Raw genomic sequence first — 144,179 nt, forward strand, 5'->3', positions numbered from 1 at the left:
AACAGTGATGGGAAACTAGTCATAGTCTCCCAGTCAGATGCTAGACCTTTCAGTTTCCTTGCGTGTTAATGAGACTGGATGATTTTCATCTGGTTTAATAATGCTGTCATTTGTTTAGCAGCATTACATTGTCAAAATTGCTTTATTAAATGATAAGCCTCACTTGAAACCAGTATGTTGTATAAATTTTTTTGCATCACTGTGGCCGGCCAGTGTGACCGTGCGGTTCTAGGCGCTTCAGTCTGGAACCGCGTGACCGCTACAGTTGCAGGTTCGAATCCTGCCTCAGGCATGGATGTGTGTGATGTCCTTAGGTTAGTTAGGTTTAAGTACTTCTAAGTTCTAGGGTACTGATGACCACATTTTAAGTCCCATAGTGCTCAGAGCCATTTGAACCATTTTTTTGTATCACTGTGAAGATAGACTTTCAGATGTAGCTTAAATTAACACAAATTAATGCAAAATATGCAGCTGAGTAACAAAGTGGATGAATTTTTATAGGGCAAACCAAGTGCTGTTGAATTTTTGTTTTCATTGAGCTAGTAAATTTCCTTTGTGTGACACATAGGTGTATAACTGGTGGCAAATTTTGCTGCATTATTTTGAAAAGATGTGGTCAGGAAATGTCAAATCTCATTTGTGACATGCAGAAAATTTTATCTGCACAACTTCCGGTAATTCTGTTTGACATAATAAATATGAAAGCCCTCTAACTCATAATAACAAATTTCATTCCGTGCACCTAGTATTGCAGAAATAGTAGCAAGCAGATTGGGCTAATGATTTAGAGGAGGGAAAATATAGACTATGTTACTCTGCATGACAACTTAAATGAATGTCGAAGAGAACTGTGAGACTGCACCTGTAAAGATTGTAAAATGAAATCTCATTTGTTAATTTGTGGAGACTTTAACACTGACTTTCTTATTAAAGTAGGAATGAAGATGGACTTTGAAACCTTGCAACAACCTACAATTTAAAAGTACGAGTAAAATGTTTCTATCTAACAACGTGTAAAACAGCACTCGATCACTTCCTGGACGACAAGAGTTTATATGCCATACCACTGGAGACCATCTGGCTCAAATACTAAGCATAAAAGTAAAAAGAAATGTCAGAAATAACATTTATTTAATAAGAAAAAGTAAATACTGTAGTCAGGATAACATAGACCATTTCAACAGATTGCAAAAACAAAGGAAATAAAAAAAACATTAATAAAAAACTCCCAACGTCTTTGTTGGTATACTAGTTGTGCCCGGCATGCGTTGCAGTGCTCTTTTTCTTGTGATCTCTCAGCATCATTAATTAACAGTGTGTTTCAGGTGTTCTGTTGAGTGGTTGATCTCATTTTATGCACTTTTCTAAGTAGGTACATATATACAAAACAGACACATTTAGAGGTACAAAATAAAGGTAAGGCAATGATTTTTGTGTAATAAGTTAAATTTGATAAGTTTATTCAAGAGCGTTAGGTATACAGTACTTTCTGTCTTTCCGCCTTCTACAACACAAATTTTTCTGCGGCCCTACTCACGAGCATGTAACATCTATCTAACCATACAAAAAGTATGGATTTTTGAGATTCAGTCCACATACTTGAAGTGGTTGACCTTTAGTCTTGTTGATGGTCATTGGAATACACGGTGAATGGGATTGCAGTCATCTGAAAATAAATGGCCTTTGGTGGGGATTATGGGAATACATAGAATCAGCATCTATTTTCCTTTTGACATATTTTTCCAAATTGTCGCTTCAGTGAGATTTCGCTTCTTCTTCTTCTTCTTCTTTTTCCATTGTACAATCTTGTTGGATTAATGTTGTGCAACAGAATTGTTGATGAGCCAATTTTGAATGAATATGTGAAGTGGCACACAACAAAGAGCCAGTGAGTTTAAAAATACACATTAGGTAATTTAAAATCTCAATCGCATGGCAGCAGATAACCAACGTATGTGCCTTTGCTAACAGCACATCATCACCTGTAGCACCCCTCCTGTGCATGTGACTGAATCAGTTGGACCGTAGACAACTGGAAAACCATGTCCTGGTCAGATGAGTCCTTATTTCAGTTTGTAACACTTGATGGTAAGGTTTGAGGGTGGCGCAGACCACGTGAAGCAATGCACTCAGATTTCAACTAGGCACTATGCAAGCTGGTGGTGGCTCCATAATGGTGTTGGCTGAGTTTACATGAATGGACTGGTTCCTCTGTCCAAGTGAATTGGTCATTGACTGGAGTAGACCATTTGCAGCCATTTGTGGACTTCATGTTCCCAAACAATTGAAGGACTCGGAGAGATATAGTCATAAGCCACAACTTTAACGAAATTGAGTTTTTCATGTCGCGGCAGTCTTAACAATGTCTTCTTCATAATGAGTTGAAAAAGTTCCGTGTTACTGCAACAGACGGAAGGCTATGACGGAGTGCAGTTCTATGCTGTGCCATTTGGTGGTAGTTTCAGAAGATACATAGTCACAAGCCACGGCAAAATGGCAGGTGGGTCAGGAACGTCTGAAGCGTCTTCGGGTCTTCAACAGAGACAGCAGTGGAAGTGAAGAGCTTTACCCTTTCGATCCTGACAGTGATGAATCTTGGCATCCATTGACCAGCTGTCCAGGCTCAGATGATGTTTCGGTAAGGAAATAAGACGGTTTATTTCTGGTGATTAATTTCCTGTGGCTTGTGACTTTGTTTCTCTCAACATTGGCAACGCATTTGACAGCCATCCTGTGTGTTAATGATGAAACTTGATGGGCACATTTATATTACTGCTTAATGGTGCAATAATGTAGTTTCAAAGGCAAAAGATGTGTAAAAAATATTTTCTCATTAATGTGATTTTATCGAAATTTAATGTTTTGTGTGGCTTATGACTATATCTCACGCAAATTCTTAGACTATTTTGCTCTTCATATTATACCTTGAAATAAGTAGAATAAATCAAGAATCATCCAAAAAACCATAGCCTTCACCGAAAAGAAAGCGAAATATCGATCAGTGGAAGAAAAATAAAGCAAAACTTCGACGAAATGCTGGTCAGCAGTATAAGTCTTTAAAAACCCACAAGACTGTTGAGGCTGCTACTAGAGGAAGTCCCTGTACTTGTTCAAATAAATGCTTCACAAAACTGCTTGCAGAGGAAGAAAACATTTTTCATTCATTTTGGGACATAAGACACTTTAATGCCCCGAATACTTACCTGATGAGCTGTATGAAAATGGAACCGAAAAAGCGGAGGTTTGTTCACTATTTAAATACAAATGGTTTAATATTTTGTAGATTTATTTCATTTTGTTATATTTGTCATAATTTCTTTCAAAGCTATCCATAAAAGACTTCCAAGACAATATCATCCAGGGATGTTACATTTTCTTATAATGTGAGGGCATGCGGAATAGAAGTCATGATCTGCAAGGAAGCTTTCCTAAGGTTCGTGGCTTACAGATACATGCACGAAGAGTGAGGAATTTGCAACATCAAATGAAGCAGGGATTTGCAGTGCCAAAAGAAGATGGAAGAGGTTTGTCTGTTACTCTGTGCTATAAGTTATGGATGTACTCAAACTGAGTACTATACAAATATTTCTATTAGGAAGAGGATATAAGCTCATCTTTCTTTTCTTTCAGGAAAACATGGAAACTACCCATATAAATTTCAAGAAGAAGCTGTACAAAGTGTTGGAGAATTTCTCAACGCCATACCGAAATATAACAGTCATTACAGTAGGCAACAGAACCCCAATAAAGTGTATTTGGATTGTGATCTCACAATTGCTTCCTCATTTCAAGATAAATACTCAGAATACTGGAAGGAAAAGCAGGTTCCTGCAGTATCTGAAAGTAAATTCAGAGAAATTTTCGTATCTGAATTTAACGCAGGCATCTAACTAACAAAAAGTGACACCTGTTCAAAATGTGATGGATTTCTAATTGCAATAAATAACCCAGAATTATGCGCAGAAGAAGTCACAGAAAAGAAACAACAATATGAATTGCATCTCAAAAAGGCTGACAGAGGACAAAATATGATTGCGTCTTTAACTGCTCTGGCTAAAGAAAATTCGAAAGAGCATGTGATAGCATTGGACATGCAGCAAACATTCCACACACCTAAACTAATCGTAGGTCCAGCATTTTACAAGAGGAAAATGTGCGCATACAACTATGGTATCCACGACTGTGGATCAAATAAGGGTTATATGTTTCTGTGGAGCGAGAAAGATGGAGGACAGGGTGCAGATGAGGTTGGGAGCTGCTTATTGAAGTACTTGGAGATAACTAACCCTCAGACAAAACATCTCCACATAATCATAGACAACTGCAAGGGTCAGACAAAGAATTGGACTATTAATGCTTTGGAAAGGTCCCTTGTTGCTATCAAAAGATTTGATTCCGTCCAGCATTACTTCCCTGTGGTAGGTCACACCATGCTACCTTGCGATCGTGATTTTGGTTACGTTGAACGGTATGCAAGAAACAGACATCCAATAGTGTACACTCCAGATGAATGGGCAGAAGTAATAAAATCTGCAAGTCCAAAACATTTCATTGTAACTAAAATGGAAAGAGAAAACTTCAGAAGTTTGGAAAGCCTGAAGACATTGACCTCAAAACGTACAGAATCCACGTCTGGAGATCCCCACCATTTCAGTGAAGCTACTCAATTTAAGTTTGAGTCTGAAGATCCCTTCAAGCTAAGTGTAAAGCACTCTTATTCAGACATAGGAGCTTTCATGTCAATGGATATTCGTGTCAAAAAGAAAGGAAGGCTACTTGAACCAAATCCATATCAGCTGCCAATAAAGTGCAGAAATCCACTACCAATTAACCAGAAAAAATTTGATGATGTACTGTCTCTTATGCCATACATACCTGCAGAAAATCAAGATTTCTTTCGGTCACGTACTGGAAATAACGTGTACGATAATGAGGTAGAGGAACTTCCTTGATGTAACTGAATAAATGAAAAAGTAATTTATACATCTCAGATACCTGATATGTATATATTAATGTGTAAAATTATATACTCTGCTTCCTGTGTAAGAGTAGTTAAAATAAATCCTTACAAATTCATACTTTATGTTTTAAACAGTTTTTTGGGAGATATAGTCATAAGCCACCGTTGACTACATCTTAACCAGAATCATTCTAAAATTAATATTTTATAGCATGCAGAGAGTTGACTATTTAACAACATGCTTCGCAAGTATTAAGCAAGTATTTGCAGTAGAAATAAGGTTTCTATTTTGTACTAAACATTTTCAGACCTCTATGGAACTTGAAACTCGCTGTATCTCAAAACTAGCTCGATGTGGCTTATGACTATATCTCTCCGACCCCTTCAATTATGTAACTTTTGTGGATGAGAATGTTCTATGTCACCAGGCCACAAGAATATTCTGGACAATTCAGGCAAATGATTTAGCCACCCAAATTGCTTGACATGAATCCCATAAAGCATTTATGTGACATAATCGAGAGGTCAGTTCGTGGATAAAGTCCTACACTGGTGACACTACTGGAATTGTGGATGGCCACAGGGGCAGCATGGCTCAATATTTCTGCAGGGGCTTCAAATGACTTCTTGAGTCCATGCCACATGAGTTGCTGCACTTCGCCAGGCTAAAGGCACCCTGACATGATATTTAGAAAGTTATCCCATGAGTTTTGTAACCTCAGTGCATGTAATGTGTTTTCACCCGGAACCCTAAGCACTATGGCTGTTAGGGGTATGTTATTGCCACAATAAATTTTTCCAGATAGCAAATGCCAATTTTTGTAGAAATTCCTTGAATCATTACAGAGAGATGCTGATATGTCATTGTCTTTGCATCTCCCCTACTCACCCGGAACCCTAAGCACTAAGGCTGTTAGGGGTATGTTATTGCTACAATAAATTTTTCCAGATAGCAAATGCCAATTTTTGTAGAAATTCCTTGAGTCATTACAGAGAGATGTGGATATGTCTGTGCACCTTCCCTACCCCAACGGCTGGGGTGAATGGTCATTGTGACTGTAACCAATAAGTGTAACGACCCCGAAAACTATGGATTTGATACTAACATTGGCCAGTATTGAATATTTTTACATGTCGTTTCTTCTCATACCCACAACTACCCCTAGAGATTGTTTGCGTACATTACGTCCACAATATTGTTATACAAATAATAAGTCATGTATATATAAAACTTGATTGAAACTACTGCAGATATTCCTGAGTGAAGCTTCTGTGCCCTCCCCTCTTCAAATCCACACCTGTAGGTAGTGGTTCTTACCCCCACAGAAATCTTCGTGAGCATGAGAACAATTACTTACAAAAGTTTGATTCTAATTGTATGAATGGTATAGGAGCGTATAGAAAATGAACGAACAAATATCCATTTTTGTATGTCACATTAAACCATCAGTTTCAAAAAGGAACCCTGAATAGACCATTTCAAATCCAGCAACTTTAATCTTTAGAGTCGTCAGGGCCAAGTTACATTCATGTATATGAAAATCACAAATACTCTGAGGGCTTCAGTCTGTTTGAGTATAGCTTTCTCTTCACAGTTTTTTTATGTGTGTTGTACAGTTTAGCAGGAGGTCGGACATGTTTGCACGACCTCATTCCAATGATGACAGATTCCTTGCCCAACAACTCACTGTGCTTTTGCGCACTCTTGGGTCTCCGTAGGCATTCTGAAAGTGGCTATGAATATCTGCAATGCTCAGGTTTTCCACTAAAAGAAACTTTAATGACAGCTCTGTGCTTGGAACACACATCTGTTACAGACACTATTTTCAAGACTATGGATAGCACTGCCATCTATTGGTACTTAATAAAACTAAAAGGGCTGAAGTGGGAATATTCAGTGATGTCCCACAACAAATTCTGCATGTTTTCAACCAAAGTTGGCTGAGGAAAAAAAGTGTTGAAGTACTTATTGAACCCGACTCGTACGATATTGCATGATGTCTAGACTGTTGGCTGAATGGCAATGGCTTGACAACTTTAATATGTCAGTCTTTCATTGCTGGAGGTTTGTAAGAACATTATACAGAGATAAGGAGAAAAACCTTTTGGTGTCTCTCAGATCTAAACATACCTGAATGCTCAGCATTCAAGATGAGGTGGGGATTGTTCACTTACATGCAGTCCGTGAGAGTGGTTCCATTTCTGTCTTCTTCCACATGGGCCCACACGTGGCTGTGGCTGTTACAATGAGTGTAATCATATTCTGTGATTGTGTCTAAAATAAAACGAAAGGTATAAGAAATGAAGCTGTGCCCAAAAGCTCTATGTAAGTGTCTTTTAGTTGTGCCTGTCTGCAACTTGATGTGTCTTCTTTATGATAAGTAGCAATCTGTTTTTTTCTACATTGTGGATCATAATAAAATTATGATGTCAAAACTGGAGCAGTATTGTATTCATTGCCTGTTCAGCAGTTGGGTCAGTTCCTTGGCTCAGTAATCATAAACAAGCATGAAGCACACTAATGTAAACCTTAAAAGTAATACAGAATATTTATAAGGGTGCATCACTTGGGTTTTCTCAATATGATTGGTTAATAATATGCTTCCAGGTGTTTTAGTCAGTTGTTGTTTCCATTTTGTGCACAATATTTTGGTGACTGATCCAGCTGTCTTCTTCACGTGATGCGAACTTTTTTGTTCTGTGTACTCACTGCCTGGGCTGATAGTATGAATGGAATGGAAACAACTAATACTTGGCAGGACACTCAGAAGCATGCCATTAGGGTACATAATATTTGCTGATGACTTCCCAGTTTTTCCAAAAGAAGAAAATGCAGACATTTACCCTTCACAATGAATCCTGCTGTAATGAGAAAACAATAAAATGTACTTACCATGGTTACTTTTCTTCCCAAATTTTATGAAGTCATATTTTGGTGAAGTTTAAACACAGCAATGCAAAAAAGGGAGGACATTACAGACATGAGTGGATGCAAATGTAAAGTAAACCAGTTTTTAAAAATCTCAGATATTCCTCATTTACCATGTAACTACATAACTGAAACTCTTATGTTCTTTAAGGTAAATGTTACAAATAAGGACACCTGACTGAAAAAAGGTTATATCCATTGTTATCATATCAGGCTTAACAAAAACTTGTGTTTGACCCATATATACACACCCCAGCATCAGAAAATTTCAAACTTTATCACAAACCCCCAGAACATAAGAAAGTTACTGAGGTAAAAACTTTTAGAAATTGTTTAGCATCATATTTAAAGCATAATGTTTTTGCCTTATTGACGAATATTTATGTATGAAATTATTACATGGTGACATGCAGAAAAGTAAATGCCTCCGAATGTATTATGTGAAACTCTTAAAGCTTTTTAAGTAAACCACACTGCTTTATTCTTCATGTCTACACATTTGCAGCCCTCTGTAATTTGAGGGTTCCAAATTGTATTGAGTAACATTGTAGTGTGTAAAGGAACTGTGTTAGTGGGTGAGTTACAGTGTTCTATAATATACTTTCTAATCCGAAGAGTTTGTCTGCAAATGGAGCACCCTCCCATTCAGCATGACAATGCTGATGCCAGGGTTCACTGTCATTGATCATCCTGCATACCCCATCCGATTTTCAGTTGTTTTAAAAACTTAAAGAACAATTTTAATAGCAGTGAAGCGGTGCAAGCAAAGGTGAGGTTACAGCTTCATCAACAGAAACAAACATTCTACAGTGACGGTATCGACAAAATAGTCTCTGTTTGTCACAAGGGTGAGTTTGTTGAGAAATAAATACGTAGACACGAAGAATAAAGATGTAGTATGTTAATAACATTGTTTTATTTAAAAGCTTTAAGAGTTTTCACACAAAATATTGTGAAGCATTACTTCATACCCCTGTATAATGGAAACTCCAGCTGTACACATTGGCAGATCTCTATTTGTACACATTGACGTTTTACTTTGGCCATTCCCTCCCATGACCTTTCCTGTCTCTTATCAGTACGGTACTGTAACTGTGAGACTCCTTAATTTTAGTATGTAACTTCTTAATTAGCTAGTAATTATTGAATAAACATTAATGCTTAGAAATGTAGTTGTATGTGTAATATGTATTATCATCTCATCTTTGTCTTCATGAATGCACCTTTCTTGTTGTCCATTACCTGACACACAAACTACTTATGAAGATAAGGAGGACCAATAAAAATACAGTATGTGAAAATAATAAGTTTTTCTGTCTCTCTCTCTCTCTCTCTCTCTTTCTCTCTCTCTCTCTTTATAAGGAAGAACTCATCATTCTTTTGGCATATTCTTCCATACTCTATGACATCTATACAGGGTATATCTTTTAGGAGATGTTTGTATAGAGTAATTTGAATTAAACTTTTCATGTAACATGTATCAAGTTTTTTTATGCTTACAGAAAGAGATATCTGCTTACAGATATATGTTATCATTATACATAACTGAATCTACTGTACTGTTTAAGCATGTTCCACATTTTTTCAAATGCTAAAAAGATCACTGTATTATAAATAGGACAAGATGAAATTCTTACTTTGAAACAATCTATTGCCACAGGAATGTCATATATTTTTGTTACTGTCAATGGACACTAACATACCACTGGGCACAGTAAAAAGTAATAGTCTCTTCTCTTAGAGTACAGTTGACTTGAACTTTACTCTGTGATTCTGTCTAAGACTACTTTTGCATTGCTGGCTGTAGTCTTTCGCACTGCTGGCTGTAGTGAGATGGTGCTGTCATCTTCAGCAGTGATGGCAGACAGGAGCTGACTGGCACTCCGTTTTGGTGTAAGTAAGCATGATGCAGCAGTGGCCTGCATAACTCTTGAGGGTGTATCCATACCGACTTTCCTCATTTGTTGCTGCGTATGGCAGCGACTATGCTTACTTGTGGTTCCATTGCGAGTTAACAAATTTGCCTTGGGACCTCATTCCTCAGACAACAGCACAGTTTCCTAACCACGGAGAATGAGTTTCGAGAGTGTTTAATTATGTTTCCACTAAACTGGGGGGGGGGGGGGGAATGGTGACATGTTGAGCAGTCATACCTCATATGTGTGGGGCAATTAACAAAGTGTGGATGAAGTAGATGACATTATACTGTAGGCAAAACAGAGCCCTTCAGCAAGTACGCACAGAATTTCTACTGTACTGGTGTTTCACATACAAGAGTACAGTGGTCATTACATAGGCACGGTGTGAACCTTCGCAATTTATAGCAAATTCAACATCTTTGAAAAGGACATGAATGTAGACAATTGGAATTTTGTTTCTGGTTAATTGCAAATTGCTGTGTAATCCCATTAATACCATTTACTAATGAAGCCACTTTCATATATGATAATACTCCCTCACATCAGTGGTCTGATGGAAACCTGCACTCCTTTGTGGAGGTGCATTTTCAAGAACGCATCTCTGTAAATGTATGGTGTGGTATGGCAGTCAGCTGACAGGGTCCTTGTGGTGTAACCATTCAGGCCAAAGAAAGATGTTCATGCAAACCAGGAACATTGTTTAATGTACTTGATAAGTGTGGAACATCCCACTGTATGTGATCTGCTTTGTTAAATGTGCAGACGGGATGTAAAAAAGACGTTAGCTCCAAGCATAAACAAAGTGCAAAGGGGAATAAACATCTGCATCTGCCTGCATCTGCTTGGTGGAGCACTTGTTCTTTGGGTGTCACAGTTTGGTGGTGCCTTGCAGGTCATGGGTTAAAGGGTGGAGTCGACTACATAAACACCCAAATAGTTGAAGATGTAGAGATCCGAAACTTCCTGGCAGATTAAAACTGTGTGCCGGACCGAGGCTCGAACTCGGGACCTTTGCCTTTCGTGGGCAAGTGCTCTACCGACTGAGCTACCCAAGCATGACTCACGCCCCGTCCTCACAGCTTTACTTCTGCCAGTACCTTGTCTCCTACCTTCCAAACTTTACAGAAGCTCTCCTGCGAAAATTGCAGAACTAGCACTCCTGAAAGAAAGGATATTGCGGAGACATGGCTTAGCCACAGCCTGGGGGATGTTTCTAGAATGAAACTTTCACTCTACAGCAGAGTGATATGAAACTTCCTGGCAGATTAAAACTGCGTGCCAGACCGAGACTCGAACTCGGGACCTTTGCCTTTCGCAGGCAAGTGCTCTACCGACTGGAAGGTAGGAGACGAGGTACTGGCAGAAGTAAAGCTGTGAGGACGGGGCGTGAGTTGTGCTTGGGTAACTCAGTCGGTAGAGCACTTGCCCATGAAAGGCAAAGGTCCCGAGTTCGAGTCTCCGTCCGGCACACAGTTTTAATCTGCCAGGAAGTTTCATATCAGCACACACTCCACTGTAGAGAGACAATTTCATTCATGTAGAGATCTGTCTCGCACTTTGAAATGTCATGTTGATACACGTACATGACCTATTGATAGCTACACATTAAGAAATACCTTCACTACAAATTGTAATCAAGGTTGTAAACAATTAAGATTCTGTTATACATAAAGAAGAGTTCATGCAGATGTGAGTTTGTCATTTGGTAGCTTGAATAGATCGGGGCTCTCTTTTAGCCCCTGCACATCACAACAAGCTTATGAAATCCAGTATCACAGTTCAGTGGCACTGCATAACACGTCCACTACTTCGAATATTTTCAAGATCGGTGATCAAAGATATGTTATAAGGTAAAAGTTGACACAGATGTCCAAAGACAAATCGTACAGTACCTGCTGTTAACAACAGTAATTCCCTCCTTACCTTGTTGCTCACAAGTTTGCATTCAAGAATCAAGAAATTTTATTCACTATTGATCATTTTACAATGAAATAGTCTTTTTCATTGTTGTATAATACAGGAAGTAGAAATAGATATGGGTATATAGTAATAAAATAAACTAATGTCAGTTAATTGAAGAATACATATTAAGCATCACAATAATAATATATGCTGCAGGAAGATTGCTAAGAGCTAATATCCATAAGTTATACTGTTATGTAGTATGGTACAGACACTGTGCAGTAATAACTTGGTAGAGTATACAGGACGTAATTATACAAAACATAGAAGCATAATTATCCAAAGTATAAACTTACCACATAATGATCCAGTAGACTATCGGAAAATTTTTTACATACTAATATCTCAAAGAATTCTTTAAATGGATGATGTGATAGCCAGCTGTACAATTTAATTTAAAAAATTTTAGATCTATAGACCAAACAGATTTGTAATTTGTTGAAAAGTTTGAGTGGTTCATTGAGAGTTTCCATTTCTTGTTAACCTGTGTCTTGGTATATCTAAATTAGCCTTAGCTCTGGTGTTGTGTTGAGTTTCTCCCCTAGCATCAAATTCTGAAATGTTATTCTTCACATAGAGCACAGACACATGTAAGTATAAATTTGTAATTGTGAGTATTCTGAGCCGGGAAAAATGAGGATGACACTGCTCAATGTACTGCTCGGTTCTGTCTAGGGTTGAATAAATCATAATTACATTATTACTCTGCAAGGAGCTACTGTGGACTGTGGATCCCCTGAACCAAGGTATCCCTTAACAGCCTCTGAAAGTTTGTTGGTGGAATTCTTGTTTACCTGTAGATGTCAGGTGACATATCACATAAAAATGACGTTCCCTCACAGAAATGGGTCGTTTTCTGGTCACCAAGGTCCCCCCCAATGAACCATGGACCTTGTCGTTGGTGGGGAGGCTTGCATGCCTCAGCGATATAGATAGCCGTACCACAGGTGCAACCACAACGGAAGGGTATCTATTGAGAGGCCAGACAAACGCGTGGTTCCTGAAGAGGGGCAGCAGCCTTTTCAGTAGTTGCAGGGGCAACAGTCTGGGTGATTGACTGATCTGGCCTTTTGACACTAACCAAAACAGCCTTGCTGTGCTGGTACTGCGAACGGTTGAAAGCAAGGGGAAACTACAGCCGTAATTTTTCCCGAGGCCATGCAGCTTTACTGTATGGTTAATGATGATGGCGTCCTCTTGGGTAAAATATTCCGGAGGTAAAATAGTCCCCCATTCGGATCTCCGGGCGGGGACTACTCAAGAGGACATCGTCATCAGGAGAAAGAAAACTGGCGTTCTACGGACCGGAGAGTGGAATGTCAGATCCCTTAATCGGGCAGGTAGGTTAGAAAATTTAAAAAGGGAAATGGATAGGTTAAAGTTAGATGTAGTGGGAATCAGTGAAGTTCGGTGGCAGGAGGAACAAGACTTTTGGTCAGGCGAATACAGGGTTATAAATACAAAGTCAAATAGGGGTAATGCAGGAGTAGGTGTAATAATGAATAAAAAAATAGGAATGCGGGTAAGCTACTGCAAACAGCATAGTGAACGCATTATTGTGGCTAAGATAGACACAAAGCCCACGCCTACTACAGTAGTACAAGTTTATATGCCAACTAGCTCTGCAGATGATGAAGAAATTGAAGAAATGTTTGATAGTCAGATAGTGAAGGGAGACGAAAATTTAATAGTCATGGGTGACTGGAATTCGGTAGTAGGAAAATGGAGAGAAGGAAACGTAGTAGGTAAATATGGATTGGGGGTAAGAAATGAAAGAGGAAGTCGCCTGGTAGAATTTTGTGCAGAGCATAACCTAATCATGGCTAACACTTGGTTCAAGAATCATGAAAGAAGGTTGTATACATGGAAGAACCCTGGAGATACTAAACGGTTTCAGATAGATTATATAATGGTAAGACAGAGATTTAGGAACCAGGTTTTAAATTGTAAGACATTTCCAGGGGCAGATGTGGACTCTGACCACAATCTATTGGCTATGAACTGTAGATTAAAACTGAAGAAACTGCAAAAAGGTGGGAATTTAAGGAAATGGGACCTGGATAAACTGACTAAACCAGAGGTTGTACAGAGTTTCAGGGAGAGTGTAAGGGAACAAATGGCAGGAATGGGGGAAAGAAATACAGTAGAAGAAGAATGGGTAGCTTTGAGGGATGAAATAGTGAAGGCAGCAGAGGATCAAGTAGGTAAAAAGACGAGGGCTAGTAGAAATCCTTGAGTAACAGAAGAAATATTGAATTTAATTGATGAAAGGAGGAAATATAAAAATGCAGTACATGAAGCAGGCAAAAAGGAATACAAACATCTCAAAAATGAGATCGACAGGAAGTGCAAAATGGCTAAGCAGGGATGGCTAGAGGATAAATGTAAGGATGTTGAGGGGCGATGTACTTGAGGACAATATTATGGAAATGGAAGAGGAGGTAGATGAAGATGAAATGGCAGATATGATATTGCGTGAAGAGTTTGACAGAGCACTGAAAGACCTGAGTCGAAACAAGGCCCCGGGAGTAGACAACATTCCATTGGAACTACTGACGGCCCTGGGAGACCCAGTCCTGACAAAACTCTACCATCTGGTGAGCAAGATGTATGAGACAGGCAAAATACCCTCAGCAAAATACTAACGCGAATTCTTTACAGACGAATGGAAAAACTAGTAGAAGCCGACCTTGGGGAAGATCAGTTTGGATTCTGTAGAAATATTGGAACACGTGAGGCAATACTGACCCTACGACTTATCTTAGAAGCTAGATTAAGGAAAGGCAAACCTAGACTTAGAAAGCTTTTGACAATGTTGACTGGAATACTCTCTTTCAAATTCTGAAAGTGGCCGGGGTAAAATATAGGGAGGGAAGGGCTATTTACAATCTGTATAGAAACCAAATGCCAGTTATAAGAGTTGAGGGGCATGAAAGTGAAGCAGTGGTTGGGAAGGGAGTGAGATAGGGTTGTAGCCTCTCCCCAATGTTATTCAATCTGTATATTGAGCAAGCAGTGAAGGAAACAAAAGAAAAATTTGGAATAGGTATTAAAATCCATGGAGAAGAAATAAAAACTTTGAGGTTCGCTGATGACATTGTAATTCTGTCAGAGACAGCAAAGGACTTGGAAGAGCAGTTGAACGGAATGGATGGTGTCTTGAAGGGAGGATATAAGATGAACATCAACAAAAGCAAAACGAGGATAATGGAATGTAGTCGAATTAAGTCGGGTGATGTTGAGGGTATTAGATTAGGAAATGAGACACTTAAAGTAGTAAAGGAGTTTTGCTATTTGGGGAGCAAAATAACTGATGATGGTCGAAGTAGAGAGGATATAAAATGTAGACTGGCAATGGGAAGGAAAGCGTTTCTGAAGAAGAGAAATTTGTTAACATCGGTTATAGATTTAAGTGTCAGGAAGTCGTTTCTGAAAGCATTTGTATGGAGTGTAGCCATGTATGGAAGTGAAACATGGACGATAAATAGTTTAGACAAGAAGAGAATAGAAGCTTTTGAAATGTGGTGCTACAGAAGAATGCTGAAGATTAGATGGGTAGATCACATAACTAATGACGAGGTGTTGAATAGGATTGGGGAGAAGAGAAGTTTGTGGCACAACTTGACTAGAAGAAGGGACCGGTTGGTAGGACATGTCCTGAGGCATCAAGGGATCACCAATTTGGTATTGGAGGGCAGCGTGGAGGGTAAAAATCGTAGAGGGAGACCAAGAGATGAATACACCAAGCAGATTCAGAAGGATGTAGGTTGCAGTAGGTACTGGGAGATGAAGAAGCTTGCACAGGATAGAGTAGCATGGAGAGCTGCATCAAACCAGTCTCAAGCCTGAAGACCACAACAAGAACAACAAGGTCCCCTGACCAAACCACCTTTAGATTTTTGCCTGTGGAGGTAGTTGAAAAGTGAAGTCTACAAAGAAAAATTAAACGCAAGAGACTAATTGATTGTTAGGATTAGTAGTCGTACATGACTATAGAATGCCTGACTTGTTACATATCAGACCTGACAGTGCAGTGAGGTAAGAAGGGAGTGAAATGAAAAACGAGAAATTTGAGCGTTGAATTCACAGTATTCTGATCTCCAAGGCTTACTGATAACATTTCTGTTGATCAATTTGGGGTAAGAGTGAAGGTGGAGGGTATCATTGTGCAATGTGCTGAACAATACTAGTCAAACTTAGTTAAATACTGTATTTTATATTGAGCTCATTATGTTCTGTAAAAGTGGATATGATAATGTACTGGCATTATCGTGTAGCAACTTCATTTCACCTATGCAAAGTTGTAGGTCCACCCTAAATACTGGATGACCGCATTTAATAAGTTGAGCCCTGTGCGGTTGGCCGTAATCAATAAAGTGAGGTGCGTAACCTGCATTGGCACGTTGCCCATGTGAGTGATTCGTATTATGATGGGTTACAGGTTAAGGTAATGTAGCTAGGCACTGAATTGACAAGTTCTCTCGAGAAAATAATTTTCTGTGCGCCACTATAGAAGATAAACGTCGTTGTTATAGACTACAAGCTATATTGGGGAATTTCGTAAGGAAAAAAAATGTTGTAATTGACCTAAGAAATAACACTCCAAACGATATATTTCAAACGTCATTTGAATATGAAATGTTTCAAGAATAAGTTTAATGCGTTCCTTGTGGTGTAAAAGGGAAAATGAAAGTACATTAGCGCAGCAAAGTCGATCATTTTTAATTAAATTGATACTTTCCGTCGTTCTGCTATTGGTAAAAAAAAAAAAAAAAAAAAAAAAAAAAAAAAAAAAAAAAACCAGAATTAAAGTTGACTGTGCTATAAAGTTATATGTCTATGGCTGTGTATAATATCCTTGGCGCACGACGTTTGTTTGTTAGTTTCAGAAACGTCAAGAGAGGGACGAGTTATGTGTTTAGTTGTTTACATATCTGAGTAACGCACTGATGTTTAGGTTGAATAATGAAGTGTGGTGTTTTCTCAAAATAAGTACAGGAATTGTATCCGATTCTGGTGCTAGATCAATCAATGCCTCGTACTGCAGCAAAGCTTTGTACATACCGAACGCCGATGTAGGTTGATGTAGGCTTCTCGGTTTCGTAAAGGCCGAGAGAGGATGGAACCAGATCCATTAAGTGTCATTCTTGTGAAGAGCGATAGTAAAGGTGACCGCTTATTATTTCGGTATCCTTATGCAAATGACTTGCGCACCGAGTCTGGACACCAGAAACGCCGAAAAAAATCCCTATGCACTCGTTGTGACTGAAGATTTGCTTCAGAGTCCACCTCCTCAGACTTCCAACATTTCCAAAGGACGGCTGACAGGTTTTTCAGATGAAGTACTGTCAACGCTGTTCGCTGTAAAACCTGAGTTATGTGAGAGAAAATTTGAACTCAAAGTGAACGATGTGCGTTTTGTTGGACACCCTACTTTGATGCCTTCAGTTCACGGTGGAAAAAGAGATAATTCTTCGGTTATATTGATAAATATTGTTTTTGCACTGCGAGCAACTGCTAGCCACTCAATTGTGAAGTGTTATTACGACCTCAGCAAAAGGTTAGGTGTGGCGTTAAGACATGAAGAAAAGCGTTGTGGATATGTTAGCCAGGAAAACAGAATAATGGTCACAGCTCATGATGAAGTAGCCTCCAGGTATGTGTTGTCAGCTGTAAAATAATAATAATTTGTATGTTTAGCAAAGAAACACTGTGAAGCTGTATCAGGTCGGGCACTGCAATGATAGGACTGTCTCTTGCGTTGATTCTCTTATTTTGCAACTACCATGAAAAACAGTTGTTTTTGACTTCAGTGGATTTGTAATGTCATTCTCATTACATTTTAAGAGCACTTATTATAGTCTGACATAAATTGCTATTACAATATTTGATATTGTACGTGCAGAAAATTATCTCGTTTCTTGGATAGTGCTGTTGCGTAGCAATTGATTAATCGAGAGAGACTTTTACAATGGTATAAGGTTTGTAAACTTCCTACAGATAAAAAGAGAACTCATATATGCAGGTACATAAACATATATAGATGTGTTTAACAAGTATTAGATAGGTGTTCAGCAGTACCCTTTTTGAAGAAACCTTAATCCTCGTGAATCTGTGATCGGTGTCTTTTACTGCCACATTAATTTTACGCCCATTGTATATTGCTCTTATTGTTTATTGTAGGGATTGCATACCTGTCATTACTAAAGGGGCAGAAGTTACATATTAGACTCCCTCTGAAATCTTGATTGTAGTGGCAGACTAATAGATAGCACAGCTTGACATCTAGATTAGGTTGGTGGGTGACAATTTGGTTAGAGTTGGTAAAGCCAGTGAATGTGAAATCAGAAAATATGGTTGTGGTAACAATCTGACTGGTAGCAAATCCTAATGTTTACATCTGTACCATATTGAAAAATGCAAGGGGAGTCCAAAACATAACCACTGATGTCTGGTAATTTTTATAGTGGTCATTCTTTCAGAAAGATATATTGCAAAAAAAATCTGTATACATTTATAAATGCAAACAATAGTAGAGAAATAGATGCTGAATAAGGGGCTGAAAAGGACAATATTAGTTTTACTGTGGGATGCATAAAGTGTTCTTTCCTTCGTGTATATATTTAAAACAGAGGAAAACTGAAGTTTTAATTAACATCATTTGAACAGCTAAGCTTTTATTTGTTGTAAATGGTAGACAGATACTTAACATTAGCGTTTTCTCACTATTAATGTTTTCTGTAACTCATTCCCATGTTTGTGAAACTTTTTTTTCATGCCAGGATTCACAGTTTACAAGGAACAAACACACAAGTGAAGATGTTTATTGTATGTCACAGTAGAAAACGTGATGTTCAGAACAAAAATTCAGGACTGCAACTTGTATATTCAGTTTGTGAATTTTTTGGTAGGCCTACTGATGTTGCCAAGTGTTCATGCAGAGTGACTAGATCGTGTAGCTTAACCAGATAGTGTTGTAAAATTATGAGTAATGAAGCTCTTTTCTAATTTAAATGTGTAATGAAGATTTTCATAATTTAAGTGAGTAATGAGGTTTTCCAATGTTTTGATGTTGTACGGTATTTATATTATATTGTGTGCTAGTTGATTACCTGGTGTTGCCCAAGTATGTATTTTATCCAATCTTCCAATAGTCCATCTCCTCCTTCGCATCCTCTCTGGCCCCCCCAGCTCTCTGTACATCTTCTCTTCCCTCCTCTCTCTGTTTGCTCCTCCCCCCTCTGTATCTATCTCCTCCTCCTCCATCTTTCTGTGCATCTTCTCCTCCCCTTCTCCCTGTTCATCTCCTCCCCTGACCTTAATGTGTCCTTCTCCCTTCTCTGTCCATCTCCTCCTCCCCCTCTGTTCATCTCCTCTCCCCACTCTCTGCCTATCTCTTCCTCCCCATCTCTGTCCACCTTCTCCCCGTACATTTCCCCCTCCCCTACCTCTGTCCATCATCTCCTCATCCCACCTGTACCTGTCTCCTCCCCCCCCCCCCCCCTCACTGTGTGTCTGTTCTGTTTTCTCATCCTTTCTTTCTGCACATTACCACACTTACCCCAGTAGGAGGATGGTGGTTCTTACACCTACAGTATTACTTTCCTGATTGTAACTAATATGTGTACTAAATGTAATTGAAATCATTCTAGGTGTTTCGGGTGAGCTGTTTACCTATGGCCTTGCCCACCTACACACATAAAATATATAACATATTTCACACATATTTGTACATATATTTGATCTGTATGTCTAGCGAATTTCACCCTACAGTTTCATTTTCATGCAGCTTATTGTTTTTGATGATGTGTCTTGTGAACAGTGTACTGTGCAATGATATAATTTTGCTGGTACATCCACTATTATATGAGGCTACTGTCTGTGAAATGTGTTGTCAATAGGATTAGTAGTAAAGAAGTAATAAACTAAAACATCATATATGATGTAGCAGTTTTTCCACACATCTTAGTATTTGAAGTCATATCTCCTTAACTAAGTGTCATACAGTGACGTAATTTTTCTGGTGCCTTCAGTGATATATCTGAATATTGTACCCAAAATGTGTCATGAATCTAGTCAGTAATACAGATGTAATAAATTAAAATGGCGTGCATTGTGCGGCGTTTTACAGCCTAAAGTAATGAACGATAACCTTTTTCTCCTTTCTTCATTTTGTGGCAGTCATCAGCGAGAAAATGTTTCATAAAAGTTTGAAATTATGTGTAAAGTTTGTTCCATGACGCTAATCGCTTTCATTCTCAGATGAAAGTCTAATGGTGCAAGATCCGGATTGTAAGGTGAATCCTGGAGCATCTCCCACCCAAATTTGATGATTTTCGCATGAACAAAAACAGCAGCTTGGGAGGCGACTTTTGTCATGAAGACTTTTGACACCGTCAACATTAAAGTTGTGGTGTTTGTCATGAAGTTTTAATGTAGGCTGTAGCATTCACACTGCTTGTATGTTCAGCCAAGTCCATCAATAACACACCATGCATATCCCAGAACACTGTCACAAGAACTTTCTTGGGTGTTTGAGTCAGTTTGAATTTTTTCACACTGGGGAACCATCATGTTTCCACTCCAATGAGACCTAGTGGTATGCCGATGACTCGTCTCCTTTCAGAAAGTCGTGTTCTTCTGCATTGTAATGTTTTAAACGATCCAAGCCTGTCATCGTTCGCTGGCCCTTGTGGATGTCTGTCAGTTTCTTAGACACCTATGAGCACTAACTTCACGAAATTTCCGGAAATACGGAAGCGTCCGATCCCGCGGGTCTGCTTTGACCCATGACGTCACAAATATGGCAGAAACGACCATAAACCACGATTCCAATATGGCGCATATAAAGTCGTTACGTACACATTATGAGGACGAAAATAAATCGAAAAACAAACATACACACGTTCCACAAAAAGCCTAATGACACTAACGGGACAAGCGTGGGAAATAGGTGGTTTTTGGGTGGGGGCAAACTACATATAAACAAATTTAGACACCCACCCCCATACAATACCACGCAAAAGACGAAAAAAACCGACATCACAAAACTCCTCAAATACCATTAAACACAATATCATCTGGAATCGGACACTTCCCTTGACCTATATAGCCCAACAGCAGCTCCCGATCCCATAAATTAGGACCTAACACTTCCTTTGACTTATATAGCTCAAAAAAATCTCCCGATACAGCCACACATTGGGATCGAACACTTTCCTTGCCCTGTTATCTTTACAACATCTCCACATACAGCCGTCCCTGGTCCGAGACGCCGAAACTTTAAGTAAGCCTCATTTCTTCACAGCATACTGAACACTTCACGACTTCATCAAAAAATTTGAATAGTTGAAGAAATTTTATTAGAGACAATGCACTGTCCCCCATCATAGCCGACAACCGAAAACTGTTGACCCTGTCAGTCATATCCATACCTACCAAAGACGTAAAAGAAGCAACTTACCAAAATTCACACACGACGCCACACTCTCAAACTAAACCAAAAACATCACCTAACACACCACCAGAGAGCACCACCGATCGCATCAAAATGACACCTACAAACACGCCACTCTCACAAACTAAATTCCGCGCCGTCGTGACGTCACACACCACAACAGCCTTATGTCTCGGGTCAAAGCCGACGGGTGGGATTGGACAATATCATACGCCACACCATAGAGAACAATGAACTGCTGTGGTAAGATTCACAGTCTGCCTTAGTAGTTCCAACTTTCTGCAGGGCTGCAGCTGTTCCCGGCTGCCCGGAGTGTGGTGAATCCCTAAGATTCACACAGCGCTCAAGAATGAACACCGCATGGAGACATTGCTACAGTCTATACAGTCATCCCCATACAGGCTACACATGTCCCTGTGAATTGCATTCGGTTTATACCCTTTGATCCACAAATATCGAACTATACTTTGCTGTTATTCACACCATGTTTGTTTCGTAGTTCAGGCTTTTCTCACTGATCATGAAAACAAAATTCCCTCTGTAGTGCAAACTTTAAACTATATCATCAAATTTCAACATTCCAGCTGCAATAATAAGGGGAAAAAGTTATTGTGCATTGCTTTCTGATCCTCCCTCATAACTGGATATAGTATTATATTGTAAGATTTATATTAATAGTCCAATAAGGAATGGAGAATGTTTAATAGGTGGTAATAAGTGGTAGTAATATTATCTAGAAAGAAACATCTCCACAAATACTTTGCAAGAATAAAATATATACCGGTGTATAAAATTGTTTCTTTTAGTTAAATGTTTTTGGTGATGAGTTGTCATGATGTAGAAGATTTTTCTTCTTATGTCTAGTCCTCCCTCTGTTTTGAGCAACAAATTCTGGTGTCAATATAGACTTTTGCCAACAGCTTTTAATTTTAATAACCAGCAGTGTAAGTACAGAAACTATCGACACTATGCTTTGGTTTTAACACACAAGGCAGAATTTCTGACCAGTACCCACCTTCAGGATGCTAAATGTGTAGAATACCGATGCACACATATAAAAGTGGCACACCATCTATCATTTGCAAGTACTAATTTCTTCCTTGGGGAAGGTAGAAAGGAAGGGCAAGTCACTTAGCTCCAGGGTGAGAGATACCCGCCTATGAGGGTCACTCCATAAGTCTACATCTATTTGCTTATTCTGCAAATTACACTGAAGTGCCTGGCAGAGCGTTCATCGAACAGCCTTCACACTAATCCTCTATAACTCCACTCTCGAACAGCACACGGAAAAAAAACATACATCTGTATCTTTCCATGTGAGCTCTGATTTCCCTTATTTTATTATAATGCACACTTCCCCCATGTAGGTCATTATCAACAAAATATTTTCGCATTCGGAGGAGAAAGTTGGTGATATAAATTTTGTGAGAAGATCCTGCCATGAGAAATCCCTTTATTTTAATGATATTCATCCCAATTTCTGTATCATATCTGTGACACTCCTCCCCTGTTTCTCAATAATATAAAACATGCTGCCTTTCTTTGAATTTTCTCGATGTACTCTGTTAATCCTCTCTGGTAAGGATCCCACACCACGCAGCAGTACTCTAAAAGAGGATGGACAAGCATAGTGTAGGCAGTCTCTTTAGTAGATCTGTTTCATCTCCTAAGTGTTCTGCCAGTGAAGCGAAGTCTTTGGTGTACCTTCCCCACAACATTTTCTACATGTTCTTCCCAATTTATTTTGTTCATAATTGTAATTCCTAGGTATTTAATTGAAATTATGGCCTATGGATTTGATTGATATTTCTCGTAAATGAAGTTTAATGGATCCCATTTAGCACTCATGTGGTTGACCTCACACTTTTCATTATTTAGAGTCAATTGTCAGTTTTCACACCATACAGATATCTGAATTGTTTTATAATTATTTTTCTGATGACTTTACTAGGCGATAAGTGACAGCATCATCTGCAAACATCCTAAGATTGTCTTCTAAATCGATTATATAGATAAAGAACAGCAGAGGGCCTATAACAAAAACCTTGTGGACTGCCAGAAATCACTTCAGTTTTGTTCGATGACTTTCTGTGAGTTACTACGAACTGTGATATATGCCTGACAGGAAATCACGAATCCAGTCGCATAACTGAGACAATATTTCATAAGCAGGCAATTTGATTGCAAACCACTTGTGAGGTACGGTGTCAAAAGCCTTATGGAAATCTAGAAATACGGAATTGGCCTTTAAATCCCTTGTCAGTAACACTCATCACTTTGTGCGAGTAAAAAGCTAGTTGTGTTTCACAAGAACAGTGTTTTCTAAATCCGTGTTGACTTAGTGTCAAAAGACTCTTTCTCTTTGAGGTAATTTGTAATGTTCGAACACAGTATGTACTTTTTGATCAAAAGTATCCGGACACCTGGCTGAAAATGATTTACGAGTTCTTGACACCCTCCATCGATAATGCTGGAATACAGTATGGTGTTCACCAACCTTAGCCTTGATGACAGCTTCCGCTCTCACAGGCAGTCAGGTGCTGCAAGCTTCCTTGAGGCTGGCAGCCCATTCTTCATGGAGTGCTGCACCGAGGAGAGGTATTGATGTCGGATGGTGAGGCCTTGCACAAAGTTGATGTTCCAAAATATCCTAAAGGTGTTCTATAGGATTCAGGTCAGGACTCTGTGCAGGCCAGTCCATTACAGGGATGTTATTGTCGTGTAACCATTCCGCCACGGGCTGTGCATTATGAACAGGTGCTTGATTGTGCTGAAAGATGCAATCACTGTTCCCGAATTACTCTTCAATAGTAGGAAGCATGAAGGTGCTTAAAACATCAATGTAGGCCTGTGCTGTGATAGTGCCACGCAAAATGAGGGGTGTAAGCTCCCTCCGTGAACAACACGTCCACACCACCTCCTCCTCCTCCTCCTCCTCCTCCTCCTCCTCCTAATTTTACTGTTGGCACTATATACGCTGGCAGATGACATTCACTGGGCATTCACCATTCCCACACCCTGCCATCGGATCGCCACATTGTGTACCATGTTTCATCACTCCACACAATGTTTTTCCACTGTTCAATCGTCCAATGTTTATGGTCCTTACACCAAGCGAGGTGTTCAAATGGCTCTGAGCACTCTTCCGTGGCTCACGGTAGTTTGCAGCATTCGTTTTATTTCTTGCCAACTTGCCGCTACGTCGAACTTTCGTGGTGATCGTTGGGCAACATCTTCCACATTATCTGCAACATAAATAAACTTTCTTCCCACAGTATTTCTGAAAACCCAAAAAGACAAACGTAAGAACATAATAATACTAACTATTCTTACAATTTTTCGTATAAGTCTTGGTCGATTTAATGAGGGGTGGGACAGGCCTAAGCCTTGTGACACCACACCTGATAATTGAAGGGATCGGCAGTAGAAATTGCGGACCCTCAGTGTAGTATTTACTAGCCTAATCACATTATCGGTTGTGTTCCTGAATGCACCACATGCTGGGACCTAATAGTTTCATATGTAAGATTAGAGAGCACTGTCTCCTTTTTGGTGGGGAGGACACAGCATGTTATCTCAGATGGACAGTCATCAACAGATTTAGAAGGAACTTTAGGTGTGGAAGTGTGTTGGTATGTTCATGTTGTATATTAATGACCTTGCAGACAATATTAATAGCAACCTCAGGCTTCCGGCAAATGACATGGTTATTTATAATGAAGTATTGTCTGAAAGAAGTGACGTAAATTTTCAGTCCGATCTTGATAAGATTTCAAAGTGATGCAAATACAGTGAAACCTCTTTATAACATTCCTCCATATAATGTTTTCCTCTATATTACATCCGTTTTTTTCGGTCCCGACAAAAAGCCCGTATAAACAATGCTAAATTTTCCTCTTTACTGAGTTTCCTCTATATTACAATTTCCTCCATGTAACACTCATATTTTTGGAACCCTGGTCAATTATTTACCTCTTTATAACATTTAAGTGACTGGATGTAGACACATAGTTTTCCGTTCTGTGGACTCACAGTTTGCACCAGCTCAGAAAGCCCGCACTCAACGTGTTTCATAGGTCAGCGGCAGAACCCAGTCACATGACATGTGATGCACATTCTGCTTGCGATCTTTTTGGTGCCATTTCAGTCGATGCTTTGTATTCATAAGTGGACATGAGTGTGGAAAGTGGAAGAACATTTCTCTGGAAGAAAAGTTTTCTGTTATTAAAAATGTGGAGGCATCTCCTGGTGTGAGTCACGTGGAGCTACCGAACCAATTTGAACTGGCCCCCTCAACACTCAAACTACTATGAAAAACAGACTGTCGATGATGGAAGGGTTTGAGAATTGTGAAAATTTGAAACGTATGCATGTGAAACCATCGACTTACAATGAAATGGAGGCAGTTTTATTAACTTGGTTTCAGCAAGCACGTCCTGCAAACATTCCTATAAACTGAACTATTCTGAAGGAGAAGGTGCTTCATGCAGTTAGGAATGGAAAATTTTAAGGCGTCCAATGGATGGATTGATAAATTTTGACAGCATCATGGCGTTGTATACAAAGCGGAATGTGGAGAAAGTAAAAGTGTGGATGAACCAACTGTAACTCAGTGGATGCAGACTCTCCCTAATCTGATACATGGCTACAAACTGCGTGACGTTTATAACGGTAATGAAACCGGCATGTTTTTCAATTTAATGCTGGATAAGACATTTACTTTTCGTGGGGAAAATTGCCATTGCGATAAGAAGAGCAAGGAATGTCTTACTGTTTTGTTGTGTACAAATGCCGATGGCAGTGAAAAACTGAAACCTTTGGTTATCGGGAAGCCAAAAAATCCGAGGTGCTTCAAAAAAATTTCCATGTTTCCGTACAAATTTACAAACAATGCCAAGGCGTTGATGACGAGTGATATATTTTTATGTTTTCTCGGAGAATTTGACGCCAAAATGGTGAGTGCTGCAAGGAAAGTGCAGCTGTTTGTGGATAGATGTGTGGCACATCCACCAGACGTATCCTTTCTGAGAAATGTGAAAGTAATTTTCCTGCCACCCAACTGCACCAGCCACCTACAACCTTTGGACTTGGGAATGATACACACCCTTAAGGTTAAATATACAACTGGCGCTGAATATTTTACAGGCAATGAATTTAATTATGTACTTGTGGAGGGAAGTCAGTGCTGAAACTATTAAAAACTGTTTCACAAAAGCAGATTCTGTGAGAATAAGATTGCAGCTCCAGTGGAAGATGTTGCAAGTGATTTGCAAGAGTTTCAGGAATTAATAGGCAGTGATTCTGTCACTTTTGAGGACTTTGTGGCTGTGGATGACAACGTGGCAACCACAGGAGTACAAAGTATTGAGGAGTTGACTACAGAGAGAAGCTTGGAGAATAATAGTGGTAGTGAAAGTGACAGTGACTAGGAAGATGACCATGTGCCCTCATATACTAAGGCAGCTGAAGCCTTTGAAACATTCAGGAGATACATGATGGCCCATAGACTTGAGGACAGAATGAGCAAGAAATGAATGCCGTAGAGTCGAGGAGAAATAGAAAACAAACATGCTTGCTTGAATATTTTAAAAAAATCATAGGTAGTGATTTTCAGATTGCATAGGTTCCTAGAGTTTTGTGCAAATTTAGGTTTCATTTCATAATTTAATTATCAAAGTAATTTTTTTGTAACTAATTCTTTTTTAATCTGTACCACTTACTGTGTTTTTATGTAATATGTGCAGTATATCATAAACAAAATTTGGCTCATATTCTGTAATTGGGTCAACTGAAGAATGGGATACCACCTGTCAGCTTTGGACAATGATGTCATATCTTAAGAATCTGTTATAACTTTTTACTGTACAAACTGATCATTTACTCTCACCACCTACCGGGCCCCATGTTTTAATTACAAAATACTTATCATTTGATACATTGATCATTTGCAACGAATATCATATTACGGTATTGTGAAAATTTAAAATGTCATCTGTGGTACCACTTGTCAAAGCTGATTAGTGGTATCCTTATCTTCAGTAATGCCCTATAATTATTATTTGGAAGCCTTCCTCTTTATAGTGTTTTCCTCTATACAGAATTTGTGATCCCTTGAAAAATGTTATATAGAGGTCTCACTGTATTGGTACTTTAAAATTGTGCACTGCACAAATGGAAAACAACAACAACAACAACAACATGGTATCCTGTGATTATAAAATCAATGAAGTCGCTGTTAGAATCAGTCAACCCATAAAAATACTTGGATGTAACACTTTTTAGGAATATGAAAAGGAATGATCACATAGGCCCAGTCAAGGGTAAAGTAGGTAGTAGATGTTAGTTTACTGGTAGAATACTGGGGAAATACATTCACTCTACAAAGGAGATAGCTTACAAATGACTTGTGTTACCAGTTCTAGAATATTGCTCGAATGTGTGGGACCCATACCAAATAAGACTAACAGGAACGTTGAACATGCACAGAGGAGGTCACAGCTTTGTTCGATCCATGGCAGTGCATCACAGAGATACTGAGGGGACTGAACTGGAAGACTCTTGAAGATGGATGTAAACTATCCTGTGAAAGTCTACTAACAAAGTTTCAAGAACCGGCTTTAAATGATGACTCTAGGAATATACCCCCTACGTATTGCTCAGCTAGAGACAGTGAGGATAAGATTAGAATAATTACTGTATGCACAAAGGCACTCAGTCAGTTATTTTTCCTGTGCTTCATACATCAATGGAATGGGAAGAAACCGTAATAACTGGTAAAATGGGTCATAGCCTCTGCCATGCACTTCACAGAAGTATGCAGAATATAGATGTGGATGTAGATATAAATTCTTTTGGCTTTTTGTATTTATGTTCTTGTCTTTGAATTCCACAGAACATATAACATACAATATCACAAAATATACTGTTTTCGGTAAGCCCTTTCTTCTACCGATCCCTTTAATTCTTCCGTCTTCTTCCAGGAGAGTTCGTTCAAAAATAATTCAGTATCTTCACAATGATTCTACTTGTTTACATTTTTTATATTCTTATGTGTTGCGAATCCTGTTTACATTTTTTATATTCTTATGTGTTGCCAATCCTGTTATAACACTTACTACATTTTTTATTGTTGATCGATACTGTACTGTATATTTACAGGCCGGAGGAGGATCGAGATCGCGGGAGCCATTTGGACGATACTGAGTGTCCCTTCGAGCTGATAGTGCAACGCTCTGCTCTAGCTCGCAAGTTGCGCTCTGTGTACGAGGACTTGAGCACGACAGGGCTGGTACAGATCCGCATCAACAATTGGATAGAAGTGAGCTTCTGTTTGCCACAGAAGGTGCACCAGTGCCACTGCAGGGGCATTGTGCTGGAGCCAGAATCCATCAAGAGGTACCTTGAGTTTGAAGAAAGGTGCGATATACAATCTAACATATGCCTGTTGTGCACTGGACCCCGCTTACCGCACTTTTCTGTATTTTTCTTCAGCCTCGTCTTATGCTTGTTGTTCTTTGTTGGTGTGGAATTGTTGTATTAAGTAATGTATATAATTTGTTAAATTATGAAGGTAAGAAAATGTCCACATACTAATAACGTAAATTCAAATGAAGGAAGCAGCATTATACATTGATCAGCCAGAACATTATGACCAGCGACCTCCTGTCAGTATAAATCGAGGAATGACTGGTGCATGTAGTTATCAGTGAGTGTGCTGTCTGTGTGTGGAATGGGGAATGCGTGCGATGTATCTGGGTTTGACCGAGGGCACATTGTGACAGCCTGGAGGCTCGTCATGAGCATTTTGGAAACTGCAAGACTTGTTGGGTGTTCAAGGAGTGTCTTTAACATGTGGAAAAACCAAGGTGAAACCATGTCCAGATGTGTGGTTGGGTGGCCACCCCTCATTATAGATGTCAAACATCGTAAGCTGGACACACTGGTAAAACAAGACAGGTAGCAAACTGTAATGGAACTAACATCAGACTTTAATGCTGGATGGAGTGTAAGTAGTGTATGTGAACTCGTGGTGCACCGAACACTTCTAATGATGGGCCTCTGCAGCCAGTGACCCATGCATCCGCCAGTTTTAACACCACAACATCGGCAACAACATAAAAATGGGCATGTTACCCCATCGGCACTGGATATTGGCACGGTGGCAGAGCATGGTCTGATGAATCCCAATACCTCCTTAATTGTGCCCATGAGAGATCACAAATCCACCATCTTTCAGGGGAACAGCTCCTTGACACCTGTACTGTGGAATGGAGACAAGCTGGCAGTGGCTTCATTATGTTCGGGGGAACATTTACGTGGCTATCAATGTATACTGGTTTTCAGGAAGATATTGCCCCAAATCGTGAGGACAGGAGAGTGATGGAGTGGCTCGAGGAACACAGTGGTGAGTTTCAGTTGATGTGTTGGTCTCACAACCCGCCAGATCTGAACCCGATGGAACACATCTGGGATGTGATTGAATGTGACATTAGAGCCCATCGCCACCCTCCTTGGAATTTGCAGGAATTAAGTGACTTGTGTGTGTGCAGAGTGGTGCTCTAGCAACCTACCAAGGCCTCATTGTTTCCATGCCACAATGCATCACTGCTGTTATCCGTACCAAAGGTGGACATACCGGCTGTTAGGTTTGATGATCATAATGTTCTGGCTGATCATTGTAAATCAGTTGGCATTTTAACACTTAGTTTTTTTTTTTAGCCAAGGCTTCTCTGTTAGGAGCTCAATGGGCAAAGAACAAGCATGTTTTATAAAATCTTCTAGGATCACACGCAATGTGTGTTTATAGTCGGTGTGATGAATGACAGCTGGCTCTGAATGTAGAAAAATGTAAGTTAATGCAGATGACTAGGAAAAACAAACTCATGTTTGAATACAACATTAGTAGTGTGTTTCTTGACACGGTCATGTCGATTAAATATCTAGGCATAACACTGCAAAGTGAATGGAACGAGTGTGTGAGGATTGTAGTAGGAGAGGTGATTGGTTCACTTAAATGTATTTGGAGAATTTTAGTAAAGTGTGGTACATCTGTAAAGGAGAGTGCGTGTAGGGTACTAGTGCGACCTATTATCGAGTGTTTGGGATCCGCAGCAGGTCGAATTAAAGGAAGACGTCGAAGCAGTTCAAAGGGAGGCTGCCATATTTGTTACGTAGGTTCAAACAACACACCCTATTACGGAGTTGCTGTCGGAACTCGCATGGTAATTGCTGGAGGGAAGGCAGCATTCTTTCTGAGGTGCACTATTGAGAAAAGTTAGAGAACCAGAATTTGAGGCTGACTGCTGAATGGTTCAACTGTCACCAGTGTATGTGAAGATAAGATTAAGAGATTAGGGCTTGTACAGAGGTGTGTCGACAGTCTTTTTCCCCTCACTCTGTTTGTGAGTTGAACAGAAAAGGAAATGATTATTGGTGGTAAGAGTACCCTCCACCATGGACCCTATGGTGTATGCAGATGTAGACGTGTCCCAGTTCCATTAGGATGATGGGTATGAAAAATAATTGATTATGTTCACAAAATCACTGTATTCATTCAAAATAGCCTCCCCCTGAATCAATACACAGCTGAAAACATTTTAGAAGTGTTTTGAAACAATCACTGTAGTTATTTTTTTGAATTTCATTTAGTACTGCAGTGCAATTTTCTTGGGTGTCTGTAACTGAATTGTAACTATGTTCCTTCAATGCTAACTTCAATTTAGGGAACAACCAGATATCTGTTGACCGAGGAATGTGATCCATTTGCCGGCAAGAAACTCGTGCACAGTCTTTTCTTTGTGGGCTGGGGCATTGTGGAGGAGCGACTGGGAACCTACCTTACGGTAGTCAAGTTAAATTCGACAAATTTTCACCCACAAACATTTGGAGGATGTTGAGATAATACTCAGAATCAATGGTTTGCACATGTGGTACAAATGCCTTGTGAATCATTCCTTTGGAATGGAATAAAAGTGTCAGATTTGTCTTTGCATGGCTCTTCTTGCAAGTGCACTTTTTTGGGTTTTAGCTTTTGTGGGCTAAACCACACTAAACTCTGCCGCTTTTTAAGGGGTTCCTGTTGGAAACATCTTGTCTCATTACCAATTACAGTATCACTTTGAGCTGCTTGTAATAGGTCATTGCAGAGTTGGACTCTGCCATATTTTTCATCGCCTCAAATTGCATGCAGCACAAACCACACTCAAATTGCCCAAACCCCCAGGCAAAATTCTGTGCATAAAAGTTTTCGGTATTCCTGACAGCTCCTTGATTAGCAATGGAGAAAAACATGTATTTGATGCAATGACATTGGCTTCTTTTTACATTTTTTCATCTGTACATCTTATTTGTGCCTTTGATGCTCTTGGCGTCTCCTTAATGTCTTCCCTGCCGTCATGAAACAAAGCATACCATGAAAAAAATTTGGATGACTTAAACATTCACTGCAATAAACACTTTTTCGAACATTTTACTGTATGTGAATATATGATTGGTGTGACTAATTCAGCCAAATAGTATAAATCTTAATCTATAGGTAAGGCAGTTGCAAATATTAGTGATTGGCTGATGTGCCTAACTTCAACACAAAACTTAATGTTACCTAACTGTTCCAGTGCCATTTTCCAATGAGTGTAAGACACATACTGTTCCATTTGCAACCAGGACACCCGTTGCAGCAATGATAGCGCTTTGATCCTCTACACAGCCGTTGTTGAAACTTCAAGGATTGTAATGTATTAACTTGCCATGAGTTAGCCTTTCAGTTTGTAATTACACATAAGCATTCCTAATGTAACTGGGGCATGCTGTGCTGTTACGTCTTAGGGATCAAACAGTTGAGCTCTGTTAAATGGTGGGGCATGGGTCATCTGTCTCTTTATCAAACAATGTTTTTGCAACCTTTTCAGGAAATTATTGGTTGATATGTCTCTAAAAGATGGCATTTCTTCCTACTATAGTGATGTTTGTAGCAAAACATTAAAATATTTTATTGCATCACTAGGATTCCCTTGAGTGTCCTTGAGATCAGTCATGATTCAAGGGATATCCTCTAACAGATGTAAGCTCACTGGAAAAAGTATTAGTCACCCCATTAACACTTTGAAGTTGGCACTTATAAGAATATCGGACCAAGAAGACTGGCCATTTATGCTATTATTTAAAGTGTTACTGGCACATATGTCATTGATATAACTTATATAGCAATACAAGGACCAACCCTCAAGATTTATTTTTCATATTTACTTTGGTTCTTTGATAGCTTATAATTTTTAAAATAATGATTATGGTGTCACTCAGTTCTCGAGGCAAGTATCCAACAGAAAGTCTGCACAGAAAGTCTGCACTGCATATGAGGCCCAGCAATATCTCATGCTAGAGTCTACGTGAAGATCAATCTCATCATTACGTCTGCCTCTGGATAAGCTTGATGTACCACAAACAACCAAAGACCGTCTTCTCATGCGGCAACTCATTCAAACACTGAATTTTCCTATGACATTTTGCAAGTTTGTTTGGCATATACATTCTAAACCCACATCTTCCCAGAAAGGTACAAAGATTTCATTGACACACATTGTTGCACCGGCAGAGTAGCAAAGTTGACTATTTTCGATGAAACACAGGATGATTTGTGAAATTGCTGCTGACTTATCTACTTTCTGTGTCTCCTCCCAGTCATTTGGGCTGTAAAATGTTAGACAGATAACAAAAACAGAAATCTCTTTTTAATAACAGTCATCTGAAAACATCTCTGCCTGTCCCATTGGTTGCAAACAAGCTGTAAACCCATTTGTTTCCCAATTTGAAAATGCATGAATATGTTAACAGACATATTAATGCTTTTACTTCATTGACATCAACATCTCGTAGATAGGATAGGTCATAATCTGTTTCCTGTTCTGAATTTGTTTTGTGATCACTAAAGATCTTGAAATCTGGATCATTATCACTGTAATCAAAGGCTCATCTGAAGATTCACTGAGATGTCTTTTTAACATCCGCATCGGTCTTACATAAAACGTGTTCCATAGAAGGCCCAGCCCAGCTTTCCCGTTTCCCTGCAATGAAAAAGCAGCAGCATTCAACAGAACACTGGTACATCTGTGGGACCTCTCAGGGCCCATAAATAAGAAACAAAGAACAGGAACAATGCAAGATTTCTGGCATTTGTAGCTTGCCAACCAATAGGAAGGTACACAGAGGAGTCTATTTCACTTCGCAGAGGAGGGTCGAAATATCACAATGCAAAAAATCGTAGCAGTCTGAGAGATGGTCCATAGTAGTTAAGGAGTAATTAAATTCAGTTACAAAAAGACACACTAGCAGCTCAATTTACTACAGTGTAAGAGAGCAGAGTTACAACAAGCAATGGTTAAACCAAGGGAAATTCACACAACTTATTAGGAATGAAAATTGAAATTCATACAAGAAATAATTATGGTCCAAACTTTGCGTGCAGCACACAACTGGCCTGTTAATTATTATGTATATTAAAAGATAAATGTTCACCACAGGAGTCGTATCACAGCAAGACTTGGCAAAAAATACTTGCAAAAAATACTTACAACTTTCTGCAGAACAACGCCTTAAATAGCTTATTTAAAATAAGAATGTTCTTACCGTACAAAAAGTACCTCTATAAAAATGTGTTGTTGCCTTAGATCGCTGTTACTTTTATTTTACGGCTCCAAAGCCCTTCCAGTGGTATTACAAGACAGTGGGTCTTTAATGGATCACTAATCAATAGTTGAAATTTAATGAAGTTCAAGATTACCAGATTCAGTAAGAAAGTGGATGAAACTTCTATAATACCTTCACAGAAACTGATGTCCTCCATCGCTCACCACACAGGATGTCGAACACACTGAGGCCTGCCTCCAGAACTCGCGATGAAGAGTTTGAGGCCCACTCGGCTGTATACTTCCATTGATTGGCTGTGCACCACACGCAGGGAATGTTGCATCACCTCAGCCGTCACCCCATTTCCCGTTGAATATAAACAGTGGTTTCAATCTCTCAAACGCACAACCTGCTGCTTCAGAACCGAGGCCCAGTAAGCACTGCAAAACCTACAGAGACAAAAGTCACATCAGCAAGCTCAGCATCAAGTTTCCTTCTCTGCCTCTTTGTGTGCCATCTGCACCTGTTGGGAAGCCATGATATCTGTCAGCAAGTCAGTGAGTAGCAGTGTCTCGCAGCTCGTCGATACGAGCTGGTACACAGCTCAGAATCAGTGCCACACAGAATTGCTGATGTTTTGCGTGTTTTGCGTTTGAAAGGTGGATCAGCTCACTGTTAAGCAGGTGGTTATAATGTTTTGGTTGATCAGTGGTTTTCAACACACTGGGTGACAGGTGTTGGTCGTTCCTCTGCATCTTCGTGATGACTGTGTAACTCTTAACATAATACTTGGAATACATGTGGAATAAGCAGTGGCACAATGTAGTCTTAATTCAATCACTTCATTTGGTCAGCTGTTTACATTTATTATCGTAATGTGTGGAATTGATTTAACTTTCATGTTTTGTTTCTTTACCTTGACATTTTAAATTTCTTCTGTGGATTGCTGATTACAGTTTCTTCGAATACATTGCCTTAACCTTTTAGTTACATTGGAACGTGAAAAATTACATAGAATTACTGCATTTGGAGCTTCTGTGTCTACTTTTTTGATCGTCTTGTTCTTATAACAAATTGCACTGTATGTGGTGATATTAAAATAAGGAGGTGGTAGAACTGCTTCAACTAATTGCTAGGAATTGCTATGTCTGTCTGATACTATTTCATTGGCTACTTACAACCAATCTCCAACTCACCCCCCTCGCTTTTCCTCAGCACTCGCAACAAGCATGTACTGACACTGCTGTAGCAGACAAAATCGTTCTTGCTTTTTGTTCCACTGCAGACCCTTCAGTTTTAAAACTAGTGTGTAGCTTAGATAGCGTAATTGTAAATACGTACTTCCGAATTTGTAGTTCTCTTACGACAAGTAGTTCTCTTATGACAAGCTGCTATCTGAACTGGTGTGGATCTGATATATTTGTGCATTGGAGAACAGTTAGAATATGAGAGTTCACAATTTTTGATGTTTTATAAATTTGCATTAATCCACTCATTTTTACATTTCTCTTTGCCCTATGGAGTAGGATACAAGAAATAACTATTGATTTAGTATACATAGCAGAGTTATTTTATTTGATAACACGTTTACGAGGTGTGTGTGTGTTTTAAGTAGGTACTGTTTTGAAATAAAAATAAAACAAGTAGACTCTTCTCAGCAGCTTTATTTTTTACATGAAGGTCTGTACTTTAATCTATGTTTCAACGTAATTCCCACCAATATTACGGCACTTACCATATTGTACAACCAACTTTGAATACCATCCACATAGAACTCTGCAGCCAGAACAAAACCCTTCAGGCTTATATATAGAGCACCTTATGAAATTTTTAAAGAACATCTAAATTATCGAAAGTTATGCCGAGGCAGCAGATTCATTTCAAAACAGTACTCACTTTAAAAAAAGGTGCCTCATACTTTAGTACGTAAACATCTTGCAAGGGAATACCTGACTTTTTTTGGTGAACTAATTTCAAAACCTCTCAATGTACAGAAGTTCAGTACTACTTCTAAAAATAAAAACTGTGATAAAGGAAAATTGTAGATTTCAGTTGCATATGAGGTTTGATCACAAAGTAATGGGATTTTTGATTAAGAAGAATTTTATTTATTCATCATCATCAGCTTTGTCCCCGTCAAAGTAATACTCCTCAGATATAATACACTTGTGCCATCATTTTTTCCTATCTTGGAAGCACCTCTGGAACTCGCTTATTATTAAGTTGTTTAACTCCTTCAATGATTCTGTTTTTATCTCATCAGTGGCAGAAAATTGATAATCTTTCGTGGTTCTGTTCAGCCTCGGGAATACGAAAAAGTCCCAGGGGGCCACACCCAGTGAATATGGTGACTGAGGCAACATAATGGTTTTGTTTTCTATCAAAATAATCACGAACAAGTATTGAAGTGTGAGCGGGAGTTTTATCGTGATGTAATTTGCACAAGTGGTTTTGCCACAATTCTGATCATTGTCTTCAGATTTCTTCAAGCAAATAACGTGTAACTTCCAGTAGCATACCTGTTGACTGTACGACCATAATCATTATGATCATTGGTCAAAATTCAACAGTTTTGGAACAAATTTTGTTGCTGTACATTGCATACCCAAAACATTCAAAAAAATTGTTTGGTATGAGCCAAAGGATATGTCGATATCATCAGCAACCTCTCTGATGGTGATTCAGCAGTTTCCTTAACTTCTTCCATATTGTTGCCGATTATCAATCTTACTCATTGTAGATTTACCAAAACCCACAGTCAACATTTTGAATGTGCTGCAGCACTTTATTCCATTTTTTCAAGGAAAATGTAATGCAAATTCTGTGATCCATCTTTTTCAAAAATAAAAATATGCTTAGCACGTGAAAACACACACAATATTTTCAATTGTCAACAATGAACTAAATATTCAAAACGGCTGAAAATGCAAACATACATAAAGAACATGTGTTCCAGGAAGACAAAAAAATTTGAAAATCAGGTGTATAAAGCCTATGAAGTTAAAAAAAAAAAATCCTGTTAAACCACACCTTGTATGCATTTATGATATTGAAAATGCCATGCCTTTGTTTATTGATTTGTAATATTGATGTATTACCTGTACCTTATGTGATATGATAATTTATACAAAATTATAAGAATTGTTTGACTTTAAGAAACGGCAGATGATTAGATTGGAATACATTGCCATTGTATATCAAGAGACAAATATAACAAATGGTAACAAATGACTAATTATGAATTTTGAAAATTTACTTAGCTTTGGGTGCTTTAACTAAAATGTTTGTGTGGGTTGTTGCATAAATTAATAACCAGACAACTTTTTGCATTCACGTCCTTCTCTCAATTACTTGCATTTGCACCAACTTGTAACAAAACTTTATACAGTAAACATTATGTGCTGATGAACTTTAACATAGCTTCAAACAAGCGAGGTGGCACAGTGGTTAGCACATTGGACTCTCATTTGGGAGGATGACAGTTCAAACTTGCCTCCGACCATCCTGATTAGGTTTTCCGTGATTTCCTTAAATCGCTTCAGGCAAATGCCAGGATGGTTCCTCTGAAAGGACATGGCCGACTACCTTCCCCATCCGTCCTTAATCCGATGGGACCGATGGCCTCAATGTTTGGCCCCCTCCACCCCTCGTACCAACCAACCATGGCTTAAATTCACATGACGTACCAGAGACTGGTACTGCAGTGTGACAACAAGAAACTTTGACTAAATTGGTGGGACTGATGCCAGAGCACAAATAACATACAAAAATTACCGTATTATGATCCATTATATTGATATGCGTACATATTTAAATGTATAATTAAAAATTAATAAAATAGTTTTTTCAATCAGTTGTCTTGAAATGAATCTAAATTATATTTTAATTGCTTAATAATTTTCGGCACTAAATGTTCCCTGAATTTTGGACTAAAGCTGAATAAATCATTAGTCACATATTTGTTTAATACTTTTTTACACATTTTTAAGCTGGTTATATGTAAAGTTGGATTCGTAAATGGTTTGTATGAAATAATAATATTGTGGCATCCAGTAGTGATGTTCATTAAGTTTAGCTACATTTGCAAGCTAACAAAACATCAAAATTATGTATGAGAAAAGTTAACAGTAATTTCAAACATAATCATTTCTGCAAGCTGTTTATCAGGTTTTACATTTAACTTACATTCATAAATATATATCGATCATGTGTTGACCTCATGATGACCTTCCATAGATGGCATTCTAGCGCACTTTGGAACCAGTTCTCACGGACACCCAACTCCTGAAGGTCCTTCTGCAGTTCATTCTCCCAATGCTTCCATGTCTTCCAATTTGACGGGTACCATCAGACTTTCCCGTAAGCACAGCTTTGGCGCAGTGTGTTACCTCTGGGCAGTGTACCCTGCGGGACTTACTCTCCACACTTTCATTTTCTGCACGACATTTGATTGTTTCATCAGGTCGTACAGTTCCTGGTTCTTTCTATGTTTCCCAATGTTCTCTTTATGGATTACGAGGGTGGTTTGAAAAGTTCTTTGGAATGGAATAGAAAAAAGTACTTTCATCACTGAAACTTTTTTTATTTTTCAACGTAGGCTCCTCGTAGATTAATGCGCTTGGTCCAACGATGTTCCAGTGCCTTGATCCTATCTCGAAAATGAGTTTCCTCCAGGCCTGCAAAATAGTTGTCAATTCCGGCTGTCAGTTCTTAGTTTGAAATGAATGTTCATCCATCAAGAAAAATTTTTAGTGTTGGGAAGAGGTGGAAGTCTGATGGAGCCATATCAGGTGAATAAGGTGGGTGTGGCAACAATTCATACCTTAGTTTGTGTAATGCCCATTCTCATGCATTTTTGATCCAGCGTCATTATCTTGCAGATAATTTTTTCATTTCTAATTCTTCAGTTAAAATGTGATATACCCTGTCAGATGACATCTGGCAACTGTCAGCAATTTCACACACTTTTAATCAGCAATCCTCCATGACCATTTTGTGCACTTTTGCAATGATTTCTGGAGTAGTGACACATCTTGGCCAACCACTGCACGGATCATCACCTAAGCTTTCTCGACAAAATTTAAATTAATTTGTCCACTTGGCAACAGTTGAACATGAAGGAGCAGAGTCCCCCAGGGTATTCTGGAAATCAGCATTAATGTCCTTTGCTTTCATACCTTTCTTTACAAAGTACTTAATCACTGCTTGACTCTTGATTTTCTTTTCCATATTCACAAATCGCTATGAAGGAACAGCAGCAGAACCACGTTACCGCCACAGCCCTCTTCCAAGAGCACTGATGTGGCATGAGTTTACAGGCAACAGTCCAATGAATATCACGTGAACAACTTGTTGTGCTAACACTGACCTCAGTAAACTTAGTTTCGGTGCGGACAGTGGTGGGTTAGACCAAAGCTGTTTTAGCAATCAAATCAACGCTGACCTTTTGTGGTGATTCCGAGAACTTTCAAACCACCTTCGTAGATCAAAGATGTTTCTCAGAATTTTCCATTCAAACATCAACATGTTCTCTTCAGTTTTTTTAGTGCTTATGGTTTCTCTCCCATATAACAGAGATACTATCACTGCATTCTTTAAATTTGGTGTTAATTTGACAGACTTCTTGATGACATGTGCTTCAGACTGAAATAATGCGGGGAAATTTTTACATTCAAATTGAAGGGTCAAATAGTATACTAGTCACACACATTGCAATCTCTGACATTATTTATCAGGTTGAAGTTGTAGTGCACAGTTGTAGTTTGTTGGCGAGACATTTAGAAATAAATAGATTTTATTTGCTTCATTAACTGCAACAATTTCACCAAACATTTTGAAAATCTCCTGGTTGAAGCTGGGATAGTGCTTACCAATGCCTCTGACCTGTTGCTCTCTCTGACTCTCCCCAATGTGGACTTAGATCCTGGTTTTGAAGTTTTCATTTTGGCAATTCAGGAAACATTCCAGCTTGAAAATCCCTCATAGTCATTCTGACATTCCTGCCATGCAATGGTTTCTTCATCTGAGGCTTCATAGCTGCCATGCCAAGAGAATACTTTGAATAGTTTTATAGCCCAAGAGAAGGAGCATATGTGACAAGTTTCAGTCACAGAATGAGCTGTGGCATCATTGTGGAGCAGGTATGTCCAACCTTTTAGCTTACCTGGGTTACATTGGAAGAAGACAAGTACTTTTTGGGCCACACATAATATACTTAAACACTGCTAACAATAACTACAGGGGGGGGGGGGGGGAGAGAGAGAGAGAGAGAGAGAGAGAACAAAAAAAGCAACAACAGGGTACAGAATAAGGGATGGAGGAACAGAGAACATCATCATGATTTGCATGAGTTTCAAATTGAAAATATTCAATTCATCGTTTCTTTGTCTTCAGTCTGAAAACTGGTTTCATGCAACGCTCCATTCTACTCTATCGTTTGCAAGCCTCTTCATCTCTAAATAACTACTGCAACCAACATCCTTCTGAATTTGCTTACTGTATTCATCTTTTGGTCTCCCTCTACAATATTTACCCCACACAATTCCTTCCGGTACTAAATTGGTGACCCCTTGATGTCTCAGAATGTGTCCTGTCAACGGATCCCTTCTTCTTTTCAGGTTGTTCCGCAAATTAATTTTCTCCCCAATTCTATACAGTACCACCGCATTAGTTACATGATCTACCAACTCAATCTTCAGCATTCTTTTGCAGCACCACATTCCAAAAGCTTCTTTCTTCTTGTTTGCCATTCTACATTTTATATCCACTCTACTTCTGCCATCGTCAGTTATTTTGCTACCCTAATACTGAAACTCATCTACTACTTTGTGTCTCGTTTACTAATTCCCGTATCATCTCGTTATTCGATTATTGTTGCTTTGCTTTTGTTGTTATTCATCTTATATCCACCTTTCAAGACACTGTCAATTCCATTCAACTGCTCTCCCAAGTCCTTTGCTGTGCCTGACAGAACTTTAATTCCTGCTCCAAATTTTTACTTGGTTTTCTATACTGCTTATTCAGTATATAGATTGAATAACATTGGGGATAGGCTATGATCCTGTCTCACTCCTACATCTACATCTAAATTTATACTCTGCCAACCACCATGAGCTGCATGGCAGAGGGGTACATCCCATTGTACCAGTTCCTAGGGTTTCTTCCTGTTCCATTCACATATGGAGTGTGGGAAGAGGTATTGCCTCACTTGGTCCTACATTTCTCTGGAATCCAAACTGATGTTTCTCAAGGTCGATCTCTACCACCTTTTTTGTTGTTCTGTAAGGAATATGTGTTAGTATTGTGTGGATTTTTTTACCAGATTGTGAGATAGATGCTCACTATAGTTCAATTCTTTTATCTTGGCGGCTCGCGCATGCCCGCCCAGACACGGGAGATTGCTGCGTTGCCAGTTGCACACGCCAATAGAAGCAGCGCCATAGTATAGCATAGTTCGCAAGCTTACGTTTATGAGGGAGCGCGCAGTTCATGAAGTAAAGCCACCACGGCCGCATTAACCCTTTCGCTGCTACAAAGGCGTGCTCCCTGCATTCCGCGCTGTGCGCGATTTTGTCACTGTACTGCTCGCCTGCACTCTTCAAAATTTCGTGCAATGGTTTACTACATTTAATGCTGCATTATAACTGCGTTGAACATCGAAACAAAATTAAGTCATTTCTGGGGGGAAGGTATCAGTAAGAAGACGTGTAAAAATTTTTGAGCCAAATAGTTTTTGTCAAAGCAGTGGGAACACCATGTGTCTGTCCATGCGAGCAGTGCAGTGATGACAAAATCGTGCACAGCGCGGAATGTGGCGAGCACGTGTCTGCAGCAGCGAAAGGGTTAATGAAGAGACAAAGCACTAGAAATTTCAAAAAATTTTATTCAAACGAATATAATTCGTGAAGTAAGGCACTTTGATATTGTTTTTAAATAATGAAAATATTAAGCACCACATAAGGTTTGAACTCATAACCTTTCGCGTAGCAGCCCAACACCTTAACAGTTACACTAACGCACCTTGTCTACCTACATAACGCCATGAGGAGTATAACACATCACGCAAAATACTGACAAACCCTGTTGGTATGACTATGAATTACTCACGCTTCGTCGAAGTACAATAGGAAATAAACAATTACCGCTCTTCTTTATTGTGAAAAGCGGTTCGTGAGAGTGATACAAACACCTTTCCTTTCTATTGCCTGAATTAGGAGGCTTATTGCTTGTTTGGTTTAATTAATTAATAGAATATGAAGCAATTGGTATAAAGAATGCTTTTTCCAAACTTTCTATAAAATAATGTCTGCTATCAAGACATTGCTTTTGTTCAGTTACTTTATTTATGACTGAACGTTTCTAAAACTGAAGACACTCATCCATGCTCTGCACTGCAGTCGAGATGTGGCAACGTCGTTCTCTGTTCATTGGCTGGCTGTGTTTTGTGACGTCAGATGCGCAGAACGAACCTAAACTCGGCCGCCAAAATAAATGACGCGCTCTTTAGATGGGCTGCATTGATACTTGCTTTGGGCTGCCTGCTGTGGGTTGGACACCACTCCCAGGGAGCAAACACCCCCCCCCCCCTGCCCCCTCCCAGACAGCTTCCTGTGACACTTTGTCTTCTTGCAAGCCTCCAGTAATCTTCTCAGGAGACATTAATAATTTGCTCTGTAACAGTTAAAGCATAATGGTAGTCCCAAAAAGCACTCAGTGTCGCCTTGTTCGATGATGTCCAGAAGTAAATCAACATATCCATTGCTTGCTATGCTCCTTTGTCATGGGGCTGTAGTCATATGTCCGTCATTTGTCCAAGGTGATTAGAACACTAAAGAAGTCCCGACACAGCAACAAAATTTTCACTGCTGCCTCCATTCACCAGGCTTTTTGAAAGGAAGTGAACGATCATGAAACCCAGCAGGCAGTCACCTTTTTGTCATATTCAAAACAATATACAGGATCAATCATTTTATAAGGAAGCTCTCCCTAAGGTTGGTGTTTGCATAAAAACAACAAGATGGCGTTGTGGATCTGCTTTTATGCAAAACACTTTTGTTTCATTTATTTTCTTCTCCAAACTGGTTTTAGTGACAATATCACCATCATACTAGAACATGCAAAATTAACATTGATATAAACACTACTAAACATTAATTACTTGTGTGCTGTTTTGTAGCCTGTTAATAGTTTTATAATCACTTATTAACTTTAAGTATCAGTATGGTTTCTGTTTTTGTTGCCTTTCTTTCTGGCATATTTTCTGTGTTTTGTTGCCATTTCTTCAGCATACAGCATGCCATCTGCAGCTGTATGAGCAGGTGTTATTAACAAATATGAAAAAAGAGCATTTATATCTGCCAGCATTATTACTATCTCTCTCAAATTCCCACATATCACACAGAGTCATAAATAAGGAACAGAAGTCGTCGGAACCCGTGCTACAATTTTCAAAACCTTCCCACAGTATGCAATAGATTCTTGCCCCACACAAAAACAGCAAAATGGTGCAATATTTTTGAATTATGATCAAGGTGTAAAAGTAATGTTTGTCTGCATTTAAAAGAAACTACAAGCTGACCAGCAAACTAGAGTACGTGACAAATTATGTAATATCCTAGTGCCCACCAAAACTGTATCCACATCACTAACGTTGACATAAACAAGTTCAGTTTTTCATATTTGTTAGTAACAACCACTCATACAGTTGCCGATGACATGACATGCTGCATGCCAAAGAAATGACAACCAGGTACACAAAATACACTGAAATAGTGGCAACTAGCATTGAAACCCTGCTGTGATTTAAAGTAAAGACATTATAAAACTATTCACGGACTACAATATTTGGAACCAAAAAGTACATGTATAATAGTGTTTTGTGATGTGCATAATGAAGCTGATTTTGCATTACAGACTAATGAAAAACCCACTGGTGAGGGTGATATTGCCGCTGAAACTAGTTTGGGAAATCAGATAAATAAAACAAAAGTGTTTTGCATCAAAGTGGATTGGGAAATCAGATAAATAAAACAAAAGTCTTTTGCATCAAAGTGGATCCACAGCCCTCATATTGTTGTTATGTGTGGGATGGTGAAAATGATTAATCCTTGACTGATTTTCATTTCGCCCCCCATCACATTGATTGTGATAATCCTACTTAGCACTGGGTCTCCATATCTGTAATTGTTCCTGCTTCTTCTTAGAGATCTGGTGTGGCACTTTATTCTTTGGCATTCGTACTTGTTTGACCATACTGTAAACGTCTGCACCATCCACTTATTGTGTCACTTGATGGTGTACTGTTACCATACATTTCCAGCTTGGAATGGATTGTTGCAGTGTTGCTCCCCTTGAGACGCAGAAAATGAATTGCCACACAATACTTCACTTTATCAGAAGTCTCTGCCATTTTCTCTTGGCTCGTCTAGCGGTGTGCTACATTCCTGTGATTTCAAACCTGGGGATTTCAATGTATAACATGTCTGCCGACATTTACTTGCAAACAAACAAAAAATTATTAATTAACTTATTTTTAGGTGATAATTAAAACTTTGGTACCTCTCATAAAGAAGCTTTCTAGCATCTTCTCTCTCATTTTTCATCTCGTTTCCTTACAAGAATTGTGTATTACTGACTAGTTGTCATACTTTTTGCAAAGTAACGAACTTCAGAAAATACTGGTCTCTATATTTGTGGCAGATGGAGTCCACATCCCCTATTCTGATGCTGAGGCACCGGTTTCTTCTCACTGCTTTGAATGCTGTTTCATTTTGGCACAGAGTGATGGAATTGTGGCTTATTGATATTAACTAATTAGAATGCAAAATCAGCTCTAGTCTTTTTTAAAAGATCAAAGCGTTGCTGAGATTTAAATCTTCTCTGGTTTTCAGCTGGCTGATTGTATATGACTGGTACAGTACGAGGGGGTACCCAAAAGAAACCAAATTTTTTTAACTTATTTATTCAAATTTTAATCACAAACCTTCAAAGTAATCTTCACCTGCAGTATTACACTTGTCTAATCTTATATTCCATTTTTCAAAACAGTATTTAAATTTATCTTCTGTGATGCTTGACAGCATCTCCATTTTTTTTGTCTTCACCTCAGTAACATCAGCAAAACACTTTCATCTCGTGTCACTTTACATTGTAGGAAACAAAAACATGTCTTACGGGGCAAGGTCAGGTGAGTATCGAGTGTTGAGGAACAGGCGTCAGCCATACCTTTTTCGGTTGAGAGTCGTCATACAGACAGGGCTCTGTAAGCAAGGACATTATCATGATGGAAAAACCAGTCACCTGACTGATTTTGCCACACACAGTTTTGCAGGCTATTCAAAACTTCCAAGTGGAAAGCCTGGTTAACTGTCTGACCTTGCAAAAAGAACACTGAATTGACAACTCCTCTCACATTGAAAAAACAAGTCAGCATTGTTTAAATGTTTGATTTTATCTGGTGAGATTTCTTGGGGTGAGACTTACTTGGAATCTTCTACTGGCTTGATTGTTGCTTTGATTCAGATCATAAGCATAGCACCAAGTTTCATCACCTGCAATAATTTTTGAAAAAAAGTTTGAATCATTTCGGGAAACAGCTCAAAATACGTGGAATGCACATTCGTTTTAGAATTACTGGAGTTTTATTTGGGTTGCCAGCCTTATGATGTGTAAAATCAAATGAGTACAGCAATAGTTGGAAGAAAACTGAGTGAGACACTCAATCATTGTCAAAATACAGAGAAACTTATCCAAAATCAGACAATCTGCAATTGGTAAAGAAATTAAATTCATTGCAGACTAGTTATGGGAAGTGCAACGAAAATCATAGCTATAGCTGTTGGGCTACTGTAGCAAATGCTTTGGTAGTTTTGATTGTGTGAACTTTATGCAAAGACAAGAAACCCCTTCTAATTTAAATACAACCACAAATTCAGCTTTAAAGAAGTACATACATCTATCCTTACCTTAATGTAATGTTTCAAGCTTCTCATAATGACCATGCATATTTCCATCATGATTGATCTTATTGACTGTAGTGAGTGATATTGCACTCATTATTTTTAGGTCTTCAAATTAATTTCCTGTAGCCAAATAATGTAAGATATTAACAGGTGCTGAGTTGTAAGAGTAGCATCTTGCAAATGATGGTCGTTTTTCTTAATTATAGGTGTAATCATTTGCAACAGTACATCAAATGAGTGAGTGTCCATCCTCAGAAAGTTCTGATAATCATTTGGCTTGCTTCTCCTTGAGTCAGTAAATTTTTATGTATCAGTCTTCCCTCTTCTTGCACCACTCCTTAACCCATGTACACTTCCTCTTTTCCATCTATTAGTGCGAAATAAACCCAATGGCCAAGTAACAGCTGGCATCTATATTAGTCATATTGCCCCATCAAGATTATTTAATACTGAAATCACTTTGCTGTCTGGAGACAACCATCAGTGTATTGTCCAATATAATTTTGACAGTCTGCGGGTCATTACACATTAATGCTCTCTCTGGAAAGCTGCTGAAAATAAATTGTTCCTTGTAGGGACTTACTGACTTCTCTATACCACTGGTATGGGTTCTTCATACACTGTTCACCATTTTTTAAAGTGTAAATTCCCATCCTCCACCCCCCCCCTCTCCTCCACCCTCCCCTACACACTAACCCTTTCCACTGCCTCAATTAATGTAAAATTATCTCAAAATAATTAATGATAAAAGATTAAATGCTTATTGCAGTTGCTCTAATTTGGTGATAATGGCTCTTTACTAATGATAATGTTTGCATGGAATGTCCAAGTTGGAATATCAACAGTATTATGAAAAGGGTAGGTTGCTACTCGCGGTAAAGGTGATACGTTGAGCTGTAGACAGGCGTAACGAAAAGACTGTTACATATAAGCTTTCGGCTAAAGCCTTCTTCAGAAAAGACAAACACACACACATTCATACAAGCAAGCACACCTCACAAACACGACCTCTGCTTCCGACCACTCTAGAATGCCAAAATTCTTGCCATAGTGGCCAGAGATAGCGATCATGTGTGTGTGTGAGGTGTGCTTGCTTGCTTTTTTGTGTGGGTGTGTGCGTGCGTGGGTGCGCGCGTGTGGGGGCGCGCATGCACGTGTTTCCTTTATAAAGAAGACTTCGGCTGAATGCTTTCAGTCTTTCCATTGCGCCTGTCTGCATCTTGGTGTCATTGGTATTATATTTCATTGCAATTGATATGGCTTCTTGAGACAACTAGTGGAGGTCGTGGCTGCTAAACTAACAGAGAAAATGGGGACACAATTCAAAAGTTGAATACTGGGAAACTCTAACACCATATTGGGAAACTCTAACACCTGAGCAGGTACACATCTGGGCTATGCACCACTTCTCTAACTCTGCTGATATGATGCTCTCACTGTCTTATCTACAGGTTGTCTAAAGTAATATATACACACTTTGAAACAGAATCTCTCTTTGATTAAACCAGATAGAAATAATTTTTGGTATATAATGATTCAGAAGGCAATGGAAAGACATAGCCATGCTTCCTTATGTTGCAGGATTGGAAATAAATGTTTACCATTATCGTTTGGAGATTGGAAGTGGATGTTAGTGTTACTGGAAAACAGTGTGTGAATGTTCGATGATGCTGGAGAGTTGAATTAGGAGCACCACCTCCTTCACGATTAGCAATTATAGGAATCTGAGACAAGTTTGAAGTTGATGGAATGGTGCATGATGTGCAAAATGGACATAGCAGAAGAAAGAGATGTTCAGCAGATAGCAGAAGTAGTAATGCAGCGATTTAGATGTACACACAATACCTGAAAAAGTCTGTGAGGAAATTTTCTCATGAGACTGGGAGCAGCAAAACTGTATTCACAGAATTCTGCTGTCTCAGAGAGATAGAAGATTCACATTCCCAAAACTTATCCATGCTGTGAACGAGGATGATTCCAGTAGGTGAATTGAATTTTGTGAGCAATTCATCAAAATGGGTGAGGAAGATGAATGTATCTTTGGTTAGATGAAGTTACCTTTAAGCCTAAAAGAAAAATTGATCTCCATATTTGTGTGTACAGAACTAAACTCCCACTGAACATGCCATGAAGGCCTGACAATACCAATCAGCTGCTGTGCCATCCACTGTCTACAGGTGTCACTAGATGCAGGTATGGAGGGGTATGTGGTCAGCACACTGCTCTCCCACCCATATTTCAGTTTACAAGACCATAGCTGCTACTTCTCAATCGAGTAGCTCATCAGTTCACCTCACAAGGGCTGAGTGCACCCCCGCTTGACACCAGAGCTTGGCAGACTGGACGGACACCCATCGTAGTGCCAGCCTAGCCCGACAGTGCTTGACTTTTGTGATCTGTTGGCTACTTGTGTTACCACTGTGGCAAGGCTGTTGGCTATATTTGTGTGTACTAGGCTAATAAAAATCTATAAGTAACTGAAAAAAGGCCTATTAATCTGTCGTGAGTATCGGGCCGTTGTGGTCTGCCGCCTTGAAGGTTAATCGGACTGTACTTCTTTGAAGAGACTGACACCTAGAAATTATCCGTGGTAACTCTAGGCCTTAACAGTATTTTTGATGATGAATAATATTACTTTTAATGGGATGAGACACCACCTCACCTTCAGCTCGAAGTGGGGGGAATTTCTCGTTAGCACAGTGCCTTCAAAATGGATAGGACAAAGGGAAAGTGCTGTGAAGAATCCATCTCAATCACCGTTTGTAACCTTTTAGACTTTTGTTGTTGGGTTTCTGCCAAAAACACAGTACACTTCAAAACCACAAACAGTGGTTGATCTAATTGGCCAAGAAGTAATACTGTTCCATTAGAAACAGTACAGCTGGTATCCATTCTAAGTTGTCATCTATGATGCATTGTGGTCAGAGGTGGTCATTTTGGGCATATACCTACCCCCATGAACCATGGACCTTGCCGTTGGTGGGGAGGCTTGCGTGGCTCAGCGATACAGATGGCCGTACCGTAGGTGCAACCACAATGGAGGGGCATCTGTTGAGAGGCCAGACAAACGTGTGGTTCCTGGAGAGGGGCAGCAGATTTTCAGTAGTTGCAGGGGCAACAGTCTGGATGATTGACTGATCTGGCCTTGTAACACTAACCAAAACGGCCTTCCTGTGCTGGTACTGCGAACGGCTGAAAGCAAGGGGAAACTAGAGCCGTAATTTTTCCTGAGGGTATGCAGCTTTACTGTATGGTTAAATGATGATGGCATCCTCTTGGATAAAATATTCCGGAGGTAAAATAGTGCCCCCATTCGGATCTCCGGGCGGGGACTTCTCAGGAGAATGTCATTATCAGGAGAAAGAAAACTGGCGTTCTATGAATCAGAGTGTGGAATGTCAGATCCCTTAATCAGGCAGGCAAGTTAGAAAATTTAAAAAGGGAAATGGATAGGTTAAAGTTAGATATAGTGGGAATTAGGGAAGTTCGGTGGCAGGAGGAACAAGACTTTTGGTCAGGTGTATACAGGGTATAAATACAAAATCAAATAGGGGTAATGCAGGAGTAGGTTTAATAATGAATAAAAAAAATAGGAGTGCGGGTAAGCTACTACAAACAGCATAGTGAACGCATTATTGTGGCCAAGATAGATACGAAGCCCATGTCTACTACAGTAGTACAAGTTTATATGCCGACTAGCTCTGCAGATGATGAATAAATTGATGAAATGTATAATGAGATTAAAGAAATTATTCAGATAGTGAAGAGAGACGAAAATTTAATAGTCATGGGTGACTCGATTTTGAGAGTAGGAAAAGGGAGAGAATGAAACATAGTGGGTGAATATTGATTGGGGGGAGAGAAATGGAAGAGGAAGCCGTCTGGTAGAATTTTGCACAGAGCATAACTTAATCATAGCTAACACTTGATTCAAGAATCATGAAAGAAGGTTGTATACATGGAAGAACCCTGGAGATACTAAACGATATCAGATAGATTATATAATGGTAAGACAGAGATTTAGGAACCAGGTTTTAAATTGTAAGACATTTCCAGGGGCAGATGTGGACTCTGACCTCAATCTATTGGTTATGAACTGTAGATTAAAACTGAAGAAACTGCAAAAAGGTGGGAATTTAAGGAGATGGGACCTGGATAAACTGACTAAACCAGAGGTTATATGGAGTTTCAGGGAGAGCATAAGGGAACAATTGACTGGAATGGGGGAAAGAAATACAGTAGAAGAAAAATGGGTAGCTCTGAGGGATGAAGTAGTGAAGGCAGCAGAGGATCAAGTAGGTAAAAACACGAGGGCTAATAGAAATCGCTGGGTAACAGAAGAAATATTGAATTTAATTGATGAAAGGAGAAAATATAAAAATGCAGTAAATGAAGCAGGCAAAAAGGAATACAAACATCTCAAAAATGAGATCGACAGTAAGTGCAAAATGGCTAAGCAGGCATGGCTAGAGGACAAATGTAAGGATGTAGAGGCTTATCTCACTAGGGTTAAGATAGATACTGCCTACAGGAAAATTAAAGAGACCTTTGGAGAAAAGAGAGCCACTTGTATGAATATCAAGAGCTCAGATGGAAACCCAGTTCTAAGCAAAGAAGGGAAAGCAGAAAGGTGGAAGGAGTATATAGAGGGTCTATACAAGGGCGATGTACTTGAGGACAATATTATGGAAATGGAAGAGGATGTAGATGAAGATGAAATGGGAGATACGATACTGCGTGAAGAGTTTGACAGAGCACTGAAAGACCTGAGTCGAAACAAGGCCCCCGGAGTAGACAACATTCCATTGGAACTACTGACGGCCTTGGGAGAGCCAGTCCTGACAAAACTCTACCATCTGGTGAGCAAGATGTATGAGACAGGTGAAATACCCTCAGACTTCAAGAAGAATATAATAATTCCAATCCCAAAGAAAGCAGGTGTTAACAGATGTGAAAATTACCGAACTATCAGTTTAATAAGTCACAGCTGCAAAATACTAACGCGAATTCTTTACAGACGAATGGAAAAACTGATAGAAGACGACCTCGGAGAATATCAGTTTGGTTTCCGCAGAAATGTTGGAACACGTGAGGCAATACTAACCCTACGACTTATCTTAGAAAATAGATTAAGGAAAGGCAAACGTACATTTCTAGCATTTGTAGACTTAGAGAAAGGTTTTGACAATGTTGACTGGAATACTCTCTTTCAAATTCTAAAGGTGGCAGGGGTAAAATACAGGGAGCGAAAGGCTATTTACAATTTGTACAGAAACCAGATGGCAGTTATAAAGAGTCGAGGGACATGAAAGGGAAGCAGTGGTTGGGAATGGAGTAAGACAGGGTTGTAGCCTCTCCCCAATGTTATTCAATCTGTATATTGAGCATGCAGTAAAGGAAACAAAAGAAAAATTCGGAGTGGGTATTAAAGTCCATGGAGAAAAAATAAAAACTTTTGAGTTTCACCGATGACATTGTAATTCTGTCAGAGACAGCAAAGGACTTGGAAGAGCAGTTGAACGGAATGGACAGTGTCTTGAAAGGAGGATGTAAGATGATCATCAACAAAAGCAAAACAAGGATAATGGAATGTAGTCGAATTAAGTCGGGTGATGCTGAGGGAATTAGATTAGGAAATGAGACACTTAAAATAGTAAAGGAGTTTTGCTATTTGGGGAGCAAAATAACTGATGATGGTCGAAGTAGAGAGGATATAAAATGTAGACTGGCAATGGCAAGGAAAGTGTTTCTGAAGAAGAGAAATTTGTTAACGTTGAGTATATATTTAAGTGTCAGGAAGTCGTTTCTGAAAGTATATGTATGGGGTGTAGACATGTATGGAAGTGAAACATGGACGATAACTAGTTTGGACAAGAAGAGAATAGAAGCTTTCAAAATGTGGTGCTACAGAAGAATGCTGAAGATTAGATGGGTAGATCACATAACTAATGAGGAGGTGTTGAATAGGATTGGGGAGAAGAGGAGCTTTTGGCACAACTTGACAAGAAGAAGGGACCAGTTGTTAGGACATGTTCTGAGGCATCAAGGGATCACAAATTTAGCATTGGAGGGCAGCATGGAGGGTAAAAATTGTAGAGGGAGACCAAGAGATGAGTACACTAAGCAGAGTCAGAAGGATGTAGGTTGCAGTAAGTACTGGGAGATGAAGAAGCTTGCACAGGATAGAGTAGCATGGAGAGCTGCATCAAACCAGTCTCAGGACTGAAGACAACAACAACAACAACAATCACCTTATTAAGTTTCACCTTAATGTATACAACACCAAAAGCTTTTCATTTCTGTCTGCTTTAATTAAAGGGGTATTAAGGTCCAAAGAGTGTATACATTATTTTGACACACCACACATTTTTAGCGTATTAAGTTCCAAAGAGTGTATACATTATTTTGACACACTACATATTTTTAGTGGGTGTTTTACACTGCCCTCAATTTCGTGCAGGTGTTTGCAATCCCTGAAGCCGTACCATGGCCTGCTGCTGCTGGTGGAGCCCTCGGAGCTGCTGGAGACTCTTTCTCCAGACTCGTCGCCGGCACTTGTGCGCCTCGTGCAGATCTACTCCCCCATAAAGTCGCTGCAGACACTTGCTGCCGATGCAGACTTAACACTTCGGCAGGTTAGTGCCTTTGTATGAGTGCCTTCTATATTGATGACACTGCCTTAAAAGTTGAAGAATGCTGCAGATTCTGTTATACGTAAATTTCAAGGGATAGTTTTTAAAATAAACTGGGTGTATGGTGTAAGATGTAACACCCCATTTATTTATGGGCAGATTAAAATAAGTTATTGTTAGATCTCATTACAAGAAAGGTGACAAGAAAAACATAAGTAATTATTGTCCAATATCCTTACTGAGACATTTCTCCAAAAAAAAATTTGAAAAAGTAATGTACTCAAACATAATCTCACATTGAAGCAGGAGCAATTTACTTAGCATGTCGTGGTTTGGATTTGAGAAGGGTTACCTAACTGAGAATGCTATTTATAAATTCATTCCCCAAATATTACAAATTGTAAATTATATAATATTGCAATTTTTTTTTAATTTCTCAGGGTGTTTTCATTGTATAGATCATGTTACTCTCCTGGGAAAGCCTAAGTTTTATGGAATTGATGGCTTTACACACAACTGGTTTGAATAATACTCAACAAACAGAATGCCAAAAGTTGCATGAAATAATTCAGTGTCTTAAGGAGAGAAAATATTAGAGCTTTGAAGAGATCATGAAGGGAGTGCCATAAGCTTCAATTTTGGGTCCACTGCTAGTCCTTATATATCTGATTGATCTACTTCTTAACATTCATCAAGCAGAACTGGTACTTTTTTAGAGATGAAACTAGTTGTTGTTGTTGTGGTCTTCAGTCCTTAGATGGGTTTGATGCAGCTCTCCATGCTACTCTATCCTGTGCAAGCTTCTTCATCTCCCAGTACCTACTGCAACCTACATCCTTCTGAATCTGCTTAGTGTATTCATCTCTTGGTCTCCCCCTACGATTTTTACCCTCCACGCTGCCCTCCAATACTAAATTGGTGATCCCTTGATGCCTCAGAACATGTCCTACCAACCGATCCCTTCTTCTGGTCAAGTTGTGCCACAAACTTCGCTTCTCCCCAATCCTATTCAATACTTCCTCATTAGTTACGTGATCTACCCATCTAATCTTCAGCATTCTTCTGTAGCACCACATTTCAAAAGCTTCTATTCTCTTCTTGTCCAAACTATTTACCGTCCATGTTTCACTTCCATACATGGCTACACCCCATACAAATACTTTCAGAAATGACTTCCTGACACTTAAATCTATACTCGATGTTAACAAATTTCTCTTCTTCAGAAACGCTTTCCTTGCCATTGCCAGTCTACATTTTATATCCTCTCTACTTCAACCATCATCAGTTATTTTGCTCCCCAAATAGCAAAACTCCTTTACTACTTTAAGTGTCTCATTTCCTAATCTAATTCCCTCAGCATCACCCGACTTAATTCGACTACATTCCATTATCCTCGTTTTGCTCCTATATCCTCCTTTCAAGACACTGTCCATTCCGTTCAACTCCTCTTCCAGGTCCTTTGCTGTCTCTGACAGAATTACAATGTCATCGGCAAACCTCAAGGTTTTTATTTCTTCTCCATGGATTTTAATACCTACTCCGAATTTTTCTTTTGTTTCCTTTACTGCTTGCTCAATATACAGATTGAATAACATCGGGGAGAGGCTACAACCCTGTCTCACTCCCTTGCCAGCCACTGCTTCCCTTTCATGTCCCTCGACTCTTATAACTGCCATCTGGTTTCTGTACAAATTGTAAATACCCTTTCGCTCCCTGTGTTTTACCCCTGCCACCTTTAGAATTTGAAAGATAGTATTCCAGTCAACATTGTCAAAAGCTTTCTCTAAGTCTACAAATGCTGAAAACGTAGGTTTGCCTTTCCTTAATCTTTCTTCTAAGATAAGTCGTAAGGTCAGTATTGCCTCACGTGTTCCAACATTTCTACGGAATCCAAACTGATCTTCCCCGAGGTCGGCTTCTACTAGTTTTTCCATTCGTCTGTAAAGAATTTGTGTTAGTACTTTGCAGCTGTGGCTTATTAAGCTGATTGTTCGGTAATGTTCACGTATGTCAACACCTGCTTTCTTTGGGATTGGAATTATTATATTCTTCTTGAAGTCTGAGGGTATTTTGCCTGTTTCATACATCTTGCTCACCTGATGGTAGAGTTTTGTCAGGACTGTGTGTGAAACTAGTGTGATAATGAATCCCATTGGGTAGAAAACAATGGAAGTGATTGTTACTCATGTTTTTTCAAAGAATTACTTAACAGTTCTGTGAAACTGTACTCCCGCTAAATTTTGAGAAAACACACTATGTTCAGTTCTGTGTGACAGATAGTCATACCAACAATTGATGTAGGACATAAACAGGAGTCAGTAAGTAGGGTAGAATACTTGAAATTTTTGAGTGTACATACTGAAGAAATCTTGCACTGAAAGAAGAGTATTACCGAGAATGAGATTTTCACTCTGCAGCGGAGTGTGCGCTGATATGAAACTTCCTGGCAGATTAAAACTGTGTGCCCGACCGAGACTCGAACTCGGGACCTTTGCCTTTCGCGGGCAAGTGCTCTACCTCTGAGCTACCGAAGCACGACTCACGCCCGGTACTCACAGCTTTACTTCTGCCAGTACCGAGCTGCTGAAAAATTAAGGTCAGGTCCTTTTGCTCCTTCTATAATTGCTTGTCTTGGAAGCAAATGGATCATCCTCCTGATATACGAGGGTTATTCAGAAAATAATGTGTGACTTCTTATCACAGATTTTTTCAAAAATCTGTTTTTATTTAATATCTTACATGTTCCTCTGTTTTTCTACGTAGTTTCCATATTTGTTTACAGATTTGCCACAACATTCTACAAGCTTTTGTATCTGTAGGTCACAGACGCCTGCTGCCTGTGAGGATAACCTGTCTTTAACTGCTTCTTTAACCCCATCTTCTGTTGCAAAGTGCTTGCCTCGGAGAAACTCCTTTAGGTTGCAGGAGAAGTGAAAAATCACTCAGTGCCAAGTCTTAGATTGCTCCCATCAAGAGATCTGATCAGTTTTTGGGTGTGAATGGCAGAATGGGGTCTGGTATTGTCATGGAGCAGCAAAATGCCAGACATCATAAGGCCATTACATTTATTCTGTATTGTTTATTGTTATCGCTTGCTGCGTAAACTCGACTACAAAGATTGTCTGTTTATTCTTGACTTTGACTGGTGATACCATGTGATGCCATTCCGTTGACTGACATTTAGATTCTGAGGTCATGTGAGAAATCCACCCCTTATCCTCTGTCAGAATATTCTCTAAAAATGGATCATCTTCCTCATTATGATATTGGACAAAAAAATCAAGAATGCTAGCCATTACTTTCATTTTGTGTTTCTTGGTAAACAGCCTGGGAACTCAATGTGTGCATAATTTGTGAAATTACTACTTCTCAGAGTCAGTTTTGAACAGAGTTGTTTTACCCACATTTGAAAATTCTAGTGCTTAAGTTGAAATTGTGAATCACTACTCTTCACAAATCTTTTTGTCCACAGCTTTGACCAAACCTGCTGAGAACACCAATGGTTGGCTTGATCGCGCTTTGTCCTGGATATTTACTCACCTGTTCCTGAAAGCTAGATCTCACCCTTTTATGCAGTGTATTGTCACTTGTTGCTCTGGGGCCATAGACCTCACTTATCTGTTGATGAATTTTCACTGTTGCAGTATTCCTTGCTGTCAAAATTATTCAAAATTATTTCACACTTGGTGGACTGATCAATTGTTTTAAACATTTTGAACGAACAGTGTTGACAGCACACTGCAACAGTACCAATGCAAATGACATCGTTTGGTGAGCAAGGCATGTTGGGAGTAGGTGCGCATGTGCGGTTGCATGTTCGAGTGACATTCAACTAGCCAGTGCGATTCAGACCTTACTTTTTTAATAACCCTTGTATTTTGTGTATTTCCACTCAGTAATATCTTTCTGGGACAACTCGAGGAAGAAAGTATTGACTGAACAAAAGCGAGCAGTAGGAATATGTGGTGTTCACAGAAGAGCGTCGTATAAGGAGTTAGGAAGTTTAACTTTGCCATCACGATACATGGATTTGCTAATGAAATTTGTCATAAATAATCCATCACAATTTGAGAAGAATAGTAGATGTACACATCTACAATAATAAAGGAAAAATGACCTCTTTGTATCCATTATTAAAGCTGTTAGTGGCTGAGAAAGCAGAAACAAATAATATTTGACCATTTGCTCAGTAACATAAGATGTAGTACAGATAGTGAAGCGAGTTTTGAATCTGACGTAAAATCATTTGTCCTCAACAATCTTCCATTCCATGGCCAAATTTTTATTTAAAAACTGGTAGCCTGCTTACAAAAAATCCGTAGTTTTTAAATGCAAAAAACACATTTACAGATGTTAACACTAATCAATATGTATACATTTCCTATAAGCTGACCCATTTCACATGATTTCAGTAAAATAATTGTTCAAATGATCTGTGAAACAAGTAAATAACTAACTAATTAACTTTCACAAATGGCTTATGATATCGAAATGAGATTTTCAATAAATCATAGTACACACAGTGGTATATAATTTTGTTGTATGTTTAATCTTGTAACTGGATCTATATAGAAACTCCGTAGCCACCATATGATGCATGCTGGACAGTACACTGTACCAGTGTTAGTCATTCCCTTCCCTGTTCAACTCACAAATGAGCGAGATGAAGACTGTCTATATTCTTTCAAGAGATGTACATTGGTGGCATTAGGATCATTCTGCAGCCTGTCAGTTGTCTAAACATCGTCAATATTGTTTCAGGTAAAGAACATCTTCTTTCCTCTAGAGACTCCTGTTTGAATTCACGGAGCCTCTCTGTAATACTTGCATGTCGATCAAACCTTCCCGTAACAAATCTAGTTGCAAACCTCTGAATTACTTTGATGTCTGTCTTTAACCTGACCTGGTGGGGAACCTGAACATCGAGCAGTACTCAAAAATTGGTCGCGTAAGGTTTGTATTCAGTGTCCTCTCTAGAAAAGCTTCACTTTCCTGGAAGTCCTCCAATAAACCAAAGTTAACTTTATGTGCTTGTTCCATTTCATCTAACTTTTCAATGTTACCTGTAGGTATTTCACGTGACTGTCAGGTAGCACACAACCGGCTTGTTGATCCAAGTTAATTTCTTCGTGGCCTTTTTGAATGATATAGTATTTTTAGACAATTCTTGAAATCCTTTGAGGAGACGAGCGCAATGATCTAACACTTGTTAATGTTGACACTGAAACTTTTGACATATGTATAGGGCAGCAAAGATTGTTGTAATGGAACTATATGCTAAAAACTGAAGGAAAACTTTTTCAAATATTTGCATGTACAATAGGTCTGCAAATAGGGCATTTTGCTCACTCAAGCTCACTGTACTCAGTCACAGCTTCCCCGAATATGAACACTCCAAGCGGACAGGCTTTGGTCAAATGAGGCACCACATGGAGGGCAGAGGACACGCGGTCTGGTGTGCTCACAGCGCTGCTGTTGCGGCCTTTTTGGTAGCAGCTCTGTGTGTCTGCAGGCTCGTGTTGCTTCTGGCATACTTTCACCAGCTAATGGAAATACACTCAGATCAATTTGGTTACCTGTGTGGTAGTTTCTGATGATGACACCATTATGATCCTTAAGAGAAAATATCGTGCTTTATGCAGTAACAAAAATTTTGAAACAGTTTGGAGTTTCACATGAAAACTGTGTAACTACCAACTTCTGTTGGTCTCGTAATGAAAAATCACCTTATTGTTTTTTACAACACCATCTGCTTTATTGATTCGAGTGTACATCTGTGCACTTGACCACCCAACAGATAAGAAACCTAACAAGAACAAAATTGTCTCCAGATTTTTCCCTGTTGGCGTAATTACAATGAATTGACTTGTTTCAAATCAGGTGTGCTATTTCTGTCAGGCATAACATTCCAAACAGCACTGAAATTTTTTTCACTATTTACATTTGAGGCTGGAACACAAAATGTTGTTCACTAAATGTGATAGCTTGGGAAAGTTATGCATCCTCCTTGCAAGCAGCTCTTTGTTTTACTACTATCCATTCCGATTAAATACAATTTGACCTCGTCAGTAGATTGAGTGTGATGTAGCTCACAATCTAGTCAAACTGAAAACAGGACTTCATTTTTTTGGCTTCTGAGTGGATGCAGCTGACATAATCTCATCAGTCATAAATAAATATTTACACATATAACAAAAACAGAGTAAGATATTACTTCCACATTATAATTTTGTTCTAGCTTATCAGAAACTGATATTTCGTCACAAATTTGATGCACAATATTTAATGTGTCATCTCAATCAGAAACAGACATTTTTTTTCCCAGTAACCAGAAGGGCAGCCACATAATTGTTTCTATTCTGTGCAATTTTGGAATTTTTATTTTCTCATTTGCAAGACAGAGACAGCGATGCTTCAGCACTTGTAGTACCTACAGGTAATAGATGGTAATATGACCATTGTACTTGACTGCCAAAATACTGGTGACACGGAAATTGGCGTATCGCAAATAAGCATACTTTCGTTTGCAGGAAATGCAGTATGTCTTCAGTAATTTAAACGTATGTACCTCTGTGTCTTAGGGCCCCGTATTATAATGACTTTTTGGTTTGTGCATCCATAAGAAAACAAACTGAATTGTTGGAAACTGGTCACCTTCCAGCATTTTTATTGCATCTTTAAATGTCTCTAAAAATGTTATGAGTTCTTTTGCAGTGTTGTCATAACCAGTTAGTTTTTCAGAGACACTTCTCTCTGAAAGCAGTTCCATGATTTTGTCATATGGCCTTACTACATACTGTAGCATTCTAAACAAGATGTTCCACAAACCATCCATTTCTTGCTTCAAGCTTGTCTACGTCAAATTCACATCACCAGTTTTCTTTATGAAACGGACACTATCTTTTGCAGCATAAGTCATGGAATAAACCATTCCAAGCCCATTTATCAAGTAACTATCATCCAACGTATGTTTCTTGACTGTGTTCAAAACGTGCAAAGCATGCATAATGCTGAAAGGATTGCAGCTCCTTGGTCAGTGACAAATGAAATCCTATTAAATTCTGGGGATTTACTCCTAACAACTGCCTAATCTTGGTAAGCAAATTGCACAGCAAAAGACAGGTAACACATTTTCTGATACGCATCGGTTCGTATATGTGCTGTACATCCTCATGCATTCACACCTATGGCCTGGATAATGCTGGACATCATACTCGATCATATTTCATCGGCTTGTCTTTCATTGTTTTGTGCTGCCATCAAGTGTGACTCAAAATGTTGGAAATGTCTACATCTTCCAAGTCTTTCTCGTAGCATAAAACATGAAATCGTACATCTAATGTTAATGCAAATGAGCAAAGGTTTCTGACACACATTTCTACACATCTTTTCAATTGCTGCAGCTTTCAGTGAAACTGCTAATGTTTCCAAACATCTTGTCGTGTTGTGCAGAGATATGCCTTCAGATACGTGGTGGCGGATCTGTAAGACAGCAGGGCAGAACACTTGGCACGGTAGATATAGCCGACATCCTCGTCAGTCACTAATGAAAATCTCTCCGAAACATTGATACAACCAGTGTCCTTCACACTTGGGATATATTACTTCAAATCGGTTTTTCTTTCACACTCTCCTTCATGCCAAGTTCACGCACCACGATGCTACAGTGGGCAACTGAATGGTGCTCAGGTAACTATTAGCAGATGGCCAGGCAGTTTGAGCATGCGGCACTGGAATGAGTTTCATGGAAGTCAAGTGCGGTTGCCCCCTCAATCCAAAGCGGCTGTACATGCGCTGAGCAATTTTAGTGCACGTAAACATCAGGTGCAGACCTCTAGTATATGCTCGTGTTTTAAGTGAACAGCATTTGGTGAAGCAAGCAAACCATCGAAAGGCTTGATACGATGACAGGGCCAGGCACAAGAACCCCACTTGGTGGTACTACATTGCAATAGTCGATTCCTGCCACCTTGTCTTTCAATTTTAGCAGCTTTTGTGGATATCTTTACAAGAAGTTTAATGCCAATTTGTTGTTGTTGTTGTTGTTGTTGTTCTGGTCTAAGGAAGACTGGTTTTATGCTAACCTATCTGAGCAAGCCTCTTCATCTCCATATAACTACGGCAACATCCATTTTAACTTGCAAGATTTCGTACATTGGTCTTCCACTATAGTTTTTCCACCACACTTTCTTCCATTACCAAAGTCATGTTTTCTTCATGCATAAGGTTGTGTCCTATAAATTGATCCCTTGTTTTAGTTAAGTTGTGCCCCAAATTTATTTTCTCAGTGTTTCGGTCTGGTATCTCTTCACTAGTCAGTCAGTCTGCCCATTTAATCTTCAGCATTCTTCTGTAGCATGACATTTCAGGTGCTTTTATTCTCTTACTAATTTTTTCATAATGCGGTGCCACAGTCATATATTTCTTTAAAGTCAGTACCGCCATAAGACTGTTGTTTATTTACAATGTTACATTTACACTTACACAATTTTTTAATATGACAGTATGCCATCTCAGGCAATTTATAACACTTAAAACACTTGCTAATGGCACTTCGAAGCCGAAATCACGATTGTGTAAGTGTAAATGTAACACTGTAAATAAACAACAGTCTAATGATGGTACTGACTTTAAAGAGGGATTCTCTTATTATCTGATCACCTTATCATCCATGTTTCACTTCTGTACAAGGCTGCACACCAGATAAATAACTTAAAAAAGGAATACTTCCTTAAACTTAAATTTATATTAGAAGTTACCAGAGTCCTTTTCTTCAGAAACACTTTTCATGCTATAGCCAAGATGAAGGCCAATTGCAGAATGACGTAGACACTATATCCGTATGGTGCAAAAAGCTCCATTGTCTCTGAATAAGGAAAAGTGTGAGGTCATTTATATGAGCACAAAAAGAAATCTATTAAATTTTAGTTACATGATAAACCACACAAATTTAAAGGTTGTTTATTTTGATTCAACTAAATACCTTAGGATTACAATTAGAAACAACTTACATTCAAACAACCATGTAGAAAATGTTGTTGTGAAGACAAACCAGTGACTACATTTTATTGGCAAAACACTTAGAAGATGCAACAGGTCCACTAAAGAGACTGCCTTCAGTAGACTTGTTTGTCCTCTAGTAAGAATACTGTTGGGGATAGGATTGACGGAGAATGTTAAAAAAAATCCAAAGAAGGGCAGCTCATTCTGTTTTATCATGAAATAACGGCAAGAGTATCACAAATATGATACGCAAACTGGGGTGGCACTCTATTAAAACAAAAGCGTTTTCCATTATCATGGGAGCTTTTTTGTGAAATTTGACAACTTCCTCCTCTGGATGTGAAAATATTTTTTGTCACCGACATACATAAGGAGAAATGATCATCATGATAAAATAAGAGAAATCAGAGCTTGATATTCTTCTTATAAACTCTTCTTTCCATTTCACTACTCTGCAAAGCCCTTTGCTGTCATTGATGGAATTACAGTGTAACTGGTAAATTCGTAATGCTTTTCTTTCTTCTCTCTGAACATTAATCCCTTGTCTAAATTTCTCCTTGGTTTCCTTCACAGCTTGCCCCCGAGGTCGATTTATACCAGTTTTTCAATTCTTCTGTAAGAAAATGTGTTGATATTTTGCAATAGTGACTTGTTAAACTGATAGTTTGGTAATATTCACACCTGTCAACACCTGCTTTGTTTGGAATTGTAATTATTACATTGCCCCTGAAGTCTTGAGGATATTTCTCCTGCCTCATATATCTTGCACACTATGCCATCACGAACAGTTGTTACAACATTTTACTTGTCTTTTAAAGAGTTTCTGAATGCCATTAAAAAAGCACATCATTGGGACAGTAGTAAGATATCATTCCCGGGAATTCCAAGAGTTCAGAGTATGTTTTAAGTTTTAAGTTGGAACTTGGATAGCATATGACAAAAAAATATTTTTATCATGTGATATAATTATAAATTAACAATACCTGTACTGTTCAAACCTTGTTTCTTGCCAAATACCTTGATTCTAGGTCAAAGGGAAGTATCCTATAGGTTTTGATGATTGAGTTTGTGAGTATGAAAATATGTTACATAAATGACTGTATTTTTTGATTGCAGTGACTTTGAAGCTTCAATTTGTAGCACTTCCAAAGAACCATAGACTTCAATGGGTCACATAAATTCCAACTTGATATGTCTATCCATTCCTGAGGAAAAAGATTTTTAACAGTTGGATGGACAGACAGACTGACAGACAGATAACAGGGTGATCCTGTAAGGGTTCCATTTTTACCAATGAAGGTACAGAACCCCAAAAAGGTGAAAAAAAAACCTTGCTTCATTATCTCAGTTACTACACGAGTTCAGAGGATTAAACATACAGGATGAGCGTAAAATATTTCCCCAAGTACAAAAATTTATTTCTAAGGTACTGTGCAAGATACAGCTATGTGGTTTCTTGCAAACGCTACCTTAAACCACAAAGTTTGTTATGGATACATTTCTATGGCGCTCTGTTTGTTGTCCTTAGTACTTTTAGGCAATACTCAATTTCTCTCCATGCCTTTGCCATCATCTCTTCCGTCATTGCCTGTACAGCAACTTGTATTCATGCCGTAAGAGCTCGGACATCAGGAACTGGCGAACTGAACACTTTATCCTTAACATAAATCCACAAAAAAATCGAGAAGGGTCATTGTCTGGTGAATGTGGTGGCCATGTTGGGCCATCTCTACTGATCCACACCTCCAGAAAGGTTTCATCTAAGAACTGACAATCAAATAACTCGAAGTGTGGAAGGGTACCACTTTGTTGAAAGATTATGCATGGTTGGAAATTCCTGTAACTGAGATGCCTGGGCACATGTAGATGTCTTCCATAAAAATTCTAGGAGTTAAACTACCATTTGCAAAAAATAACTTAGCTGCATCTGGCGTAGTTCTTTAGAAATAAATTTTTGTAATTGTGGAAAGACTTAATGCTCACCCTAACAACAAAATTAGATGCCGCTCTGCATGCTATCATTTGTCAGAGATCCTCGTTTCAGTATCCTGAATTATTCGTTGGGTTTTATGTCTTATCCAACTGACACTGTATCATGTATGGATTTGATTGTATGTTTAAATTTGTATACTTGTCACACTTGGTTTAGTTGCTTTTTTCTAGCAGCTGTAAGTGGATGTCCCTTTATTGCTGTAAAAAGTTTTAGCAGTGTTTTTGCAAATTGTTTTGTCATAAATGACTCGTATTTTCTAGTTTTATGAAAGGGAAAATGAGACTTAAAAATTATTGGAAGACAAAATGGCTGATCAGTACTTACCTTCAAGATGTAGAGTTCTGTGCCCTTGCTAATAGAAGCACTTAAAAATACAAATACAGTAGAATCTTGCTAATCTGACCTCGGATGGTCTGGCTCTGTCCAACCATCCTATTTCTGGTGTTTGTTTCAACATATCAGTGACTCATCATCTGCAGAATGGATCGGTAAGCGGTTGACCAATGATAGGTGCCACAGTTCGATTAGTTTTATTGTGAAATAACTTGTGTTATTGTGCATACACATTTTATAGATAAGTGACAGTATTCTTACATATTAAAGTCTGTAAAACCAAATTATGGCATCAACTAAATGTATATATGTGACACTGTCTTTAGCGGAGATACTGAAAGTACACTCCTGGAAATTGGAATAAGAACACCGTGAATTCATTGTCCCAGGAAGGGGAAACTTTATTGACACATTCCTGGGGTCAGATACATCACTTGATCACACTGACAGAACCACAGGCACATAGACACAGGCAACAGAGCATGCACAATGTCGGCACTAGTACAGTGTATATCCACCTTTCGCAGCAATGCAGGCTGCTATTCTCCCATGGAGACGATCGTAGAGATGCTGGATGTAGTCCTGTGGAACGGCTTGCCATGCCATTTCCACCTGGCGCCTCAGTTGGACCAGCGTTCGTGCTGGACGTGCAGACCGCGTGAGACGACGCTTCATCCAGTCCCAAACATGCTCAATGGGGGACAGATCCGGAGATCTTGCTGGCCAGGGTAGTTGACTTACACCTTCTAGAGCACGTTGGGTGGCACGGGATACATGCGGACGTGCATTGTCCTGTTGGAACAGCAAGTTCCCTTGCCGGTCTAGGAATGGTAGAACGATATTGTCGTTATTCCATCCTGAATTTTCCATCATAACAAAATAAGAGAAATCAGATCTCATACGGAAAGATTTAGCTGTTAATTCTTCCCACATGCTATTCAAAAATGGAACAATGGAAAAATAAACTGAAAATGGTTCTACAAACTCTGCAAGTTATGTGTGAATTGCACAGTAACTTTGTAGGTATCGATGTGCAGTAGATGATATAAATTAGTAGTTTGTGTGTTACATGGATCAGACATAACTTAATCCATAATGATGTGATGATATGGAATGGCACCAAATTCAAAATAATTTGGTTTTTCATTTGGACATGACTTCAACGAATGTGCGCATGTGAGTGCAACTCCATCACCTCCTGTATGGAAGAGAATAAATTGTCCAACAGAATTTATTTCAGTTTGTTTATAATAGTAACTTATGTGCCAGCATATTTCATTTACTAAGAAGGCAGTGAAAGTTTTTTGAAACTTCATAATTACCAAACAAGGCGGTGCTGTAGTAAAACACTGGACTCACAGTCTGGAAGCCAACACTTCAAATCCCTGCCTGACTGTCCAAACTTAGGTTTCCCATATTTTTCTTAAACTGCTAAAGGTAAATGTTGGGGCAGGTGATTTAGAAAGGCCATTTTGGAAAGGACATGGCTGATTTCCTTTCCCAGTTTGAGCCTCGTCATATGTTACCATTACATTAATATGGGGCTCCCAAAACCGTATTTTGTAAACCAGTTTCCCAATACTACTTCTGGTTGGTCATATAAACACTCCAGTGTTGGTTCTGGTAATGCTATTTTAGCTGGCAGATTTCCTTCTCCACAGTTGATTTTTGTTCCTGTGTAAATGCACAACCATTTTTGAAACTTGCTTGTGTTGTCAGGTACATATTGCTTTTAAACATTTTCGGCTACTCCGTACAGAATGACTCTTAACTGAAGAGAAACAATCATCATGCTGACTAAATCTGAAACCAGGACAGCTGATTTCCAGAGGCCATTTATGTAAAAAAAATTAATGATCGGAAAACAAATATTTGACTGGTCTAGCAAAACCAACTGAAGTCGTAACCTGTAAATAGGAGAGTGATAAACATGTCGAAATTCTGGCTCCATCTTCTGGAAGTTGTCTCTCACATAAACATGGCCGATGACAATTAAATCATTATTTTATTTTATTTTATTTTTCCTGCCACCTTTGTAGATGGAAATTTAAGTCGTGTGTAGTGGAGATCATTTTTATTCCTAATGTTATACTAATGAATTGTATTTTTGTCAGTTTTTGAATAGTTAATAAATTTCTCTTTGAAGTAATTGTGTTGTGAGGCTGTTAAAACTATCGCTAGTTGCATAATTATTTTGCAACATAGAAGAGTGTCAAGGCCTACTTCTTGCTGTTACTCTATTTTCACATTTTTATGTAAATAATATCTTCTGTGTAATTTAAGACCTTAACTAAAATTTTATTCCACATTACACTAATGAATGAAATTAGATGAATCAGGCTAATGTTCTTGTAGTTCTTTTAACATCCTCAGCTGCCAGTGTAAAACTTTTACCTTTCCATAAGAGCAGTGGCATTTTAATTGTTCTCTGGAAATTGGCAACAGCCGTAAATCCTATAAAATTCAGAAAACAATTTAATGATACCTGAACGAGAACATGTGTTTCAATTACGTAACTGAAGAGGATGATTTATTTTTGTCAGTACAGCAATGGCACGTTTCCTATCATTTTTTCACATAAGTAGTCACACAGTCAGGATAGAAGTCACAGAATGAGTTTTTTACTCTGCAGTGGAGTGTGCACTGATATGAAACTTCCTGGCAGATTAAAACTGTGTGCCCGACCGAGACTCGAACTCGGGACCTTAGCCTTTCGCGGGCAAGTGCTCTACCAACTGAGCTACCGAAGCATGACACGCCCGGTACTCACAGCTTTACTTCTGCCAGTACCTCGTCTCCTACCTTCCAAACTTTACAGAAGCTCTCCTGCGAACCTTGCAGAACTAGCACTCCTGAAAGAAAGGATATTGTGGAGACATGGCTTAGCCACAGCCTGGGGGATGTTTCCAGAATGAGATTTTCACTTTGCAGTGGAGTGTGCGCTGATATGAAACTTCCTGGCAGATTAAAACTGTGTGCCCGACCGAGACTCGAACTCGGGACCTTTGCCTTTCGGGGGCAAGTGCTCTACCAACTGAGCTACCGAAGCACGACTCACGCCCGGTACTCACAGCTTTACTTCTGCCAGTACCTCGTCTCTTACCTTCCAAACTTTATAGAAGCTCTCCTGCGAACCTTGCAGAGCTTCTGTAAAGTTTGGAAAGTAGGAGACGAGGTACTGGCAGAAGTAAAGCTGTGAGTACCGGGCGTGAGTCGTGCTTTGGTAGCTCAGTTGGTAGAGCTCTTGCCCGCGAAAGGCAAAGGTCCCGAGTTCGAGTCTCGGTCGGGCACACAGTTTTAATCTGCCAGGAAGTTTCAGGATAGAAGTCAATCACTTCTTATTTCACCATTTTTTCTGATTAAAAAATATATTTTTTGTTTCTGAGAGGATTTGGCTATACAGAATAAAGTCAATAACTGCCAAACTGACTGAAACAGCAGAAAAGTACAGGGATGTTATTGATATGAAACTGGGCTAACTGTCTTTATGTACTCCCCATTCTCTGTGGTGGCTGTGTCACAATCTGTTGCCAAAATCAGCAGCTACATATGGATAAAAATAGCTGAACAGAGGCTTTGTAAAGAGTGTCAGCTACGTGCTATGTGTCCTTAGTGTTCCAGATTTGCTCCCACAAAATTTTTGGACATCTTGATAGTTTGCCAGTCTATTGTTTGCCAGTCTATTATTGCTTCCTTTCCCCTCCTCCCCCTCGCCCTCACCTTCTTCACTCAATGCTTTGTTCTTATTGACAAACATAATCCTACTTGTACAGAACAACATCTATTGTGTGTCAACAAGAACAATGATATTGGCTCAAAAAAGTAATGAAGTCCAGTCTCATAAAGAAAATGAAAGAAAGGTATCTCCACTTGTCTTTCAAAGTACATGTTTCATTATGGTATAGAAACAGGGCATAGAGCACTTTGTTAAGTGCTGTAAACTACGTTCTGGAGAAATTTAGGATGTTGTTTGCAGAGGAGAAGAATGAAATCCCACAAGAATTCCAGTTATTGCAGTTGGCTAGTAAAAGATGTGTCATGTGTAATGCTGTGTGGGTGCACAAAGACAGTGCACAAGAAGTCTGAAGATTTATGATCGAGACTTCTAGTAATTAAAGTTTTGTCACGTCAATCTGGTGTGTCTTTCCTGATGTATCAGAGTGCAGTTAGGTTTTGCCCAGATAACACACGTGAATGAAAACTGCAGTTGTAAATGTATGTTAAATTGTTTCTGTTAATTTTTTACAGGTGTTCCAGCTAACAGGACATTTGGTGTACTGGGCAAAGGCAACTGTGATTTTCCCACTGTGTGAGAACAATGTGTATGTGGTTTCACCTGACGCTCCAACTGGTATCAACAGTCCTCTGGTTGAGAGGTTCTCAGAAAGCTTCCCAGGGCTCAATCTGCTGCAGGTTAGCATGTTTTGTTTCCTGCCTCACCTCACAAGTTTCAACAAAATTTTTATTACAAGCATGGAAAATTTGTATATCGCTAATATGAACACATTAGCCAATGTTTAGTAATACTCTTGTAATATATTCATTGAGACCACTTCAGTACTGAACCGTCTAATAATGGTTCAAGATTTCATTAAAATCCTTCTGGATGCACTGCCACATCATCTTATAAATTACTTAAAATACTGAAATAGACTGATATTTCACTGCGCTGGGTAGCCATGTGGTCTGAGGCGCATTGTCACGGTCCATGCAGCTTCCTCTGTCGGAGGTTCGAGTCCTCCCTCGGGCATGGGTGTGTGTTTTGTCCTAGTGTAAGTTAATTTAAGTTAGATTAAGTAGTGTGTAAGCTTAGGGACTGGTGACCTCAGCAGTTTGGTCCCATAAGACCTTACCACAAATTTCCAAGACTGATATTTCAGCCGTTTTGTAGTGGCACTTTTCGGGTCTAAGATTAATTAGGAGGGCTGAGTAACAAAGACTAAGACTGATTTTTTCCTGTAGATTCCATCTTAGTTTCCTATCTGTACCATGAGTATTTGAAAAAGGCAGGTCGTTATTTGTCATTTCCATAGGCACCAGCACACTCATATCAGTAGTTTGTTCGTGATGTACCCGTGTCCGGTTAATGGCTGACGCTACAGATCAGTTTGCATAGAGAAAATTTTATTTATGAAAATACAAAGTACAGTCACCAACAAACTTTACATACTCACATACTCCTTTACCTTTAACCCAAATAAATACAGACTCATTAACAGATATTTTTCTCTTATTACGAGTATACAAAGACAATGCAGAAGGAGACATATAAGCAGATTTACCAAAGTCCTTATTAGCAAGTTCTGACATATGGTAGGTATGATAGGCGATAATGTCTCTATCAACAAAACTTTCAAGTCCAGGAACACTAGGCACTCCTGTACCTCCACGTACTATGGCTACAGTGAGCCAACCATTACCGTGATCGAAATTAAACACTGCTTCGTGTCTAAGATTGTAATATGTATGTTTCTCTCTTAAATAATTACTACGCGTGCGCGTGTACGTGCGAGTGCACACGTGTTCTGGTGTTAATCTGATTCTGTTTAACTTCCTGGTTCACTGTATTTCTTGTAATTCCTGTGTATCGATACAATGTTTTTATTATGTTAAATGTCTTGGATACTCTCATTTCGTGTTCACCCTCTTGAAAACCTTTTCATAATCTACAAATGCAATTTGAGTTTCCAGGTTGTATTCATGTCACTTTTCAATCAACGGGTGTGCAGTAGCAGCATTATCATTGCAAAATCATCACTTTCTAAACCTATTTTTTTTTCTTCCATTAGCTGGACACGAAAATTTAATAGTCATGGGTGACTGGAATTAGAGTGTAGGAAAAGGGAGAGAAGGAAACGTAGTAGGTGAATATGGATTGGGGCTAAGAAATGAAAGAGGAAGCCGCCTGGTAGAATTTTGCACAGAGCACAACTTAATCATAGCTAACACTTGGTTTAAGACTCATGATAGAAGGTTGTATACATGGAAGAACCCTGGAGATACTAAAAGGTATCAGATAGATTATATAATGGCAAGACAGAGGTTTAGGAACCAGGTTTTAAATTGTAAGACATTTCCAGGGGCAGATGTGGACTCCGACCACAATCTATTGGTTATGACCTGTAGATTAAAACTGAAGAAACTGCAAAAAGGTGGGAATTTAAGGAGATGGGACCTGGATAAACTGAAAGAACCAGAGGTTGTACACAGTTTCAGGGAGAGCATAAGGGAACAATTGACAGGAATGGGGGAAAGAAATACAGTAGAAGAAGAATGGGTAGCTTTGAGGGATGAAGTAGTGAAGGCAGCAGAGGATCAAGTAGGTAAAAAGACAAGGGCTAGCAGAAATCCTTGGGTAACAGAAGAAATATTGAATTTAATTGATGAAAGGAGGAAATATAAAAATGCAGTAAATGAAGCAGGCAAAAAGGAATACAAACGTCACAGGAAAATTAAAGAGACCTTTGGAGATAAGAGAACCACTTGTATGAACATCAAGAGAAACCCAGTTCTAAGCAAAGAAGGGAAAGCAGAAAGGCGGAAGGAGTTTTTTTGGTGGGCCTATACAAGGGCGATGTACTTGAGGATAATATTATGGAAATGGAAGAGGATGTAGATGAAGATGAAATGGGATATACGATACTGCGTGAAGAGTTTGACAGAGCACTGAAAGACCTGAGTTGAAACAAGGCCCCTGGAGTAGACAACATTCCATTGGAACTACTGACGGCCTTGGGAGAGCCAGTCCTGACAAAACTCTACCATCTGGTGAGCAAGATGTATGAAACAGGCGAAATGCCCTCAGACTTCAAGAAGAATATAATAATTCCAATCCCAAAGAAAGCAGGTGTTGACAGATGTGAACATTACCGAACAATCAGTTTAATAAGCCACAGCTGCAAAATACTAACACGAATTCTTTACAGACAAATGGAAAAACTAGTAGAAGCCGACCTCGGGGAAGATCAGTTTGGATTCCGTAGAAATACTGGAACACTTGAGGCAATACTGACCTTACGACGTATCTTAGAAGAAAGATTAAGGAAAGGCAAACCTACGTTTCTAGCATTTGTAGACTTAGAGAAAGCTTTTGACAATGTTGACTGGAATACTCTCTTTCAAATTCTATAGGTGGCAGGGGTAAAATACAGGGAGCGAAAGGCTATTTACAATTTGTACAGAAACCAGATGGCAGTTATAAAGAGTCGAGGGACATGAAAGGGAAACAGTGGTTGGGAATGGAGTAAGACAGGGTTGTAGCCTCTCCCCAATGTTATTCAATCTGTATATTGAGCAAGCAGTAAAGGAAACAAAAGAAAAATTCGGAGTAGGTATTAAAATCCATGGAGAAGAAATAAAAACTTTGAGGTTCGCCGATGACATTGTACTTCTGTCAGAGACAGCAAAGGACTTGGAAGAGCAGTTGAACGGAATGGCTGGTGTCGTGAAGGGAGGATATTAGATGAACATCAACAAAAGCAAAATGAGGATAATAGAATGTAGTCGAATTAAGTCAGGTGATGCTGAGGGAATTAGATTAGGAAATGAGACACTTATAGTAGTAAAGGAGGAGCAAAATAACTGATGATGGTCGAAGTAGAGAGGATATAAAATGTAGACTGGCAATGGCAAGGAAATCGTTTCTGTAGAAGAGAAATTTGTTAACATCGAGTATAGATTTAGGTGTCAGTAAATCGTTTCTGAAAGTATTTGTATGGAGTGTAGCCATGTATGAAAGTGAAATATGGACGATAAATAATTTGGACAAGAAGAGAATAGAAGCTTTTGAAATGTGAAATGTGGTGCTACAGAAGAATGCTGAAGATTAGATGGGTAGATCACATAACTAATGAGGAGGTATTGAATAGAATTGGGGAAAAGAGAAGTTTGTGGCACAACTTGACCAGAAGAAGGGATCGGTTGGTAGGACATGTTCTGAGGCATCAAGGGATCACCAATTTAGTATTGGAGGGCAGCGTGGAGGGTAAAAATCGTAGGGGGAGACCAAGAGATGAATACACTAAGCAGATTAAGAAGGATGTAGGTTGCAGTAGGTACTGGGAGATGAAGAAGCTTGCACAGGATAGAGTAGCATGGAGAGCTGCATCAAACCAGTCTCAGGACTGAAGACCACAACAACAACAAAAACAACAACAACAACAACAACAACAGCTGGACATTAGCTATCTTTATCATTCTACTGTTAATAATTTAGCATAGATTTTGTAAAAAGCTTTGTTAATGTAGCATTAAAAATGTTAAATATTGCAGTTGGGATGTTCTGTGTATTACCTTCATGCCTAATGCTTATCAATACACCATTCATCCTCTTGGATGTTTTACAATATGTTTGCTGAAAAGTAATGCCTCTGAATTTTTTATTCTGTTCTCAGTATTGATTCAGCTATTACAAGCCATACATGTCACTGACCCAAGTTGCAACCCTCCACTGCTAGAGGGCTCCAAATTGTAGCATGGCAGCGTGTAGTGTGACAGTGTGTAATGGAACTGTGTCAGGGCATGAGAAAGGTACCGTGAGACCCTCAAAAAACTGAAAACATGAATTCAAAGAGTTCTTCCACACACAGAGCACCATCATCTTCAGCATGACAATGCCAGACCACACGAGTACTGCGACATTAACAACAACCTAACAATGGAAAATCCAGGTTGGAATGTAACAGTATTATAACACCTTTGTGAAAAATAGACAACACACACACACGTGTTCGCAAATGCAACTCGCAGACACAATTGCAATCTCAGGCAGCTGAAGTCTCCTGAGTGTGAGTTCAGTTGCCTGAGACTGCAGTCGTGTGTGTGTGTGTGTGTGTGTGTGTGTGTGTGTGTGTGTGTGTGTGTGTGTGGTGTGCTTTTGACGAAGGCCTTACTGGCCGAAAGCTTTATTTGTGATAGTCTTTTTGTTGTGCCTGTCTACGACAGCATCGCCGCTGTATGGTGATTTACAACAATCTGTTGCATGAGGTTCACTATCATTAATCATCCTCTGTACAGTCTCCACTTGGACCTATCTGATTTTCATCTGTTCCCAAAACTTAAAGTACACCTTTGAGAGCTTCATTTTGATGGTGGTGAAGCCATGGAAGTGGAAGTGAGGTTGTGGCTCCGTCAACAAAGTCGGACATTCTGTAGTGACTGTATCAACAATCTGGTCAGGGAGACGTGTTCATTCCCAGGGTTCTCACCAAAGTATTTCGGCTGACAACCTTTTAGCCATCCTCAGGTGAGTGTTTTGCACTGGAGATTATAAGTTCACATTATAGCAGAAATTAGTCCAGACACATATGCACAAGGCAACTGCTACACGAGTGACCTGTATCGAGTTTCACTCCTTCTTCCAATATTGCTCCATCTCTGGTGTGCAGGCCCATGCATATTGGTGATACTAAATGCATGCTCTCTGTCGGATTGTAGGCTCACAGAGCTGAAATTCAGATGTCAGATTAATAAAATTAACAATCATCAGACATGTCATTAGTCATAAAATGTTTTCTTTCTGAATATATTAAAGAAATCACTGGGTTCCGTGTCTTATCCAGTTGAAAACCACCATTGTGATTCATCAGATCTTATGCCAAACGTACTTCCATTGACTCCTTAATTATTGAAGCCCAGAAGGATCTAGTCAAGGCAAAGATTTCTGTATAATCCATGGAATGTCATGTGGAGATACAATTCTCAGGTATGGCTGACTTACTGGTCTGAGAAAGGCACATGTGCCAATTATGTTCAGTGCACATTTCACACGCAGTGTGTGTTGTGTGACCAATAGAGGGTTTGCCACACTGGCAAAGTATTCTGTAGATTCCAACCCTCCATAATCCCAGATTGTCCTTCACCAAGTCAAGTGGAGCACACGACTTTGTAGGTGGGTGGAAGATTGTTTTACATGTTTCTTTAAGATTCTAAAGCTGTGCTGATCAGATGAGAATACCCATTATCTTTGAACACGTATTGTAGGTTTTCCAAATCCTTTGCAAGGCTGTCTTCACCAGACACAAGATGTGCCCAGTGCACCAATGTTCAAAGGATTCCCATAGCATGTGATGCGTGGTGGCAACTAGATACCTGCAATTACAAGTTTGTAATTGTGTTCTTACGATAAACAGAATGCCACACTGATCTATCCACTTTCCAACTGACAAAGCATCCAGAAACAGCTGGCAGCTGCCCTTATCTGCTTCCATCTTAAATTTGATATTCTCTTGGATTGGATTCAGGTGCTGCAGAAAGCATGAAAGTTCTTCACTGTGGGACCACACTACAGAGATATGACTGACATATTGCCAGAAGACTTTTGGTTTAAGTTTTCACGAATCAAGTGCTGTTTCCTGAAAGTCTACCATGAAAATTTTAATACCAGAGGGGAGAGAGGACTACCAATGGCAACACTGTTAATTTGCTCAAAATTATATTCAACAGTGAATTTTAGCTCTCAGTCCGCACTCTGAAAGAGGCAGGGGTGTTGCGTACCCCAAGAGAATCGCGAAATCTGGGAAAAACACTGGAATTATTTCATTCAAGAAAAATTCAGGAATTTTTCATTGTTTTGGATTTCAGTTAAATTTTTGTAATTTTGACTGGTAAGACCTGCCACTCTAACAAATAATTTCAGTCTAGCAGAATAATACTGCAGCAATAACACATAAACAAGAGAATAATTCCAAATTAAAACTTAAGTTTCAAAGAAAATTTGCCATTTGCAATAACAAAACACAGTGACCGCGTAAGTGTCTTTTGACGGCAAAATGTGTCAGAGGCTGTAGGATAAAGACTATACAATATGTCGTAACAACAAACTACTTTCAGTAACTGTGATGTCACAACTGTTTACATGTCTTAACAGGATGCAGGAAAGTAATGTGAATGGTGGTTTGTAAAGTATTAGTTTCAAAGTAAATTTCCTTTTACATGAGCTGAATTATATTGCATGTGAGAATGTGCCATGTATTTCTTAAATCAAGGAGCATTTGACTTGTGCCAAAAGTTTGAGGACCAGCCACTTAGCAAAACTTTGGGTTCAGAAGACCTGCCATTTGTGCCATTATTTAAAATTTTTGTTTGTCATATATCCTAACGTGTAACTAAAAAAGACCAAGCTTCAAGGTTAGTTTTCATATTTATTTTACTTATTTCATAAACTACAAATTGTGCATCAGTGATGGTGGAAAGTATAATTATCCTTAAAAAAAAAAAAGTGCGAGGTGAGTTCTTGAGTGATTTCACACATAAATGGCTTTTCTACGGAAAAGTCAAAGTGCTTGACGGAACATGTATTCAGCCAGGTATCCCATAAAATGTTCAGTGCACAACAGCGAATTTATAATCGTTCTTGTAAGACATATATAGTTGCAGCAGTTCACCAAAACGCTTTATTTTTTTGCTGGATCTCATTTCCTAAAAAGCTGGGAACTTCTATGCCTGTTGTATAAAACCTTTATCATTCAAAGGACTGATATGTTTTATAGCTCCAAGAGAAAGTATATTGTCACTTAACAAAGAAAAATGTGCATCCACTCAGGGTATAGTGTGTTTTCACCGAGGGGAAAGTGTATTTTTGATGAGAAAGCTTTTTTTCTTGTCTACGTATACACCCTGAGAGAGCATGCGTGTAGTATCAGCATTATACAAGTGCCTATGCCCCATAGGTATAGCTTTAATGGAAGAGGGCATGAAATTTGACATAGGTTGCTCACATAGCAACTACCTTTGTGCGTGCAACTCCACACCAATTTTTGGTACAAAGTCAGTGATGTGAACTAGCAACCGTCAGTGCAAAACGCTCACCTGAAGATTGGTTGTCAGCTGAAATACTGTGGCAGGAAGTCGATGTCATCCAGCTACAGTCCTGAAAAATTACAGAATACTCTTTACACCCTGAAAATTTCAGGAATCACGCAGATATAGAATGTTAATAAAGTTTGTTTTATTTTGAAAGCTTTAAGAGTTTTCACATAAATTCAGTGACATTACTTTGCAGCATGCCCACGTACAAATAATTGTTACTTCTTTAATACTGAACAGCTTTTTAAATCATAACACAATTTGGTCATAATGATTACCACTTGTCAAACTGTCTCCTCCAGGTGATGAGCGACTTCTCACTGCCAACTCCCTTGGGGCAGAAGAAGAACCCCCTACACCATCCGCAGCAGCAGTCGCAGCTGGTGAAGGTAGTTGTTTGGCTGCTGCAGCACAAAATGCTGCTGCAGTTGCACACATACGTCTACTTCATGCCAACGGCAAGGGGCCCTCCATTAAGAAATCAGGTAATACACTACTTTTGTCAAAGTGGACAGTGCATCTGCAGTGACAAGCAGTCCTTTGCCCAGTATGTTGGGGAGCTTTACAGACAGGCCTTACCCTCTTCCCCCCGAATCTACACCACCATATCTGCACACACTCTAATATCTCAATAAACCAAATGCTAATGGACACACCTTCATTATCTAATATCACTGTGTACTAATTATTTTGGCCGGCCGGTGTGGCTGTGCGGTTCTAGGTGCTTCAGTCTGGAACCGCATGACTGTTATGGTCACAGGTTCGAATCCTGCCTCAGGCATGGATATGTGTGATGTCCTTAGGTTGGTTAGTTTTAAGTAGTTGTAAGTTCTAGGGGACTGATGACCACAGATGTTAAGTCCCATAGTGCTCAGAGCCATTTGAACCAACTAATTATTTTTTTTATTTGTTGTAATCCACTTTCTTGACAACAGCAATGGGCTATCACATTTATGTGAATCTATGATATTTTTTTCCCCTAAAAATTTAACTAAGTTTACAGCACCTGTCATAGTATTTTACTAGTTATCTTCTTTTGTTTCTACTACTATAGCTCTAACATTTACTGTATATGGGTACATATAAGCTACTCTACGTTTAGTTCCCTGACACCATCTTTCCCACTCACAGATCTGCCTTTACTGTGACAGAAAAGAGCCATAGATTTTCATTACTTCAATCTATTGTGACTAATTACACAGTTATCTTTATGAACTACTAGTCTTGGTACTATTACAACAGCAAATACTGGTACTGCAAAAAGCCCCTATTGCTGCTGGCACCTCTTTGATTTTTCTACGCTAATACAAATATTTCTACTATGAGTACTTACGATAATGTAAGGGTCTCTGACCCTTGGAGAACAAATAGTTCAAATGGCTCTGAGCACTATGGGACTTAACATCTATGGTCATCAGTCCCCCCCTTGGAGAACAGTTCAGTAGCATACTGTTTAGCTTCACTGTTTCTCGTGCCTGTTTGACATGTGACATGATTGCGAGTAACACCCCCTCCACACACACACACACACACACACACACACACACACACACACACACACACACACACGAGTGTACCTAGTTTCTCTGTACATTCTGTACCTTTGCTGTCTCCAGGAAGTGCAGTGACAGACAAATCACACCCCTTAGGGGCACATCACATTTTCGTGAGTTCGTGCTTGGGTGCCGCGGGGCCTTAGCCTTTGGAGCACTTTTCCCTTCTGTACTGCATGTCTGTCCTAATGCTACTATTTTTTTCCCCTCTCTTGTGGAATAAGTCTGGGATATTTTTGGGAATTTTCAGTAACCTCACATCAGGACAGTTCCTCCACTGTTTTTACGTTCTTTTTCTTTTTTCCTCTCTTTCTTAATTTCCCTCCTCCTCTTTGGCATTTGAGGTTCCTCTTTTTTTTTCTCCCCTATGCGCTCCTGAAGGCGAGCCCACTTGTCCGACGCATAACAGGTGCCTGGGTAATGTGTAATTCCCAGACCTGGGTCTACAGGTAGGATTCACACATACCCCTGGTACAGGCCATGTCCAGGAAGGTTCGATTGCTGAGCTTACCTTCCCCTAAGGCAGGTGCGTCCCCATCTGAGGGGGGTCCCCCAACAAGGAGCATGCTGTTGGAGGCTCTGAAAGTCGTGGGGGATTTTCTCACAATGAGCCAAACATCATCATCTCAGTCTAAGTCTACTAAATGTAAATGGAATGAAGCTAATGACTCAAAGACCTTCATGGCTGCACCTCGGTTCTTCATGGTTTCAGGTACTGAAGATGATCCATCCTTTGCTACGGTTAATCCATTTATTATTCAGAAAGGCGTTGATGCATTTGCTGGCCCTGTGAAATCCTGCTCTTATTTACACAATGGCAATTTGCTTTTGGAGACTACTTGTGATTCTCATCCACAACAACTGCTTCCAGGTTTGCTCCTCCACAGCTATCCTGTTTGTCTCGAGGCCCATGGAATACTGAATTCTTCATGTGGTGTTATTTACACTGGACTTCTCGATGGTCTGATCAATGCAGAAATCCAGACTTATTTCTGATCAGGGCATCATTGCAGACCACTGGATGATGAAAATGGTAGATACATCCTTAGTGGTCACACAAACTCTTTTTCTCACATTTGATAGAGTAGTGTTTCCATCTAAGATCAAACCAAGCCATGAAGTCATCACAGTCCGACCGTACATTCACCACAATCGAATGTTCTGTCCACATCTGGCCAAATATTTAATCTGTGCTAGGGATGCTCATGAGGCAGATTGTCGGACTCCTTCTCCCTGCTGTATCAATTGCATTGGTGACCATGCAGCCTCCTCCCGAGAATGTTGTGTGTATCTCGATGAACAGGCCATCCAGGAGATCAGGGTGAAGGAAAAAGTGCCTTACCCTGTTACTAGCAAGTTGTTGGCTAGTCAAAAACCCTGCAGCCCTTACAGCACCATTGTTGCTACATCTCGCTACATGAAGGACGTGGCCATGCAGACTTGCGTCCTCAGATTCAGCACTGCGATTGTAAAGTTGCCCAGTTTCATGGTAGCATCCCCATCTCCTCCTCCTCCAGCAGTGAAACAAGCCACTAAATTTTCGTCTCATATGCCGAAATCAGCTGCTACACAATCAGCAGGTTGGACACTCCCTCTAGCCAACAAACATCTGAGTCTTCATCTGCCAACCGCAAAGGCTCCAAGAAATCTAATAAAGACAATTGGTCTTCTCCTTCGACGATTTGACAATCCTCTTCAGTTGTGTTACCGTGTGATACCTTCACCCGGCCGACCTCTGTGAGCCAGTCCACACAGTTAGCTGTTGTTCTGACTCCGCAGACTGACTGAGGGCGAATACTGACACCTCTGTACATGTCACGGAGCAGGATCCTCCACCCTCTGTGCCCTGTAGCAGAGAGATTTCGAAGGTTGGCACTCGGCAGTTGCTGAGGTGACACCCCTTAATTTTTTTCCCTCCTCCCCTTCCCGGTCATGCCACTCATCCAATGGAACGTTCGCAGCCTTAGAGCCAACAAAGAGGAATTATGGCTGCTCTTGGAACAGCAGTGTCCACTTGTTCTCTGCCACCAGGAATCAAAATTGTGTCCTCACGACCAATTTGACCTCTCAGATTTCTTTCCAGTCTGCTTTGACCTTCCATCTCATGGGGAAGTCACGATGCTCATCAGGATGACATTCATAGTCAGACCCTCTTCCTGAACACCCAGTTGCGAGCTGTTGGGGTCTAATGTTTATAAAGAATCCGTCTCGATTGCAAATAGAAACTGGATGTTGACCTAGGTTTCGGCGCGGATAACCACGCCTTCTCCGGAACACACTAAAACTACAAACTGTCTAAAGAGGCATGGTCCAACATTAATACAGAATGCCCAAAAGTGCAAAAGACTCGCATAAAATGTAAAATGAACAGTATGTGTGCACCATGTCAATAGCTGTACTTAGCTCAAATGTCAGAAGCGTGCTTCCTCACTCCAGCCAATGTTCGGTGGGCCACAGGTTCTCTTTATAATCAGAAAATTATTCACGATTGCTGATGTGCTGCAATGTTAAAAGTTGCCCTGTTGCAGTCTGCATTTTCCTTCCTCGCTTCAGTTTTTCTCTGTGTACCATTTACATCCCTCCGTCATTCGAAGTCACCTGAGCAGACTTCCTCTAGCTTATTGTGCACCTCCCTCACCCCTTTCTACTGCTTAGTGACTTAAGTGTGTGCCATCGCCTGGGGCGCTCCTGGAACCTGTCAGAGAGGTGTCCTCTTGGCTGACTTTACAATCAACTCAACCTCATCTGCCTTCACACTGGAGCACCCGCGTTCCTTTCAGACTCCATGCACACCTATTCCCATTTGAACTTCTCCTTCTGCACTGCCCAGCTTGCCCGTTGTCTTGAGTGGTCCGTTCTCTCTGACACACACTCCAGTGACCATTTCTCATATGCTGTCCATTTGCTGACTCCTACCCCACCTACATGTAAACACAAATGGTAGCTTTCTAAGGCCAACTGGAGGTGACCTTTGACAAACAACTATTCATCAGTTGTGATGGCCAGGTAGAATGTCTTACAAACATTATCCTTACTACCACAAAACATTCCATTCGTTGCACTTCATCTTTACCGTGCCATGTCCCGGTCTCTTGGTGGACTGAGGTGTACCGTGACGCGATTCACGTGCAGAGATGTGCTCTCAGTGTTTTTAACTGTCATCCTGCGATGGTGAACTGTATTCATTATAAAAATTGCATGAGCAGTGTTGTCGTGATCTTCCGATTAGTAAAATAGCTAGCCGGATTTAATTTACTGGTTCTTTCAACAGTTCCACTCCCTCTTCTGTCATGAGGACTAGCCTCTTACGGCTCTCTGGAACTGAAGTCCATTCCCAATTCCTGGCCTGACCATAGCAGATGATGTCATAATGGACCCTACTGCTATCTCCAACAACCTCGGGCCACTAATTTGCGGAGATTTCAAACTCCACCCACTATCACCCTGCCTTCCTCCATTGGAAAGGAGTGGAGGAGGCTCAGACAATACCCTTCTCTTCTCAGAATCATGAGTGCTACAATGCCACTTTTACTATGAGGGAGCTAGATCATGCCCTCACTTCATCCCAATCCTCTACTCCAGGTCTGGATGGTGTTCACATTTAGCTGTTGCAGCACCTTTTACTTGCAGGCAAGCACTTTCTCCTTCATACATACAATCACACCTGGGCAGAGGCCACATTTCCCAGACAGTGACATGAAGCCACTATCGTACCCATACCTAAGTCCAGTGTGGACTAACACCTTCCTTCTAACTACTGCCTCATTTCTCTTACCAGCCGTGTTTGCAAGGCGATTCACGCCCAGCTGGTATGGTGGCTAGAGTCTCGCAATTTACTGGCCACTGCACAATGTGGATTTATGAGTGTGCCGTTCTGCAGTTGACCGTATTGTCACTTTGTCAGCCCATGTCATGTATGGTTTTCTGTAGAAATACTAGGCTGTGACAGTGTTTTTTGAATTGGAGAAAGCCTACAACACCTGTTGGAGGACTGGTGTCCTCTGTACTCTTTGTACATGGTGCTTCCATGGCCGCCTACCCTGTTTCTTTCTGAAATTTTTAAAAGACCAAGTTTTCAAGGTACATGTGGGTTCTGCTTTGTTGGACGTCTTTATCCAGGAAAATTATGTGCCTCAGGATTCCGTCCTGAGTGTGGTCCTACTGTCGCCATTAATCCTATTATGGCCTCTTCCACCGGGTATCTCCAGCTCCCTTTTCATTCATGATTTTTTGAGCTATTGCAGTTCTTCACAGACTTGTCTCCTTGTGCAGTGTTGTCTTGATTGTCTTCACTTGGGGAGCATCAACAATGGCTTTCGCTTTCCCACTGACAAAACCATTTGTATGAATTTCTGGTGGTGCAGCAGGTTTCTTCCATTGTCTTTACATCTTGGGCCTGTTGCTCTTCTGTTCACTGAAACTACAAAATTCCTGGAGCTCATGCTAGATAGGAAACTTTCTTGGTCCTCCCACATGTCTTACCTGGCCACCCACTGTATCTGGTCCGTCAATGTCCTACATGTCCTCAGCAGTGCTTTCCGCAGAGCGGAGCGAACCACCTCTTCAGTTTGTACTGATTGCTTGTCCGTTCAAAACTAGACTGAGTGTTTCCTTTATGCATCAGTATGTCCATCCATTTTACACTGTCTCAACACAATCCACCATTGTGGCATCCCATTGACTGCTGGTGCCTTTTACACCAGCTTGGCTGAGAATTTGTATGCAGAACCTGCCAAACTATCGCTGTCATACCAACGTGACATTGTCCTCAGCAGACACACATGCTGTTAGCCATGCCTGGCCACCCACACTGTGCATCCTTCTTCGTTGACTCCTTTGACTGCCAATATGGTGTGTGTTTCTCTTCTCTATTGCTCTGGCAGGTTAACTTCACACTACCTGCCACTTTCCCAGTGGGTGTGAACCTTTCACCACCTTGGCTTTGTGCAGCAGCCTGTGTTCACCTTGCACTTCACTCACTTTCTAAGGACACTATTGCAAACTCGCTCTTATCAACGTAAGCTTCTCAACCTCTGCACGGAACTTTGTGTACATTGATGGCTCTCGGACTGATCTTGGTGTTGGGTATGCCTTCATCATTGGCACCGACAATTTTCGGGATCAGCTTCCGAACGCTGCTCTGTATTTACAGTGGAGCTCTTTGCTCTGTATCAGGCCACCCAGTACATCCAGCTACATAGGCTTTTCAATTGTGCCATCTGCTCTGACTCTCTCAGTTCTCTTCAGAGCCTCTGTGTGCTGTACACTGTCAATTCCGTGATGCAACATGTCCAGGAAAGCTTTCACTTGCTCGCTTCTGAGGGAGCCACTGTGGTGTTTATGTGGGTCCCTGGTCATCTCAGTCTGATGGGGAAACGAAGCTGCTGGTGCTATTGCCAAGGCTGCAGTCCATGTACCTTGGCCCTCTAGTTCTTCCATTCCCTGTGACAATCTCTGTATTGCCATCAGTCAGTAGGTAGTATCCCTTCGGGCTCACCATTGGTCTTCCCTTCATGGGAACAAGCTCCAGGGAGGTAAACCTCACCCAGCATTTTGGTCGACCTCCTCTGGGCTCTCTCGCTGCAAGGAGATCATTTTAGCTAGGCTCCGTATTTTGGGCACTGTCATTTTAGCCATCGTCATTTGTTAAGTGTTGATCGCCCACCACTTTGTGCTCATTGTCATCAACCTTTGATGGTTCACCATTTCGTGATGGAATGCCCCTTTTTTAAGCACTTACGTTCTAATTTAAGTTGTCCGACTTGAGTTATCGGTCGTTTTAAAGAACGATGTGTTGGCTGTTGCCCACATTTTGCTTTTTATCCAACTTAGCAATATGGCGAAAGACATTTAGGCTTTTGTTCAGAACCTCCATTGTCTCTACGGTGTATTTTGTGGAACTTGATCCAAGAGAAAGTCTCTGTTTTTAGCTGTCTCTCCGTCTGTTGATTGGGCTCAACTTGTAGTAGCTTTTAATTCCTTTTTCGTCTTAGTGTTCTACGGTTCTGACATGAGCGCTTATGACCTTAGTTCTCTTTGCTCCCTAAAACAAAACAAAATGGATCAAAGCCCATCACTTATCTTTCATTGAATCTTCTTGTTCTTCTTCACCCCTTCACTTTTCTGGTATTCGGCCTAGTGGTCATAGAACTATTGGACTTCATTCCTGTTCCATCAGGTCAGCTACAGGCATCACTTGTCCATACTGCAATGTCTGTTGGCTATAGTTATACCTAGCTTGTTCTGAGACAGTGTCAGCTACAAGATTTAGGGTATTGAAATCCTCTTTTCTCAAAATAAGGACTGAACACCTTGACTATATGCTCCACTAGTAACAACTTGACTATATGCTCCACTAGTGTTTTGTCTATTTATCATTGTGAATAAACAAGGAGTGTCCTTCCCACAGTCCGTACCATCCCTCCAAAAGTGGTATTCCATTGCTCACTGAATGTAAAAAAATAGCCTTGCTTGTCTATTCATACACCTCCTTATGACACATTGCCACATGTTCCAAACCCCTGTGGGACACCCATTTGTGAGACCTGTCGGATGCACTCACCAAGCACAACGTACTCTAGCCCCACCACAAGTTTATCCTATCCTATCAGAGGCAGGGCCACCTATGAAAGCACTCAAGTCATATTCCTGTTGTGCTGTAACTTCTGCACATTTTTTCATGTGGGCAATACTACCAACCAGCTGTCCATCTGAATGGATGGCCACTGCCAAACTGTGTCTGAGAACAGAGTTGACTACTTGGTGAACATGCTGCTGGGCACAGCATGCCCGCCTGCCGTATGACCATAACTTAACACTTCCTGCGCTGATACCATCCATTCTGCAATATCCCTCTTTCTCTGTTACACGAGGGTAATCTTGAAAGAAAGGGCTCCCAAAACATTGGAGATGCAGAAAAATATTAGGTACATGCATTTTTGTTTTTTTTTGTAGCAATCTTGTTTTTTTGTAGCAATCTTGTTTTTTTTTTGTAGCAATCTTGTTTTTTTTTTGTAGCAATCTTGTTTTTTTTTGTAGCAATCTTGTTTTTTTTTTGTAGCAATCTTGTTTTTTTTTTTTTTGGTAGCAATCTTGTTTTTTTTTTTCGTAGCAATCTTGTTTTTTTTTTCGTAGCAATCTTGTTTTTTTTTTTTTTTCGTAGCAATCTTGTTTTTTTTTTTTTCGTAGCAATCTTGTTTTTTCGTAGCAATCTTGTCATACAGGCAGGCAGGCAGACATCAAAGTGATTCTATAAGGGTTCCGTTTTTACTGATTGAGGTACAAAACCTTAGTATTGTCTGAAATGGCAGTTATGTAGATAAACAAATAAATTTTCAACCTTAAGATGATCTAAATATTATAGAATATATATTTTTTATTTCAGAAAAAAAATAAGAGAACACTTTACTTTTGGGATTACCCTCAAATTTCCTTCTTTTGGTGCTCTCCTCCTCTTCCTTATGTACCACATGCAACAACTTTTTTCTGTGTTAGAGTGAGATCATATTGTAGTGCTGTTTTTTGTAATAGCTTCAAACATTGTTTATGAACTGGTCAGCCATTTATATGTCAAATACACAGTGATTGATTGCTTTGACTCCTTCCATTATTTCTATGGAGCCTTTTCTTTCTGTTATCCCTTTGTGTCAAAATATTTAAATGAAATGGCAAAAATCTTATTTGTTTGTCAATTTCTAAAGAACTTAGATTTTAAAATTTCTAGGGTTTTGTTTTCAGAGCTCTATATTTTGCAAAGTATTACATGTACAGATGTGATTGATGTATGAATAGAATCGTATAATCAGTGGGTTTGCTTTGTGCTCAACAGCTGGTGTTACAAGTGCAGTGCCTTGACAAAATGGCAACAGAGCAAGAAAAGATTTTTTGTTTATTGGAATATGCAAGATGTTTATCAGTTACAACAGTGGAGTGTGTGTTCAGAAGGAATTACAAAACTTGACAACCATGTAAAGAGAGCATTGTATGTTGGTATTGATAGTTCAGGAGCACTGGTTGTCTCTTGTAAACAGAAAAGTACTGGTCAACCAAATGTGCCAGATGCAATATTGAAGAGGCTGAGGGAAAGTTTTGTACGCAGTCCACAACAATCAGTGGTCCACGCAAGCTGATAAACTTGGAACACCACAACAAACTGTGTGGATGATTTTGTGATATTGGTTACATTTCAGACCATACAGTCTCCAGCTTTTGCGATAGTTAAAACTGGAAGATTATGACCAACTTCTTCAGTTTTGTGTCACAATGCAGGAAGCACTTGAGTATAAACACTTCGCCTACAAGGTGATATTCAGCAACAAAGCAGCTTTCTTATCTGGAAATGTTAATTTCCACTGTGTGTGTGTGTGTGTGTGTGTGTGTGTGTGTGTGTGTGTGTTGGGTCCAGTACTTCCTTCTGAAATTGTGGCACACAAACGAGATTGATTGGAGGTTAATGTTTCCTTGCAATGTCACAGACAAAGCTGTATGGGCTCTTTTTTCTTCTGTGAAAAGACTGTGATGGTACTCTGTGTGATCAAAAGTATCCAGACACCAGGTTGAAAATGACTTAAAAGTTCGTGCACCCTTCATCGGTAATGATGGAATTCAGTATGTTGTTAGCCCACCCGTAGCCTTGATGGCAGCTTCGAATGGCTGCCCATTCTCCCCAGAGTGCTGCACTGAGGAGAGGTATTGATGTTGGTAGGTGAGACCTGGCACGAAGTCAGTGTTCCAAAACATCCCAAAGGTGTTCTATAGGATTCAGGTCAGGACTCACTGCAGGCCAGTCCATTACAGGGATGTTATTGTCGTGTAACCATTCCACCACAGGCCGTGCATTATGAACAGGTGCTTGATATTGTTGAGAATTGCAATCACCATCCCCCAATTGCTCTTTAAGAGTGGGAAGCAAGAAGGTGCTTAAAACATCAATGTAGGCCTGTGCTGTGACAGTGCCACGCAAAACAACAAGGGATGGAAGCCCCCCCCTCTATGAAAAACACGACCACACCATACCACCACCACCACCTTCGAATTTTACCATTGGCACTACACACGCTGGCAGATGACACTCACTTGGCATTCGCCATACCCACACCCTGCCATCAGACTGCCACATTGTGTACCGTGATACGTCACTCCACACAATGTTTTTCTATTATTCAGTCGTCCAATGTTTATGCTCCTTACACCAAGTGAGGCATCATTTGGCATTTACCGGCTTATGAGCAACCGCACAATCATGAAATCCAAATTTTCTCACCTCCTGCCTAACTGTCATAGTACTTGCAGTGGATCCTGATGCAGTTTGGAATTCCTATGTGATGGTCTGGATAGATGTCTGCGTATTACACATTACGACCCTCTTCAACTGTTGGCAGTCTCTGTCAGTCAACAGACACAGACGAGGCTGGCCTATATACTTTAGTGCTCTACGTGTCCCTGAATGTTTCCAATTCTCTGCTGGCCTATACACTTTAGTGCTCTACGTGTCCCTGCTTGTTTCCAATTCTCTATCACATAGGAAACAACGGACCTAGAGATGTTTAGGAGTGTGGAAATCTCGCATACACACGTATGACACAAGTGACACCCAATCACCTGACCACATTGGAAGTCCGTGAGTTCTGCAGAGGGCCCCATTATGATCTCTCACGATGTCGAATGACTAGTGAGGTCGCTGATAATGGAGTACGTGGCAGTAGGTGGCAGCACAATGCACCTAAACATGAAAAACATATGTTTTTGGGAGTATCCGGACACTTTTGATCATGTAGTGTAGCTCTTACCTTGATATATTGTAGTTGTGGTTGTTTCCACAACCGACAGCCAGTTTCAAAAATTTCATCTCCGATGAGATGGGGCACGTCCTCGCCAGACCATTGATGTTTGTCGCTACCTAAATGACAACTTCCACATCACCGGATTGGGCACAGTGGTAAAGACGTTGTGGCTCCATTCGCTTGGCCTCTCAGGTTGCCTGACCTATCCCCCTGTCACTTTTTCGTTTGAGGGTACATGAAGGACCACATTTATGTACCCCCACTTTGAAGAACACTGAAACACTTCAGAGAATGCATCAATACAGCTATGGTGACCATTGACAGGACATTGCTACATTAGGTGTGGAACAAACTTGGTTGCTTTTTGGATATGTATTCTGTGACCAGAGGGGCACTCATAGAATGTTTGCAGTGTTCCAAATACAAACTTGGGATGAGATTACAGTTCTTTTCATGCATCAATCATACGTGTACAAGTAACACTTTGTAAAATATAGAGTTTTGAAAGCGAGTGAATCACTAATAGTCACCCTGTTTATTTCTGTAATGAAAGAAGCATTTTACTGTAGTTGTGTTATAAAATGGTCATAATATCAGTGTATCTGTGAAGCATATGATACTGTAATCAGAGGTGTTCACATACACACATGTTGCAAAGTAACAAATTATCCAAATAAATCAATTGAATTTTCCATAACACACACAACCACTAGTGGATGCACAATGCTTATATCTGAATCACTTTCACTATTGGTTGTGTGATCACTAGAACAGCTGTCTGTATTTAATGAAATGATAAGTTGTTAATTGCGGTTTTCAGCCACACATTCATTATCCCATGCTTTCATTATTACTTTCTTTGTGTCTGTTTATGATCCTTGAACATTTAAAATTTAACATCGAAATCTTTTCAGATTTCACATTTCTGATAAAGTGTGTGATCTTTTTCATAAAATTCACGAACTATTTGTCTTATATGAAAATTCTTATTTCTCTTAATATTTGTTAAATGTCCTCACATGTTAACTGTACATTACATATAATCAGTCTGGCCCTGTTTTGAAATTTTAAGAAATGTGAACTTGTGCTCTGCATCTATGAATGCAAGTCAAGAGGTTCCTTAGAACCTAATCTTCTTTAATTTGTATTTGCAAACCAAGAGAGTTAAAAAGCTCTGGGTGGTAAATTCTCATCCAATCACTTAGAGGAGCTGGTGTTGAAATTAAGTGAAGTGGAGAAATCAAACCAGGCAGCAGATGGCAAGTGTCATGAAGTTCTGGCCTGCAATAAAAACTTCTGATTTATTTTCGTTTTAATGAATTTATCATTTTTTTTTTTTTAAAAAAGGTACTGCAAAACCATAATTTTACAGCAAGAAGTCCCATGAGCTCTTAACTAAGCACCTAACATAACTGGTAACTGCGGCTTTGACAGAATGATAACTGCTTTCTATGTCTCTGCTGTATTAAAGCAATAAAGCCAGTATAGTCTGAATTTGTTGGGCAACCTTGGAAAGTTTGAGTGTGAGAAACAGACAACAGGTGCCAAATAGTTGCATGTTTGCTGTGACAGTGTGTTTCATAGTATAAAGTATACAATAATAGAAGCAAAAATAGTCCAGTAAACATGTTGGTGAACAAGCCGTGTTGCTTGATAATTGTAGATGTATTGCAAGAAAACTTTTTTTGTTGTACAGTGGTCTGTATGTAGTCATGTTCAGAGTCAACCAGGTCAGCAAAGTTCTCCAAAGAGTTGCTGTAAGCCTAAAGGAAGCTGTGGATCTGCTTGAAATTGTTGGCAACTTTTTGAAGAAGATGCAGTCAGCAGAAGGCTTTAATAATGTGATGAAAGTAAAGCAGTCATCAATCCAAAGATTTTTTTGAACATCAAAGTGTTTTACTAGGCACAGCCCTGTCGGAGGCGGTATGTCGTTGCCTTCCTCTGGCCTTTGCACTGACTTGCACGGCTGATGATAGGGGGGACCTTCTGTTTAACATGGGTTGCAAACCACAGAGCAGCTCAACATTTTTCATGTCAACAATTGTTGTCAGAGGTGAAAGAAGTGATAAGTGACAGATAAAAATACTAGGAATGACTGGAGATCAAACCTGAACATTCAGATTTGCGGCTGGCACTTTACCACTGAATCACCAAATATCACTATGACCCAGTATATGACACCTGATGCCCCCCCCCCCCCCCCCCCCCCGTTCCCCTACTATTTTTATTTTAGAAGCTCCCTGAAAAAAAAATTATTTTTAATATGTACTGAATAATGCAAATTGCAAACTTATATGAATGTATGGGGTCTGTCCAGAAAGTTAAAATTATGCCTGCTCTAAATTTATGCCCTTTATTAATTATCTATGTTTTTATAATACAAGAAGAAATTAAATAAACAAAAAGAAATTGTTTATATCACTTTCGACCTTCACTACATTTTTGTTTACTTAGTCTGTCATCTGTGGTATCAGTACTTTTAATCATCATTGTCATCATCCTAACAAGATAGCAGTGAAAATTATATCTTCATTGTCACAATTATTTGACTGTTTCCGCCAAATATGTTGTTGCTATTTCTGAGGTTGTAGTTACTGTGGAACCTGAGAGCACAGCTTTTCAATGACTTGCACTCCTTGTAATTCCTGCAATGGAAACACTTCTTTGCCAGCACTCTCTTTAACCAAAGCCAACCTAATTCCAACATTGAACCCTGCCTCTCCCAATTCAAACCACCAACCAACTGTAATCCTTCCCACCTAACCACCCCCAGGTCAACATTCAGGAATTTCTTACTTGCAGCCGGCCTTTGTGGCCGAGCGGTTCTAGGCGCTTCAGTATGGAACTGTGCTGCTGCTGCTGCTGCTGCTGCTGCTGCTGCTGCTACGGTCACAGGTTCGAATCCTGCCTCGGGCATGGATATGTGTGATGTCCTTAGGTTAGTTGGGTTAAAGTGGTTCTAAGTCTAGGGTACTGATGACCTCAGATGTTAAGTCCCATTGTGCTCAGAGCCATTTGAACCAATCTTACTTGCAACCTGGCCTCACCATCCTTCCTCAGTTCCCTTCCTAAGAACACCAACCTTTCAGGAGAAGAAAGGATAGCCAAACAGTCTCAAAACAGATCCAGACCTAAACGTCTTTGCAGACAAAGGCTCCAATCCTGCCATGATCAGTTGCAGTGACTACCTGGGGGAAGACCTCTGCCAACTGCCTGTCTCATCCACATATAAAGTCTGCCAGAGTGATCCCATCCCTGAATCCAACATAACCTCCAATCCCTGCTTAAAGTCTTAGGCCCTTCTTAGAACCTCTCCCATGAGTCCATTTACTTCCTCACCCCTGTGACACCCTGCGCACCAACCTTCTGCATGCTTCCCAAAATTAGCAAACCCAGCAATCATCGATGCCCCATTGTGGCTGGTTATTGTGCCATCACTGAAAGGATTTCAGTCCTCATTGTCCAACACCTCCAGCCAGTTGCCTGTAATTTTGCCTCTCAAGTAAAAGATACCAATCACTTCCTTCACCAACTCTGTACCACCCACACCCTCTTACTTCCTGAGTTCATACTCGTCACTGTCAATGCCATCTCCCTATACACCAGCATCCCTCATGCTCATGGTCTTGCTTTCCCAGTGTCCTTCAGACTCCAAACCCGCTACCTCATTCCCCATCCACCCAACTAGATTTATACTAAGACATAACTACTTCTCCTACAAAGGGAAGGTATACAAATAAACCCACGGCACAGCTGTGGGCACCCATGACACCCCCGTATGCCAACCTGTTTATGGGCCATCTAGAGGATGCCTTTGTAGCCTCCCAAAAACCCAAATCCCTGCTCTGGTTCAGGTTCATTGATGGTATCTTCATGATTTGGACTCACCTCACAACAACTCCATCCTCATTCCTTCACAACCTCAACACCTTCTGTTCCGCCCACTTCACCTAGTCCTCCTCAGCCCAATGTGCCACCTTCCTAAATGTTGACCTTGTCCTCTCTGATGGCTCTGCCCACAGCTAAGGACACATTAAACCCACCAGCCATCAATAGTACCTGCATTTTGACAGCTGGCATCTCTGCACCAACAAAAGAGTCTCTCCCAGACAGCCTTGCCACCCAGGGATGGCATATCCTCAGTAACAAGAACTCCCTTTCCCAGTATGCTGAAGGTGTCACCAAGGCCTTCACTGATAGGTACTGCCCCCAGAGCTAGTTTGCAGACAGATTTCCCGTACCATTTACCCACACATCCCCAATCCTCCTACCACCCCCAAGAACTAGCTACAAAAGTCTCCCCTTTGTTACCCAATACCACCTCTGACTAGAACAACTGAAACACATCTTTCATCTGGGTTTTATTATCTATCAAGATGTCCTGAAATAAGGACCCTACCCAAGATCCTTACCACCCCTCCTAAAGTGGTGGTCTATCGCCCATCCCAACCTCCACAACATCCTAGTCCATCCCAGTCGCAGTCCCAATCCCCACCCCTTGTCACACTGATCACATCCCTGTGGAAGGCCCAGGTGCAAGACCTGCCCAATCCACCCAGACAGCAGTCCTGTTACAGGCCTATCCTGCCCTGTGAAAGGCCGGGTCCTCTGTGAAAATAAGCATGTTGTATATCATCTCTGCTGTAACCATTGCACAACCTTTTATATTGGTATGACTACTAACTAGTTGTCCACTAAGGCGAATGGCCAACGCCAAACTGTTGCCAGGATCAAAGTAGACAACCACGTGGCACAACTTGCAGCTGAACATAACATGCTTGATTTCAATGGCTGATTCACAAGCCAGCCCATCTGGACCTGTGCCTCCACCACTAGCTTTTCTGAGCTGCGCAGATGAGGGTATCCTTAAAAAACTTTCTCCGATCCCAAAATCATCCCGTCCTCAACCTATGGTAGCCTGCTGTCCCTACACACTTCACCCAACAGTTTCCTCCTCTCGTCCTAGCTTTTCTTCCCTTTTCAGACTCCCTCACCCTCTGCCAGTGTACCTGCCTGCTGCCTGTCCTTTCCACTTCCCTGCTCTTCTCCTTTTCTGCTGCGCCTGGTTTTTCCCCCTACACTCCACCTCCCGACACTGCGCCTGGAAGTCTCTTGTCCCTGCAACCCCCCCCCCCCCCCCCACTAGACAGTGTTTTAGTGTTTTTCTCTATCCCTACCCATACCCTACTATCCCTCCCCCTTGCTTGGCCCACCCTGAATTGCTAGCAGGGTGACAGTGCACTGCGGTCAGAGCTGCTCGTGGTAGCGGTCATGTGTGCATATGTGTGCTTGCTTGTGTGAATGTGTGTTTCCTTTGCTGAAAAAAAGCTTTGTCCGAATGCTGTAATGTGTAACAGTCATTTTGTTGTGCCTGTCTGCAATTCAGTAGGTTGTCTTTACAGTGAGAGCAGTCTGTCCTTATCCTAATATTATAGAAATGTATTTCTGTTACAGGGGGATGTCTGGTAGTATGTCCAACCTAGCCTCACCATCCTTCACTGTCATTTCCATGATCATTAGATTCAGATTTTGTTTTAAATATCTTACCAAGGAAATGCAACCAACCTCAGATGAAGGAGGGAGTGAGGGACAGTGTTTTCAAACCGACCGGCCCTCTGTTTAAGGCGGGAAGCAGTAGTGGAGGCGGAGGAGGGAGCTTCCGCGGGACTCCGGACGAGAGTGACCTGAGTTCAACTGTGAGTGACGAGGGCATCGGCAGCCTGGTCCCTGACCTCCTGACCCCCGTGGTGGACCAGCCACCGTTCGCAGAGCTGACCGACGACGAGAGAGCCGCCGTGCTGCGTTGTCCGGCAGCTGCCAACCCCGAGGACTTGCGGCTGCTGGCACGGCTCTGTAGGCAAGTTGGCAGCTCTGCTTTTGTACTGACACAGAAACACGACACTTCCCATTTGCTGTATGTACATGATAAGTGAATATGGACGTTCCTAAGAGTTACATAGGATTTCCTTATCCTGCTTTGGTAATGTGGTGCATTTTGCTTTGTGCTTTAATGATTCGTAGTACTTTTGGAAATACTTCTTCAAATTTGAATTTAAATATTGATATGAACTTTGAAAACTTTCCATATGTGCTAGTCTCTGTGTACACTTCTTCCCAAGTTTCATTGTTCGTCATGGCAAATTCAACTCTTTTCAGCTTAGAGAAAATCCTTTTTGTTTTAGTTTTATTTTATACAGAAATGTTTAATTTTAAGATCTTAGTGGAATGCTCTGAAAGGTCATAGTTACCTGCAACAATATGACAACTTTCTTTCTCTATGGCAGTTTACTGGTCAATGATTCAAACTGAATGCTATGTTGCCCTTGTAGCAGTGTTAATCGATAGTGACATCTTATAGCTGTGCGTAATGTTCATGAATGTTTTGCGGAGTCTGTTGGAGCTCATCCTGTTGATCTTTAAATCTCCATAAGTGAAAATGTTCGACAGCAGAAGAGGTTTTCGGCAGCATACACGGACTCGGTCATCCGGGTAGCAGAGCGACTATCAAACTACTCACGGAACATTTTGTCTGGCCGAGTATAAGGAAGGATTGCCGCGGTTGGGTAACAACATGCATGCTGTGCCAAAGGAACGAGATTGGACGGCATGTTGGAGATTTCCCCTCAGTAACAAAGAGGTTCTCCCACGTTCATTTGGACATTGTGGGCCTTCTACCACCTTTGGAAGGCTACAAGTATTTGTCGACATTGGTGGACCGGTATACAAGATGGGCAGAAGGTTCTCCACTATCGGACATTTCAGCAGAGACAGCAGCTCGAATATTTTTGGCTTCTTGGATCTCCCATTTTGGATGTCCACTATATGTGACAACCGATTGAGTATGACAATTTGAATCCACTTTGTTCCAACAATTAGCCAAGCTCAGTGGATCCTGCCATCACCGCACCACCACTTATCACCCAGCGAGTAATGGCATGGTTGGGTGGTGGCACAGGACATGCAAGACAGCATTGTTGTGCCATAAGGACAGCTGGACTTCAGCATTGTCAGTGGTGCTTGTAGGTCTCCAAACTGCCTGCAAATCAGACCTAGGTGCATCCGTGGCTGAACTGGTTTACAGAGAGAACCTCAGGCTGCTGGCAGAATTTCTTGTCGAAGCGACGGAAGCGACAGTGGGCGACATACCTTATTTTCTTACAAGGAAGTTCGCAACCACATGGCACAGCTACGACAGACACCTGGTTCTCGACATGGCACCAACACGCCATTCGTTTACCAGCAGCTTAGCAATTGCCCTTACGTGTGGCTGAGGACAGACGCTGTACGAACACCTCTTCAGCCACCATATACTGGGCCGTATAAAGTACTTGTGAAAGGTGAACGTACGCTGCAGATAAATCATTATGGGAAGCGCCAAACAGTTTCCATTAAGAGAGTTAAACCGGCGCACATGTGGCCACCAGCTGCCGAAGAAAATCGTGACACCAGTGAAGAACTGCCGCCTACACAAAATGATGAAGAGGTGTTGCCAGAAGAGAGCAACATACCAAGCCAGAAGCAGGAAACCACACCGGAAGATCCACCGTTCTCAGGGAAGCACTCTAGGGCGGGCAGAATTATAAAATACAAGTATCCTTATGTGCCCGGAGCTCCACTCTACAGGGGGGAGGGGGGTGTCTGTAGGAACCGCTTGGTGACACAACGACATCACACAGTGGACTTTGGTGTTTATTCTGTGAAGAATGTTATTTACGATGTGTTTATTCTTTGGTTTTGTTCTAGTGCTGTGCCATATCTTTTTATATATCTTGGCTGTGTTATTGTTCCTGTGTTCGACGACATGCAAAAGTACAGTTATATTCTTGAACACACTACTCCCGTGAAAGTAATTACTAATTAGCTTTAGTGGCTTTAACGTAGTATAGGTAGCCTATGGAACATGATAGGCTTGCTTATCTCCATAGCTAGTATCTCAATGCTTTTTTTCACTTAACGAAATAATATTACTTGTAAATTGGGACATAAACTCCTCCTATACATGTATACTTGATCCATCACGTCTCATAATGCTTCTACCATAATGCAGACATTATAGGAGGGTCATTGCAGAAGTTATGACAAGTATTTTTTGCCTCAAAAATGGTAACAAATTAAAAAATTCTGAAATATACGAATAAAAGGTTAGTTCGTTCATATGTAAACATTACTTGTAGGGAAGTTGATGAACACACACTGCCATGAAGATATAGGAAAAGGAAAAATAAGAAACAAATTTTGTCATTTCAAATGTGTTTTACTCTCAGTTGCAACAGTATACAATAGTACAGGGCAGGATCACAGGCTTGTGACATCTTAGAGTCCCTCAAAACGGTCTCCCGATGAATCCGTCACACACTGTCATCCCTGTCGAAGATGAGCGAATGGTCGCATCTCACACATCACTGCTGTGGTAACATCTTCATGTGTTCCAAAGTGTATTCCACACAATGGCTTTTTCTCCTGGAAAGGACTGCCATGTCATGTCATGTCATGTCATGTCATGTCATGTCATGTTACTGTGGCTTCTTGGGGAGACTCCTGACGCCATGGAATGGGTGTACTTTGTAATCTACTGTTGCAACTGACACATTTGCCCCGACAAACTTTTTTTCATAATTTTTCTCGTGCTGTGTCTTTATGGCCGTGTGTGTTCATCAATCTTCCTACGTGTAATGATTACATAATAACTAACCTTCCATTTGTGTATTCCAGAATTTTTTAATATGTTGCCACTTTTGTGACAAAGAATAGTTGCCATGACTTTTGCAGTGACCCTCATAATATCTTCAGAAACATCTAAATAAAGAAGAGTAGTTTATGATATTATGAAAGGGAAAGTTGCTACCCACCGTATAGCAAGATGCTGAGTCGCAGATAGGCACAACAAAAAAATTGTCAGAAATAAGCTTTCGGCCAGCAAAGCCTTCGTCAAAAATAAGACCACACAGAGAGTGTGTGTGTGTGTGTGTGTGTGTGTGTGTGTGTGTGTGTGTGTGTTTTTATACGGAGGTCTTGCTGGCCGAAAGCTTATTTGTGACAGTCCTTTTGTTGTGCCTATCTGTGACTCAGCATCTCCGTTATATCGTGAGTAGCAACTTTTCCTTTCATAATATTGTTACATTTCATCTTGGATTTTCCATTGTTTGATTGATAGTGGTACATAAGGTATATAGGAATTACTACTTAACTTTTTTTTTATTAAACGGCAAGAATCTAGGGAGAAAAAATTATAATATGATACAAGATGTCGAACTGACAAAATCTACTTTACATATAGTAGTCAGCTTACTTATTTTCACATCTTTTACATGAAACAGTTGATTGCATTGGATGTCCCATAATTCCCATTCAGGTTATAATAAATTCATTGAAATAGTGATGAAAGTCATAATTTAAAACAGGTGGAATGAAGACGACGACCATAAAAGCAAGTCAGCTCTGAAAGGACAATAAGTTGTAAAACAAGGAAAAGGGTCTTAAAGATGTACAAGTGCCAGAAAAGTGAGATAGACGAAAATTAGAATGGATAAAAGAATGGTAAAGAGATCCAAAACAAATCAAACAAGACTTAATGGAATGGATCTGATGCATGTTGGTGGGAACTGTCATTGGCAGTTGCCACCATACCTCAAATAATTGTAAGAGATTCAAATTTTGCAAAATAGGAATTGTCATTTGCAATGTATACTAAACTTACTGGTTAGATGCGACCCGCCACTAATTCCTCTCCTGTGCCAACCTCTTCATCTCAGAGTAGCACTTGCAACCTACATCCTCACTGGATGTATTCCAATGTCTGTCTTCCTCTACAGTTTTTGCCCTCTACAGCTCCCTCTGTTACCATGGAAGTCATTCCCTCGTGTCTTAACAGATGTCCTATCATCCTGTCCCTTCTCCTTAATCAGTGTTTTCCTCATATTCCTTTCCTCTCCGATTCTGGATAGAGCGTTCTCATTCCTTATCTTATCAGTCCACATAATTTTCAACATTCACCTGCAGCACCACATCTCAAAGCTTCGATTCTCTTCTGTTCTGGTTTTCCTACAGTCCATGTTTCACTACCATAGAATGCTGTATTCCAGATGATGTACATTCTCAGAAATTTCTTCCTCAGATTAAGGCCAATATTTGATATCAGTAGACTTCTCTTGGCCAGGAAAGCCTTTTTTGCCATAGCTAGCCTGCTTTTGATGTCCTACTTGCTCCATCCATCATTGGTTATTTTACTGCCTAGGTAGCAGAATTCCGTAACTTCAACTTCTTTGTGACCCTCAATCCTGATGTTAAGTTCCTCGGTGTTCTCATTTCTACTACTTCTCATCACCTTCGTCTTTCTTCGATTTACTCTCAATCCATACTGTGTACTCATTAGACTGTTCATTCCATTCAGCAGATCATGTAATTATTCTTCACTTTCACTCAGGATAGAAATGTAGTCAGGGAATCGTATCATTGCTATCCTTTCATCTTGAATTTTAATTCCACTCCTGAACCCTTCTTTTATTTCTATCATTTCTTCCTCAATGTACAAATTGAACAATAGGGGGGAAAGGCTACATCCTTTTTAATACGAGCATTTCGTTCTTGGTTGTCCACTCTTATTATTGCCTCTTGGCTGTTGTACATATTGTATATGACCCATCTCTCCCTATAGCTTACCCCTACTTTTTTCAGAATTTCAAACATGTTGCACCATTTTCCATTGTCGAACCTTTTTTCCAGGTCGACAAATCCTATTAACGTGTCTTGATTTTTCTTTAGTCTTACTTCCATTATTAACTGCAACATCAGAATTGCCTCTCTCATGCCTCTACTTTTCATAAAGCCAAGCTGATTGTCATGTAGTGCCTCCCCAATTTTCTTTTCTATTCTCCTGTATATTATTCTTGTAAGCAACTTGGATGCATGAGCTTTTAAGCTGATTGTGCGATAATTCTCGCACTTGTCGTCTCTTGACTGCTTTGAAACTATGTGGATGATGCTTTTCCGAAAGTCAGATGGTATGTCGCCAGACTCATACATTCTACACACCAACGTGAATAGTCATTTTGTTGCCACTTCCCCCAACGATTTTAGAAATTCTGAGGGAACGTTATCTGTTCCTTCTGCCTTATTTGATCTTAAGTCCTCCAGAACTCTCTTAAATTCTGATTCTAATACTGGATTCCCTATCTCTTCTAAATTGACTCCTGTTTCTTCTTCTATCACATCAGACAAATCTTCCCCCTCGTAGAGGCTTTTCAGTGTATTCTTGCCAACTCTCTGCTCTCTCCTCTGCATTTAACAGTGGAATTCCCGTTGCACTCTCAATGTTACCACCCTTGCTTTTAATGCCACCGAAGGTTGTTTTGACTTTCCTGTAAGCTGAGTCTATCCTTCCAACAATTATTTCTTTTTCGATGTCTTCACATTTTTCCTGCAGCCATTTCATCTTAGCTTCCCTGTACTTCCTATTTACTTTATTCCTCAGTGACCTTTTTGTACTTCCTCCTTTCATCAATCAACTGAAGTAGTTCTTCTGTTACCCATGGTTTCTTCACAGTTACCTTCTTTGTACCTATGTTTTCCTTCCCAACTTCTGTGATGCCCTTTTTTGGAGATGTCCATTCCTCTTCAACTATACTGCCTACTGAACTATTCCTTATTGCTGTATCTATAGCCTTAGAGAACTTCAACTGTATCATGTCATTCTGTAGTACTTCCGTATCCCCCTTCTTTGCGTGCGTATTGATTCTTCCTGACTGATGTCTTCAACTTCAGCCTACTCTTCATCACTACTATATTATGATCTAAGTCTATATCTGCTCCTAGGTACACCTTACAATCCAGTATCTGGTTTCGGATTCTCTGTCTGACCATGATGTAATCTAACTGAAATCTTCCGTATCATATGGTCTTTTCCAAGTATACCTCCTCCTCTTGTGATTATTGGACAGTGTATTTGCTATTACTAGCTGAAATGTGTTACAGAACTCAATTAGCCTTTCTCCTCTCTCATTCCTTGTCCCAACCCCATATTCTCCTGTAACCTTTTCTTCTACTCCTTCCCCTACAACTGCATTTCAGTCTCCCATGACTGTTCGATTTTCATCCCCCTTAACTACTGTAGTACCCTTTTAATATCCTCATACACTTTCTCTATCTCATCATCTTCAGCTTGCTACATCGGCATGTATACCTGAACTATTGTCGTCTGTGTTGGTTTGCTGTTGATTCCGATAAGAACAGCCCTGTCACTGAACTATTCACAGTAATACACTCTCTGCCCTACCTTCCTATTCATGTCTCACCAGAAATCCTTGTCTACTTTCCACTTCACTTCACTGACCCCTGTTATATCTAGATTGAGCCTTTGCATTTCCCTTTTCAGATTTTCTAGTTTCCCTACCACTTTCAAGCTTCTGACATTCCATGCCCCAACTCCTAGAACATTATACTTCCGTTGCTTACTCAATCTTTTTCTCGTGGTAACCTCTCTGTTGTCAGTCCCCTCCTGGAGATCTGAATGAAGGATTATTCCGGAATCTTTTGCCAATGGAGAGATCATCATGACACTTCTTCAGTTACAGGCCACATGTCCTGTGGATACACTTTACATGTCTTTAATGCAGTTGTTTCCATTGCCTTCTGCATCGTCATGCTATTGATCATTGCTGATTCTTCCGCCTTTAGGGGCAGTTTCTACCGCTAGGACAAGAGAGTGCCCTGAACCTCTGCCCGCTCTTCCGCCCTCTTTGATAAGGCCGTTGGCAGAATGAGGGTGACTTCTTAGGCCGGAAGCCTTCGGCCACCAATGCTGATTATTAATCAAAATTTAAGCAGTAGCAGGATTCGAACACGGGACCGAAGACGTTTTGATTATGAATCAGAGATGGTACCTCTAGCCCACCAAGTAATTACCATACTTTTTAACATTATATTTGTATTTTCAGGACGCCTCCCCAAATTGAAATTATTTACAGTTTTCTTTCTCTTCTGGGTAAGCCGTGTCAGCTGTTTACTTGTCACTCACGCACATGCTCAGTATTCTGCTAGCAGCTACCTGCGATGCTTTTTACCGATGTCCATAAGTTCTGTTCCGATATGAGTTGTTTTATTTATTTTGCATCTCTTTATCATTCGTTTCTCAATCCTGATTTTATTCTGTTGTGCTTTTCACTCTGTCTTGTCGTTTGATCGCAACTACTATTTAATATCACTGTACATCTTTAAGCCCATTTCCCTTGTTCTACAACTTTATTGTCCATTCTGAGGTGACCTGCTTTTATAGCCATTTTGACTGGGAATAATGGGACATCCATTGTGTTCAACTTTTTCATGTAAATGATCTGAAAATAAGTTGACTACTGTATTTATATTTGCTTTTGTCAGTTACGCATCATATATCAAGCATCATGTTTTATTCTCTGTAGATTCTTGCCATTTCTAAAAAGGAATTCGAAATTTTTATATCTTAAATCACTCATGTACTACATTTCTTTATTTAGATGTACCTGAAGATGCAGTTCGAATATTTGGAAACCAGTAGTACTATAAAAGGATCATACAACAGCCATTTGTGATTTATTTTTCAAGAATGTCTAGTATAATGACATGTTATGAGTTTGGAGCTACATGTGTTATTTGAGATCCCCCACACCATTGTTCTGTTATGCAAACAAGTGAGCTATCAGTAGCCTGTTTCATTTTATTTCTTATGGACTGGATATTTTGCTAGTGAACTGAGAAACACTGAGCACTGCTTACATTGAAGACTTTTTGTTTTGCTTGCCTTGGTCTGACTGATACGAATTGAGATAGGTAATTTGAAAACAAAAATGTCTGTTAGGGTATATGAAACCCAACTTTCAGTATACAAAAGTTTAGGCTATCACGATCAAAGATCATATGATCTGAGCAGTGATTAGGCCTAATAGGAATGCTCGCAATTGATCTAAGATTGACATAAAGTGCAGAGAAATCAACAGAATTACATCACACTTTGTTTTCTGTCGACAGGGCAGGCTATTTGCGTGGAGAACACCACCTGGAAGAGATCATGTACCAGGAGAACCTGCGCCGATCCACACTGCTCCAGCTTCTGGACAAGTTCCGTGACGTCCTAGTTACCTGCGATACTGAAGACCCCGACATAGCAGTCTTCCACACACACACCGACAGTCCAGGTATCTGCTAAGCCTATATTTGTGCAGAAAAAGGACAGGAGTGGACGCTTTTTCTGCAACTGGAAAGTGTGTCTGTGTCAATTACCCCAAATAGCATTTTGTGCTGTGGATGGTATCTTGTTCCTAAGTAATAAAAGCTATTTCTTTATGATGTGGCCAGAATCACTAGTTCGGTAGTTCACCATATCTCGACGACCATTCCATGTGTGTTAAAACCAAGTGGAAACCAAAACTACGAGGCACAGGAAAGTACAAATGTCTGACTTGTATTTACTAAGGAACATACTGAATAATTGAAACTCTGTGCTACCCAGTTTTAAGCCAGTGTACAAAACTGTGATGTAAAATTTGTGCCTCTCCTCTGTTACCATAAAGACAATCTGTGATGTTTTCTTTTTTTTTTTTAAATTGTGATTTCTGTTATCCGTAAAGTTTTACCAGAAGCATATGTAGCTTACACAGAGCACATTTGTGAGCTCTGTGCAATAATTTTGCATGTGTTGAAAGGCCAGTTTGCTTCTGTATTTACAGATTTTTTTTATAAATAAATATTTATATACTGTTGTGTGTGTTTTCTTTGTTACTTGGATGTAATAGTAGTAGCAGTGGTGGTGATAATAATATTTATTGGTCTTTTCATTTAACAGAATGGTATTAGACATGTCAGGTTGTACAGAAGTATAGAATCCTGATACAAACATTTCCACTACAGCTGTGTTACATACAAATGAACTCCCTGCCTCATACTGTGTCATCCCACACTATTGGTATGAGACCAGCAGCAACCGGATAGTGGAATTGCCATCCCCTGTGTAGGCTGCCAGGAACAGCACAACACAAATAGCTGTGCTTGGAACGGTGGTGTGACCACAAAGCATGGACAGCTGACGAATAGCAATGAATTGCAGTTCTGCACTCCTTCGGATGACCACTGTTGACGAGTATGGGGGGGACCAGGGGAGAGATCACATTCTTCCTATGTTTTGAAGAGTCACGACAGTATTACACCTAGCACCATCACATTGTGGGAAGCCTTTGGGTACAACTACAGCTCAGGACTGGTAGTGAGTGAGTGAGTGAGTGAGAGAACTCTTGACGGCAGAACAGTATTTCACAGATATCCTGTATCTTCACGCGTTACCTCTCATGGGACAGTATTGTGCTGGCATTTTTCAACAGTAGAATAACACACCTACACACGGCATGTGTCACTTCAAACTGTCTGCCTGGCTAGCACACAGGACTCACATTCAGGATGACTATTCAAATCCCCATGCAGCCATCCTGACTTAGGTTTTCCATTATTTCCCCAAATCACCCAAAGTAAATACTGGGATGCTTTCTTTGGAAGCACACTCCAGTTCCCTTCCCCATACTTCGGTATTCCAAATTAGCTCAGTGTAGACAGGTTGGTAAACTCTAATCTTCCTTCCTTCCTTGATGTACTCACATGGCCACCAAGTTTCCTAGATCTGCCCCCTATGTCCCACATCCAGTATCCATGATATCGAAGATCAGTTACAAGAGTTGTGAGCCAGCTAGCCTCAGGAGGGGATACAGTGGCTTTATGACACCATTCCAAGCCAAATCAGTGGGTGCATCCAGGCCAGAAGGGGTGCGACGTCGTACTTGCAAATGGGTGCTTATACGGCTAAGTTATTTGGAAATTTCATTTGATATTGTAATCATTGAAATAACATCACATGCTCTTTCAACACATGAACTTTCATTTCCTCCTCTCTTTCTGCATGCTTCACCTTTTTTGTCGCAATATGTTTCGTATCCATATGCTTACTGACTAAAAGGAAACTAGACTGCTTGCAGTCCTAAGGAACAATTTGTTATGGGGACAACTGTTTTTCAACCTTGAACATGTCATTTATGCTATGGCACGTTTTATAAACTCTGTCAACTCAGTGGCAATGAATAAGAAGATTACTACAGATGTATTGTTGCCCTCCAATGAAAGACAAAAATGGTGCAACACATACGCAGCTTCATGGAAAAGATGTGCAGGAATGATTGGAGCAGTGGAAGTAATCTGTGCAGATACCTGTACTGTCAAATGGGCCCCACTTTTAAGTTGCTACTGGTAACTGAAGGTATTCAGTAAATTTGCATCAGCCTCATTTATATTTTATCAGCACTCACACCTGTTACCTGGACAGGCTTGACTAGCGGGCGGGTCATGAGTCATGCTCGAATAACTTGTTGGTATAGCATTTTCCTGCAAAAGACAAAGGTCGCAGCTTTGAGCCGCAGCCCATCGTACTGTTTTAATCTCCCAGGATGTTATAAGTAAGTGCATGCTCCACTACAGAGTGGAAGTTTATTCTCAACTATGTAGTTATTCTCAGTACTGTCCATTCTATGCATTATTTTTGCTGACTGACCTGTATGTTTTTACAAATGATTGTATGATATCAATTACTTTATTCTTTAACAATTCACCTTTACTATTCGTTTCTGAAGGCAAACACTGTAAAAAAAATTTTTGAAAGTTCAGATAACAAACGACAAACTTTCATGTGCTTGTGTAGTGCTTCATGAGTTTCCAAACTTCGCTGTTCAATAAAGCTTACGGTCTTTACTTGTCTGTATTTTTCACTTTCATATATGACTACACTCCAAGTACTTCCAGAAAAGACTCCTCTGATGGCAAGATATTTCTCTTTTACAGAAGAGCTTGCCTTGCTCTATCCTTCTGCTATTGGGTGTTACTTTGCTGCCCAAATAGCAAAATCTTCATATAGTTTCAGCTTACTTCCTAATCTAATCTAATTCCCTTAGCATTGTCCAACATAACTGTTTTTGTTTATGTTCAACTTATTACCTCTTTTAAATACACTGTCCATTCCATTGAACTGATGTTTCAACCATGGCAGCATTCACTGACAGAATTATAATGGGAGGGGCCAACTTCAAAGTTTTTACTACTTGCTTATTGTAGTGACTGACTAACATGGAGTATAGTCTATAGCGTTGTGTAACTCCCTTTGTGTTGCATGTAAATAAAAGTGCATTTGTTTCAGGTCACTGAAGAGACTTCAATAAATTTAGACAAAATATGTGTCGTGAAACATAAACTGCTTTTATTCACATAAGAAAAACATAACAATTAGGTGGCAGAATTGCTGCCCTGCCCATAGCACAACACTTGTCAAACCACCCAGTCCCCTTTGTTGTGCCTGTGTCCATGGCACCACATACTTGCTTGTCCCTGTTTTTGATTGTTTAAACTAGCAATCTTGTTGAAAATGACGTTTTGAAACATCTTGACAAAGGAGGAACAATAAAAATCCTGCTCTCGAATAGAGTGCCAACGAAGTTACTATTGGTGACTGACTTAAATTGGAATAGTTTTCTTCAAAGAAATGCTCTGAAGAATCTGTCAACCAAAAATCTATAAAGAAGTTGGACTTTGAGAAACAACTGAGACCGTGTTGATGTGGTTTATGCAACAAAGAAAAAAGGGGGCTCTGATTTCTGTCCCAATCTTGCAGGAAAAAGACCTACAGGAGGGAGATGACAGTCTCGCCATTAGTGTGGGCTGGCTCAGAAAGTTCAAGATATAATGTGGAGTGTTTCTGCTAGATGTTTGCGAGAAAAACTCTCCGGTTTTGGACTTTACAATAAAATTCAAAAAAATCATAACTGAAGAAAATTTATCTAATGAACAAATTTACGACTGCAAAAAAACTGATTTAAAAAAAAAAAAAAAAAAAAAATTAAAGAGTTACTCAGATATGGCAGCTTCAAATGCAGCTAGAAACCACAGAGTAAAGCTGGTTGTGATTGGGAGGTCTGCCAAGCAAACAGCATTCTGTAATCATGTCAGCTCTTCCAGTTGTCTACATACATCAAAATAACGGTTGGATGAATCAGGATATCCTTAATAGTTGATTTTTGAAATCATTTATACCAGAGTGCAAAAACTTCTTAAAACCAAAATGGAGTGTCCTGCAAAGCTATTTTGATAGTGAATAATGCATTCTCACATCCAAGTGTAGAAGTGTGATGGGATCCGCTCCTTGTTTCTTCTACAAAATGTTACCAGTCTGATTCAGCCGATGTATCAGGGTGTTTAGAATGCCCGAAGAAAAAGTATCGTCAGCTATTGCTGCAATCAGTCTTGCAATTTTGATGACAGTGAAGGCCTTGTAGGAATCTGACTGTGAAACACTTGGTTAACTGGATCAGTGAGCCTTGGAGCAAGATAGTCAGATACAGTTTCTAAGTCGTGGAGAGAAATTTTACAGCAAAGGAGGCCTAGCACAGAAGATGAGGATTTGGCAATGAGGGAGGATGGTAACCTATGGTATAATTTAATCAAAAGGTTGCCAGTCTGTGAAGAGGCAGAAAATCTGGAAATAACTAAATTATTAAATTCTGCTGAACAGTTGAAAGTTACAGACTTTTCTACAGTTGACATTTTAACACCCCAAAACAGTGTGAGCAAGATGAGGATGACGTAGCCAAGAGTGTATGATGATGATAAAAGAGAAGGGCAGCTTGTAACTTAGCGATCTGGTTCACATGCCTCTGTCTCACAAGTGTCATAAAATTTTTATTCTAATCTTTGGGGACTGATGACCCCGTAGTTTGATCCCTTTACTCCCCAAACCAACCAATCTAATCTTTGAAAGGTTGTCTACTTGCCACTGCAAGTTTGCTCTCAATTTATATTCGTTGTCACTAATATTAATATCATGACCAGCCTCAAATCTCACATGAAGGTTTGTCAGGTATACACTGCCACAATCCTACAAAACAGTAGGACAGTGTCAAAGTAATCACAGTGCACTTTCACATACGAAGTCTGACAAAAGAATATCACCACAATAGTTGCAGTTTACACACTCAATTAACACTTCAAGTTTCCAGGCATATGACAAAAATACATAAATGTCCATGTTGTTGACTCAGACATGGATAGAATGAAAGTTATTCTTGGTTTCACTCAAAGAAACTAATAAAGATACTACAAATGACAAAGCTTCGTTTATATTAATAGTAACTACAGACCCATTTCATAGCTGTTGTTTCTTGGGCAGTAGCTCACACAGGCTAAAGATTTTTGGGTCGGCTGGCTGATATAAAGACTTGCCCATGAATATTTTTGGAAACTGTATTTCTTTGTAAAATTGCTACATTAGAATTTACTAATTTGAATCAGTTATCTATTTCAACATAGACTTGGTTTACAAATCGTGGTGATTTAATGGAACACACAATTGTTTTGTTACCATATTGAAAATCAAAATTTGTACAAATTCTTGATTGGTGGCTCAATTAATTAATGAAGGGTGTCATTTGATCCATAAAAATAGGACAACGAAAGTGTAGTGTCAGACTTAGGAATCCAGAAGGCATAATGGTAAAAAAGGCAGCAGAAATTTTTGGTCTATTCAAACTTTGATTGCACTTATCTCTCAAGCCAGTTAATTTAATGAAACTGAAACATGTTACAGTGCAGCCTGGAGTCATTGCTTTCTGATGATAGCTGTCAGTAAGTCCAAAATCTCTGAATACCCGATCAAATTTTATTATTATTCTCAATAGTAAGTATCAATTATTCATTGCTTTTAATTGATATGGTTTCCTGATAAACTAAATACACTGATGTGCTCAGCATATTAAAATGTGTGCTCTGAATAATAAATTTGCATGGAATATGGTCTGAAAAATATTTGGGCATATGCTGTATATGCAGAAAGTAAATAATTGGATGCAAGTGAAAAATGACACAAAGAAAAAAAATTAATTGTTAATCGTATTGCAATAATAGTAGATGGTATAGATCCTGCTTACTTTGTTATATCTTCTTTCCTGTGGGTAATGATTGTGCTGAACTGTTATTAAATTATGTACACAACACTGTAGTGTTTAGTTTTCATTTCTCTTCACATTTATTGACTCAGTTTAGTTTGATGATCAGCTTTGTAAACTAAATGAAGATGGTATCTGTTCTTTTGGACATGTCTGAATCTTAAATTTCATGTTTGTATTCTATCAGATATGCTGCTTCATTTTCTCATTATGTTTATAGGTGTGACTATGTATTGTAATTTGAAAGATGTGTGTTTAAGCTCAAGTTTGATGTGACAAAATTGTGTGATGTATGCAAAATGGTTCAAATGGCTCTGAGCACTATGGGAATTAACTCCTGAGGTCATCAGTCCCCTAGAACTTAGAACTACTTAAACCTAACTAACCTAAGGACATCACACACATCCATGCCCGAGGCAGGATTCGAACCTGCGACCGTAGCGGCCTCACTGTTCCAGACTGTAGCGCCTAGAACCAATCTGCCACCCCGGCCGGCTGATGTATGCATTGATGACTCCTATTCTGTAGTCGAAATCAGTCTGCAGTAGTCAAAGTATTCGTCACTGACCACTGTAGTCTTCAATTTGTAATCTACTGGTTGCTGTGCAAGGCAGTCCTATGGATTCCAACATAAAGGAAATATTCTGCTAGGGTCAGCTCCAGAGAATAGGGTGAATGAGGCACAATGGGAGTCTGATGTTTTGGCAGATATTTGTGGACAAGGAGCAATGCATGAGTCAGCACTTTGTCACAAAGCAACATCCAAGTCTGGTTTTCCACACTTCAAGTCTCTTCCTGTGCACAGCATTCAAAAATGCGCTAAAATTCCCTGGTAGACTTCCTCGTGTACCATCTGAAGATGTCATACAAATCCTGACGGACAGTGTCTTTGCACCACCTTGATCTTGACTGATTCATGCTTGCTTTTCTCGGATGAAGAGACGCTTTATCCATGCTTTCCATATGCTTGGCTTAGCGATTGAAATGTCCCTGGAAAAGTTTTTCCAAGTTTGTAGCTGAATTCCCCCCACCCCCCGCTCTCTCTCTCTCTCTCTGTCACACACACACACACACACACACACACACACACACACACACACACTATTTTTCAAGCTCTTTCATTGCCCCTTTGTGATTGATCTGACATAGCTCGGTACTAATGGTCACAGCAAAATGAGGCTAACAGCATTTAGTTGTCTAAACCTGCTGATAGATGTACTCAGTAGTTACAGCACACCCCCCTCTCGTGGTTGGGATTGTAACATATCGTTGTAACATACCTTTTCTTTCTGGCCGATAAAGCTAAGAGAAATATTTAAATCCTGCCGAAATGATGTAACACATGAATGTAGGTTTGCCTTGGGAAAGATACACCATAAATGCGATGGCACAGTGTGGTTAATAATATGACACACATCAAGGTACAACCAAATTTTCTGTTGTACTGAATTCCTGTCATTAAATACCCATACAATTGTGTACAATGATCTTTTGAAGTATCAGGGCCTGGCGGCTATTGAACATCATCACAAGTTGAAAGCTCATTGTCTGTGAAAATACTGTATGCTTTTCCACATAAAAAGTGGTAATAAATATTAATTCAGACTTTGTAAAAATAAGTCTGCAGGTTTGACTTGTTGAGGCTATGATGCTAAGAGGATGTGCAATAAGCAATCGGTCATTCTGCTTTCAGACAATGTGTGCACAATTTCCTGATACATCTCTTGGAGCACGTGAAATCATCAAAATAAAATTAATATGGTAATGACAAAAGGTTTTTTACAATGAATACAGACACCAGCAATTATGGATAAAATGATTATTATTCAATAGATGCCGCTGCCTATGTGGCACGATCCTGTTAAATATACAGGCGCCGCAGAGACCACTTTTAAAGTTTTGAGCCACAAGGACATATGGTCAACAAGGGGTTTTACTGTGAAGTACTCAAACAGCTGCGCAACAGGGTTCGATGCATCCGAAAAGAAATTTGCGACAGTTGGATCTTGCACCGTGACAACACGTCAACGGACACTGTGCTCATTGTATCCAAGTTCCTGGCCAAGATGGGTGTGTCAGTGCTGCCCCAGCTGCCATACAGCCCCAGTCTGGCACCAGAGGTCTTTTTTTTGTTCCCAAGGATCAAAAGAACCAATAAAGGAACTCAAGGTGGGGCATTAGAGGCGGTAAAAGCAGCTTGACAACTGCACTAAAGAAGATTCCCATTGAAGACTTACAGGGCGCTTTCAATGATTGTATGAAGCGTTGACAGCGGTGCATTGAAGCACGGGGAGAATACTTTGTTAAGTTCTGGAAAGACTGTAAGCTGACATTGAATAAATGATTTAACAGAAATGATGCTGTGTATGAAGGCATAACTACAAAGACAGGCTGGGTCAAATGCTTTACAAAGTTATGTGTTAATAGAGTGCGAATATGTTCAGTTGCCAAATGTTTTGGAGAGGAAGATGGAATGAGGGCTGAGCCAGCTGCTTCCCCAGTTCTCTATCAGAGTCTTTGAAAGACAAAGATATTCACCTTTTTGTGCTCCAACAGGAGTATTTTCCTGTTGGTCTCTGACAACTAGTGTGTCGCTCATAGTTTGCCAATACCATGGCATCTCGGATCCCTCAACTGGAATCAGTTGGACTTTTTTGGGTGGGGTTATTTAAAAGCTTTGGTTTCTTCCTGCCTCCTTGACAGTGTCGATGAACTCTGGCAATGCATTGTGTATGGCTGTCAATGATTGCGGTACACGACTGGGATTTTTTAATGTATCGGTGAGGAGACATGCTGAGCCTCGGTTGACATGAATGCTGACCATATCGGGTGTTTGTCGTAATGTGTCCTGAAGTGCATATTTCCAGTTTGAATCCTCAGAGACTGTATTTAAGGTGTTCATGTATTCAGTTGTAATACGCTATATCGGGGAACCGATTGGTTTCTGGACCTATGTTTGTTTTTATTGCACTCTAGCCGCCCTTTTTGTGTGTACTTATAATAGTCATACATCATGTGCATTTGCTTCCATGAAAAACGCTCCACCTTTTTTGATACGGGTGTTGTCAGGCTATAACTTACTTTTAAAAATATTGGGTCATTTACACAGTATAACAAATGTGCAGTGAAGGAGGAGAAGAAATATTGGACTGACTAAGAAGGTACTCACATCCTATATTTAAATATTGGAAACTAGAAGTGTTGACTTCCTGAGGCCATTAGTGTCAAACAACTAATTATCGGGAAACAGATATTTTTACTGGACTAATAAACTCTGTTCAGGCTCTAACATCATGCCCATGATAAGGGTGTGGCGAGATAGGTCCCTTCTGAGTGCAGGACCAGGCAGCGCAAAAACTGACAGGAAAAGGAAGAAAGATGGTTTGAGGCCTGTAGTAGGCTGTCAAAAGCTCTATGACATGCCTTTTATAAAAGCCATGAACAAGCTCTAACTTGTATAAAAGATAAAACACAAGTCCCCAAGTACGCCGTCAAAGACTGCATAAGATGTCTTTTATAAAAGATATTTGGCAAAGTTCACAGTGTAATATGGGACTAACAAGGGGTAAGTTTCAGACACAACCAACCGAGAGAAAACCACCCCTAAAATCCATCACACCCAATCAACTCAAAATTGACAGGTTCGATAGATAATTGAAAACCGAGCATTTTTCACCATCATGCACTTAAGAGCCAAAGAAACTGGTACACTTGCCTAATATCGCGTAGGCCCCCCACCAGCACGCAGAAGTGCCGCGACACGATGTGGCATGGACTAGACTAATGTCTGAAGTAGTGCTGGAGGTGACTGACACCATGAATCCTCCAGGGGTGTCTATAAATCCGTAAGAGTACCAAGGCTGGAGATCTCTTCTGAACAGCACGTGGCAAAGCATCCCAGATTTGCTCAATTACGTCCATGTCTGGGGATTCTGGTGGCCAGCGGAAGTGTTTAAACTCAGCATAGTGTTCCTGAAGCCAGTCTAAAGCAATTCCGGATGTGTAGGGTGTTCCATTGTCCTGCTGGAATTGCCCAAGTCCATCGGAATGCACAATGGACATGTATGGATGCAGGCGATCAGACAGGATGCTTATCGTACATGTCACCTGCCAGAGTAGTATCTAGACATATAAGGGTCCCATATCTCTCCAACTGCACACATTCCACACCAGAACCTCCACCAGCTTGAACAGTCCCCTGCCGACATGCAGGGTCCATGGATTCATGAGGTTGTCTCTGTACCTGTACACGTCCATCTGCTCGATGCAATTTGAAATGACACTCGTTCGACCAGGCAACATGTTTCCAGTCATCAACAGTCCAATGTCGTCGTTGACGGGCCCAGGTGTGGCATAAAGCTTTGTCTTGTGCAGTCATCAAGAGTACACAAGTGTTCCTTCAGCTTTGAAAGCCCATATCGATGATGTTTCGTTGAATGGCTCGCACACAGACACTTGTTAATGGCCCAGCATTGAAATCTGCAGCAATTTGCGGAAGGGTTTCACTTCTGTCACGATGAACGACCCTCTTTAGCAGGGCACTGTGGCCATGCGGTTCTACGCGCTTCCGTCTGGAACCGCGCGACCACTATGGTCGCAGGTTCGAATCCTGCCATGGGCATGGATGTGTGTGATGTCCTTAGGTTAGTTAGGTTTAAGTAGTTCTAAGTTCTAGGGGACTGATGACCTCAGATATTAAGTCCCATAGTGCTCAGAGCCATTTAATTCTCTTTAGTCGTCGTTGGTCCTGTTCTTGCAGGATATTTTTCCAGCCGCAGCGATGTCGGATATTTGATGTTTTACTGGATTCCTGATATTCACGGTACATTCGTCAAATGAGCATATGGGAAAATCCCCACTTCATTGCTACCTTGGAGGTGCTGTGTCTCCTCGCTCATGTGCCGACTATAACACTATGTTCAAACTCACTTAAATCTTGATAACCTGCCATTGTAGCAGCAGTAACCGATCTAACAACTGCGCCAGACACTTGTTGTCTAATACAGACGTTGCCGACCGCAGCGCCGTATTCTGACTGTTAACATATCTCTATATTTGAATACGCATGCCTGTATACCAGTTTCTTTGGCGCTTCAGTGTATGTCGGATCCGCAAATTCATCTTTTCCTAGAAATCGAAGAAAGAAACTTTTACGACTGCCGCTTATATACCTATAATGTATAAATTGTTCATCGAACGCACCTTTGGCGTAAAACACCAAGGCATCTTGCTGGGGTGCAGCGAATATTTGTTCGATTCCCAAATCCGTTCCACAGTTTTTTTTGTATGTATCTTTGTACGTTTCGAAATTGTTAAGAGTAGGAGGGTTCATAAGGTAAACGAATGAATAACGATGTGACAAGGAAGTGAAGGGAAGTGAGGACATGTAACAGAGAGAGTGGAAGAGCCATTGTAAAGTGTTCAAGATTAAAATTTTAATTATTTAATAATCCAAATTGTTAGACAAATTTATTTGCCTACCTTGTCGTTATTCTTTATTGACTTGTTTGCCGTATTAACTGCCATATTTCTACCGATATGGAGATGGAAAAAATACCAATGAAAATAAAAATCCAGAATGAGTTTCGAAATTGAGCACAGGTTCTCTCCTCGCCAGTCAAAGACCTTAGTCGCTACACCAGCGTCGCTTTTGTTGAGCAGCATTTATCTAGAGGGTACATAAGCGGCAGTTGTACAAGTTTCTTTCCTCGATTTCTAGGAAAATTTGTGTATACGAACCCCATATCGTTTCAGTACGAAAATCGTTCAGTTTTGAGTCATGTATTGATCCCGTCAGTTTTGAGTCGCTTGTGAGTCATGATCTTTATAGGTGGTTTTCTTAAAAGCGGCAGTCGTAGAAGTTTCTCGATTTCTAGGAAAATGTGTGTTTGCTGATCTCATATCGTGTCATTATGAAAACTGCTCCTACTGATCCCATCAATTTTGAGTCGCTTGGGCATCATTAACTTTAGCAATGGTTTTCTCAAAAACAATGGAGTGTTTAACTAAAATATCTTAGTCTTTCATTTTAGGTTGTATACGAGTCATCTGCGAAATCGGTTGGTCATGTCTTATCACTTCCCCTTGTAAGCACTAACCAGAGAAGGTCCTATGAGGAGCATTAAACAAATAATGCAATTTTCTTGGCCAATTTCGATTGAAAAAAATGCTGAGTTTACTGTTGGGGATTGTGGAATATTCCAGCTTTTGCCCCTACAGTTTGATGAAGCTCTGACAGGTGGCAAAGCTACGCATAGCTTTCAAAATGGTTTCTGTAATGGAGGAGCAGAGAATTGTCATTTAGTTTCTTTCGGCGGAAAACCAGAGCATCGAGATATTCTTAGGCATTTGCAGAGTGCCTATGGAGATCTGTCAGTGGACAAAAGTACGGTGAGTCATTGGGCAAGGCGTCTATTATCATCGCAACTGCACCGCATAGATCTGTCAGTTCTCTCGCGTGCCGTCAGGGCACACAGAACTGTGGCTCCTGCGATTTTGGAACGTGCGGACACTCTCATTTGAGGTGATCGACGGATCACAATCAAACACCTCGCTGCTCAACTGGACGTCTCTATTGGTAGTGCTGACACACCCATCTACAAGCTCGCAAAACGTCGTTGAACTGTTCATCAATTGTACAACCCGGATCTTGGACTTCAGACTTCCATCTCTTTGGCCCAATGAAGGATTCAGTCTTCTGGAAGAGTTTGTGGATGATGGGGAAAGTACTGACGCAACAAGACGTTGGTTCTGACGTCTACTGGTAGACTGGTACATGTCCTGTTGAAAAATGGCACCACAATTCTGCTGCAAGTGAGGTAACACATGAGGATGTAGAATGTCTGTGACACACTGTTGTGCTGTCAAGAGTTCCCTCAAGCACTACCTGGCCTGAAGTCATACCCGACAGCTCCTCACAAAATGATGCGTGGAGTAATACCGCTGTGCCTTTCTAAAACATTGGAAGAATGGGACCTCTGCCCTGGTCATTACAACACTCACCAAAGATGTCCATCCAGTGTAGTGTAGAACGTGGCATAAGGCCATTGCATTGAACGCAGATCATGTTGAAAAATAGGGTTTTGTAACCAAATGAGTGGGGAATAATATGGTGAATTGGAATTCTGAATAAAACCAAACTGCCTTCAGAAAAAACGTTTTTGCATTACTTACTGAATACTCCTCATATCTTCTATCTTCGAGGAAGCCTTTTCCTCTGCCCACTACTGTAAACAGATGCTGTTTCACTATGTCTTTCCTACAACGTCATTTCGTGCAAGTAGCATAATAAAGAAACGACTACTGCCGAACAGACGTCTGTTAAACATGCTTTATGTGGCAACAGTGCTGCTGTGTTGTAGGATCTCAAAGGTTGGCCAGCGGTTGCTGTAGCAAACAATGCTATCTGACCATAGACATCTGAGGACTGTAGCAGGACTGAGCTACGGAGCTTCAGTTTCACAGAATAAGTGAAAGGAAAATAGATCTCATATCAGATCATGTCATATGATTTTAGTTTGTGTTCAAGAAATGCCTTGAATAAGAGCTCTGTATCTTATCCTGAAAAATGAGAACTGAATGTGGGAGAGTTGTTGATACAACAAAGCGAGTTAAGAAAATAGAAGATTTCAAGTTCCAGGTGAAAGAGTTTATGAACAAAATTGACACGGCATCTCAGTTCGATATATCGAAGGTTTTTTCCAAAGAATGTGGATATACACTGAAGAGCCAAAGAAACTGGTACACCTGCCTAATATCGTGAAGGGCCCCCGCAAGCAGGCAGAAGTGCCACAACACAACGTAAGATGGACTCGACTAATGTCTGAAGTACATCTACATCTACATCTACATTTATACTCCGCAAGCCACCCAACGGTGTGTGGCGGAGGGCACTTTACGTGCCACTGTCATTATCTCCCTTTCCTGTTCCAGTCGCGTATGGTTCGCGGGAAGAACGACTGTCTGAAAGCCTCTGTGCGCGCTCTAATCTCTCTAATTTTACATTCGTGATCTCCTCGGGAGGTATAAGTAGGGGGAAGCAATATATTCGATACCTCATCCAGAAACGCACCCTCTCGAAACCTGGCGAGCAAGCTACACCGCGATGCAGAGCGCCTCTCTTGCAGAGTCTGCCACTTGAGTTTGTTAAACATCTCCGTAACGCTATCACGGTTACCAAATAACCCTGTGAGGGAACTGACACCATGAATCTTGCAGGGCTATCCATAAATCCGTAAGAGTACAAGAGAGTGGAGATCTCTTCTGAACAGCATGTTGCAAGGTATCAATAATGTTCATGTCTGCGGAGTTTGGTGGCCAGTGGAAGTGTTTAAACTCAGAAGAGTGTCCCTGAAGCCACTCTGTGGCAATTATGGACGCCTGGGCTCTCGCATTGTCCTGCTAGAACTGTCCAAGTCCGTCGTAATGCACAACAGAAATGAATGAATGGATGCAGGTGATCAGACCTGTCAGAGTCGTATCTAGACGTATCAGGGGTCCCATATCACTCCAACTGCACACGCAGCACATCATTACAGAGCCTCTACCAGTCTGAACAGTCCCCTGCTGACATGCGGGGTCCATGGACTCGTGAGGTTGTCTCCATAACCGTGCGTGCTCATCTGCTCGATACAATTTCAAACGAGACTCGTTCGACCAGGCAACATGTTTCCAGTCATCAACAATCCAATGTCGGTGTTGACGGGACCAGGCGAGGCGTAAAGCTTTGTGTTGTGCGGTAATCATGGGTACACAAGTGGGCCTTTGGCTCCGAAAGCCGATACCGATGATGTTTCGTTGAATGGTTCGCACGCTGACACTTGTTGACAGCCCAGCACTGAAATCTGTTTGCCGAAGGGTTGCGCTTCTGTCACGTAGAACGATTCTCTTCAATCGTTATTGGTCCCTTTCTTGCAGGATCTTTTTCCGGCCGCAGCCCTGTCGGAGATTTGATGTTTTATACAATTCCTGATATTCACTGCACACTTGTGAAATGGTCATACGGGAAAATCACCACTTCATCGCTAACTCAGAGATACCGTGTCCCATCGCTCGTGTGCTGCCTATAACACCACATTCAAACTCACTTTGCACCTGCCATTGTAACAGCAGTAACCGATCTAACAACTGTGCCATGCACTTGTTGTCTTATATAGGCATTCTCGACCTCTGCGCTGTATTCTGCCTGTTTACATGTCTCTGTATTTGAATACACGTGCCTATACCAGTTCCTTTGGTGCTTCATTGTAGATGTTTATACAGACATCGAAATAACTTCGAGGATACACTTCATGACAAAAAGAAGTGGAACATTTGGAAGGGGAGTCAAATTTGCAAAGAACTTGACGGTAGAAACCCATTTATAAGCATGATATTGCACCACACCTTTCCTGGATGCATGCACTGATTCGGTTGGGATGGGTATCATAACGTCTAGCCCATAACTGTTCTGACTGGACTTTGATATCTGGTACATTGGTACAGGAACAGGGTTGACGTTCAAGCTGGTCCCACACAGTCATACACTGTCAGGGACGCAGCTGGCGAACTTACTGGCTATGGGAGTATGTCAACATCATGCACACAGGCCATAGAGACTAGCGGACAAACTTTAGTCCCACTGCCAGCCCCGTTATAGGCACTAATCTGGTAGCTAGGTACTGTTGTAGCCTGTGACATGAACTGAGCCCACTCAGCAATTGTACTGACGGACGCCAGACTCGATGAGTGAGTGAGCGAGGCCCTCCAGCCAGTGGTAGTGGCCTAATTACTTGCTATCGAGAGGGCGTTGGTGGCATGTTTCTTGTCAGTGTGTCTCTGACCTCTCTAGTGATAGGTGCCCTTGATCCAGCACCTAATATCAACCTTCGCACTTCATCTTTGCCTATCGGTGTGCTGGCGAGAGCTTATGGTAGCACAGCCTGACATCATACCCAGTGTCACGCCACCAAATGATGCACGGACTAACACCACTGGTGCCTCTCTAAAACCTCTCCCCAGGTCACCACAACACTAGCTAAATAGGCCCATCCAGTGTAGTGTACAGCTGCAATTCATTGTTAAACACAATGCAATGCCATTCATCTGCAATCCGTTTTTCGTGGTCGCAGCGCCACTCTAGCTGATTGTGTTGTGGTGTTAAGGGCAGCATGCATGTGAGGCAGTAATTCGCTATTCTGGTCACTGACAGGCTCCGATCAACGTGTGGGGTGACATAGAATGTTACATGGAGTCCTTTACTTATTCTCAAATGGCAGGTGCATATGTGAATTGATCGCAATGTGCTTGGGGGACGTTATGGCGATCCTCTAATGTAGTGGTCACATGTGGCCGACTGGGAGCTTCACCTTGAGTGCACCTGCCCTCAAAGTTCCCGTGTGGGCCAACATTGGGCTGTCACAACTGATGCCCACAAATGTGGTTATTCGATTATTCAACCATCCATCCAAAAGAAGGCCCACGTAAGGCCTGTGCTGACGTAAGTTGTTGCCAGTCGGCAAAGATGTAGCATGAAGATGGATAGTAGGCGGTGGATCAGGCGCGCCTATCAGGAGAGAGGGCGAAGGCAGACTTACAAGCAACGTGCCACCAACGCCCTCTCGACTGCAAGCATTTAAATCACTGCCACGAACTGGAGGGCTCAGGCTTAGTCACTAGTGCAGTCACTCAGTCACTAGCTCAGCTGCTCAGTTACTGATGCATTAACTCACGCTCCAAGCTGATGTCTGTCAGTACACTGCGACCAGCATAGTGTTTGTAGCTGGACTTGTACCTCACCAGCAATGAGGCTAACATGGCCGTGCAGTTGTAGGCCCTACAGTCTGGAGCCGAGCGACCACTACGGTCGCAGGTTCGAATCCTGCTTTGGGCATGGATGTGTGTGGTGTCCTTAGGTTAGTTAGGTTTAATTAGTTCTAAGTTCTAGGCGACTGATGACCTCAGAAGTTAAGCCGCATAGTGCTCAGAGCCATTTGAACCATTTTTGAGGCTAACACGGACTATTACAGATGAGCTTTTACCAAAACTCATGAACTCTCTTAAAGATAAGTAGCTTCCTGTTTATGCAGTTGTGGTGTAGAAAAATGATACTGGCCACCAAACATCCTCTCCCTTGATTCCTATGATAAAAGACTCTACAAGGCCCCTTTCGAATTCTGTCAGTTGCTGTTAACTCAGTCTCACACGAGAACACGGAATCTTCGCGTCTTTCACAGAGACCACGTGTCATTGACGCCGTTCGCGCCCCTTATGTAACCTGCACGGCCTGGTAATAATACTAAACATAGGCAACAATTGAGCATTGGTTGACAATACTACCTGTCACAGATAATTGGAACTCTAGTTGTTTACATGCCCACTGATGGTGTGTATGTATATGGAGTTACACTGACATCCGGCCATATCTTCTGGGCACTTCACAATTGTCGTCAGATGGCATATACCAATTTCCAGATTCCAGTGTTAATTGTCAAAGGCCAAAGAAGTGAGTGAACAGACTCCAAAATGACAAAGATTTTTAAAAATTACGAGCTAAGCTACTTTTATTACAGGGTAGCTTTTAGTTGTTTGTGCGCTGAGGTGACAAACGTCATGGGATAGCGATACACACACATACAGATGGCGGTAGTGTTGTGTACAAAAGGCATAAAAGGGCAGTGCTTTGGTGGAGCTGTAATTTGTTCTCAGTTGATTCACGTGAAAAAGTTTCCGACATGATTATGGCTGCATGGCGGGAATTAACTGACTTTGAACTGAGGATGGTAGTTGGAGCTAGACGCAGGGGACATTCTGTTTGGGAAATTGTTAGAGAATTCAGTGTTCTGAGATCCACAGCGTCAAGAGTGTGCCCAGAATACCAAATGTGAGGCATTACGTCTCGCCACTGATAACGCATTAGCCGGCGGCCTTCACTTAATGACTGAGAGCAGCAGCATTTGCGTAGAGTTGTCAGTGCTAACAGACAAGCAACCACGCGTTAAGTAACCTCATAAATCAAAGTGGGACGTACGACGAACGTATCCGGTATGACAGTGTGGAGTAATTTGGCGTTAACAGGCTACGGCAGCAGACGACTGATGCGAGAGCCTTTGCTAACAGCACGACATCGCCAGCAGCACCTAACCTGAGCTCGGGACCATATTGGTTGGACCCTAGACGACTGGGAAACCCTGGAGTGGTCATATATGTCCCGATTTCACTGGTAAGAGCTTATGGTAGGGTTCGAGTGTGGCCCAGACCCCATGAACCAAGCCATAGGCCCAATTAGTCAACAAGGCACTGGGCAAGCTGGTGGTGGCTCCATAATGGTGTGGGATGTGTTTACATGTAATCCACTGGGTCTTCTGGTTGAACTGTTGACTGAAAGTTATTATGTTTGGCTACTTGGAGACTGTTTGCAGCTATTCATGAATGTCATGTTTCCAAACAATGACTGATTTTTTATGGATGTCAATGTGCCATGCCAGTTGTTTGCAATTGCTTTGAAGAACACATTGAACAATTCGAGCGAATGATTTGGCAACCAAGACCAACATGAATCCCATCAAACATTTATGGGACATAATATGGAGGTCAGTTCGTGCGTGAAATCCTGCACTGGCAACACTTTCGCAACTATTGACGGCTGTAGACGCAGCATGGCTGCACGTTTCTGCAGAGGACTTCCAACGACCTGATGGGTGCACGCTATGTGGAATTGCTGCACTACACTGGACAAAAAGTGGTCCGACACGACGTTAGGAGGTATCCCATGACTTGTGTCACGTCAGTATATGGGGACCTCCTATGTGGATGTGCTGACCGGTAACGTTCCAGCCAGGCAAAGGCACCCGATTCCACGCTGACCTTACCTGCTATCAACAAGCCCATCAAGAATCGTGAGTCCAAATGTGGCTCCAGCAAACTACAAGAAGCTGAAAAAGGGGACAACAGAAAAGGAATGCTGCTTCAACTAAAAAACTATAAAACAAAACGACTGAATCCCCAAACGTAGGTGGAAACGACTGAATTGGAGCAACACTGTCCTCATTTACAAGCTCACATAGAGATAGTCTTCAGACCAGAGTTCACAAACTTACTGCTGAGTAAAACACTCGTAATGTTGAACAATCAAACATACACTTCCTTTTAAAAACAGTGAAGCACTCTAGAAGACATGGTCTGATGTCAGTATAACTTTATACATGCATTCACTACCACTGGGTAAATAAATGATTAGAGTTGTAGTTCTCTGTGGAAGGTAGAATGGCCAACAGCGTGGATTAGTGTTATTCATATTTAGTGTTGGTACCAGGCCTGGTAGGGCATATAAGTGGCATGAACAAACGTTGTTTGATCATGGTGAAGGACACAGAGATCCCACATATTCGTGTGAGACAGTGTTATCAGCAACTGACAACGTTTGAATTGGTCCTTATTGTGAATCTCCATTTGACCAGCTGGTCGAATTGTCCAGTACCCAAATTTGTGGGCATTCGGATGTGACTGTGGCACAATATTGGCTTGCACTGGAATGTGAGAGCAGGCATAGTCACATCTGACTCATGACAAGGGACGATCGCTGTGCTGTACACCAAGCACATCATTACATTGTATGAGGTAGCACACTGAACTCGCATTCGTGAGGACGATGGTTCAAACCCACATCTGGCCATCCTCATTTAGGTTTTCCATGTTTCCTAAATACCTCCAGGCGAAGATGGTTCCTTTGAAAACACCCAGCCAACTTCCTTCTCCACCCTTCCCTAGTCCGGTAGAATCGATAACCTTCCTGTCTTGTCCCCTCCCACAAACCAATGAACCATCATGACCACTTCATGTCTGTGCCTGCCATCCAAGGAGAAGTGATGGGCCCCTGCAACATTCTGCATATCCGGCACCATTGGTCAGAGCAGTAGCTGGGAATTACCTTACCACATGTTGACTGCCATTTACACCACAATGGAAACGGCTGTGTTCGAAGTGGTGTTGTGAGTGGGAAGCAAGGACTGCCGATAAATGGCATTGCAGTAGTCCACTTGTAATCGCCCCACGGAAAATTACCCTCTACCACGCAATAATTAATAATGGTCAATCAAATCATCCACATTTATTTACGTTTGAAAAGTATCTGAGCAGATTTTCTAGTAATATATGCGCCGATAGCTCGTCGACGCCAAGGTATTTTTCTAGTACGTTTATTCTTTGGAACAACAGAGGTACAGAGATATATGCTCCATGGTCATTATAGAGAGAGGAGAGAGAAAGGAACAGCTTCGGAAAGTATCGGTTGGAAGATTTTCGGATTGCTAAAGGAGATTTATTTACTCTTCTTCGCGCTAAAGCGAGACAGGAAAGTTTGTGCCGCTAGCGTGGTAGATAAAGAGAAAGAAGGACTTGTAAAAGTAAATTGCATGAGACTTAAAATCCACGAAAACGGAACATGTACGGAAATGGATTCAATATACAATTTTCCTCAGAAATAAGGTTTGTGACCATTTTATTCTAGAGTGAATGACGAATGCGTTCTCTGTCTGAATCATTGATGATTGTCTGGGCCCTGTACTTAATTGGGAAGTTTCAGCTGTGACGAAGAGAGCCTGCAATCTCTGAGTTTTATTGAAATCGTCCAAAAAGGCTTCGTCCACATCTGAAATTTTAGATCTGTCGTAAACTGAACGAAGTGTTCAAACGATCGATTTTTCCCAACTGAATGCAGCGCTTAATAATAATAACGTATGTAAAGATCTTTTCTAGCAAGCCAGCCGCTGAATATTAAGACGAAGGGCTCCACCAGAGATTCTACTAGGCTGATTTCATGTAACTTATATTTGAACTGTACACAGATAAAGGACAGAGAGAGAGAGAAAGAGAGAGCGAATGGAATTCTAGAAGTTACTCAGAATCCTCCCATTAGTATAATTTTTTTGTCTGTCTTTGCACGGATAAGCCTGATAAGAAAACCTAAGCCCTTGACTTTATTGTACAGAATTGTGTATGAGGGTGAGAGAGCGACAAAGGCGACAGATACACTTCTGTACAGACAAAACATTACACCAAGTTAGCGGCTAGCTGCATTAACACACACACATAGACTTTCATCAAAACCAAAAGCAGTAAGAGAATTCATTAGACACTGATGAATTTCTGTTCTCCACTAACCATAATGGCCATTGTTGGCGAGTAGTGCGGTGACCTGGAGAGAGGTCCCATTATTGCAATGTTTTGGAGAGGCACAGTGGTGATACTCTTCGTGTGTCGAGCCATCAGGTATGACTTCCAGGTAGGATTGAGAGAACTGTGATGGCACAACAATATTGCACAGATATCCGGCATCCTCTCTTGTTACCTCTCATACGATAGCATTATGGTGCCATTTTTCAACAGTACAATGCTCGTCCAGACGTGGTACGTGCCTCTATGAACGGTCTGTGTGACGTTGACTTACTCCTGTGGCCAATAAATTCCCCAGATCTGTCCATAATAGAATATGTTTGACACCAATTCGGACGTTGACTCCAGTCGAATGGCAGTATCCAGGATATGAAGGAACAGTTATAACAGTTGTAGGCATGCTTGGTGTAGTTGAGGATACACCCTTCCCAATTTAATCAATGCATGCATTCAGTGCAGAAGGGGTGCAACATCAAACTGATAAATGGGCTCACATTGATCTTTGTATTTTTCAATCAATTTTTTTGATCACTGCAATAACGTCACATATCCTCTGAACCACTACTGGGAGCTTTGCGTTTTGTCAGGCAGTATATACTGTGTAAATTATGATGTTGCCAAAGTCGTGAGTGTTTGTTACCACTACTGTTGTTGCTGCTGGTCTGGTCTTCAAAAATGGTTCAAATGGCTCTAAGCACTATGGGACTTAACTTCTGAGGTCATCAGTCCCCTAGAACTTAGAACTACTTAAACCTAACTAACCTAAGGACATCACACACATCCATGCCCAAGGCAGGATTCGAACCTGCGACCGTAGCGTTCGCGCGGTTCCAGACTGAAGCACCTAGAACCGCTCGGCCACAACGGCCGGCTCTGGTCTTCAATCCAAAGACTGGTTTGATGCAGCTCTGCAAGGTGCTCTATCCTGTACAGGTCACTTCATGACCAAATAACTACTGCAACCTACGTCCATTTGAATATCTTTACTGTTCTCATCCCTTGGTCTCCCTCTGCCATTATTACGCCTCTGCCCCCCCCCCCTCCCCCACACCACTACTCCCCATTAACAAACTGACGATCCATTTGTGCCTCAGAATGTATACTATAAACCGATTTCTTGTTTTAGTCACGTTTTGCCACAACTAATGTAATGTTCAGCATTCTTCTGTAGTAGCAAATTGCAAAAGCTGCTATTCTCTTCTTGTCTGAAGTGCTTATCGTCCATGTTTCACTTTCGTACAAGCATACATTCCAGACAAATACCTCCAGGAAAGAGTTCCTAACACTTACATTTATATTCAGTGTCAACAAATTCCTCTTTTTCATACGCTTTTCTTCCTATACCAGACTAAATGTTATATCCCCTCTACTTTAGCCAGCTTCAGTTATTTTGCTGCCCAAACAGAAGAACTTACCTGCTACTTTTAGTGGCTAATTTCCTGATCCAATTCCTTCAGCATACCTGATTTAATTCGACTACGTACAGTTATCAGGGTTTTGCTTTTGTATCATAGTGAATTGTATTGTTTTATTGATCCTCTTCATAATTGTTGTACATAGATACAGATTGAAATGGGACAAGCCAGTGTTTTGACAAGATGTGATGAGAAAATGAATTAATTTGATGATTATAAGCTGTGTATCTATTAGAAATGTACAGAAATTTACATACAATAAGGCTGTAAACAAATTATTACTTACACACAATTATACATTAATTCAAACTTTGACTAAACATCAAAAATCATAAATGCATTGATACTCTTAGTGAGAGAAAGAAAAGCAATAGAATGTTCTTACCACATTTTGTGATCATACTTTTCATCATCTCTTTTTGCATGAAAGGCACAAATATAAAACACCATACTCTGCTTATGAATTTACAATAATTAATCTAGTTTAAAAAAGTTTAAAATTTTTGCATTGAATTTGTGACCATAGTTTACAACTGCAGCTCTTTGTAAAAAAGACACAAATTTGAAAATTAAAAGGCCGGCCGGTGTGACCGAGCGGTTCTCAGGGCTTCAGACTGGAACCGCGCGACCGCTACTGTCACAGGTTCGAATCCTGCCTCGGGCATAGATGTGTTTAATGTCCTTAGGTTAGTTAGGTTTAAGTAGTTCTAAGTTCTAGGGGACTGATGAGCTCAGATGTTGTCCCATAGTGCTCAGAGCCATTTGAACCATTTTTTAGTCCAGTTCTTGCTAGTTATGCTAATACATATTTATTTGTACTGATAGAATATTTATTAAGAAAATTGTTGTGTACAGATCCTTGAATTTTGCAGTCTGTCTTTACTATTCCACACTTAACACAATCAACACAAATTTTCCTCTAGCGTTGTTTATTACAATAATAATCTACACATTTAGATTTTAACCTGATAGATGTTCGGCTAAGTTATAACAACACTTCTGCAATAGGTAGGTATGTACAACTACTTTAAATACTGATAAATTTTTGATAATTTTGATGTCACAAGGAAGTTTATTGTAAAGCTTGTTTCCTGCTTGGAGTGGTCCACTTTGTTTCAGTGTTGTATTTGAATATTGGACATGTATGTCCTGGTTTATTCCTGTGTTATGTGAGTGAATAGATGGTTTCTAACTACAAGCTGATTATTATTACATAAGGTTCTCTTTATAAAAAGTATTACTTGCAAAATATATAAACAAACTTGACGTTTTTTAAATAAAGCCTTACACGAGCTTTTGAGAACTGTCCTTTCCCCAGTAGATACAACTCTCTTTTTGGACTGCAAAACAACATTCTGCTTTGGCAAAGTACACATTTTGAATTGTTTGCTTTGATGTGCAGCTTGAGAGAATTTTTATTCAGTGACAGCTGGTGTTCAGTTTATTGTTTACATAGTTTGTATGTCTGACCTATCTCAGATCCCCCAGGACCCATATTCCAAGAAACTCTGTAGCATTTAAATTTCCAAGTTTCTGGTGAATAACTCTACAAGTGGAACTAATGGATGTTTATTCTGTACTATGTGTAGATTCATAGTAACTGTTTTTTGGATATTTATTATTAAATTGTTTGCAGAGAACCAATTCATAATGTCTGAGTTGCATATTTTGATTTCATTCTGCAACTGTTGTTCAGCTGTTCCTTTGACTAACACATTTGTGTCAACAGAAAATTTAATATACTTGTGATGGGGGCTGGCTGGTTCCAGGTCACATACACAGACCAAAAATAAAACTGGTCTCAGAATGGAACCTTGCGGTGTACTATACTTAATACATAGTTTTTCAAAGTGACAGATGTTCATGTTATTCCTTTCTTGGAACACAAATTCAACTATTTGCTCTCTAGTTCGAAGGTAAGATTTTAACCACTCATGAACTGGTCTCCTAACACCTACACACTCCAGTTTTGTAAGCAATATGTTGTGGCTTATGACATAAAATGCTATTGAGAGGTCTAGGAAAATTACAGAAATGTGCTTTCTAATGTCAATTTCATTTAAAACGTCATTCAGGGATGCAAAGATGGCAGTCTCAGTAGATCTGGGTTCACGAAAACTATGCTGAGAGCCAGAGAAATAGTTTTTTCTATGAAGTTCATTAATATCTTATACTATATTATCTCCATTACTTTGGAAAACCCAGATACAGCGATCTCAACACCAGAAATGTTATACTACAGTTTGTTTTGAAAATTAGAGATTATTTAGTTTAAGTCATACCCTGGTAGGAAGCTACTTTTCCACGTGGTAGCTTGGTCTGACACCTTCATTTCGTTCTTCTCCTCCCAAAATTATTTCATGAATTTGTTTATTGTTTCTTGCATTCCTCTGTCTACTGTTTTCCAGTTTTTCTTTTATTTTAGATTCCTCTACGAATTTGTGATTTGAAACTAGGATTCCAAAGATTTTGTGTTCTCTGGTGATATCTTCTGTGGCATTCATTTCTCGTGAGTCCTGCTCAACTTCTCCTAACCAAGTAATTTTTAGCCTTTTTTAATTTATTATGTTAAGTACTTTTTTTGTTAATGTAGTGTCGTCCATTCTGTAGATGTGACCAAAGAACTTCAGCATCTTCTTCATATTGCATCAGAGAACTTGTCTAGTGCTGTGTATAGGTTCCTAGTTTTTCTTTTAATCTGTATGCCAGTTATACAATGAGGTGATAAAAGTCATGGAATACCTTCTAAATTCGTGTCAGACCTCCTTTTGTGTGGCGTAGTAAAGCAACTCGACATGGCGTGGACTCGACAAGTCGATGGAATCCCCGTGTAGAGACACTGAGCCATTCTGCCTCTACACCACTTCATAACTGCGAAGATGTTGGCAGTGCAGGATTTTGTACATGAGCTGACCTACAGATTGTGTCTCATAAATGTTCGATAGGACTCATGTTGGGTGATCTGGGTGGCCAAACCATTCACTCAAACTGTCCACTATGTCCTTCAAACCAGTCGTGAACAGCTGTGGTCTGGACATGGCGAACTGTAATCAATAAAAATTCTATCTTTGTTTGGGAACATGAAATCCATGAATGGCTGCTCATAGCCGAACACAACCATTTCCAGTCAATGATCGGCTTAGTTGAGCCAGAAGACCCAGTCGATTCCATATAAACACAGCCCACACCATTGTAGAGCCACCACCTGCTTATAGTGCCTTGTTGTGTGCTTGAATCCATGCCTTCGTGGGTATCCATCACACTCGAACCCTATCACCAGCTCCTACCAACTAATACCAGGACTCATCCGACCAGCGCAGTGCTCCCTAGTCGTGTAGGGTCCAACGGCTGTGGTCACCAGCCCAGGATAGGTGCTGCAGGCGATGTCGTGCTGTTAGCAAAGGCACTTGAAGCGGTCATCTGCTGCCATAGCCCACAACCCCAAATTTTGCCGCACTGTTCTAACAGATACGTTCGTCGTATGTCCCACTTTGATTTCTGTGGTTGTTTCACGTAGTGTTGCTTGTCTGGTAGCACTGACAACTCCGCGCAAACGCTACTGATTTCGGTCGTTAAGTGAAGACCACCGGCCACTGCTTTGTCCGTGGAGAGAAGTAATGTCTGAAATTTGGTATTCCCAGCACACTCCTGACACTGGATGTCGGAATACTGAATTCCCTAATGATAACCGAAACGGGACAAATCACAGCTCCGCCAATGCACTGCCCTTTTATATCTTGTTTACTCAGCACTACCAACATATGAATGTGTGCATATCGCTATCCCGCGACTTCTGACACATCAGTGGGTTAGCGGGACCATAAATTTTTCTTAGAATTTTTCGTTCTTCCTTTGTAGTTTCTTCGGTTTTTGAATGGCCTTCTAGAGATGTAGTTTCTATTGTTAATAGTGCTTCCGGCAAGACAACTGTCTTGTAATGCCCAAGTTTCTCATTATGGGGTAACACTCATTTAATCGTAGTGCTTCCATGTCATTCTGTATGCTTTCAGGAGGTTGGCGGCTCTTCCTAAATTCTACATCTACATTTATACTCCGCACGCCACCCAACGGTGTGTGGCGGAGGGCACTTTACGTGCCACTGTCATTACCTCCCTTTCCTGTTCCAATCGCGGATGGTTCGCGGGAAGAACGACTGCTGGAAAGCCTCCGTGTGCGCTCGAATCTCTAATTTTGCATTCGTGATCCCCTCGGGAGGTACAAGTATGGGGAAGCAATATATTCGATACCTCCATGGAGGTATAAGGAGGGGAGATGCCATGACGTCACAAACTTGAAGCCGACAGAAACCGAGCTCCGCCATTGCAGTTTGGTCAGAAGACTCGTTTTCCGATTGCGCTACTGTGTAGAGCTGCTGAAGGTTTTTTCATTTTAAAATGCCGGTTTGCGTGGTTTACGGGTGTACTAACCGTTGGAATAGTGCTACCAAGTTAAAAGGAATCACGTTCCATGCGTAAGTGGCCCCGTTCGTAAAATATTGTCGTTTATATTCGTGAGATGTGCGGCCTTGTTTACGTTTTGTGAAACTGTTTTCTTCTTATTTTATTTCAGATTTCCGATCAATGAAGCTCGTAGGGCTCTGTGGGTTCATATGGTAAGAAGGAAAGACTGGATACCTAACAAATGGAGCAAAATATGTTCCCAGCATTTTCGAGAAGAAGATATTGACCGAACTTCAGTTTCGAGTGTTCGGATCAGGGAAAATGCTGTACCATCAATTTTTCCTGCCTTTCCACCTCACTTACAAAAGGTAGTCTACGTGAAATCAGCACATTGATTCTGAATTCCTGTAAAACTAGGAAATAAACGTACAATGCCAGAAAGTATGAATGTTTTAATTAGGCCTCTAATTTCAGTTGTGTTTTTGTCTATAACCAACAACATGTGCGGATTACAGTGGGATTAATCCATGTAACAATATTTTCATAGTTTTATCACATTTTCGGGCGTAAATTTCTATTTTTATCAAGAGAGTTTGTGTGTTTTGTGTAATTTTATTTCTCTGTCATAAGACTAGACATTAAGTCAAGTTATAACTGTCTTAATCTGCTCTTCCTCTTTGTCATATTTAATTTTACTTATTTCGGTCGCTAATTACTTAATCATCCATTTTGGAAAATTCAACAAGTCGAATCAGTATTCTTTGATAATAGTTTCACACCAGTAAGCATTGGTGTCTGTAGTGAAAGGACACTAGTTAAATGCCACAGTAACAGCATTGCATTTACTCTTGTTATGGGCTGTGACAAATTATCAATTAGAAAAAAGTGCTTAATTGTGTAAGATAGTTTGTCTAATGTATCATATGTTCACGTGTATATTGCTACTATTTCAAAACATACCACTGAGAGTACATCGCCGCGCTCCCCCCCCCCCCCCCCCTCCCCCTTATGCAGCTTTTCATAAAGGCAGGTTTCTTACCCTCTCACATCCACAGGTGTTTCTGTACTGTCATTGTAGTGCAAATAAATAGTAACAAGTCCAATCAGAATCTACAAACATTGTAAATGCATTATGAAATGCAAATAATTATAAGTAGGCTGTAAGGTGTAATTGAACAGTTTTTATTTGTTTTCAATCTTTGTTTTCTGTAGGAACAGAAGAAGAGACGACCACCAACACAAAGGCAGCAGACAGCAAAATGTACAGTTAATTTAACTGCTACATGCAGAACTCAAGATGAAGCCACTACCAGTGGCTTTCAGGCTGAAGCTTCTCATCCTGCTAATCCCACCACACCATTGAATGTAAATCCTGAAGAAACACCAATTGTGAGGAACCTTAAGAGGGATGTGTCTGTGCTGCTGACAAAAAATGAAAATTACAGGAAGAAAGTCAAAGTTCTTCAGCAATCCAAACGCCGTTAAAAAAAAAAAGTGGCATGTTTGAGTACACTGATGGAAGAACTGAGAAAAAAACATTTTGTGGATGAAGACAGTTTAAGTGTTATTGCAAGCATACCTGGAATGCACAAGCAGCTATTGCAACGACAGGCAGCAAAGGCAAACTGTAAGAGTGTACCTAGAACTTACAGCCCTGAGCTACGTTCGTTTGCTCTTACATTAAACTTTTATTCCCCACAGGCGTATAAATATGTTAGACGCTGCTACGACACGTGTCTGCCACATCCAAGAACATTAGCAAGGTGGTACCAGGGTGTGGATGGTGCTCCTGGCTTTACCACGGAGGCATTTGCCATTATAAAATCAAAAGCTTCTCATCAGGGCCAGACTAATAAAATTCTATGCAGTTTGTTAATGGATGAAATTGCAATCAGGCAACACATAGAATTTGATGGAACACAGTATTATGGATACATAGATATGGGGTCCTCTGTTGCTATGGATAGTTTACCTGTAGCTAAAGAGGCCTTTGTATTAATGTTAGTTGCAATTAATGGGTCATGGAAGCTACCAGTAGGGTATTTTTTGACATGTGGATTGACAGGGGAGCAGAAAGCTCATTTGGTTAAACAATGCATTAGCCTTGCCAGTGCCAGTGGCATTCAAGTAGTGTCTCTCTCGTGTGACGGTTGTGCCTCCAATATGTCTATGGCCAAATGCTTGGGGTGCAATACTGACGTTGATGGATTAAAGACCACCTTTTTTGTTCAGGGTAACAATTTTGAAGTTGCATTTCTGTTAGATCCACCCCATATGCTAAAACTTGTAAGAAATGCATTAGGGGAGAGAAAACATTTTTGGGATGGGCAAGGTAATGTAATTTCATGGTACCTATTTGAACTACTGCATAAGTTACAAGTGAAAGAAGGTCTCCACTTAGGCAACAGCATTACGAGCAGCCACATCAATTTTGTGAATAACAAAATGAAAGTTAGGTTAGCAGCCCAGCTGCTCAGCACTTCCGTGGCAGACGCAATGCAGTACTGCTGCGATATGAAGATACCAGGCTTTGAAGATGCTTCTGCTACAATAAAATTTATAAGAATATTCAACTGCCTGTTTGATATATTAAATTCCAGAAGCCTTCTGCAGAATAAGTGGAAGCAGCCTCTGAATGTTCACAATTTCAAGGTTGTTAAAGAATTTTTAATGGAAGCTCAGGCATACATCAAAACACTTACTGTGTGTCAGGGACAAAGAGTTGTGGACAGTAACAGGAAAACAGGTTTCATTGGCTTCCTAGTGTGTATTTGTAGTGTCTTGCACCTCTATACAAAGCTTGGACCACAATCCTCTGCACCTTTGTTGAAGTTCCTCCCCATTTATAAGTGCTCCCAAGATCATTTGGAGATGTTTTTTAGTGCAATCCGTAGTCGTGGTGGATGGAATAACAATCCAACAGCTCGACAGTTCATATCTGCCTATAAGAAACTCCTGATTCACAATGAAATTCGTGAATCAGACCGAGGCAATTGTATAGCCCTGGAAGAGATCCCTATTTTGACATACAGTGGTCAGACTACAGAACAACAAATTAATTTCACCACTGAACGTAGGCAATTATTAGATATGGAAACCCATTTGGTGAGCCATGATCATGATTACGTTGAAGCTGAAATGATTCTCTCTGAAGTGGCAACCCATATTGTTGTTTATATTTCAGGATTTGTGGTTCGTCACTTAGAGAGAACTTTACAGTGTGAAACATGCTTGTCAGTGTTGCGAGGGGAAGGGAGTCATACTGCCTATTCTCTTATACACAGAAAGAGTAGAGGTGGTTTGATTTCACCATCTGATGATGTTGTGGACATTTGTATGTGTTCTGAAAAAGTATTTAGAAAATACAGTGCTGGAAATAGGAGGGTTCCTGTGAAAGATCTTAACACTAAATGTGTGTCAGAGGTACTTGGCACTTTTCTGTTCAAGCCTGTGTTTGAAGAATTGGGAGAGCACATGAAGGATCAGCACCCATTAGATAATCACTTGGTACTGCTGATCAAAGCTATTGCGAAAAGGTACCTGCTGACACGTCAGAAACATGCTGCAAAATGTGTAACAGATTCACTCCATGAAAAAAAATTGAGAACAGCATACACCAAATTAGTTCTTTTTAAAGGTCAATAAATTTGTGAACTTTGCTTTCCACACTTCTTTCCTCTATGTTATTTAATTTTCCCTTTTAAAGCTGTATTTTAATGAGGTAGTGTGTGCTTCTGGTGGCAGTGCATTAAACAGTTTCTTCTCCAGGGTATATATAGCCATTGTGAATTTTGTAAAGGGCTGGTCAATTATTATTTGTGACATGTATTTTGATGATGAAATGATTACCTTAATGTGTAGCTATATGTAGTTTAAAGAGTACTGCGTTTAGTAATGGAGTTCATTATAATGAGAGTATAGTGGTTTCAGAAGGAAAATTGTGTTCCTTGACTCACACCACTAAGGCTTTCAAGGGCTCATTTGTAAATTGATCCAGGAAATTGGACCACTCCTATGATACACAGCTGTGATCTGAAAGTGTGTGTGTGTGTGGTTTTTTTTCCCTTCACATTGTTCCTTGGGATTTTTTATCACCAGTTCTAGCCATACTACTTCATGTTCTGATAGATACATAATATTAAAAAGCCCATTTCATACTTATTTTTACATTTGTTATAACACTGTCCAGATATAATTGTCTTGTTATTGGCACAAAACATATTATGTAACCTGAGGACATTAAACATATGTAAGTGCTTTGTTGTAAACCAAATGTCAATATTAATATTGTACCATATCCCAAGAGATTAAAATGTTTCTCAAAACTACATTATTTATAACTTTTCCAAAAATTTTGTTAGTCCCATACTTCACATATAAGATTATACGGAATGTTAGTGGATAAGCTATGAGATTGAAACACTGACGATTTGATAATGCAAGAACACAGCTTGATAATTTGTACTTTAAAATGTGTTGTAGTGAGTTGAAAAGTACAAAACATCATAGTATGCCATTTGTTTCTCTCCTATTTTATCCTTTACTTTTGCAACTTTATCCCATGGAAGTCTGCAGTGTGTTACAGTAACTGTAAAAGGTGAGTGATAAAAAAGTATTGTGTAAATGTAATACTAGTTAAATGCTATGTGCAAGAAATGGTTCAAAGTGTACCACTGGTTTAAGATATTTTGCTTTATCCAACATTGAAGCAAATAAAAAACAGAGGTAGGTTAAAACAGTCAAGGTGCTCTTTTCCATTATGTTTTATACATTGCAGTGAAATTTAAGACTATTGCACATATGTACCTATCATCAGCAAGTGTTTAGCTTGACTTGCAGGTTGAAATTTGAGCGTGCATGTTTGCAGGGCATCCTAATTTAACTATTGGTGATTTTAATAGCAGTGTTGTCCTTTACACAAATTTGTGTAATTGAGATTTCTTTAACAGTTCATGATTAGTATCAAAACTGCTACTTAATGACATGTATTGACTTATACACTAAAGGAAGGTTTCCTAATTATCATCTGACATGTAGGCCTATTGTGCTATTAATAATCACACACAGAGCAACAGTTGTGATTTCATAGTGTTCAGATGTTTAAACTGCAATGGTACTGAAAATCCCATTGTGTGTACTTGTACAAGTTTGCTGTGGTGACATTCACCAAAGCACTAGCATATGCTTATTTTTCTTGACACATCCGGTATGTAAACTAGCATAGCTTTCGGGTTCTGCTTTCAGTTTACATCGACACAAATACAGTAAAAGGTGATTTGAGTTTGAAAAGAGCTTTGTACGCTGCTATTTTTCATCATTCGAAGTTCTTATCCAAAAGAAACACTTAAGTTAACGAGACCAAATCAGTTGTATTGCTGGGGCAAAAACGCATTAAAAACAAAACGAAAACACCTGAAAAAGCTATTCTGACGTTGTGTTATGCATGTAAACATTGTAACACTCATCATCTGAAATTATTTCGCAGACATAACGTTAAATATGAAGAACACGCAATTCTAATGAGAGCTCTGTCACTGTTTTGACCAATCAAACATGGCGGCCGACCACGCCCACCGGCTTCAAACAGACGTACAGCAGACGGCCATAGTGCCATCTCCCCTCCTTATACCTCCATGGATACCTCATCCAGAAACGCACCCTCTCTAAACCTGGACTGCAAGCTACACCACGATGCAGAGCGCCTCTCTTGCAGAGTCTGCCACTTGAGTTTGCTAAACATCTCCGTAACGCTATCACACTTACCAAATAACCCTGTGACGAAACGCGCCGCTCTTCTTTGGATCTTCTCTATCTCCTCTGTCAACCCGACCTGGTACGGATCCCACACTGATGAGCAGTACTCAAGTATAGGTCGAACGAGTGTTTTATAAGCCACCTCCTTTGTTGTTGGACTACATTTTCTAAGGACTCTCCCAATGAATCTCAACCTGGTACCCGCCTTACCAACAATTAATTTTATATGATCATTCGACTTTAAATCATTCCGCACGCATACTCCCAGATATTTTACAGAAGTAACTGCTACCAGTGTTTGTTCCGCTATCATATAATCATACAATAAAGGATCCTTCTTTCTATGTATTCGCAATACATTACATTTGTCTATGTTAAGGGTCAGTTGCCACTCCCTGCACCAAGTGCCTATCCGCTGCAGATCTTCCTGCATTTCGCTGCAATTTTCTAATGCTTCAACTTCTCTGTATACTACAGCATCATCCGTGAAAAGCCGCACGGAACTTCCGACACTATCTACTAGGTCATTTATATATATTGTGAAAAGCAATGGTCCCATAACACTCCCCTGTGGCACGCCAGAGGTTACTTTAACGTCTGTAGACGTCTCTCCATTGATAACAATATGCTGTGTTCTGTTTGCTAAAAACTCTTCAATCCAGCCATACAGCTGGTCTGATATTCCGTAGGCTCTTACTTTGTTTATCAGGCGACAGTGCAGAACTGTATCGAACGCCTTCCGGAAGTCAAGGAAAATGGCATCTACCTGGGAGCCTGTATCTAATATTTTCTGGGTCTTATGAACAAATAAAGCGAGTTAGGACTCACACGATCGCTGTTTCCTGAATCCATGTTGATTCCTACAGAGTAGATTCTGGGTTTCCAGAAATGACATGATACGCAAGCAAAATACATGTTCCAAAATTCTACAACAGATCGATGTCAGAGATATAGCCCTATAGTTTTGCGCATCTGCTCGACGACCCTTTGGCTTTACTGTCTGGGCCAGATAGTGGTATGATTTCTTCGATATATTTAAAAGGAGACATATGTGTGATTGTTTCACATTTCGTTTGTAGTGAGGATCTTATTATACTTTTAAGTAAATTTTCCATAAAATGAGTCTTCTCATATGATGGCTGGTGGCCTGTCTTTTGTGGTGTCTGGTGTAACTTCTCTACGGCGTGTTTGGTTTCCTCACTAGCCTTAGTTTTGCTGAGCAACATTCATACAATAATTTTTAAATGAACACACCGCCATTGTGTTCATTTAAAAATTAGTGAAAGTAGCTAGATCTCCAACTAAAGCTAAGCACTTCATTTTGACTCCTTGTCCTGAGGTCCTGATGTTTGTACTCTCGATTTCTTTCCTCCATTCTCTAATGACACAGGCTAACACAATGTTAAATAGAAACGGGGAGAGGCCAGCACCTTGTGGAACTTCTGTATGTACTGCAGAAGGCTCAGACATTTCACCCAGAAACTTCATTTGAGATATTGTGTGAAGAAATTATTATTGTGACTACAACTATTATTACAAAATCGTAAATACCATTCACGGATGGGGCCTCATATGATTGGCCGACTGCTGTTTGCAATGCAAGACGAGAAGCGGCCTATGATGGAGGGACATGTAATCAGTATATCGCCAACCTGTCCAGCCGTTGCTGTCCGTACATGAATCCTGATGCTGCCGCTGCTCCTTTATCCAATCAGCTCCACATCTGGCCTCACATGAGCTGTGAGGTCCCCGTTTTACACCTTCCTACCTCAGAAATTATCTGACGTAGTTCCTGGAATCGAACCCGAGTCCTCTCGCACTGAAGGCCCTCACCTACCCGTAATAATAATATAATAATAACTGTCTCCATCTGCCCCCCGCGAACCGAACCCTGGATCAGCGCGTTAATACGAAATCTCCCGCGAACCGTATCCTGGATTCGCGCCTTAATTCGATATTGTTTTGTTTATTACGAGCGAAACCCAGTAATCTCATAAGTAAACATTTTGTACTTTGAGTTGTTACGTAAACTCGCTTAGCGTTCTAAAATGAGCTGTGTAGTTCCATTCGGACGAGTGTCAGTGACCTATACGTTCTGTCTGTGTCAGCCGGCGCTATCTCAGTGTGGCCAACCTTGTAAGTCAGAGGTGGCTGCCAACGTCTGCAGATATAGAAGAGGCTCACGTGTTAGCGTGTGCCAACGGGAGTAGCAACTCGATACGGGTGTAGGTCGTTGATCTCAGCGGTCACCGTCTCAAGCGGAAGCCTTCGTCGATCTAGACTGAAGCGCCAAGGAAACTGGAATAGGCATGCGTATTCAAACACAGAGATAAGTAAACAGGCAACATACAGCGCTGCGGTCGGCATAGTCTATATCAGACAACAAGTGTCTGACGCAGTTGTTAGACAGGTTACTGCTGGTACAGTGGCAGGTCATCAAGATTTAAGTGAGTTTGAACGTGGAGCTTTGATCTGCGCACGAGCGATGGGACACAGCATCTCCGAGGTAGCGATGAAGTGACGATTTTCCCGTACAAACATTTCACGAGCGTGCCGTGAATATTAGGAATCCGGTAAAATATCAAATCTCCCACATCGCTGCGGCCGAGAAAGATCCTGCAACAACGGGAACGACGACGACTGAAGAGAATGGTTCCATGTGACAGATTTGCAACCCTTCAGCAAATTGCTGCAGATTTCAGTGCTGGGCCGCCAACAAGTATCAGCGTGCGAACCATTCAACGAAACATCATCGATATGGGCTTTTAGAGCCGAAGGTGCACTCGTGTATGCTTGATGAATGCGCGACACAAAGGTTTTCGCCTCCCTTGGGACCGTTAACACCGACATTGGACTGTTCATGACTGGAAATATGTTACCTGATCGGACGAGTCTCTTTTCAAATTGTATCGAGCAGATGGACGTGTACAGGCGTGGAGACAATTTCATGAATCCATGGACGCTATATGTCAGCAGGGTACTGTTCAAGCTCGTGGAGGCTCTGAAATGGTGTAGGGCGTGTGCAGTTGGAGTGATGTGGGACCCCTGATACGTCTAGATATGACTCTGACAGGTGACACGTCTGATCTCCTGCATCCATTTATGTCTATTGTGCATTCCGATGGACTTTGGCAATTCCAGCAGAACAATGTGACACCCCACACGTCCAGAATTGCTACAGAATGGCTCTTCTGAGTTTAAACACTTCCGCTGGCCACCAAACTCCCCAAACATGAACATTTTGAGCATATCCAGGATGCCTTACAACGTGGTGTTTAGAAGAGATCTCCACCCTCTCGTACTCTTACGGATTTATAGACGGCCCTGCAGGATTCATGGTGTCACTTCTGCGTGCTCGCGTGGGCCCTACACGATATTAGATAGCTATAACAGTTTCTTTGGCTCTCTAGTGTACGTCTACACACAAATAAAGAAACTGTTGTACTAGGAGTCGGCTTTGACCAGTGGCGATGTGGACATAACGACAAACAATGTAAACAACGTCGCGAGTATAGTGTCATATCTTTGATGGTATTTTGAAACATAGGAAACCATATAGTTTTGAATACGATAATTTGCTACAACAGGAAGAAAATAACTCGAATTATAACAATAACGAGCAATTCACATTTAAAGAAGAGAAATCACATATTGTAAAACGAGCTCTTCAACTACAATGGACATCAGGATACACAGCACGAACTTAAAAAATTATTTATCGTAGACAAATAGTAACTAATATCGGAATGGCTATAGGAAAATTAAAGAGATATTTTGACAAGAGAGAAGCCAGTTTTATGAATAACAAGAACTCAGATGCGAAGCCAGTATCAAGCAAAGAAGGGGAAGCTGAGAGGTGGAAGGAATATACAGAAGGGCTCTACAAGGGAAATGAACTTGGAAATACCGTTATAGAAATATAAGAGGAAGTAGATGAAGATGGGATGGGAGATACGATACTGAGGGAAGAATTTGACAAACACTGAAAGATCTAAGTCGAAACAAGGCTCCTGGAGTAGACGACGTTTCGTCAGAATTACTGAGATGTCTGGGATAGCCAGGCACTATAAAATTAGTCCATCTGGTGTGCAAAATATGTGATACGAGCAAAAGAAAAGAAAAGTGTGCTGGCTGATATGAATATTATCGATCTATTAATTTAATAAGTCGTGTTTACAAAATAATGACAGGAATACTGTAAACAAGAATAGAAAAACTGTTGTGCGGCCTATGTGCATGTGCATGGTGATCATATCCCATATTGATGTTGGGGTACATGCGCAGGAAACAATGGCGTTTTGTAGCACATCTGTTTCGGGACAGTTTTCTCAAATTATCACCCATACCGTGGACTTACAGATCTGTGTCGTGTGTGTTCCCTATGTGCCTATGCTATTAGCGCCAGTTTTGTGTAGTGCCACGTTGTGTGGCACCACATTCTGCAATTATCCTTAATTTATGAGCATGAGTGTAGTTCACTTCGACGGTTATATACCAATAGAGTCGCTGTTTCCAATCTTGGTAGCAGCCCTGAAAGGATTCAACTGGTAGGACCCTTAACATGTCGTACATACTCTTTTGAATGTTCTCCAGAGCCCCGAAATGATGTCCTTTTAACACACTTTTCAATTTCATGAAAAGAAAAAAGTGTGACGAACTCATATCAGGTGGGTAGGGAGGCTTTGGAACTGCAGGAATGCCTTCTGAGGTAAAAACTTCCGTGGCCATGTGGTATGGGGCGTTGTCATGATGGAGCATCCACTTATTTGCAACTTCCGGTCTCACCATTTCCCTGAGCCTTTCAAGGACATCTTTATAAAACACCTGGTTGACTGTTTGTCCTGAAAGAACAAATTTTCTCTGCACGATAAGCCTACCGTCAAAAAAGCAAATCACAATTGTTTTGAAGGTTGATTCGATCATTCGAGCTTGTTTCGGTGGAGGGGATTTCTCAGTGTGCCACTCCTCACGTTGCCGCTTTGTCTGAGGACCGTACTCAAAAATCCAGGATTCATCACCTGTGCTCACACAACTGAACCATTCGTGGTCATTGGCAATCCTCTCAAGACGATAAACCCACACATTTCCTCGTTTGTTCTTCTGTTCAGTTGTGAGACTTTCCGGCACCATTTTGGCACAAAGCTTTCGTACGTGCAAAACTTCAGTCAGAATTTGTTGTACGGTGGAAATTTAACAGGTCACTCATCATACTGATGGTTAAACGTCGGTCTGATCCCACAAGACCAAGTCCAAGTTCTATGTTTTATCAATTTTTGAAGTTGACGGTCTTCCTGAGCGAGTTTCATCTACAACGTGTTCTCAGCCTTCCAAAAAATGATTTTTGCCAGCGAAAAATTTCTGCTCGTGATAAAGAATGTTCCTCATACGCCCGTTTCAACTTCTCAAAGGTCACACTCGCTGATTCCCCAAGTTCAACACAAAATTTGATGTAATAGTGTTTCTCTAAATTCAGCTGTTCCATTTTCGTAACGCAAGGCAAAAACCTATCACTGATGGCGCTCTCAAAAATCGCGCGATGGCTGTATGGAGCTGAAACTTGGACCGAGCATCTGGAAGGGATGAACACGACGGTCTACCCAAGTAGAACAACACAGCGTTGCCACATCGATCGCAGTGTTGTCAGTCTCATTGCTTTTCCCTCACACCTCGTATTCCAACAAGAAATAGTACTGATCAAAGCTATAAAAAGAAGTTATTAAATCATACGAGGGGTGCCCAAAAGAAACGGAATTATTTTTTAAAAGCTATACTCTTTCAAGCTCTTTGCAAAACAACCTTACCACCTTCAAAATACTCTTTATTACACTACTGGCCATTAAAATTGCCACACCAAGAAGAAATGCAGATGATAAACAGGTATTCATTGGACAAATATATTATACTAGAACTGACATGTGATTACGTTTTCAGGCAATTTGGGTGCATATATCCTGAGAAATCAGTACCCAGAACAACCACCTCTGGCCGTAATAACCGCCTTGATACGCCTGGGCATTCAGTCAAATAGAGCTTGGATAGCGTGTACAGGTACAGCTGCCCATGCAGCTTCAACACGATACCACAGTTCATCGAGAGTAGTGAGTGGCGTATTGTGACGAGCCAGTTGTTCGGCCACCATTGACCAGACGTTTTCAATTGGTGAGAGATCTGGAGAATGAGCTGGCCAGGGCGCAGTCGAACATTTTCTGTATCCAGAAATGCCCGTACAGGACCTGCAACATGAGGTCGTGCATTATCCTCCTGAAATGTAGGGTTTCGCAGGGATCGAATGAAGAGTAGAGGCAGGGGTCGTAATACATCTGAAATGTAACGTCCGCTGTTCAAAGTGCCGTCAATGCGAACAAGAGGTGACCGAGATGTGTAAACATTGACACCCCATACCATCACACCGGGTGATACGCCTATGGCGATGACGAATACACGCTTCCAATGTGCGTTCACCGCGATGTCGCCAAACACGGATGCGAGCATCATGATGCTGTAAACAGAACCTGGATTCATCCGAAAAAATGACGTTTGCCATTCGTGCACCCAGGTTCGTCGTTGAGTACACCATCACAGGCGCTCCTGTCTGTGATGCAGCGTCAAGGGTAACCGCAGTCATGGTCTCCGAGCTGATAGTCCATGCTGCTGCAAACGTCGTCAAACTGTTCGTGCAGATGGTTGTTGTCTTGCAACTCGACTGCTAGTGATATGAGGCCGTTGTGATCCAGCATGGCGTTCCATATTACCCTCCTCAACCCACCAATTCCATATTCTGCTAACACTCATTGGATCTCGACGAACGCGAGCAGCAATGTCGTGATACGATAAACCGCAATCGCGATAGGCTACAATCCGACCTTTATCAAAGTCGGAAAAGTGATGGTACACATTTGTCCTCCTTACACGAGGCATCAAAACAACGTTTTAGCAGGCAACGCCGGTCAACTGCTGTTTGTGTATGAGGAATCGGTTGGAAACTTTCCTGTTGTCAGCATGTTGTAGCTGTCGCCACCAGCGCCAACCTTGTGTTAATGCTCTGAAAAGCTAATCATTTGCATTTCGCAGCATATTCTTCCTGTTGGTTAAATTTCGTGCCTGTATTACGTCATCTTCATGGTGTAAAAATTTTAATGGCCAGCAGTGTACAACTAATACATTTGTCCCACCGGTGCTTCCACTGTTCGAAACATTTTTTGTAGTCACCTTTAGAAATGGCTGACAGTTCTCCCTCGTTTTTTTATTGACTTTTTCAGTGTTGTCAAATCAATGTCCTTTCGTGACCCTTTTCATGCGTGGATAAAAAAAACCGCACAGAGGTGGGTCAGGTGAGTAAGGCGCATGGGGCAGTTAAACCATGCCATTTTTAGCCTGTCTGTCTCAAATCAGGTCTTTTTTGATTAGCATTGTTATGTAATCTTCTTAAAACCTCCAAATGAAAGGTTTGATTGAGCCTGACCTGGCAGCACAAACTCTAAATGAACTATGCCCTTGGCATCAAAAAAGCAAATTAGCATTGTTTTGATGTTTAACTTGAAGACTTTTTTTGGATGGGGTGACGATGACATCTTCCATTGGCTTGACTCGTGCTTTGTTTCTGGGTCGTTACCATAGCACCATCACTCTTCACCAGTAATGACCAGTGACAGAATATCTGGATCAGTTTTAAGCTGTTGTTTTAAAACATTACATGTTTCAACTCGACATTCCTTTCGATTGTAACTCAGAACCTGAAGAACAAACTTGGCAGAAATACTTTTCATTCCCAAATTTTCCATTAAAATTCGCTGAACAGAGCTCTGAGATAACCCACTAATCTCTGACAGTTGATCAATTGTCAGTCGGCGGTCTGTCAGCACAAGCTCTCGAATTTTTACAATTTTTTCATCGATTCGGGCAGTTGGTGACGTCCAGAACAAGATTTGTCATCAGTCGACATATCGCCGTTTCTTATAGAGCAAACCACTGGTACACTCACGTTTTTCCCATAGCGTTATCTTGGTAAGCTAGTTTCAATATTGAAACAGGTTCAGCAGCATTTTTACCGAGTAGAAACCAAATTTCACAGCTGCACGTTGTTCACTTAAATTTGTCATCATAAAAAAACAATCAAGAACAAAACAGTGCTAGCAAAAACAGTCACTGCAGATGAACAGAACAAGCCAAGTCGGCAACACATGTGGCACTGAACTGACCATGAGTTGCGCTAAGCACGCCTAGCGGCAGAAATGCGTACTACACAAGCTCCGCCCACGGCGGCGTTATTCCGTTTTTTTTTCTGTTGTCCCTTTTTCCATTTGTCTGTTAGGTAGAAGCAGACACTATAGTGACAGATGCATGTGGTTACCCTGCATCCTGACACAATCTTTTCCCCTTTTTCGGAATGAATACAGCAATCTTTCAAATACACTTGGCTTCATTTGGATTACGTCACATGCAATGTTCACACGCTCCTATGACGTCTGCACATTGCTGGTGGTTTGGAAATACACCAGTGCCTCTACATGTCCCCGTAACCCGAAATAAAACTGATTCAGGTGCAGTGGACGAAGCAGCACTGCTACGGGGCCCTTTCGACCAATCCATCGCCCAAGAAGGTGCAGCCACAAACCATAAAAAAATGACTTGGTCCACGTCTTGCACAAACCACAGTCATTGTCTTTCTGTAAAAGTAACTTTCTCCAATGGCTCTGGTAATACATCGTGCAGATATTGATGATAACTCATCTGCTTGATAAAGTGTATGGCCGTCTTGTCACTGACAATTCCTGCCCTTACATTAATGCTCATGCGATCCTGATGCCTATCCTAAATGATTGCTCGAGGATTTTCATCTGGTTACAAGTGTGTGTCGTCATAATTTACTGTACCATCTCCTGCAGTGGCCTACACCTCAGAATACCACATGTTACTCGTCTCAAGTAACACTCCCCATATCTCAACAGGCACTGGTTTTCAGACATACATGGCGATTCATCTGCCCATACCCATTCTGATTCGTTTTATGCAACCTGCACTACGTCTATATCAAAATCTGTCTTCGTGGCCCTTATGTGAGATTAATGTTACAGGAAGTAGAACTGTTCAGCAGCCTGCCGCAAATACCGATTCTCTTAGCTTCCTCAATCACGGCAACACTTGGGATCTGTGCACCCCTAGGTTTAACCGCTGACACAGGTCGTAGAAGGGAAAATTTTCTAATAACAAACCCACTATTATACCATTTTAGATTGACTTTTAATTAAAAGTCTATCTTATTTCTTCTTTTTCCTAGCGCTTAACCGATTTAGTGCCAATGGCCTTTCCACAGTGGTAACACCGGTTCCCATCAGATCACTGAAGTTAAGCGCTGTCCGGCTGGCACTTTGATGAGTGACCATCCGGTCTGCCGAGTGCTGTTGGCCAGTGGGGTACACTCAGCCCTTGGGAGGCAAATTGAGGAGCTACTTGATTGAGAAGTAGCGGCTCCGGTCTTGGAAACTAACGTACAGGTGGGAGTGCTGTGTGCTGTCCACATGCCCCTCCATATCCCCATCCGGTGAAACAATTTTAATATGATAAATAGTATTACAATTGTTTGAGTCCCTAAAGTGGCAAATAAATAACACTGACTAGAGTTGATACAGGGATGATTGTAATCCTTATTAATGTTTTAGTAGATATCTGTCTTGAAAGCTGCATATGTTATTCGGTTCTTTAATACAATGCGGGAGGTTATTCCAGAGTCAAGTTCCTGGTACTGATAAGAACTTCCAGAAAGTGGCTGATGACAGAGTGGGTCAGAAAGGATTTTATTCTGACAGGAATGTGTGTTTCTGCCACGTTGTTCAGGTAAGAGCGTTAAGGTCGAGGAGAGATATGAGAGGTGGTCTTCGTTGATAAGACAGCAGAGAAGACAGAGGGTATGGAAATCTCTGCGCTTGTCCTCATGCAACCAGGATAACTGTGCATATGATGAAATATGATCAAAAGGTCTAACATCACAGATATAACGAACACAGACATAACCAGTTCCAGGCACTGTGAGTTTCCTGAGGAAGGCCTTGCAGGATAATGTCTCTGTAATCAGTAGTTGGAAGTATAAATGCTTGCACAAGTTTCTTTCCAGTTCTACAGGGAAGAGGTTTTTATATTTTTGTAGGGTGTGGAGAGATGCTGATGACATCTTGAATACTGCAGTTACGTGCTCAGTCCAGTTTATATTTTCATGTATTATTTTTCCTTGCTGATATTTGTCCCATTTAGGGCAGGGATTCATGATAATTTAGGCTCATGAGCCTAGAATGACCACCAGGTACAGCTTGGGTTTTGGACGGGTCGAGCATTAGCCGTGTATCCTGCGCCCATTTTGGTAGTGCACACAGGTCGGTACTGAGCTTCTCGATAGCTGTCTTCAGGCTTATTCGTTTAGCAGTTAGATACAACTGTATGTCATCAGCATACCATTTGATATTTGCAATAGGACAAAACTGATGACACTTCATTTACGTACAGCGAAAAGAGAATAGGACCTAGGCTTTTCCAGGATTTGGTAAATTTCATTTTTTTTCTTCT

General features: G+C 40.5%; 2 protein-coding genes and 1 non-coding gene across 3 annotated transcripts; 2 read left to right on the top strand and 1 right to left on the bottom strand.

Moving 5' to 3' along the window:
- Positions 1-2,940: 2,940 nt before the first annotated feature.
- LOC126106626 (uncharacterized) lies at positions 2,941-4,985 on the top strand. Its single transcript, XM_049912981.1, has 2 exons — positions 2,941-3,524; positions 3,631-4,985. Exon 2 carries the CDS (start codon positions 4,029-4,031, stop codon positions 4,950-4,952), a length of 924 nt encoding a protein of 307 aa, XP_049768938.1. The 5' UTR covers positions 2,941-3,524; positions 3,631-4,028; the 3' UTR covers positions 4,953-4,985.
- An 11,607-nt stretch (positions 4,986-16,592) lies between these two features.
- On the top strand, positions 16,593-101,580 carry LOC126106625 (GATOR complex protein NPRL3). The gene is given in 8 exon segments (XM_049912980.1): positions 16,593-17,011; positions 17,013-17,426; positions 28,386-28,643; positions 52,269-52,443; positions 68,018-68,182; positions 75,877-76,059; positions 92,534-92,766; positions 100,908-101,580. Coding segments are annotated over 8 exon segments (1,728 nt in total). The 5' UTR covers positions 16,593-16,889; the 3' UTR covers positions 101,086-101,580.
- On the bottom strand, positions 66,745-66,819 carry Trnas-cga (transfer RNA serine (anticodon CGA)). Its single transcript has one exon. It is a non-coding gene; the product is annotated as a tRNA-Ser (tRNA).
- Positions 101,581-144,179: the final 42,599 nt, after the last annotated feature.

Source organism: Schistocerca cancellata, chromosome 10, assembly GCF_023864275.1.
Source record: "Schistocerca cancellata isolate TAMUIC-IGC-003103 chromosome 10, iqSchCanc2.1, whole genome shotgun sequence".
Lineage (NCBI taxonomy): Eukaryota > Metazoa > Arthropoda > Insecta > Orthoptera > Acrididae > Schistocerca > Schistocerca cancellata.

What these genes read in the sequence shown, in the direction of transcription:
- LOC126106626 (XM_049912981.1), top strand. Translation starts at nt 4,029, where the DNA reads ATGATTGCGTCTTTAACTGCTCTGGCTAAAGAAAATTCGAAAGAGCAT.